Source organism: Neopsephotus bourkii, unplaced genomic scaffold (genome assembly GCF_033783945.1).
Source record: "Neopsephotus bourkii isolate Nb327-2 ecotype Australia unplaced genomic scaffold, CSIRO-AGI_Nbou_v1 NB_994, whole genome shotgun sequence".
In the NCBI taxonomy this organism is placed as follows: domain Eukaryota; kingdom Metazoa; phylum Chordata; class Aves; order Psittaciformes; family Psittacidae; genus Neopsephotus; species Neopsephotus bourkii.
Genome location: NW_026901486.1, coordinates 551,436 through 695,014, shown reverse-complemented (window position 1 = coordinate 695,014; position 143,579 = coordinate 551,436). Strand labels below are relative to the sequence as shown.

Below are 143,579 nucleotides of genomic sequence, written 5' to 3'. Positions count from 1 at the left end.
AGGGGAAGCTGCTGCTATTGAAGGTAAATGTTCTTCCTCAATATTCTGCTTATTTAGGCATTTCCCAGCTTTGGGGACCAGGTTTAGAGATGGGGCTTTGGAAACCTGCACTCACACCTTTCAGCCCCTGCTCCCAGGATCCAACCTGTTGCATCCCCATCTCCTGCCATTTATCTTCCCACAGTTATATCTATTAGACCTTTCCTTCTCCAGCCTTCATTGCCTCTTCCCAGTATATGAATCAGATATTATATTATAATAATACTATATCAATCAGATATTCCCAATCCTGTCTTGGCAGTGATTGCTGTTAGTGCTTTTTCCCCCTGCACCTCCCTGCTATAGAAATGATGATGGCCCAAAGGCAGTTCAAGCCCACAAAAGGGTGGTCAGTGGTCAGCAAAGTGTGCCTTTAGCAAGCTCTCACATCACCTAAGGGAGTCACAGCTCTGTTGTAACATGCAACATTGAGATTGCATGCAAGTATTTCCAGATGACAGAAGGGAGCAGCCACGGTCAACCTCCCTGTTTCCCTGGTGTCTCAAATGATGCTCCTGGTTTTTGGTGGATGAAGCCTCTTTGTGTGAGTGACACAGGCTTAACACAGAAGAGCACTGGGACCAAAAAGAGGTGAGAAGCTCTAGCTCATACTGGCATTACCTCCACACCATCCATTGTCAGACATGGGCTCACAGCACCAGATAACACCAGTCATGAACTCACCAGGATTCCAAAAGCGATATGGATGAACATCAGGTTTTACACTAGCAACAGAGTCCAAGGAGGGGGGGAACCCAAACAAAAGCCAGCACAGGGAAACAAGCTGAGCATGAATCAGGCTGTGGTTGGTGGAGATTAGGAGATGTTTTCCAGGACCATGTTGCCTTTTGATTGCTATGGTTGACCATAGGCATATTACTTCAAAGCATTTGGTGCTGCCTGTGTGCAGAACAGAGGAACACTCTTGGATGGAATCTGCTCCGATCCACCAGTTATCTGGTGGGAAGCTCACTGTACTGGAGCCAAAAGCAGGACAACCCACTTCAAATCCAGGTGACAGCATCCACAGAGCAATCCGAAATGCGTTTCCTCATAGGATGCTCCCTTAGTCCCACCACAAGGTGCATAACCCATGAATGCAAACGTTGCAGGTTTTCTCCCCAGCACACGACTTCAGGGAAAACAGGGTTTTGGGAAGACTGAAGGGATGTTTTTTGTGGGGGTGCCTTAGTGCCATCTCCTGGGTGGAAGGGGGAATTCTCACTTTAGAGATGCAACGTGTGACCCAAACACTCTCGACCGTGCAGGCTCGACCATTTAGCCACTGTGTGTGTGTGGCATCAGGATACCTCCCTCTGCCTTGTCTTCCTTAGGGTACATAATGGAGATGTCTGTTCAAGGAAAAGGGTGCTCTGAATTCATCCCTCACCATCACCATGAATTTTCAAGTAGTGTTTTTCATCTTTCATTTGTCTTTTATATTCCCCAGCATTAAAGAACAGGCTGAACGCTAAGCTTATTTCATGCATCCTTTACTGGAGATTTCATTCAAAGTCATCAGAGGTTAACCCAATTATGGCTATTTCTTTACTTCCAGGCTTTCTAGATCTCTCTGCAAATTATCTCTTTGGACACTAAAGACATAAAACCTTCTTATTGCATAGTTTAATGAGTTACATAGTGCTAAAAGACAGGATAAAAATGCATCTGTGACCATGCTGATCCGCACTACAGAGCACCTACTTCACCAAGGAGTGACTGAACCTTCAAATGTGTTTGATGCTGTCTGCATCTTGCATGGGAATAGGCAGATATCCCACTGCAACAGCTTCCTTGGAGGAGCACGGTTAGGAAGAACCAGTGGTTTGTGGCAGAACAGGCACAGATTTTCAGAGGTGTTTCTGCAAATGCCATGAAAAGCTGAATTTAGCCCAGCAGAGTCAAAACATCAATGCTTGGGATCTTGTTGGCATAATGAGGGATTCTGCACCTGCAGTAACACTGTTTGCCCACTTACACCATGCAAACGGTGGTGCCATCCAGCCAGGCCTATCCTCCTAGGGAAGAGTCAATCTTGCATTGAAACAAGCCTATATGAAACATTCCCTCCTTCTTTTTAACACTGTCAAATTGAAATGTGCTATAATATTTGCAAATTCAACTCTCATCGTTCCATGGTCAGCTGGGCATGCAGCTGAATGTGTTAGCAGCAAAATGAGATACCAAAGCAATGGGAAAAAGGAATAGATTTTATTTCTCTACAGGCTGCATATCTGCGGAAAATATTCCCACAACTGGATGATCTTACCCAAAGAAGTGGTGAATGCTCCATCCCTGGCAATGCCCAAGGCCAGGTTGGCCAAAGCCTTTGATGACATGGTCTGGTGTGAGGTGTCCCTGCCCATGGCAGAGGGGTGGAATTGGATGTTCTTAAGGTCCTTTCCAGCCCAAACCAGTCTATGATTCTATGATACATGGCTCCTGGGTTGCTGATAATGAGCCAATTCATTAAATAGACCAGAAGGGCAAACAGTCACACCCGAAAGTTCCTGCTCTAATCAACACATGGGAATCTTCATGCCTGGCTATGCCACCTCCTCATGCTTTCATCTTCACACTATGAGATTTCACTGTATTTACCCAAGGAATCTGCATGTAAAATGCCATAAATAAATACAAAAATGAAAGCTAGCACTTACTTATTTTCTTTCAACCGCACTGTCTTGAGTGCCATGTGGAAGAGCAGATGCAGGCTGAGATTTGCTACCGTGTATAACTGCCTGCACCCTTTTCAGCTCAGCTGTGATACATTCCAGTGGAAAACTGATTTATGTGGAAGTCCAGATCAGCTGCATCATGCCTTCTAAAATCAGATTGCATTTCTCACTATGGCATGGTCACCTCTGTGCCCTCCTGCAGGGACAGGTGGGTTTACACACATTGAAAGCTGCATCCAAAGGCTGTTGAATTCCCTGGATAGACTCCCACTTACTTCAAGAGTCTCAGGCTTTATAGCACTTGAATAAACTGTGCCAGTTTGGAACTGGCCCATCACAGAGGCCCTGAACCTACAAACATCCCAGTTGGAGAAGTACAGGCTTGGGAGCTGGGGAAATTGCTTCAAGCCTAGCAAAGAAGTGAGGAACAGCATGAAATATTTGAGCAGCAGCTGATGCGCTTGGGGAATAAGATGCCCTCTGATTCTGTGCAGCATTTAGAGCCTGCATAGACACTCAGACATCTTATGCAAGGGTGAAACCTTGAGCATGGAGAAGGATGATGGGCTCATTACAGGTGATGAAAATCCTTGTGAGGACACTGGGGCAGTGACAATGCTGCCTGCCCTGGGGATCCTGATGTTTGAAGGAGCTTTTGATGTACAGGAGGATGATGGAGGACTGGGTATGGTGGTACATGTGCCTGAGCCAGATGCTGGTGATGGAGCTCTTAGTTACATCAGTGCATTTGTGCATGTACATTGCTGCCTTGATACCAAGCTGGTGCACATAGGTATCCAGCAGTAGTGTGTCTTCCATCAGTTTCCTAGTATTTGCGTCATACAAAATAAATGGGGTTTATTCCAAATGGAGCTGTGCAGCCAGCCTGGGAAATGCCAGCTCTGATCCCCTGGCTTTACATATAATTCTTTCTGAACCCAATACTGTGTTTGCAGGAAAAACATCAAAGCAGTATTTCTGCAATCCCTGGAAGTGACCTCAGTCCAGTCCTCTCTTTAGGTCATACTGGAAGAGGTGGGACATGAGGGAGGAGACTATAGGAAGACCATTTGGAGTTCCTCTGTTGACTAAGAAAAGGCTGGATGGCTTAGGAGAAGATGGTGGTGATGTAGATCTGTGGGATGGAGAAGGATTTGGAGATTCTCATGCAGCTGGGAATGGCTGCAGGGCATGGGGACCAGCCCATCCTGGCTGGGAGTGGGAGTGCTAAGATGGAGCATTTTGTGGTTTGGGGAGTAAATTGCTACAGGTTAAAAGAAGTTTGGGATTAGCTTTTGAACTGGAATCGGGCCTTCTCCTTTCACTGGCACATTTCTAGCTTTTAAGGAAGAAGATGGCAAAGCAGAAAAACTCAAGAAAAGACAATATTTCTTATTTTAGGAAGTTATAACCATCTTTTTCTGTTAATTTTTGACCTAATCTGATCACCCACCTTTCCAGGGCAGAGTCAGCTGTTGCTACAGTCAGCATCATCCTGACCCTGCTAGCACGTGATGTTTGGTGAAACCCATCTGGATTTTTACATGGCTTTGTGGCCAAAACACTTTTTCATCCTGAATGAGCACTGCATTGAAGGAGACCCCAATTTCACCTCTGGGAAGAAGGAGAAAGTGTCTGAGTGTGAGCCCCAGACTTGCAGGCTTTCAGCTGCTGGGGAAGGAAGGACAGGGTGGATTTGGGATGCTCCAGAGGATGGGGCTTGCATGACAGGAGAAAATCTCAGAGGCTGGAGATGAAACTCTCCCTCTGAGTCACCTCAGCTCTGCAATGCAGGTGCTTTCCCATCCCCATAGCTGTATTCCCACTGTTTTGACCGCGCTTCCAAGGATGACCAGTATCTGAGTCATCCCTCATAAAGCTGCTCCTGGATTCACGTTTTCCACGGTTACTGCACATGATAATAGATGTTTTCCTATTTAAGCACAGTTGGGTTTTTTTCCCTTGGTGTCAGCAGCAGCCCACTCCCCTGTCCTTTGATCACTCAAAACCTTGACCAATATGACTAAATAATAGACTTATCTGGGGGATGGCATTGAAAACTGTTTCACACACACACACACACACACACACGTTTAAACAAACCATGGACAATGGGTTTAAAAGGAAAGCTGAAGGCACATCTATACTGCTAAATGAATGGGGCTGGGAAATCAGCTGAAGCACAGGACCACTGCGGTCCACATAACTGAGCTGGTGGGTTAATCCATGGCTCTCCAATACAAACCTTCCACAGGGGATTAGCCTTATTTAGTATGGATGAAAACCAGTTCTTGTTGCTCAGCCTTGTGGCCAGGGTTTGGTCTTGACCATTGTTTATCTAGCACTGTGTGTATATAGAATTCTCTGTATGTATATGTATATATATCTATACATATGTATGTGTCTCAACCTAATTAAAAGTACTATATTGCATTTGCAGGAAAAATAGCATGTGGATCCCTGCTTCAGATATCTGGCATCCAAAGTGTCCAAATTACAGCTCCTCTTAGTCAGCCCCTTGTGCCTCACACGATACCTCCTGCACCCGGTTGCCATCTGCCATTTATCTATTACAAAATGTTCATTAATACAAGGCTTTTATCCTCTTGCTAAGCACCTGGCAAGCTCCAGTAATTATCAGCTTTGGGAGTTTAGTTCAAGCTTTAATGCCATACTTGGGTATTTTCTGGCTGCACACCTTCCTCCATTCAGTACCACTTACTGTGGGCCAAACTTTGATGATCTTGTGATGCTCTATAGACATTTCTTAATAGATACGCAACAGTGATTAACATTCACCTCTTTCAGCCTGCGCCAGGTCTCGTTTCTGGCAGCACAGATTGCACAGAGCTGGAAATGGATGGTTACATATCTGATGCAGCATGGGAAGGAAGTGAATTTAACTGCCAGAAGCAGGGTGGTGGTCCCTGCGTGCCCTTCACCTCCTCTTTAGCACTAATCGCATTGCCAGGCTTGGCCGCACAGTGCAACACACAGTGACAACTGAAATCCCTTTTCTTGTGAAGGAAGCTCAGGGATATGAACCAGCTGAATATAAATCTCCACTGGCAACTCATGAAAGCTGCTTTCCCCCCCTGTTCTGTGGCCAGAAACACAGCACCCATATGCTGCTGAAGCCCTTTACAGGTCAGTGAACATTGTGCAGTAGGCACTTGCTTCAGTCAATCTATTCATTGTGCCAAGGGCAAGATGGACCCTCAGCTTCTTATGTTGTGAACTCCTGGGGTTGTGGTTTGTTGCATGAGGATGCCATGCGGCAATGGACTGACACCGAGCTGGGAACTCCAGCGCAGCTCAGACATTATTGTCAGCCTTTTTCTCACCTTCAGCCTTTGACTCTTGTTTTTAGTGCAGAAGAAGTCCCAGGTGTGGACCACTAATGACCACCAACACAGATGTGTTTCACTGCTGTGGGCTTTTGCATTCAAATGACCATCCCGTAGCAGTGACACAATTTGGCAATGTAACACCAGATCATCCTTTGTAGCTACATGGGGCACAGTTTGAAACCCAGGATGTCCATAAATCTCACTGGGGCCTTTGGTTTATACCAGGAGTGTCTTCCCTGTGAGGGTGCTGAGGTGCTGGCCTCAGAGAAGCTGTGGCTGCCCCATCCCTGGCAGTGTTCAAGGCCAGGTTTGACAGAGGGGCTTGGAGCAAGCTGCTCTAGTGGAAGGTGTCCCTGCCCGTGGCAGGGGGTTAGAACTGGATGAGCTTTAAGGTTCCTTCCAACACAAACCATTCCATGATATTCGGGACATGCAAGAACCCTGTAAGTAGGTTTAAATCCTTCATGCATTCCTATTCAGACTCATGGCTTGTTTTCCTCTAGGTATTCCCAAGTTGCAATGGGCATTTTGCCTGTTGCTTGTAAGGCTAACAATAGGATGTGCTATACAAGGCTCTGTCACATACACCGCCGGCAGACTGTACTTGCTGTAAATGAGCAGGAACTCCACTGTGGAAGGGCTTGGAAGGCTGTAGGTCAGTCCTGCTGGGGAGATAGGTGTTGTTTTTGAGAACAGATCTCTGAGTTCCTACAGGAGCCATGCAGATGCCAGCAGATTCCTCCCCCTTCTTTGTTCATCCCCATCTGACATCCCAGCTGACCGCGCTTGGCAGGAATTGTCTGGTGCATTTGCTAAAGGATTTCTGGAGGAAAAAATGGAAAACAATTTTTAATTCCTTTTTTTTTCCAACATTGAAAATGTGTTCTCTCAATGTGGGTCACTGCCCAGAGTGCTCCGGTGACTTAGAGGTCAATGGGTATGCCATAAAGGGATTTAAGCACATAAGTCCAAATTATGGCTTTGAAAGATGCACATGGGCAGTATTGAAAGTCATCAACAAAGAAAAAGGTTCCTGATAGTTTGTAAGGGATGCTCTAAATCTATCTATAATTCACATGTGGTCCATCATTTGGGACTGATGCTCAAACCTTTCCAACACGACATTTCCTTGGACACCTGCAGAGAAGGCAGAGGTTGGGAGCCAGGTTGGGATGGTGGATGCTGTCCAAAACCTTCTGCTTTGGTGCAGTTTCTCTCCACACCAAGTTCCCACCACTTCAGTGCTTGCAAGGACCTTTGGGTCCCGGCACTGGAAAATGGTTGAGTATGGCAGCAAGGTGCTTTTTGGTGAGGGAGACCATAAATGCACAGAGCATCCATCTCACAGCACTGTTATCCTCTTTTAGTCATGGTTCTGCTTGAGTTTGGTGCCTTCAACCGCACTGTAATGCAAGGGGAGAACTGGGCATGTGGCAAACATGATCCAGAAACAGTGGGAATGGGAAGCTGCTGATCCTGCCCACGAGGAGATGCTGAGCCCAGTCTTTCTCTGGGAAATGAAGCAACTTCCCCATTTTGGGTAGGTAAGAAGAAATTTCTGCTTTTCGTGGCCTTTTTCATGTAGCTCAGCCTCTTTATACTGGGATCTAGTGGTGAGGGCCATGGCTGGGACATGGCTGACACTCAGATAGCTGTGGAAGAGCATCTGAAAAGCTTACTCTATTCATTTATACACCAAAACTGATTTCAGATAAGGTAAAACATTTGATTCTCAGTCTAGAAACAAGCACTCTTTGGCTTTCTCATTTCCCAGTTGTTTTTGCCAACTTGAAAAATTTACCAGTTGGCCCCGTTTAAAGGGATAGAGAATGATGAATAACAGGAAACTGAATCTTCGGAAAGTAAACAGGCCTTTTATCTTTCCAGCTTAAACACAGAACTAGGAAGGTAAATTTAAAACCCAAGCCCTAAGTCAAAACAGGCAATTTTTCATGTGTCAAAGCTTGAAATGAAAAATACAGATTGGCTCCAGCTCCAGTTTTCTCATACCACATTTATCCTTGGTAGGGATGAGGGTGAATCATGGGACAAGGATGCTACTGCAGAAGTGACGTTGTCACCAGTAACCTATAAATTACAGAGGGACAATTGCTGCTTCTTTAATCTTATCCTCAAAGCCAATCAATACACATTCTAGTTTGCATTGATGGAAGCTCATGGGCTCCCCTGGGTACCTTGGCAGCATGTTTTGGGTGAGCGTTGCCTCTGATGTTAATTCCCTACTTGAGACAAACCACTTCTGCCTCCGCAATGGATTTTCACATGGCTGCAGTGAGATATTGTCACTATTTTATGTTGCCATGAAGAGGTACTGCCAGTTATTTCTACCAGAGGAGTTTAGAAACCTATAAAGATGGATATTTTTCTTCTTTGAAAAGATATGAGCACTGGATTTTCCCTTTATTGCTTTCATATAGATTCGGTCTTACAGAAAAGCAATTTCACCTGAGAATAGCTTATCTTTACAAGATATTCCTGTCTTCACTTCACTGGTTGTTTTTCACTGTGCATGACTTATTTTTCCACCAAACTAAAAAGATTTTTGCATTTTAGTGGGATTTTTCACTTTCTAACAAATATATCATCAATCTGTGTTCAGTAAGGTTTATGAAGATTCAGAAATGTTTCCCTTTCTCCTCTATCACACAGAAGACTGATTTTCAGACTCATCCTGCTAACAGAAATGTCTTCTGTAACCACTGTCCCATTGGTATGTGATTCTGTGTATTTTGGGTAAGCACAGAGCAATAAGTAGCCTGAAGTCTGCTTTTAAATCAATGTCAGCAGTCACCTTTTCTGGACCTATTCTGTCTAACCCCTCTCCCATTGCACAGAGGAGACTCTGTAACACTTTCTTTTATGTTCATAGAATCGTAGAATGGTTTTGGTTGGAAAGGACCTTGAGCTCGTCCAGTTCCAACCCTTGCTACGGGCAGGGACACCTTCCACTAGAGCAGTTTGCTCCAAGCCCAGTCCAACCTGGCCTTGAGCACTAATCCATCTTCTTTGGAACTCTTTAAGCGTTTTATGCCATGCTCATTGTAGTTTTTGAGTCCAATCTGTTTAAAACATGCATTATCATTCATCGGCAGAGGGCTCAATTACTGAACACACTCTGGCTTTAATAGCCTAGCTGCAGCACTGCAGTTATTGGCTCTGCAATCCACAGAAGCACGGTGCCCGCAAATGAGATGCTGCTTGTTTTTCAAATGACAGCCCAGCAAAGGGACTTGGGGGACACGGTCAATACAGAAATCAGCACATTGGGAAAAAGAAATGAGAGTTGCAGAGTTCTGCTCCGAGAGCTTCAATTTCGTGAGTCATGTAATTCGTAAGCAAAGGTTAAAAATGTTTGTGGGCTTCTTCTTGTTGCAATGGGGGTTCCTAAACTTTGCTGGTTCCTGTGTCTCTTTAAATGGGAGAAATTTATATGTAAGATTCTCCTCTTGCTTAATAAGAAACTCAAATTGGTTTGAACTGAGTATATCTGAACTCTGGGAGAGGAAATGAACATTTAAAGTTCCCTTGAGGCCATCCAGCCAGATAAATAGGATTTTGTCTTAACAAAAGTGAAGGCTTTAATGTGACCCCACCTACAGCCCCATGCGCAGTGATGGTGTCCTCAAACTAAGAAGGACATGCACTGTTGGAACAAGTCCAGAGGAGGCCACGGGGATGATCAGGGGACTGGAGCACCTCCTGTATGAAGATAGGCAGAGAAAGTTGGGGCTGTTCAGCCTGGAGAAGAGAAGGCTGCGTGGAGACCTCAGAGCAGCCTTCCAGTATCTGAAGGGGGTCTATAGGGATGCTGGGGAGGGACTCTTCATTAGGGACTGTAGTGACAGGACAAGGGGTAATGGGTTCAAACTTAAACAGGGGAAGCTTAGATTGGATATAAGGAAGAAATTCTTTACTGTAAGGGTGGTGAGGCACAGGAATGGGTTGCCCAGAAGGTTGTGAATGCTCCATCCCTGGCAGTGTTCAAGGCCAGGTTGGACGAGGCCTTGGGTGATATGGTTTAGAGCGAGGTGTCCCTGCCCATGGCAGGGGGGTTGGAACTTGATGATCTTAAAGTCCTTTCCAACCCAAACTGTTCTATGGCATGATATGATACCAAGACCTGTCAAACAGCCAGAAGCATAGCAGGCAGGACAGCCAGGTCTGACCTGAGCAGTGTGGGGAAACCTGGACTATTGGAGAGGTTTTTCCTTTTGTCAGATGCTCTGTTTCTTTTCTATTTCCTCACAATTTTTCTCTTTTTTTTTTTTTTTCTTTTGGCTGTTGTCTCTATTTCTATGATTATTTTTTTATATTCTTTTCAATGAAATAGCATTTCCCAAGCAGTCACCTCACTGGGAAGAGTGGGAATAGCTCTAATTAGTGCAGTCTTTGAGGACATCTTGTGTTTTCACTGAAAGAGGAACCACAGACGGCATTCTCCATCCGTGCCCTGTGCAACGTGAGCTATATGAAAAAAAGAAAAACCCCAATTATCAGAGAAAAACATTTTCAGGTTCCTCTTCATATTCTGCAGTAATCCAGAAAGTGTGTCTGACAGCCTAAGAGCTGATCATAGAACCATAGAATAGTTAGGGTTGGAAAGGACCTTAAGATTATCCAGTTCCAACCCCCTTTCCATGGGCAGGGACACCTCACACTAAACCATATCACCCAGGCCTCATCCAACCTGGCCTTGAACACTGCCAGGGATGGAGCATTCACAACCTCCCTGGGCAACCTATTCCAGTGCCTCACCACCCTAACAGGAAAAAATTTCCTCCTTATACCCAATCTAAACTTCCCCTGTTTAAGTTTTAACCCGTTACCCCTTGTCCTATCACTACTGTCCCTAATGAAGAGTCCATCCCCAGCATCCCTATAGGTCCCCTTCAGATACTGGAAGGCTGCTCTGAGGTCTCCACGCAGCCTTCTCTTCTCCAGCCTGAACAGCCCCAACTTTCTCAGCCTATCTTCATATGGGAGGTGCTCCAGTCCCCTGATCATCCTTGTGGTCTCCTCTGGACTTGTTCCAACACATCCACGTCCTTTTTATGTTGAGGACACCAGAACTGTACACAATACTCCAAGTGAGGTCTCATGAGAGCAGAGTAGAGAGGCAGGATCACCTCCTTCAACCTGTTGGTCACGCTCCTTTTGATGCAGCCCAGGATACGGTTGGCTTTCTGGGCTGCAAGTGCACACTGAAGCCGGCTCATGTTCATTTTCTCATCGACCAGCACCCCCAGGTCCTTCTCCGCAGGGCTGCTCTGAATCTCTCTGCCCAGCCTGTAGCTGTGTCTGGGATTGCTGATGACCCATGAAAGGGATCTGTTCCCCAGGATGAAGCTTTGGGAAAGGCAGGATTATGGCTTTAAGGAGTGACTTGTGGCTAAATCTCTGCTGGGTCTTCTACCCCAGCCTTAGACCTTGGGAAACCACCTATCAGAGAGCAGACCCCAGGGATGGATGGAAGGTACCTGAGAGAGCAAAGAACCGGCCCGATAGTCACTTAGAGCAGAAGAGCCAGAGCTTGGTCTCATGTAGGTTCTGATTTTAGCACATCACAAACACAAAGTCATCCATCGTCTAGTCTTCCTCTATAGACTCATCCCCAAGCTGCAGGGAGGTATTTGTCATTCAGTATTAATGTAGCAGAGCATTGAAAATGCTTTAAATTCAATCTCTGACATGAGAAGTGTTCAGATCCTCCCTGTGATGCTTTGAGGACTCGTCTATCACTTAGAGCATCAGAACTGAAGCTGGCAGCATCCTGTCACTGGTAGTGTCACAGGGAGGATCTGAACATCTCTCATGTAAGAGATGGGATTTAAAGCGTTTCAGTTCTGCTCCTCAGACATTTTGCCATGTACTGGAGCTCCTGAGTTTGCTGCTGATCTCAGAAGGTCATTTAGAAGAACATTAGGAAAATAGGAAGAAATAAACTCCTATTTTGGATGAACACATGTCCCACCAGAGACAAGAGCTACCACAGACCTCTGATATCAAACCATGTCTCTGTATTGTCATGCATCCCTGCCAGTGTACATGTACATCCCAGCTGAGTGGTCCATGTGGACAGGAAATCAGAGGACAGCATGCACTTTTGGTGTTATCAACCTTTATTTCCTCATAAAGGGATTGGTTTTCTATTGATTTTGAGACAAGACCAAGCAATTTCCCCATCATGACAGATGGATACATCTTCTCCAGAGCTTAGACATGTCTTTGGTGAGAGGTGGTGAATGAAGAATACCTGAGGTCTATATGTTGTCTAGTAAAGGAAAGGTCTGCTTAACTCACTGAGATCGCTTTATACTGGGCTGCAACTTACTTATGGGCTTGCTACAGTGAGGGCAGGGGTGGCTGCCTGGTCCTTTGCAAGAGGATGCAGATGTACAGTACAAATGTACAAAACCAAACCAAAACAAGACCAAACATACAAGAACTATAGGGACTGAACCAGGCAACTTCAGAGCTACCAGGAACTCAGGCAAGCATCACCATATGAATGGCTTTTTCAGCTACAGAGACTTTTTAATGAGCATGAGGAATCTAAGATACAGCAGCCCTCCAGGTCCTCTTCCAAACTAAGCTCTGCCTATACCTGTCTTGTTGCAGTTCAAGCATTCTGATGCTCAGTCCAGTGGGAGGAGGGAAGGGCCTCCAATGCACGGCTGTGATTTCTTTGGGTTGTCTCTCCTGCCTTTGAAAGGGGAGAGCTTCACAGCCCGAGTGATACGATGCAGAGAGTGAAGCTTTGCTTCAGGTAGTGTCAGCAGTTAGATTCAAACACGACAGTGCCTCTCTGGTGAGCATGAAGGTCACTGTGCCCTTTGTCTGCTTCTGTGCATGTGCCTGATTTGGGAAATGTCAACTTTGTGGCGTCATCTGAGCTCTAAGGGGTAAGGACAACTTCAGCATAATGACCAGAAGAAGGTAGTTTTGCAAAGGACAGAAAAGATGTCAGAACAACTTATAACCTGTGCTCTTCTTTATACCTGGTTCCTTTTCTATATTGAGATTTTACCTAACTTAATTAAAGCTGATTCAGTAAAATTGCTAACGTAAGTAGTCCAAATACCAGTTCTTTGAATCCAACCTGTGTTCATCTAGCATAAATCACATTGATCTAGCATAAGCCGGTGTCAAATAAACCAGCATAGCCTGACTCGCATGAAGTAGTATTATCCCTATCTTTCACACTGTCTAGCTGGATTAAAAGGGGGTATCTCTGTAATCACCTTTGAAGATAAAAGAGGGATACATCTCACTGAGGCATTCCTTATCTGCCAGTGCCTGCTTTTCCCTCCTCTCCTGCTGAGCTATTTGTGAGAGCTTTCTAGTGATTTTGGTCAGAATTATGCAGGTCAGCTTAAACGTAGCTGATAGATCTGTACCTAGCAGCTGATTTTGACTAAAGTAGGTATTAGTGAGCACATTCTTATGAAGTAAAACCGGAGTTTTCTTAGTGAGCACACATACATACCATAAATACCACATCTTTGAATACTCCATCTTAGACATGTCACTGATGATAGAAACTCAATGCCACAAGCACATGAAATGAAAATGGGAGAAAAGCGCATGTTCTCTCACTGAGATGACAAAGGTAATCAGCAGAAATAAAGATTTCCAAACTCTATTTAGACCAGATTGCCAGAGCTGAAGTCAGTCATGAAATACAGAGTAACCTAAAAGTAGGTAAATCTATGTTTTAGTTTTCCAGAACAGGTAGTGGAAAGCATATAGGAATATAAAACATATTCCTACATGTGAAAAGAAGTCTTTGGGGGTCCTTAGGACTCAGTCTGTTGCAATCATCAAAAGAAATGCATTTTTGGACTTTGTTCATAAGTTGGTGGTTACATAAAGTTATTTGTGTTATAGATCACACCTATGACTGTTGCTTCATGGGAATCCTGGGAGAGAATGACCAAGCTGGAAGATCAGGGTCTAAAACACACATACAAGAAAGCAAAGAGCTGAAATGGAGATCTCCTGTGTGGGTACAGCTCACTGGCAGGGTAATGTACCCCTCCTCATCAATGATGTTGTAAGGTTTTAATTCCGTTTCCCACTTCCTTTGCATTTGTTCCTGGAAAGGAGAGGGTTTTGATGAGATGGATTTTTGTCATGCTCCTCAAATGCTGTGTATTCCATCTCATAGTAGTTCATCTTCTTAGCAGATAGGATGTATTATCCTCTATTCAGCCTCTTTTATATCATAACCCATCAAACAAAGTTTCCCTCTCGCCTGCTCCTTCTGAGACCCAGCAGTGCAGAGGGCACAGCTGGGCACATCTGGGCACAGCTGGGTATCCCCAGCAGAGATGCCAGGAGCTGCATGCTCTTTAGAGCCTACCAAGACATGCAATGATTCTCACTGGCTCCCAAACAGGTTCATTTCTTATCTTCTTTCACTGATCTTGCATTCATATTCTATTCCTTCACTTGCCATAGAATCATAGAATGGTTTGGATCAGAAAGCACCTTAAGATCATTCAGTTCCAACCCTTTGTCATGGGCAGGAACACCTCACTCTAGAGCATGTTGCCCAATCCAAGTAGGATTCACGCATCATACAAAAAAAACCCTTGGAGTGTAACACCCAATTTCTAACACATGCTCCTTTATTTACATTGGCCTTTTCAGGAACCTGCTTAGTAAGGTTCCATGGGATATAGCCCTAGAGAGCAGGGGGCCTAAGACTGTTGGTTGATATTCAAGGATCACCTGCTACAAGCTCAGGGGTGTTGTGTCCCAGCTAGAAGGAAGTGCAGCAGGAGGGCCAGGAGACCTCCTTGGATGGATAAGGAGCTGCTCAGGAAACTTCGAAGGAATAAAGAGGCTTATAAAAGCTGGAAGCAAGGACAGGCGGCCTGGGAAGAATACAGGGATGTTGTCCGGGAAGCTAGGGACCAGGTTAGGAAAGCTAAGGCCCAGTTAGAATTAAACTTGGCTAGGGATATTAAGGATAACAGGAAGGGATTCTACAGGTACATAGCAAATAAAAAACAGATTAGGGAGAATGTAGGCCCCCTCAGGAAGCTCTCGGGTGAACTAGCTACACAGGATTTGGAGAAGGCTGAGGTTCTGAATGACTTCTTTGCCTTGGTCTTCTCTAGCAAAGGCTCTGACCGCACCACCCAAGTCTTGGAAGGCAGACGCAGGGACTGTGAGAATGAAGACCTTGGGCCCACTGTAGGAGAGGAATTGGTTCGAGACCATCTTAAAAATCTGAACGTGCACAAGTCCATGGGTCCTGATGAAATCCATCTGCGGGTCCTGAAGGAGCTGGCAAATGAAGTTGCTAAGCCGCTGGCCATCATATTTGAAAAATCATGGCAGTCAGGTGAAGTTCCCGACGACTGGAAAAAGGGAAATATAACCCCCATTTTCAAGAAGGGGAAAATGGATGACCCGGGGAATTACAGACCAGTCAGTCTCACCTCTGTGCCTGGCAAAATCTTGGAGCAGATTCTCCTGGAAGGCATGCTAAGGCACATGAAAAACAACAAGGTGCTTGGTGACAGCCAGCATGGCTTCACTAAGGGGAAATCCTGCCTGACCAATTTGGTGGCCTTCTATGATGGGGCTACAGAACTGATGGACAGCGGTAGAGCAGTTGATGTCATCTACCTGGACTTGTGTAAAGCGTTTGACACTGTCCCACACGACATCCTTGTCTCTAAATTGGAGAGACATCAATTTGATGGATGGACCACTCGGTGGATAAAGAACTGGCTGGATGGCCGCACACAAAGAGTTGTGGTCAATGGCTCAATGTCCGGCTGGAGACCAGTAACGAGTGGTGTCCCTCAGGGATCGGTGTTGGGACCGGTCTTGTTTAACATCTTCGTCGCTGACATGGACAGTGGGATTGAGTGCGCCCTCAGCAAGTTTGCCGATGACACCAAGCTGTGTGGTTCGGTTGATACGCTGGAGGGAAGGAATGCCATCCAGAGGGACCTTGACACGCTTGTGAGGTGGGCTGATGCCAACCTCATGAAGTTTAACCATGCCAAGTGCAAGGTCCTACACCTGGGTCGGAGCAATCCCAGGCACAGCTACAGGCTGGGCAGAGAAGAGATTCAGAGCAGCCCTGTGGAGAAGGACTTGGGGGTGCTGGTCGATGAGAAAATGAACATGAGCCGGCTTCAGTGTGCGCTTGCAGCCCAGAAAGCCAACCGTATCCTGGGCTGCATCAAAAGGAGCGTGACCAGCAGGTCGAAGGAGGTGATCCTGCCCCTTTATTCTGCTCTCGTGAGACCTCACTTGGAGTATTGTGTGCAGTTCTGGTGTCCTCAACATAAAAAGGACATGGAACTGTTGGAACAAGTCCAGAGGAGGGCCACGAGGATGATCAGGGGACTGGAGCACCTCCCGTATGAAGATAGGCTGAGAAAGTTGGGGCTGTTCAGCCTGGAGAAGAGAAGGCTGCGTGGAGACCTCATAGCAGCCTTCCAGTATCTGAAGGGGGCCTATAGGGATGCTGGGGAGGGACTCTTCATTAGGGACTGTAGTGATAGGACAAGGGGTAATGGGTTAAAACTTAAACAGGGGAAGTTTAGATTGGATCTAAGGAGGAAATTCTTTCCTGTTAGGGTGGTGAGGCACTGGAGTTGGTTGCCCAGGGAGGTTGTGAATGCTCCATCCCTGGCAGTGTTCAAGGCCAGGTTGGACAGAGCCTTGGGTGACATGGTTTAGTGTGAGGTGTCCCTGCCCCTGGCAAGGGATTTGGAACTGAATGATCTTGAAAGTCCTTTTCCCCAGGACTGAATTCTCTTTGGAGCACAATGCCACTGCCAGAATCTGATTTCCCATCGCAGTGAAGCCACATGTTTCTTACCCTGTTAGTTTAAGCACATCCTCATTTCTACAAACACTTTCATAGCTATTCAGATCCTGTGAGCAATTATCCCACATTTTCCAGTAGAACAGCAGCGCTTGGCCTACCTTATTCAATTTTTCACCCATGGAGCTGCAAGGCATATTGCAGCATCAGTTAAGCTTAAAAAGATAAGTGATGAAATATGTTTTATATGTGAATGCTTTGTGGATTTAGCATCATCAAATTACTAATGTTGATACATTCTTCTTCTATACTTGCAAGGGGATGAAGTTACAGAACTCTGAAGTATTTTGTAATCGTGATTTTATTGAGGTACCAAGGGGGAAATGATCTTAATTAAAAAAAAACCCTAAATATTGTGAGATCCTTGGGTGAAAAGCCATATTAAAATAGGGAATATCACCCTTTCCAGACAACACTTTATGATCCATCCATGAATCACATCAGTAAACAAGTCTCCTGGATTTGAGATTAAATGCCTGCGGAATAAGAGATTATTGATGTGCTATTGTTGTGCTCTTCAGCTAAGGGCAGTCTACGTACGCTTGTATTTATGTCCATCCCACTTGATCTGGGTGGGTGGTGATAAGACTTGAAAGGAGATACCCCATTAAAGCTAAAAATAAACCACAGTTATATTTGCCCGATGACAAAACGTAGTGCAGCTGTTTGCAGAGAGCACAGTATCTCAGTGCAGCATAGCATGGTCTGAGATTTAACAGTGTAGAGCCCAGTTCTTTTACTCATCACTATTCCCCTGCCTACCGGAGCATTTCTTCCTGATTCATAACCTCCTATGTGAATCTTCTCCAAAGATCAGGCACCACCATCCTGACATCTCCCACTGAGATAAAGCCGTTGCTCCAGGCGTGTTGGAAGGAGCTGGTGGAGTGGAAGTACACACATTTCACAGCTCAGCAGCCAGCCGTGGGTCCAATGGCATGGGAAAATGCTGTGCATGTGAATGAGACCGAGCACTGCGCTCCAGGAATGGGATATTAGACAGGGAGGGGATGCATTTTCAAATGGGAATGTAAAGTCAAAATGAGAATGGCTCTTGTTGGAACACACAGGTCACAGAATCATGGAATCATGGAATGGTTTGTGTTGGAAGGACCCTTAAAGCTCACCCAGTTCCAACCCCTGCCACGGGCAGGGACCCCTTCCACTGGAGCAGCTTGCTCCAAGCCCCTGTGTCCAACCTGGCCTTGAACACTGCCAGGGATGGGGCAGCCACAGCTTCTCTGGGCACCCTGTGCCAATGCCTCAGCACCCTCACAGGGAAGAGCTTCTGCCTAAGAGCTCATCTCAGTCTCCCCTCTGGCAGGTTCAAGCCATTCCCCTTGGCCTGTCCCTACAGGCCCTTGTCCAAAGCCCCTCTCCAGCTTTCCTGCAGCCCCTTTAGGTACTGGGAGGCTGTACTGCCCACCTCACTATGGAGGGATGAGTTTCTTCAATGTTCCCCAAGGTTTCAGAGGTAACTTTATCTATCTATCTATCTATCTATCTATCTATCTATCTATCTTTAAAAATTATTTCTTTATTAAAGCTTATCTCTAACAGATTCGTTGTGTCAGTTACTCTGAGACTGAAACTCTTTTGGACCCTTCTTCTACTCAGCCTGATGCACTTTTCTTTGGTCCTGGTTCTCTCCAGGGCAGAGAAGAAGCTGTGCTGAACTATCCAGTGGGATCCCCATCTTCCGTTCAGGTCATCAATGAAGTAAAATGCATTTATGGTGCAGCACTGTCTGCAGCCATGTGAGAAGATGCACCCTGGTGAGGACGTCCAGTATCTCATTGTGCCTCTCTGGAAACCCTCCTCCCCATCACTTGGGCTTTCAGGCACCAGCCTCACCCCTGCACAGGACATGGCCATGAAGATGGGGGACCCCCCAGAGAGGGGTCCACTTTTTGTGTTAAAGCAGGAGGCCCAAGTTATGGCTTCACACCTCTGTATTTTAGATGCAAAGCTGAACTTGGCCTCCTGAGTTAGAACCGGACAGCTTGACTAAGGCAGGGCAATGCCAGAGAAGCACTCAGCTTGTGTTTGTGATGCAAGTGCAGCCTGTGGTCCCATTCAGCACAATTCCCAACGTCTATCACCGAGGAGAAGTTCAAGTTATGATAGCAGAGACTTGATGGGAGCAAGCCTGGGCTTTGGTTTCTGTGGCTCCTGCCATTCTAAGGAGCATGAGACAAAAGCCATTCCCAGGGAATGGTTGTGTTCAGGACATGGTTGTTCTTAGGTGTTGCCAAATGTGGGTGTCGCTCTTCCACTTCCACAATGCTATGTTTTCATGTGTTCTGGGCTGTACAAACTGTAACAATGGGGATTGCTGTTGAAGGCACTGATTGCCTCTTAGTGGTTTATCACCTGCAGTGTTTCAGCACACAATGACCCCTGATGCCCGCTGAAATCTCCCTTCCATCTTCTCCCAGTTACTCAGCCTAATCCTTGCAGCCTGTAATCAAGCCAAGAAGCCTTGTGAGACACTAATGTGTTTCGTGGTTGCAGTTTGCTTGCTGGCATTTATGACATTTGGAAAGACAGCGGTGAGTCATGCGAGACAAATGGTTAGTGCTGTCTATTTTTTTATGTATGGGTATAATTACTGGCAAGTTTTTTTCAGCCTGACAATGGTTTCAATGACAAGTTTCAATGATAAAGTTCTTAGATGGCTTTTTTTCCCCACAGTTATCAAATCATGTCAGGGTTGCTGTTAGAAATAACATAACAGAGATATGAAACTGAACTGTTGGAAGCAAGTAAAGATATGGCAAGTTTTCAAAGAGATGTTGTGTCCTGACACAGTGTGTAGGATGTACTGTCTTTAACCTTCCAGTCTATAGGTGTTCAGTGCTCTCCTCCCTTTTGGGATGCTGTTCTATCTGTGCCCATTGGTGGTCTTTTCCTCTAAGGCCTTTGCAGCTCTCCTTGGGGGTCTCTGCAGCAGATCTCTACTGTCTGCTCAGTGGGATTTCTCACTAGGATTTGTCTTTCTCTCCCTCCCTCACATCAGACACAGTCTAGCAGCTAACACACAGCTCAGGGCTCTTGTTTCAGACCCTGCTGTTGAGTCATTGAGCAGTTTTTGGCAAGCAATGGGGGCTTGCAAAAATGTCCACTCATTTTGGATGACTCAGTTCCAGCATCTTCATACGCTTGGGTTTGACTTTCCTGAAGGTCTTGGAGAACTCAAAGCACTCACAAGGCTTAGTTACCCAACTCCCACTGCAAACCCAGCCAAGGTATCCCAATCTGGATGCTTAGGAATGGAGGTGCCCTCAATTAGATAACACTTTGGGGAATGTCGGTCTTACCCACTGGGTTTCGGTTTATTCCTCATTAACATGAGGGTAAAAATAGCAGGGCTGCCTCTTGACAATAGGCTTTTGTTTGCAAAACACAGTGATGCTCAGGTGAAAGTGCAGTGGTGTAAACAAGGGAGAGGAGCGTGCCCATGTTGAAAACCTGACCATCTGATAACTGGGACGTGCCCTTTAACAGGCAAAACCATTTTGCTTAGAAGTGCCATCAAGTTTCTGGGGGAATCTCCCCCACAAACACAAGGCATCTGCCCAGCAGCTACAAAGAGATAAACAAGCCACTTCAGAGCTGTGAATGAGCCATTTCATCAGAACATACAGCAGATGCATGCACACTTCGAAGCAAGTTAACCAGTTCCCAGAAAGTCTCCTGATAGCTGGTCCTATGTAAAACTCAGGACTGCTTTCATGTAAACCCAGGGATACTTTCCCAACAGCTTTAGATACTTCTGCTTAAATCATAGGATACCTTGGGCATAACTGTGGCTGTTGGATTATCAGTCAAAGGATTGTGATCTACTAGCATCAGGTCTATTATCCCTCCATGGAATAAAATGCCCAAGGCATCCTGAGGGTATGATGAAGATTCATCTGCTCCCTGCTATATGGAATAACACCTGAGTGTGTTGGCTGAAATGAAACCACAGCAAGCAAAGAGCATTCAGGACCTGTCACCGTTACCAGTCACAGGCAGTGCTGCACCATTTCTGTGTCTGAACACGCTTTTGCAGCTTGTGAGCCTCAAGCTCTTCTCTAGCTCAGGGCAAAATCCATAATGGAGCAGGATTTGGACATGTAATTCCATCCATTAACTTGGTTCAATAGCTACATCTGAGCAGTTGAGGGGTGGGATTGATCCCTTGATCTAAAATTGCCCACAAGACCAAAACCACTGAACGCCTCCATAAAAACCTCCTGATGCTTACAAGCACTTGCTGTCATAGAATCACAGAATCATGGAATTCCAGGTTGGAAGGGACCTCAAGGATCATCTGGTCCAAGCTTTCCAGGCAAAGCACAACCTAGACCAGATGTCCCAACACTGTCCAGCTGAGTCTTAACAGTGTCCAGTGCTGGGGAGTCACCAATTCCTTGGAGACATTATTCCAATGGCTGATCGCTCTCAGCGTGAACCATTTTCCTCTTGTGTCCAACTGGAATCTCCCCAGCAGTAACTTGTCCCCATCACCCCTGGTCTTCTCCATGTGACTCCTTGTAAAAAGGGAGTCCCCATCTTCTTTGTAGCTATCCTTTAAATACTGGAACACAGTGACAAGATCTCCCCTGAGCCTTCTTTTCCAGGGATGAACAGTCCCAGCTCTCTCAGGCTTTCCTTGCACAGCTTCCCAGCCCTTGGATCATCTTTGATCATCTGCTTTGAGACAGTCTGAATTTTGAGGATTGCTCTTCTTTTATTCTTTCTATAATTCCCTAACTACAAATCCACCTTCCTGCCTTGACTTAATGCGTGCCATGACAATTGATATCTGATAAACTCCATCCCAGGCTCCAGTAATTCCCATTAATTTCACTGGGAATTTTGAGGGATTTCTAGTTTCCTTGAAAACCTGGAGGATCCTGATTTTTTAGTAGAATGAACAGGCTGTAGTTCAGCTAAGGCATGACACACGAAGACATGGGGGTATTTGCAGGGTTAGAAGTGTATCAGTGAAAGCATTACCAGAAGCCAAATGTGGAAAGCAGTGGGAATACCTGTACTATTTACATCCATAATATAGAATCATAGAATCATAGAATAGTTAGGGTTGGAAAGGGCCTTAAGATCATCCACTTCCAACCTCCTGCCATGGACAAGGACACCTCACACTAGACCATGTTGCCCAAGGCTCTGTCCAACTTGGCCTTGAACACTGCCAGGGATGGAGCATTCACAACCTCCCTGGGCAACCAATTCCAGTGCCTCACCACCCTAACAGGAAAGAATTTCCTCCTTATATCAAATCTAAACTTCCCATGTTTCAGTTTGAACCCATTACCCCTTGTCCTGTCGCTACAGTCCCTAATGAAGAGTCCCTCCCCAGCATCCCTATAGGCCCCAAAGATATACTTAGATATAACTAAGACAGGAAAAATCAGGAGTGTATATTCCATATACAGCCATTGAAGACAAGTGAGACCTCTTTTGGGGCTGGACAGGCAAGTGGAAGCAGTGTAAGACAGCTGAGCTGAACATCTGTGGCAGGCAATAGCAGCAATGCCTTGATGATCATCTAGGAGTGAAAATGTCAAGGTAGAAAGATGACAGATCTCACCCAGAAAAGAAAATACAAACAAATGGGGCCCGAGGAGAGGAAATCAGAAGGGAATTTGTCAGGTAGGATCCATCAAGCACAAGAAATGCCTCAGATGCTACAGCACATAAGATGTTTAGAAAGCACAATCAGGGAGCACAGCAGGTGTCAAGGGAACCTCATTGCCTGGGCTGATGACTAACACCACTTACACTGAAATCAAGCACCGCATGCCAATGCCACCTGACACGAAGCACACCTCTGCCCCCGATCCATAGTGCTGCTGGGAAAGCAGTGGTTTGCAAGCGCCTTTGGTGACTCCTGCTCAGAGCCCTGTCCATCAGCAGCGTTATTAAAGAGTGATTCGACAGCAGAGACAACTGTTTGTCCAGTTTCACACCTGGATAAATCAAGACAGGCAGGAAAGCGATTGCTCGTTTCTTCCTTGTGCTTTTCATGCAGCTGCCATAGGAACGGAGCTGGAGAAGGGGTATTGCCATCAGGACAGGCTTCCCCTCAACAGACAGAGGAAGAGAAGACACAAAACCAAGCCTGCCACTTCTACAGGTCTATTTACCCAATGCCAGGTGATTTAGAGGCTTTTTTTATTTGTTGTTGTCTGTGCATTTGGAAATCTGGTGTGATGGGGTCATTATAGGCCATGGCAGCATCCCCACTGCCAAGCCTTGATGTCTAAAACCAACCAAGGAAAACTAGTAACTGGTTGGTTGTGGTAAGTAAGAACTCCATAGTGACTGGCACTAATGCTTCTTGGAGCGAACACCTCCAGAAAGAACTGCCATGACTTATAAACTACACATAGTCAGCCCGGAAACATTCCATCTCTGACGGATGTACATTGAACAAAGCAAACCAAAAGCAGGTTGAAGAAAAAGCCCAGAAGTGCCACAAGACATCAGGAGAATTAAACAGAAATGCAAAAGTTCCAACTTAATTCCCACAAATTCGGTGATGATGGAACATCTGCCTTTGCCACATTGTCCTCAGCATCATTTGATACCACCTCACCTTCCAGTGCAGGAGATGACGTGTTAGTGGATGGTACAGCCTACACTGTGCTTACTAATGGAGGAACAAGTGAAAATGAAGGTGTTGCCAAGTCCTTCCACTTGGAAACATAACACATTCATTTGAGATCCTTCCGTGCTTCCCAGTGGTTTTAATGATGTTGTCCAAGTGGGTACCAAGTGTAGATGAAGCCTCAGAGCTTTTCTGAGTATTCCACATCCTGCACCCTCTTATTTGGCAATTGAAGGAGATTTGCTGCATTCTGCCTTTGGCTTTGGTGCTGCATGAGCACAGCTCTACCACTGCTCAGATTTTCTGACATCAAGCAGCTTTTGATATGCAAACCCCTCTGGAATGTACATTTGCTATTGCTCTTCTTACTGCTACAACCAGGAAGTCAACTGAATTCTACTTTTCCTCACTCCTCCCTTTCAAGGTAGCAATGTATATAATGTCAGAACAAACCCATGAGACCATACCCTAGAACTCCCTGCTGGACAATATCCTAGAAATCACAATAAACATTAAACCATGCCATGTTTTCTGATGGCTTGTGTTATGTTAACAGGCAACAGCGATCCCAAATGATATTAACACCAATGGTTGACAGAGTGTATACAGCTTTGCCAACTTTTTCCTTCTTCTTGCTGTTATCTGTCTTCTTTGTCAGGTTTTTGGGACCAGTGCTATTACACTTGAAGAGCTGCCAGCCTTTACTGTGATCCTCTGCTCTGTCAGACTCCATTATTCAAGCCTGACAGCCTGCCTGGATAACATGAAGATAAAGCAAGCCACAGTGAGAGGACGGTCGTGATGCCTGAGCAAGGCAGAGCAATGCCCTGTGTGATGGAGAGGGCAGAGAGACCCTCCAGTGCCACACATGGTGGCAGCTGCCCCCCTCAGCCACCTCCAACCCATGGCCATGATCAATTAACTCTAATCTAGGGACAGAGGTGACTTCTTCTGGGTTATTTGAACTGTTTTTTGCACTATAAATTAAAGAAGAAAGAGATGAGGAGAAAAAGGAGGGTTCGGGAAGGCCAAGTGCAGAGTCCTGTGCCTGGGTTGAGGCTGTATTAATACAGTCTGGGGGATGATGGGATTTAGAGCAGCCTCAAGGAGAAGAACTTGGGGGCATTGATCGATGAGGAGCTCAGCATGACCTGGCAGTGCTCACTTGAACCCAGAAATCAACCATGTGTTGGGATATACCTAAAGGATAAAGCTTATCTAGTCCAACCCCTCTGCAATGAGCAGGGACACCTTCCACTAGAGCAGGTTACTTGAACACTGCCAGGGATGGGAGAGCCACAGCTCCTCTGCACAACTTGTTCCATTGCTTCACCACTCTCATAATAAAGAATTTCTTCCTTATATCTAGTCTAAATTGACCTTCTTTTAGGTTTAAACCATTACCCTTGTCCTATCACAGCAGGCCCTACTAAAAAGTCTTTCCTCATCTTATAAGCCCTTTTAAGTGCTGAGATATGGCCTCTGTGCTCTAAGGTCTCCCCTTCAGGAGCCTTCTCTTCTCCAGGCTGACCCAGCCCAGCTCTCTCAGCCTGGCTCCAGAGCAGAGCTGCTCCAGCCCTTGCAGCATCCCCATGGCCTCCTCTGGCCTCGCTCCAACAGCTCCACGTCCCTCTTGTGCTGCTGCCCCAGAGCTGGGTCAGGGCTGCAGGGGGGGTCTCCCCAGAGCACAGCAGAGGGGCAGGATCCCCTCCCTGAGCTGCTGCTCACGCTCTGGGGGCTCAGCCCAGCACATGGGGCCGATGCATTCAGGTTTGATTTGGGGTTGTTTTGGAACAGGAGCTATAGATGACAGTCACCCAATCACTACGGCCAGATTTTATACCTTTTCTGGGGTACAAAACCTAAGAACCTCACCTCTTATACCGAGCCCATGTCCTGCTCAGCCTCCCCCAGGGGATGCGCAGGTAACCCTTCCCCAGCGCTACCACCACCAGGTTCCTCTTAAAGACAGGGCTTGTTTAGCCCCTTGATGTTATCTCACGGACACAGCGCCCGTCTGCTCCAGCAGCAGGGAGCCGACCCGACCCCGTACAGCCGCTGTGTGGTGGGAAGGGCTGGTCTGAACGCAATAAAAACAGCGTTTCCACGGGGAATAAAGGCTGGAGCTGGGGATGGAGCCGGACCGGCCGGGCGGGGCGGGGCGGGGAAGAGAAGAGGCTCCTCTTGCTGCCGGCTGCTGCTGCCGGTAAGTGCCGCTGCCTCCAGTACCCCCCTTCCCGGTACCCACGTTCCCGTTATCCCCTTCCTTCGCATCCTCTTCCCTGGCATCCTTCTCCTCATCACCTCCTTCCCCTGTCTCCCCTTCCCCAGCATCCCCTTCTCTATCCCTCACCGTTCCCGGTAGGACCCCCTCATCAGCGGGCTCACCGCAGGCAGTTCCTGTATCCCCTCGCCCGAAGGAAACCCCCTCCCCAAACACGGCATGTCGTCCTTCCCAGATCAGGGCTCCCCCCATTCCTTCCCTGCCTCCGACAGACCCCTTTCCCTGGACCGACTCCCCCTGCCCGGGGCGATGCTCTCCAGCATCCTTAGGGTTTTGCTCCCTGGGGGTTTGGGGTTTATCCCACAGGATCTGGTGGATTTGCCCCCTGAGGTTTGGGGCTTTTGAGCCTCGGGATGTAGGATTTGGCACCCCGGGGCTCCGTGTTTGCACGCCAGGGGTTGGTGGGTTTACAACCCAGGGCTGGTGTTTTGGCAACCCAGGCATTGTGGGTTTTGCCCACCTGGGAACTGGGGCTCCTCACCCCGGCTCAGTCGCTCCCCCAGCGCCCATGGGCACCCCGGTGTGTGCAGCACGGGTTTAACTTTGCCTTGAGTTTCACCGCTGTGATTGCGCTTCGGTCCCTCCTCGGAGGAGTGGCTGCGACAGACTCGCTTTAGCTGCGGGAGAGCGAGCGCTGCTGCTCGGCACCCCTCCACCGGCGAACCGCTGCGCTGCCGTGTGGGTGAAGATGCGATGCCCTGCGCTGGGGCAGAATCCATCATCCTGCGGATCCAGGCTGGAGCAGCTCCATGGGATGGGTGGGATCTGGAAGCTCTGTGATCTGGTTTGAATCCCTTGGACCTTACTGCTGTGTAAAGCACCGAGCTCAGGGTGCTGCTGCTTCAAGCCTGCTGCCAGCGTTCCACAGCCGGTTTTGAAGGTACGGATCGTGTGTTTGGCTGTGTTTCCAGTCCCGGGGCTGCAGGAGAGGTGGTAGGAATTGTTCTGCGCCGATTTGGGGGTGGAAAGAAGCCGTTCATGCCCTGAGAAACTCTGCCCTTCAAACGGGAAAGTTGGATAGAGGATGAGGGAGCAAAAATCACTGCGCTCTCTCACTACATGGCCTCTCTGAATGCATGTTTTGCACCCCCAGGGATGTTCCTCCTCCATCTCCTCACACCATCCTCTCTGAGTGTGTTTAACACATTACTGAGCCACTGCAGCCTCGCTGGTGGCAAAAGGGAGGAGGGAAGCGTGTCCTGAGGTCCTGGGGCAGGTATGGCTGGATGCTGCTGTGCACCGAGTTGTACTTGGTTTAGAAGAGCAGCAAATGGATTTCCAGTTTCCATTGTACCCCTATGATTTAGAGTGCAGTCAGCCTTGAGATTGCAGAGCTTCCTTTTCCCCTCCCCTGCCATCAAAAGATACCATATAGTGATGAAATGCACCTTTTACTCTGGATTTATCTGCTGAATATGTTAGGTCAAACTTTCTGTGTGTTAAAGGAAAACTGATGAAATGATGGAGTTCTGCTCAGGCAGACTGAGAGCAGGGAAGCAAAACCGTAATGTCCTAATAACAGTGCAAGCCCTGAGGCATCTGAGATCCGCAGGAAATCTGGGATGATCCCATGTCATGGTGCAACTGGGCATTTATCCCATTGATTTAGGGGGGCTCCTTATAGAAAAGGCTGGAAGACTGATGTTGGAGGGAGGCACTGTGCTCTATCAGCAGCACAATCCCATGAGCTGCTTCAGCTCACAGGAGAAATGAAGAGCTCCGGTATTGAAGTTGTGGAAGTACATCCCTGGGAAGGATGGCACATCCTGCTTTGTCCCAGAGATTCCCATAGGATTGTATCATCCCCCCTTTCCTGTGTTGACAGTTCTCCAGGCAGTTCAGGTGTAGCACTTCCTGGCACGAGATATGAGTTCCTGGCTTCCCAGATGGAGGCAAAAAGGATGGGAGACATCAGGTTTGGGTTCTTGGCTGTGTAAGTGACTATGGATGAGCTTCCAGGGACTCTCTGCCTGGGGATCCCTGAAAAGGAGCCAGGAGCAGCAGGACCCTGTTGTCTGCGCCCTCAATCATGGAATGGTTTGGGTTGGAAGGGACCTTAAAGCTCATCTAGTTCCAATCCCCTGCAGGGACACCTCCACTAGAGCAGGTTGCTGCAAGTCCCATCCAACCTGGCCTTGAACACTGCCATGGATGGGGCTTCAAACCTGGAGTTTCAAGCATCCCTTCTGTTTATTGTTGGGAAAATCATGGATGTCAGATGAGGAGAGTCTCATTTCCAACCCGTCAGCCTGTCTTTGGGTTGTCCATGCAGTACTATGGCCAAGAGAGTGTTTCTCTAATGTATTGTGAGTGTGGGCACGTTTGTCTCCTGTACTTATGCATTGTTGTGCCCCGCTCCTAGGTGCACCCCATGTTAAGCAACCTGCTGTTGGTTTTTGACTTGCAAAGACCCTTTACCCCAGGCTGATGGATAAGGTGGTATTTCAGTAGCATAGAGAGCTTGCAAAGGTGAACACTAATGGTTGCGTCCTAATTCCACCTCAAGTTGGAGTGCAGTGTGTGTTCACAGACCAGCACCAGAGCAGTGCTGTGTAAGTAGTCATCTGCTTTAATTAGAGGTGTACTAACAGTGATGCATGCTTAACAGTGTGAGCACAGCCAGTGTTTACAGGAGGAGGAGGATGTGACTGATGAACCTTCTTGGTTTAGACCTCAGAGCTGCTTTCCAGTATCTGAAAGGGGCTTATAAGGATGCTGAGGAGGGACTCTTCATTAGGGACTGTAGTGATGGGACAAGGGGTAATGGTTTAAAACTTAAACAGGGGAAGTTTAGATTGGATATAAGGAGGAAATTCTTTCCTGTTAGGCTGGTGAGGCACTGGAATGGGTTGCCCAGGGAGGTTGTGAATGCTCCATCCCTGGCAGTGTTCAAGGCCAGGTTGGACAGAGCCTTGGGTGACATGGTTTAGTGTGAGGTGTCCCTGCCCATGGCAGGGGGTTGGAACTTGATGATCTTAAGGTCCTTTCCAACCCTAACTATTCTATGGTTCTATGATTCTGTGATTCAGTGTTCCCTCTGGAAACCCACAGAACAAATCCAGCGTTCTCAGCTGGGATTATTCAAGGCAATTTTACATTAATTTTTGTAAACTTGAAGACCTAATTTTTTTAAAAGCTTGACTTGAAATTGATGGTTTTGGACCAAAAGACTTGTTTAAACCTTAACATTTGACACTGATTACATGAAACCCCATGAGCTTTCAGCAGCGTCTGCCTAGGGTCCTGCCACAGGGCTTGATGGGCAGGAGAGCTGCTTGCTCTCAGTGCTGGAGGAGCAGGAAAGCTTTGGTCAGCAAGTCCCAGATCCAGACAGGAAGGGCACAGGAGGAGCTTTCCTGCTCTCTTCCTAGGCACCTTCGTTTGTTTGTTTATTTATAAGTTATTTTTTATTTTGAAATCTTCATTTTTAATATTTTACATATTTACTTTACCTTTACTTGTAATCTTTTTATTTTCACTTTTAAATCTTAAGTTTCATAAATTTTATTTTAAAAATTCTGACTTTGTAAGATTTTCTTTTATTTTTTATACTTTCACTTTTTAATTTTAAAATTTAAAATTTTAATTTTTAATTTCTTTTATAATTTTAAAATTTTTACTTCTTCATGTCTTTTTAAGTTTAAAATTTTATCTTTTAAATTTTTCTTTTAAAATTCTCTTTGTTTTTTTATTTATTTTCTATTTTTAATTTTTAAAATATTTACTATTTTTTTTAATTTAAAGGAAATTACCAAATCCAGCAAGTAAATAGAAGTCAGCAGAGGGAGCTGAGAACCCCGAAGGATGAATGGCTGCATGTAACACACAATTACATAGACTCAGTCTCATGGAATCATAGAATACTTAGGGTTGGAGAGCACCTTAGGATCATCCAGTTCCAACCCCCTGCTATGGAGCACAGCTCACACTAGACCACATCACCCGACTGCATCCAACCTGGCCCTGGACACTGATGGGGATGGGAAAGGTCACTGTTGCTTTTACAATGGGCAGCACGGCCTCATCATCACATGGGAGAGCTTGGAGGAGGTCACTGGGTATGTGCATGGGGAGCACTGAGCTGGTGTGGTCTGCCTGGGCTTCTAGTGGGCTTCACTATGGTCCCTCCTGTTGGGGGCTTTTAAGGAAACTCAATGGTCCTGAGTTTAGAAGGAAGTTCCTTGTCTGAATAAATAGGGGTTGAAAAGGGGAGGTGCAGGGGGGGAGTGGATGGTGAGTTACCGTGTGGGATAGAGAGCTCCCAGGGCCCTTTACAGGGATAGGGGCTGGGATGTGTGGGGTTCAATCAATCTCTAACTGTAGAAATAGTGAATAGTGAAGTGGTGATGTTTGCAGGTGAAACAAAGGTTAAAGAGGGCATGAAGGGCAAGGCCTGACTTAAGGGCTTGCAGAAAAGCTTTTATGATGTTCATTGAGCATTAAAATGGAAGAAGAAATCCAGCTATGAAGTGATGGAGTTTGGGGAAGATGGAGAAAACCCAATTTCCTCGTTGCATCTATTCTTTCTAAAGCATTGAGCTCCGAGCTGGCTGTTACTGCTCAAGAAAGAGGTCTTTGGAATGCAATAGGCAGTCCTGTGGAAAGGTCAGCTCGGTGCTAAGTGCCAATCAAAAGCAGCAAACCATGTTAGGGATTGTTATGGAAGGGAAGCAGGACAAAACAGAGAACATCATTATGCCCTTATATACATCCACAGTGCATTCCCCTCTTGGAAATGGTTTGCAGTTTTGGTGCATCTCAGAGGAGCAGGAGGGGTGGCCAGGAGTCCTCTATTGCTTCTGTATGAGGACTAAGCAGTTGGCAAAGGGTCCTCAGCGTGACCAAGAGATGATGAGGGGGGATGTGATGGAGATTAAAGAGCCCACCAGTGGCACTGGGGGAGTGGATGGAGGTTGATCACAGAATAATTGAATGGTTTGGATTGGAAAGGACCTTAAGATCATCCAGTTCCAACCCACCTGCCATGGGCAGGGACTCCTCACACTAAACATAAGGATGCAGGATGCCTCATCCAATGCAAGGATCAGAGGGCATCAAATGAAACCAGTGCATGACAGGCTCAGAACAGGCAAAAAGAGGTGTTTCTCTGCACATCACATAGCTGAGGTGTGGGAGTTGTTGGATAGGAGGTCATGGATGCTAAAAGTTGACATGGGCCAAAGGGGAAGCAGGACAGCTTCATGATTTAGAAGTCCTCAAAACCATCTTTGGAGGTAATTTGGGATCATAGGCTGCTGGAAGGGAAAATGGACATTGGGGAAATCTTACTGCATGCTGCCTTGTTCTTACAATCCTGCTGAGGCCCAGGTTGGCAGCTGTGAGATAAGGCATGTTGGGTTACATGGATGTTGATCCTGACCCATTCTTGTGCTGCACTCAGCAGTGATGCTCCGGAGATGGGGACTGAGCTGAGGGCACTGTGGAAGCAGAGTCCAATCACAGGAGACGTGGCAACATTCAGATATAACAATTTGATATCTGGAACTATTTCTATAATATCCTTTTCCCCAAAAGTTTTGTCTTTGTGTTCCCATCAGCCACACCAGTGAATTGGGAACTGCTGGGATTGCAGGGCAGCATTCCCACCTTCCCAGGCACCTTCCACTCACTTAAAGTCTGGGAATTGAGCTGTGGAGACAAGCATATGGATTTCCTCAACTGAAAGCTCCCCATGGTGAAGTTGGGAGCCCCTTCTCCCATCTGGGCACAGAAGGAGACACGAGTCCGAAGGCACTGAGACTCAATTACTTGCTCACTTGTGTTAAGCTCTGTGTATGGCCATTGAGACTGCAGGATGGAGCTGCCCACTATGGTAGTAAGAACCTCTGAACTTCAGAGCCTAAAGAAGTACCAGGACCATGCAGAGCAGAAAATGTGCTGAACAACGGGGTTTTGAGATCATCCAGCCTGGGCAAGCAGCCCCACTTGGTCTGTGGGTGGCCAAGATGATGATGAGAATGTATAACCATAGGATGGTTTGGGTTGGGCAGGACTTTATAGATCATCTTGTTCAAACCCTGTATTCTGTGGATATGCCCTGTTGGGATTTGGCAGAGCTGCTTTCATTTTGGATTCCAGTTGCTTACCTGTCCTCCTTCTGCTCTTAGGACATTTCTTTTTGTACCCCACTTCACTGATGATACATTTCCATTCACAGGCAGGCTTTTAATTGCCATGAAGGACCTCAGCCACTGCTGCATGTTTATCCTCACCTTCAGGATTTCAGACACTTGTAATGGACTGATCACCATGGGAGAGTGATGGCACAGACATAACCATGGGTGTGTGGATTTGTCTCGAAGGAAATGAAGCATAAGCATTATTTCTGTGCTTCCTTTCTTAGACCTACAAAGCATGTGCATTAAAGTCATTATTTATTGCTTTTTCCTGCTGTCTCTCTTTCAGATTCTAACAGTGGGAAGATGCTGATGAACAGAAATGAAACTTGGCTCCCTAATTCCTCCTCTGCTGACTCATCCTTTGTGGAAGGAGCTGGCAACTTGGCAGGGATCGGCCTGCAGGAGGTGGTCATTGGCCTGATATTAACCCTCATTGACTTGATCACGCTCCTGGGAAACACAATAGTGTTCATCTGCCCGGTGGTGGAAAAGAGGCTGCGCACCGTCACCTATATGTTTATCATGTCCTTGGCCATGGCAGACTTCCTTGTAGCTTGTCTGGTCATGCCCTTCAGGTAAGAAGTGCTTGGGAGGTAAGATCAGATGGTGGAGTTTGTGCGTGCAATGGCATTTCCCCTCGCTTAGTAGCTGCTCTTTGGGTAGAGCTGGATAAAGTTCATGTGCTGTGCTTAGGGCTGGGCTTTCCAAAGAGCTGGATGGTGGTTGGGGTCTATATGTGCTTCTATGCCTTAGTTTCTTTATGCTTTATACTGGGTCTACTTACGGAGAGACTTCCCAAAGGTGTTCCTCCTGTTGGCTACATAGGGATGCTGGCTGCTCACCTGAACTAGATATCCAGCCTTTAATGTGACTCCAGTGCAATAAGTCCCATCTTCCAGGACTAGCTCTGCACTGCATGCGGAGTCAACAGGGTTGCTAGAGGATTTTACATGCTCTGAGTGTTTGGGGAATGGCAGATGAGGACTGAGTGGTGTGTTAGCATTAAGCACAATGTGTTGTTCCTTCTAGAGCAGCAAATCACAGCGTGTGTTTTCCCCTCAGTTTCCTTATTGAAGAATGACTATTGAAATCAGTGCGGTTCAATTCTCTGCCTTCCATTTCACTTTTTTAACCTTATCTTTTATTTTCTGGTAGTGGAAGGGAGAAGTAAAACTCTTCCTTGCTGGCATAAGAAAAGGGATGATTTGATGCTGCTGACCACAAAAGGCTGTTGCAGAGATGTTGTTCTTCATATTCTTGGTGAAACACGGAATTCAGATTGTTCCTTCTGGTTCAGACAATGTACAGTGGGGTTTGTGGGGAAGGCTGCTGACCTTGCAAATCAAACAGCCTAGAAGAACCACAATCTGCAGCGGGATAACAAATGGGACTGATGCATGGGTTCTGGTACATGTTAGTGCATGCCAAAGAGAAGGAAAATAAGCAATCATAGGAGCCAGTTTGACCCAGGAAAACGTGACAGAAAGGGAAAATGAGGTTGTAGCTTGGTGCCTTCATTTCATCAGAATAAGGCTGTTTTGTTCTGGTTTGGCTCGTGTGCAGGAGCGGTTCAGCTGTGCTTGGCTCTTGTCTGGGTGCTCCAGCCAGCCCAGCCCTTTCCAGGCTGAATATTTCCATCTACTCTTTTCTTTTGCGAGCATAAGTGAACCACAGCAGTGGCTTTGCTCATGCTGTGTGCTTCTTTGGGCTTTTGTTGTTCCTTTTTCATCAGCATCGTGTCCAAGAGACCTTTTACATCAGAGAAGAGAGAACAGGTACCACATCCTGGTACCACTGGTACCACATCCACAGGTACCCTGCCCTATAAGAACATCTGCTAGGTCAAGTGCATCCCACCAGATGTGTGCTGATGGGAGATAGGGATCTATGTGCAGAGATGTTCATGACAGCAGCATGGCCTACATCTGGAAGGCCATGGTGCTCACACCACAGGATTTGCAGCATCTCTGGGGATAAGAGGGCTTCTGAGGAGTGGGAACAAGGCACCCAAGTCCATTATTGGACCAGTGCTTTGACTTCTATGGGACTCATCTGTAAAAAGAGCCATGAAAACTTTCTATGTGTGTTCAGTGGGACCCTCCATGCTGCCCATGTGGAGGCTGCATATGCTCCAGTGTACCCAGCTCTCTCTTATTTGCCTTATGTCAGGTTTTCTCACTTTGTTTCCAAACCCTCTATCTCATCCTTTTTCTGGTTAAACCTCAAAATCCTGCCCAAGATACACGGTTATCACTCCAGAAAACACCAGTTGAAGAGAAGGAGGACAACTGCTTCACGCAGTAACTGAGTCTCAGTGACTTCAGACTCATGGCCCCTTCTGTGCCCAGTGGGGAGAAGATGCTCCCACCTCCACAATGGGGGAACTTTACAACTAAGGAAATCCACATGCTTGTGTCCACAGATCTGCTCCCAGAGTGGTGCCACGGGTACCTGTGAAGGTGGGAATGCTGCGCTGCAATCCCAGCAGTTCCCAATTCACTGGTGTGGCTAATGGGAACACAAAGACACACCAGTGTCTGTGCAGGGACAGGTTCTGCTATAGGTTGGTGTTGGCTTGGATTGTTGTGCACCATCCTATATAACAAGAAGCTCCTGGGGCCCTTCATCACCACTGTGCCCAGTGTTGTGCTCTAGAACGACCTTCACAAGTCACTGAAATGAATCACTGCTAATCAGATGCAGAGCAGGCACTGGTTTCTAACTCCTCTGCCATCAAGCTGACTCCTTGTGCCCTGGCAGAGCCCACCTGAATGCACTGCAGCGCAGCAGCACCACCTCCTCTGTGTTTGCCCAGCAGGCTGTGAAGTTCCAGGATAATTAAAGCTTTGCAGGACCAAGTCATCACTCAGCTTTCACATCGAATTCACACTCAATGCTTGTTTCAGCAGCACCCCAGGAGTGCAGAAAGCAGGGGAAAGGAGGAGGAAGAGAATGGCACCTAATTGAACGCTATAGAAACGTGCACCAGCCTTCCTACAGCTGCCATACACTCCTTCCTTCACTGCTCACTTCTTAAAGACCCTTCTTGGCTTTGTTGGAAACGATTTTGGTGTAATGTCTGCTTTGTGGTGGTGCCCTCCCCTCGCTGAGGCATTTGTGAGCTGCGTAGCATACAAACTCTATGGGATTCCTCCTAGGATTTAATGTTTTAATCAGGAGTTAGCTTTGAAGCATGAGACCAGATGAAAACTGAGTTTCTTGGAGGAGAGGGCATCTTCCGTGGCCCAGGAACTGGGTAGAAATCATAAAAGCCTGTTCTACACAGGAAAAACTGTGATAGACAAAACTGTGCAGATGTAAATTTGGGGGGCTCTGGGGGGCAAAACACCTCCCTCAAGGCATCTGCTTGCAACAGGGTGCAGGCAAGAAGCATGGGTTTGGTCTTCTTTAGCCATGCCTCACCAAGGTGCCTCGTGTTGCGCTTTGAGGGTGAATCCCTGCTCTCTGAGCTGCAAACCCACCTTTGGTACCTCTGTGTTAAATCATGGTGTTACCACCACGTAGCCTTGAAGACATGCATGCAATTGGTCCTTCCAGCTGTGATTCCCACCCGTTTTCTCTCGCAGCATCATTTATGAGGTGACGGGGATGTGGCTGTTCGGGAAGCTCTTCTGCAAAGTCTGGATCTCCTTCGATGTCATGTTCTGCACCGCATCCATCGTCACCTTGTGCTTCATCAGCCTGGACAGGTACTGCTCCGTCGTGACCCCCTACCACTATTCAAGAAGGATGTCCCGTGGCAGGTGAGTGGTGTTGCTCATCACTTTGGGTCCCTCCCTATCTTGATCTATATTGGCCTGTATTGCCTCAAGACCAAATGATCTATTAATAGTTGCTGCCCAAAAGCAGAGTGATGTGGCAAAAGGATCTTTGCACTATTTAAAGCTTTGCAGAAGATCTTTATGGATGCAGGAGAAAAGGGGAATGAGCTGAGCTGCTCTGGTGGTGCTCACGGGAATGGACTTTTTTGAGCTAAGGATGGGTTGCAAAATGGGACAGAAACAAGTGATGTGGCCTGACTTGTACCTACGACTTGCAGGCATTTAATGGGACTAGGGGAAATGACACCCAGAAGAATGCATGTAGCAGCAGTCCTCCACCTCTTCAACTCATGATGCTTTCTGAAGTGATAGTCATGTATCTCAGGCAGGATTTTGAGGTTTAACCAGAGAAAGGGTGAGATAGAGAACTTGGAAACAAGGTGAGAACACCTGACATCATGCACATGAGAGGGAGCTGGGGTAAAGAGACTGCAGGAATCATAGCATGCAAAGTAAATCCTGAAACATGACAACGCTTCCCCATCCCTGGCAGTGCTCAAGGCCACGTTGGACACAGGGGCTTGGAGCAACCTGCTCTAGCGGAAGGTGTCCCTGCCCATGGCAGGGGGTTGGAACTGGGTGAGCTTTAAGGTTCTATCAACCCAAACCACTCCGACTCATGGGGGGAAATGCAGAGAAAACAGGATGAGTTTTCCTAAGCTCCTGTCAAGGTTTTATGTGAAACATTGAAATGAGGACTGAAGAGGGGGGAAGTTGTCTAAAGGAGGACACTGGATCTGGAGTGCTTTATCAGGTGGGTTCAGGCTCCTTTGGGGAAGTTTTTCCCACTGCAACTCTTGCTGCACGCTATTTGGGAGCATGGGTCCCTAAGATGAGGAGGGGGCTGCACATCATGCTGTGTTGCAGAGCAAGCGCTGCAGTGGTTCTGAGGATCTGGTGCCCATCAGCTCCACCCTACTGCTATTCAGAGGATAATGGCTGGAAACCCAGGCTGAAACCAAACAGGAAAATGCACATGCAGTTGTTCTAACTATAACCAGAAATCCTCTCTGAAACCTTTCCCCCTCATTTTTTTCAGCCATCCCTTGCACTGACCCCAGTTCTGTAAAGCACAGATGCAGTTACCCCATTGTTACAGATATTCATGTCTGGACCTGATGTACCCCATCTTTTTCCCTTCTCCAGGCCCTGTGGTACTGCAGAGCAGTGATATCCCACATGGGTTACCATGGGTATTGACCTGTACTGTATGTTCTCGACTCAAAATGGCTCATACCCCCTCTCCCCTCCCTGTCTCTTTCCTTGCACAGATGCATCGCAATGACCTGCATGGTCTGGGTATACTCCTCTCTCATTTCCTTCCTTCCTGTCATGCAAGGCTGGAACGAGATCCCCGGGGTGGACTTCGATGCAGGAAGAGAATGCATCTTTGTCACCAACTGGATTTTTGCCATCGTGGCTTCTGCTCTGGCGTTTTTCGTTCCCTTCATGGTCATGTGCAGCATGTACTTCTTCATCTACCGTGCTTCGCGGCTCAAGGCCACTCGGATCGTGTCTCAGACCCTGGAGATCCACTACCACCCCAACAGCAAGCGGCAGAACCACCTGCAGCTGGAGAACAAGGCCACACGCACCATCAGCATCATCATTTCAGTCTTTGTGCTCTGCTGGCTGCCCTACTTTGTCCTCAACGTCTGGCTCGCAGCAAGAGGCACCGACTCCACCAGCACGGTCTTGGTTGAGGCATTCAAGATTATCACTTGGTTGGGGTATTGCAACTCCACCATCAACCCGATGCTTTATGCTTTCCTGAACAGGGACTTCCAACGGGCCCTGAAGAAGCTGCTCATCTGCAGGCACAGGTCTCAAGTGAACATTGGAGAAGACATGGTTTCCATAGCCACGTTTTCCAAGACTGCTCCAGACATGGAATATAGCATTACGGTGCCAATGCCCAATGGTGCCCTGAAAGGCAAACCCAAGTAATAGGGATTCAGAATCAGCTGCTGGAGGTGGACGTACAGAAAGTGCCAGAGCGCATCCTAATGGAAAAAATAATGGGTAGGAAAACAGGGGAAGGAGGGGCTGGAATATTACAGCTGGGGACATAGGGCAAAAGTGCATTTCTTCATCTTCCAGTTTTATAAACAAGGAACTTTGATATTTTAGGGGCAACTTGTTATAACTAATGGAGCTAATTCCTTCCTGCCTAATTACTTTTTAATGAGCATTTCCTAAGACAAATTCAACCTTCATGCAGGGGAAAACAACATCAGTATGATAATGTGAACTTGTCTCTGGGTACATCCTGGTGATCTGCACTGTAAGGTGGGACAGTGTTTCTCATTTCTCAAGCCACTGGAGCTCTCACCTTGCAGCTTACATTACAGATTTCATAGAACCATAGAACGGTTTGGGCTGAAGGGGCCTTAAAGCTCACCCAGTTCCAATCCCCTGCCAGGGGCAAGGACACCTTCCACTAGAGCAGGTTGCTCACATTTGACTGGGTTTAGTAATTCTGTGTGTCAGTCTGTGTACGGGCATTAGGAGGGATGTGGTCAAGGAGCAGAGGTCACCTCTTTACAAAGGCACCACTGCAGTCTGGGCTGTTGCTCAGGGTTCAAGTCCCTTTGGAGGAGTTCAGAGCTTTCAGTGGCTTTCTGTGAATTGCCTGTGAGTGTCCTTATGAATTCTGGAAGGGAATATCCTATGTGCAGGCCCAGTGGGCGAGTAAGACTTGCTGAGAGCACCGAGTGCCCATGAGGATTAAAGGGGGCTGCAGGTGACCAACTGCAGCCAAAAAGGGTACATGAAGAGGAATTACTGTGTGTTCTGCACTGTGATGTCTATGACTTACTGCCATGAGTGGTACTGTAGAGTATTGCTGGACTATACCGCCATAAGAAAAGGATGATGAATGGGAATGATTCACTCCCAAGTGCTTGTCTGGACTTCAAACAGCATTAAACAACACTGGCTGACTGTGGGAGGACCATGAATTGCCTTACCAAAGGATGACCATGAAAAGACAGGCCTGCTCCCAAATGTCTCTGCAGCATCACAGCAGTGAGTAAAAGCAGGAGTTGAGCCCACAGGATCACAGACTACTCATACAACAGCTACTGCTTCCCCTGGCATGGTACTGATGGGGTCTCACACTGGTTTACATGGGAGTCATTACCCTCAGAGCCTGCTTTTAGACTGATCTTCCATGGACACAAAACAGTTGAAGGATGGTTTCTAAAACAGCTTCTTCCCCAGTGCTCGCTCACTTACTTGGGACAGGCAAGGCTTCTGCAGCCTGAGAAGCACAGGAAACAGCAGAAAGATATCCAGGTTAACATTTAATGCTAAAACTAAGACTGAGGCTCTCAGAGGGGTGAAGAACATCACTATGTTAATAAATAAAGGGGGATGTTAGTAAAAGCCCTGAGTGCTTCTGCTCTTCCAGCTCAAAGGCAGAAGAGGACTGTCCTCAGAGGTATAGCAAGAAGCACTGCCTGGAGCAGCTCAGCTACTGCAGACCCTGGTACAAACATCAGAAGTTCTCTTTCTCAAGAGCCTGGTGGAAGAAACATCCCTGACCTGGGGTTGCAGCACTGGTACTCCTCCTCCTGGAGTGGGTCTCCCAGCTCCTACGACTTCAGTAACAACATGGAAGCGGTAAGGAGAATAACGACACAATCCTGCCTTTACTCTGGGGGGAAGCACCTAAATCCAGCAGGCACAAAAGTGGACAGGGGTGGATTTATGCTTCTGTTACCCAGTCCATTCTGATAAAGCAGGACAAGAACTGTGTTTCAGCTCCAGAAGCTTGGAGGGAAGGGAGATGAGGGACAGGCAACAACCTCTGCAAGAACAGGCTGGGACCCCAGGGCTGTAGAATGCAGCAGAGCCTAAGACCAGAGGTCCCTTCTGTGGGGCTGTAAACTGGCAGCTAACCTACATGTTCAGATGTCCCTCTGCAGAAGACATTGGTAGGAAGGTACACGCTGATTTCCATGGCCACAGGAAGACCTGAGCCAGTCTGATAGTTGGTTTCTAGATGTTAATCAACCAAAAGAAGGAAAATAAACCTGTGGGATGTGAGCATAGAGTAAATGTACATCAGATCAAGGCCTTCAGTCATGACTGACCATTCAGTCTGAGTTGACTGAAGAACATCCAGCAGGACAGGGATGGAACACAGAAGTATAGTATAATTAAAACCTGACTTAAAGAAGGAAAACAACAGGAGAGGTGCATCCTCCATAGCCTGCTTCTGAAAAGCTGGCAAAATGGAGCTGGTGGGAGTATTGAAGCCCAGCTGGATACTTCCTAGCACAGAGAAGCATCCTCTCTCCCACTGGTGGGGCAGAGGAAGTGGAGATGCCAAAGGCAGGAAAACAGGTACTTGCAGGCAAGACTTGAAGGAAAACTCAGGTTTTCCTCTGAGGTCAGAAGAAAACCTCTCTGGGTAGGGAAAAGACTTTCTGGAGCAAAAAGGAGGAAAGACAGGGACAACCCACTCCAGCATTCAGTGCTAAGAAAAGCAAAGCTTCACTGACATAGGCAGTGGAGAGTTGAGTACAGCCAGATGCTTTTGTGGCTGGGTATGCACAGCTCAGGGTGGGATTTGTACATGCCTTTGAGGGTAAGTGTAACTTCCCAGAATACACAGACATACCTAGTGTGAGCATGTATGGCATTTGGATACTGAAATGCTGCAGGGTCCTTGGAATAGGCGGCTGCTTACATCCAGCACACATACACAGGGAGTTAAAAATACCATATTCTTCATTTCCTGTGCTCCATCTGTAATCAGTGAACTGGCAGAGAAGCTTCAGAGGTTTCAAACATTGGCATTTAGCTGTGCATTTATAGCTGATGCTAACAGGGAAATTCAAAGGAAGAAGACACACTTAAAACTGCCTTCTATTTTAACCCAGCTAAACTCCATAAAGTTCTGGTTTTGATCAAATACTGCAGCACTCTGGCTTCAACTGGACAAGCCAGTATCTAGATCCAAGAGCCTTTGTAATCCAATTCTGCCATATCATAAAGCTGCAGAGTTACCAGCTGATTTAACTGCTAGTCATAGTGTCACACCACAGTAGTGATCCCTTGAATCCAACATCTATTTAAGAAACTGATTTCAGTGACTACAACTTTTAAGAGATTTAAGCCTGTAAAACAGGAAAATGCATTGATACAAAACCAGTTCTAACAGTGTAAGAACTATCCCTTCTTATCATAGAATCACAGAATGGTTAGGGTTGGAAAGGACCTGAAGATCATCCAGTTCCAACCCCCTGCCATGGGCAGAGACACCTCACACTAGACCATAACAGCCAAGGCTCTGTCCAACCTGGCCTTGAACACTGCCAGGGATAGAGCATTCACAACCTCCCTGGGCAACCCATTCCAGTGCCTCACCACCCCCACAGTAAAGAGCTTCTTCCTTATACCTAACCTGAACTTCCCTTGTTTCAGTTTGAACCTATTACCTCTTGTCCTGTTACTACAATCCCTCTGTTAATAGCTTAGACCTCTGTAACCTACTCAGTTTAGAGATCAAGTCTCTCCTTTCTTCAGGCAGTATCCCACTTCCAAGCAGCATATTCATCTTCGCAGCATCATGTGCACTGTGGCAAGTAGGAGACAGGAAAGCAAAGCAAGTTAAGAGAGATGCAGTTCCCTTCCTTGTGTTCCAGCTACACTCAGCTGCCATCTGCAGCCTGCACTGAGCTGGCTCTGAACAGAAGCGAGTACTAAAGTGGTTTCCTTTATAAATAAAAAAAGTTTATTAAATCATTTAGACTTGAAAGAAGTCACAATAATTAAATGCACTCAACAACCGCAGCGAGTGCGTTCTGTACACCACCAACCCAAATGGATTGATTCTGGATTTTATAAATAAAAATTACCATATTTACAGGGAGAAATAAAAAGCATGGCATTAGGCAGTTAAATCAGCAGGTTACACAAATAGCCTACCAGTTGATTCCTTAAAAAGTACAAAACCTACAAGGTTACATACGACACGTATGACTTCATTAGGTTTAAGTCTGCAGAATCACGACATTTTCATACATCAGTTTTACTATGGCTCTTTCAACCACTGCCTAAAAAAACCTCCTTTTTTGAATGGCAAAAAAGCTCCTTTTCCTTCTCTACAGGTTTATCTGTATAAAATGCATTCCCTAAGTTCTACTATAGTGCAGTAGTATGAAATGATTTCTTCTAATGACTGGCTATGGAGAGTGACTGTATGTACAACTGTGGTACTTTTTTTGCTTTAAAAATAGTGCAGCTTCCCAGTTTAGCCACCAGGAACAAAGACTGGAGTCATAGTTCATTTCAAAATCCTCTTCATTTCACCAAAGAGCAAGTGATCTGGAGAGATACTCACTAGGCTTAGAGACTGTAATTTGCTCTATAAAAATACAGGATTTTCATTCTATTTACATGTTACAGATCTCTCACTTACCCAGCAAGCTGATATATACAAGCTTCAAAAAACAACCCCCAGTAAATCCCCCAAAAAGGATAATGGAGCACACCATTGGCAAGCACAGTAGCTGGACCCATCCACCTAGGACAGTTAAGGTAAGGAGAATGGAATGTGAAAAGTGTGGTTACTGGTTCTCGTTGGCTTGTCAAAGGAAACCGTAAGTCTGTCCAACATGTCTTATACATTAAGCATAGCAAAACCCAAAAGTTGAAGTAAACTATTTCCAAAGATACACATTCTGCATCATAGGATCCTTCTGCTGAACAATCCCTGGAAAACCTGCCGCGTGGAAGAAGTGATCCTGAGGATAGTTATTTGCTTGGTTGTCTGCAATGTTTGTTTCCTGATAAACTCATTGTCCGTGACCTCTGCCTAAGCACTGGTTTTGGTGGGAGTTCCAAGTCTTCAAAAACAGGGTTTTCTATGATTGCTGCAGCCTCTGGTCTTTCAGTGGGACTTGGAGAGAGCATGTCCTTCACCATGGTGTACTAAAAGAAAACACAGCGTAAGTGTTATGTGCACCAATTCATACATTCTTTCTTCTTTAATGTTCTGTATGAATAAGAGGAAGATGTTCCCAGTTGCTATCTGAGTAATTTGAGTATTAGTGCTTTGGCACAGTAACTGAAGTGCATTAAATAGATGAAAACGGACCACTGGGCATCTGTTAAACTGTCTTTATTGTCAAGGAAAACAATCAATTTGGCAAATAAAATCTGACCCAAGATTCAATAGTTATAAAACCTTTCCATTATTTGCAATCAAAAAACCATTTAAAACATATGTAATACAATTTGTGAGTAATTGTTTGCTTCATAGAATCACACAATGGTTTGGGTTGGAAGAGACGTTAAAAATGATCTAGTTCCAACCTCCCTGCCACAAAGCAGGGACACCTTCAAGCTTAAACCACCATGTTTTAAGGCATGCAGGAATTCCTCACAGTGAATTAGAGGCATTCCTTTAAATATACAGGTAGTTTGAATATTTCTCTCCAATTTAACTAGAATCAGTGTCCTACTCATCACATTCCCCTAGGCAGCCTACAGCTATACAGCAAGAAAGGCTAGTCTCATTTAGCTGCTGGTCTGAAGCTACCATGAACCCTGAAAGCATCTCATCTTCTTATTGGAGAGGTTTTGTACATCACTTCCTCTTTAGGCACAACCACATTACTTTAAAAATCCCACTAATGAGAACACAACACAAACTGCTCACATGATGTCCCCCTTGAGAGATGCGTTCCTGGAGTGAGATCTCACACAGCCATGGTGCTACCCATAGTCTCCCCTTTACCTGTCTGCAACTCAGCACTTTGTATGAATGTGGACTTTTTGCAAGAAACCATGTCAGGATGTATATGAAACAAATGACAAAGGGAAATCAGGTATAGTTACTGGAGGTAAACTGTGTGACAAAAGTATCATCATCCACATTATTGTAATGTTATAGCTTCGAAAAGGAGAAAAGTACAGGGATAGAGGGAGGAATCTTAATAACATGAAAGCTCTTTTTTCCCCTCCTTTTTTACCTGCAAAGCAACTGAAAAGCAAAGAAAACAACACTTATTAAAGAAAAAGCCACCATTAACAGCATCACATGCACTCACCTCTTGTGCATATTTCTGAATGAACAACGGTGGGAACTTCAAATTTCTAACATCACTTAAGGTCTGCAAGAATATTAGGAAAAACATGTAACTTTTCCAAAATACCGTTCTCCAGTACTGTTACTCTGTAATTTTTAAAAGATATGTAGACTATGCAAACGAATCAGCCTGATGGAAAAAAAAACCTTGTTTAAATCATACAGCATCACAGACTGGTTTGTGTTGGAAGGGACCTTAAAGCTCATCCAGTTCCAACCCCCTGCCATGGGCAGAGACACCTTCCACTAGAGCAGGTTGCTCCAAGCCCCTGTGTCCAACCTGGCCTGGTTTAAAGGCTTGATGCAGTGGTTAAAAATCACAACATGTTTAAAATAGGCAAGTTCCTGCTTCCCTGGGTATGCAGCCTGCATTAGGAATAGTGTTACAAGAATTCTGATCTCTGCAGTTTTAAATCAGATACACAAACTTGCCCTTTCTCACTTGGGCTCAATGGATCTGTGCACCACTCATAATCCCTAAGATCATCTACACCAGTATGAAGACACATGACCAGATCTGTCTCAACAACGTACGTACTAGTCTTTAACCTTTATGGAGTAACGAGTTGGTTTATGAGCAGTTTTGAAAACAGATCACGTTGTACTTCTGTGTCCTTCACAAGGCAGCCGGTCTCATTTTGTGTTTCTTTCATAACCAGCACATCAGCTCCACCTAGTGACAGTATTTTTCCCATGTTCTGCCACACCATTAGTTGCACCAGGCTACCTTACTCACTTTAGCATGTTTTTATCATAGAATGGTTTGGGTTGAAGGGACCTTAAAGCTTTTCCAGTTCCAACCCCCTGCCATTGGCAGGGGCACCTTCCACTAGAGCAGGTTGCTCCAAGCCCCTGTGTCCAACCTGACCTATCGAGGATAGCTCTTTATGGGGTATGTGCTTCAGTAAAACTGATTTTAAGGACACTGAAATTGGTTTCAGTGGAAGGGGCTCAAATTCAGCACTGCTATTCTTTGAGTAGACTAGACTCTTTTGTACCATAACACCCCAGAGCATTTTAAGCAAGAGAATGCAATGCCAGTGTAGGTGAAGCATTTGCTCAGGCTCCATTCATGGTGTGGTTCAAGTTGCTCCTTACATCTCTGCTGAAAGCAATCCATCTTCACATGAGAATCTACCCCCCTCCCAGGCACATATAAATTCTAAATACAAGTTATAATGAGTCTCTCTTTCTTGCATAGGCCACTGGTCATCACATACAAGAGGAAAAACCTTCTTGGCTGCAGCCCCTGTTCTCTGTGAACTTGCTCCTGAGCAAGATGGATCTCACATCCATTGTCACAGCAAGCAAGAGTTGTAACACACCATCAAACTTCCCAAATTCACATTTCATGCAATAAAGGTAACCAGTTACTGGGAATATTGTGCTTGAAGCGGGGCAAGACTCACAGCTAAGACTCACTATAGGAAAAGGAACAGCAGTATTTCACTAAATGCTCTGAGTGGAAAAGCACTGCAGATGCAAATGAAGGAAGAAATAAAAATGCACAGCATGGTTCCAATTCTTGAATGCAAATCAAGCTGGTAGGCTTAAAGTCACAAGCTACATTTGTTGCTTGAGTTCTTGGCTATCCTACTTCAATAGTTTCTCTTACTTGGCTTGACAACAGAAGAGCTTTGTAAAGAAATTAAGGCTTCAATTCAACTGCACACATTAGGAAGACTGCAATTTATTTTCAGTGATTCAGGGGTCTGTACAAGGCTGATAAAGAAGTTGTGTTCCTGATTGCAAGACCTGTCAGAAGTGAAAAGAACCTCTTGCAAGTGTTTCACCAAGCAAATAGCCGCTTTAAACAAATATACATACCCTGACCCTCTCCATCTGTGTGCTGAAAGGGTAAAGCAGCTCAAAGAGAATCAGTCCCAAAGAAAAGATATCCACCTTGTGTGAATAGGTGTTCCCACAGATCTGGAAATTCAAAATGAGGGTCAGGTCAGTCAAGCCACTCACTGTATGTGATTACGTACAACACAAACAACATCCTTTCAAGTTAACATGTGGAAGAGATTAGCCCTATGCAGAGCTGAAAACTAGAGGACAGGCACATGAGTGAGCAAGGTCCTGATCACCAGCTCCTCTTTACAAACCCAACTGCAAAGCAAGATGTTCCCACTTGCACAACAGTGTGTCCTTGCTCAGTTAAATTCAGTGTTACAGAGTTATCTAGTACATGAATAACAAGGTAACCGAATGTGTCCAAGTACAAATCATTACTCACTTTTTTCCCCTATAATAAATGCATATATTAAAATATTACTTTTGGAATTCAATTTAGTTCAAAACTCTACTTTGATGATGAAGAATTTAATTAACTTGATTGCAACAATTTACTGGAAGGAATTCCTGATCTTTTGAGCTCTCAGGAATTCGGGTGACTTCCAGGCACTGCCAGATATAACTTTAGAGCACAGAGTACAAACCTGTTCTGGGCTCATGTAGAGTTTGGTCCCTACTTGTCCTGTGTGCCTGGCATAAGCTGGCATTGGGGTGAGTACCGATTCTTCCTCCTCATCTTGGTCCATAGCAGTTACCAGTCCAAAATCCCCAACCTTTACTATGTCATCCATTGTGAAAAATATATTGGAAGGCTACAAAACCAAACAGGTAAAAGGAGAAGAGGAAAAGTAAGTATTAAACAAGTCTCAGTGTTTCAGAAGATACAGCACTTTGCTCTAATTCAGATAAACCATGCTGTCATGGCTAAAAACACTCATTAAACATCAGGTTAGCAGCACCAACTGATAATCTTAGCTATTCACAAGGAATTACTCCTACATTAAACAGTCTCCCTTCCCAAAACTCAGACTGCTCATTTCTTGTCATCCCATAGAGGTTTACTGGCACTACACGGGTCTGCTGAGTAACATACACAGAAGTCAACAGCTGGTGGGGACAGCACAGATAAGTTATCCAACTCTCCATCACATGGCAAATTCACACCAGATGCTGGGGTTCTAACTCCAAGGCTTTTTTATTGTAGTCTCTGAGTGCTAAACTCATTTGCCAGCACATAGCATATCATCTGAACATTAAGTTGTAGATACAGGGAAATCTGGGAACAAGGTCTGCTTGTCAGGTGGTGCCATGCAGTTTAACTGTGGGAATATCTGTTTGCATCACCATTACAAGTTCATTTTTGATGGAAGCTCAAGAACTGTGCAATTCGTAAGAGCAGCAACAGTGACGATGTGGCTTAAGAGTGATGACGTGGCTGGTGGTACCAGCTTGTTTGCCAGGTACCACTACCTTTGGCTTAAGCTACTGATAAGACAGCCTGGAACTGAGATGCCTCTTTGCTAATGGTGCGCATCAGAGATGGTTTTTCAAGAGATTTGCATCCTGGCTGATAGAACGGCACACACCAAATGAATGACTACTGCTTTGAGACATGACTGCTCCACCTCAGTATTTGTAACTGAGCCAGGCACACAAAGTTCTGGGAGAACAGACTGATCCTGCAGGAAGAAGCAGCAGGATTATTGCAGTTCTGGTGTCCTCAACACAAGAAGGACAAGGAACTGTTGGAACAAGTCCAGAGGAGGCCATGAGGATCATCAGGGGACTGGAGCACCTCCCGTATGAAGATAGGCTGAGAAAGTTGGGGCTGTTCAGCCTGGAGAAGGCTGTGTGGAGACCTCAGAGCAGCCTTCCAGTATCTGAAGGGGGCCTATAGGGAGGCTGGGGAGGGACTCTTCATTAGGGACTGTAGTGACAGAACAAGGGGTGATGGGTTTAAACTTTAACAGGGGAAGTTTAGACTGGATCTAAGGAAGAAGTTATTTACTGTGAGGGTGGTGAGGCACTGGAATGGGTTGCCCAGGGAAGTTGTGAATGCTCCATCCCTGGCAGTGCTCAAGGCCAGGCTGCACAGAGCCTTGGGTAACATGGCTTAGTGTGAGATGTCCCTGCCCATGGCAGGGGGTTGGAACTGAATGATCTTAAGGTGCTTTCCAACCCAAACGATCTATTATTCTATGAACAGGGGAAGGGCTGAGGTGTGCTAAAGAGGCAGGTGGTGATGAGCACACTCCTCTAGGGGCTCCTGGACCTTTGAGGCTTGGTGAACATGGTCCATGCTTTGTTGACATAAACCCTGGAACAGGAGGAGGCGGACAGATAGAGGGCAATATTTTTCCACAAGATTAAAGGACTACAAAGCTGACCTATTTCAAAGTCCACCTGACTTCCTCAGTTAAAGACGAGAGCACACTGTGCAAGAGAGGAAGGCAGAAAAAAGGCTTCTTGGTGGGTTTTCTTTTCAAGCAACGGCCAGCTCTGAGATAAGCACTACAGAAACAATTAGATAAAACTTGTTAGTTCCACAGTGCCCACATCCTGCCTCTCAAACTGCCTTCTGAGCCAGGTCTTATTTCCTGCTGTAGTTTCCTGTAACCAATCTCATGCCCTTCAGAGTCACAGCTCAGTGCACAAAAGCTACTATGCTGTGAATACATGGCACCTCTGGGTTGTCTCTGAAGCATTTATACAGCACCCACCCTCTGATTGCACACCCACGTTGTTAAAAATCTTTATATCAGAATGTTAATGCTCAAGGCACAAACGTCTCCATTAGGGATTTGTATCCCATTGCCTTGATCTCCATTCGCCGCCTCCTCCAACAAACACATCAGGAATCAACAAGATCTGTCTTGCTTCACAGAGTGAAACTTTTGAACAGGAAAGTTTCATTCTCAGGCTTTTCTGGCTGAAAACAGACCTTGAATAGGCTGGCATATAGTTTCTACAAATTAAGGTGAGTGGATTATAGAATCATCACAGAATGGTTTGTGTTGGAAGGGACCTTAAAGCTCACCCAGTTCCAAACCCTGCCAAGGGCAGGGACCCCTTCCACTAGAGCAGCTTGCTCCAAGCCCCTGTGTCCAACCTGGCCTTGAACACTGCCAGGGATGGGGCAGCCACAGCTTCTCTTGGCACCCTGTGCCAGCGCCTCAGCACCCTCACAGGGAAGAGCTTCTTCAGATTTAAACAGGAGGGATTTAAGTTCTCTGCTCTTGCAAAGTACCAGCAAAAATAAGCCATGAAGATCACATTGGGAAAAAGAAGTCCAAGGCAGCTGCATGCAATTCTGATTTAAATCAAAAGAATACAACTACCCTCTAGTTTAGTTATCTGCATAAAGTTAGCTATCTCCTGATTCTTCAGTCAGAATTCCCATTTTTCCACAGACAGGAGTAAGTTACTCATACATTTGGAACACCACTATTGAATTCAATTAATGCTGCAAAATACATGTAAGACAGTTCTTGCACCTCTATGAACCTCACAGTTTCTTTTGAGCTGTCAAGCATGACCAAGAGCTTATTCTTGATTCACTTGACAGACAAGACTTCTGTTTCTATACTTCAAAAGAATCTGAACTGTGACATATTCGCTTGCCTAAACTCCTGCCCCCTTGTTCTTATGGTACCTCTGATGAGCAGGAGCCCAATTAATGCATCTCAATGTGCACTGTTCATTTCAATATTTAAAAGATATTCTTAAAGCTTTTCATATGCATGCATATAGATTTATTTTCACATAAGACCAAGGAGGCTTTGTTCATGCCAGTGGGAGCAAGATGAGACCTCTGCTATCAGCCAGCTCTGCCTCTAGCAAAGGTAAAACAGCTTTGCAGGTTGTCTTGCCTGTTAGTGCTGGATTGGATGGATGACCAATCTCTTTGGCACATTACAAAATTAGATGAGATCTGCTCCAAGGGGTTTCTGAAAACTATAGAAAACCCCTGTTGGTTTGACCAAATACACAATGGACACTTGGGATCCAAGAATAACACCTATACACGTACGGCAAGCTTTCTGAAGCAGGAAGTTGTTCATTCAAGGAGAGCATTTCAGAGTTGTTTATACCAAATAAGCAAAATAAAATCTCTTGTTCAAATTGATGCCAGCATTGAACTTTTAAGCTGTTCCAACAAAAGGCTAGAAAAGTGATGATTGTTTTAAGTGAAGATCTATGTAAGCGTTACTGAACAGTGATCGGAGGGAAGACTCCAGAGTCACAACTGACAGTATTGTTAAGAAAGGTTATTTATGAACATGCCCAGCAACATATTAGTATGAAGATTTAATTACTTTTCTGGTCAGTTTCTTAAGCACTAAAGATCTGACAGATAACTGCTTCCAGGGAATTGCTTAATGCTGATGGAGAAGGAAATACTTGGACAGGTTAGTGAGTTGTTTGAAGTATCCTTTCAGTGATCTCACATCTAAGATGGCATTATCTTTCATCTCTACCAATACCAAATGATTACCATCTGAGAAGCAGCAACAGCAGTTATAATAATTTCAGTATTAACTCCACGGAGGGAGGTACTAATTCCTCTTCAAAGTAGGAAGGAGAAACAGGCACTACCTCTCCACCATTTGGCAAAAGCAACCCATTTCTTAGAGCTAAGACTAACTTTAGCTGTGCTCTTCAATTGAATTGTGGTGTTTGGTAAGACATACTGATGCTTCCAGTGCTAGAAGTTCAGCAAGATTAGGCACTAACACAAGATCAGAAGCAAAATGAAAGGAAAGGTATAACGTTACTCCTGTCTTCAGTTATGTTAAATGCCAGAGGTAAAAAAACAGCTTTCCCAGTCTTAACTGCCTGGATGTTATCAGACATTAAGAAGATTATGAATCCTTCAGAAACCCACACTGTGATAACTGGCATTGACTCAGAATTCAACCCTAAGACAGTTTACATTTCGATCCTACAGAAGTAATACTTTATTACTTTCTTTAACATGCTGCTCTTTGGCAGTATTGCTATAGAAAGAAGATGGAAAATACCAGAATTAGAATCATAGAATCATTTAGGTTGAAAAAGACCTTTAAAGATCATCGAATCCAACTGCACTCAACACTGCCAAGTATCTGCTCCACTTGAAATGGTCAAACACGATCCAAAATAAGTTTTCTTTGCCACAGAGCTCAGCAGTGAACAATCCTGTATAAAGAACCTGAATTAAAAGTGCCATAAACCAAATGCAACCGATGTGTGCCAGGTACAAGTCGTCTTGCTGTAAGAAAGACTTTAATTGCAATAAGGAATGATTAAAGTTTATTTCCTGGAGCACAGCACCTCCACATTATGGTACGGACATTAACTCAGCTTTTGTAACACTCAAGCTGAGGTCACTGATAAGAGTCAACTATCTTAGCAGGATTTGTCTTCAGTGCCATGTTAATCCCACACCCCAAAATCATGTTACCTGTATCCACAGCCTCATGATCTCTCAGTTTAAAGCAGACCTCAACACTGAGCTGAACAGCCTAGCATGGCTGTATCATAAGAAGTCAAACTTGGAATTGCTGATGCTCAAGTCTGTAATGCAGTGGAGGGACAGCTACCCTGTGATGCCATTTGAGTCAACCCATGTGCTTTGGGGAATTTTACTGTAAGCACAGATAATTCAGTGACAGCTCCAAAGATAATCTCAGAGTAGTAAACCTGAGAATGTTTGCCTATAGGACACAGGCAGTGAGATAACCAGTGACAACCAGAATTTGGGAAGTTCAAGCATTCAGTGATGATCAGGCCAATAAAGAAAAACCCAACCCATTTCCTACAGTAACCTATGAATACAAACCTTGAGATCCCTGTGCATTAATCCTTTACTATGCAGAAAGTCAACCGCTTCAGCTATCTGCAGAAATATCTGCAGACACTCTGTCCTTTCCCTCTCCTCTATCATGCACCTTCTGCTCATCCAGTCTTTAAGGTTCTCTTTCCGGCAGAGCTGCATCTGGATGTAAAGATACACCTTTGGAGAGGTGGGTTTGACTTTTTCTGCAATATTTTTAGAAAGGTCCAGGCTTAAACTTGTTGGCCTTGGTGGAGAAACAGAGAGGGGACTTCCTGAAGCAGATTTCTTGTTATCAAATTCCTCTGTACTTTTGGCCTTCTTCTCAGAAAGACCCTCACCGTGTGAAACACCGACTTTATCTTCCTTACTAGAAGCGTTTCCACAACCAGAATCCTCAAACACGATAGAAGAGGAGGTCCCCTCCTTCAGGTGTACAACAGGAACAGCTGAGGAACATGTTTCCAAGGAGTCACACAGCTCGTTATTGTTGATAGTGCTGTCTTCTACATCACAGCCAGTAAGGACACTGTCCTGAAGGTTCAAGAGTGGATCTTCTGACCGGTGTAAGTCCCTGTTGTCTGTCTCAGAAAATTCCAGAGGAGAAAACTGGCTTCCAGATGAATCAAACTGACCACAGGGTATTCCCACAGACCCTACCCTCTCCCATGAAGTGGCTATAACTTCAACGTGCTCCTTTGCAGAAAATGGCTCTGTTCTGATCTTAAATGATGGGACATCCATTGGACTGGGAGAACTGAGTGGCCAGTCAGTGCTGGAAGAACAAAATCAAGAGGTCAATACTACAGAACTTCATTCCACTAAAGATGCATGTTCAGAAGCCCAGGTTTTAACAACTGCTACCTCTGAGAACCGTGTCATACCCTAACGGTAAATGACTCCAAAGGGTGGGAATCACTAATAACCAGGATTTAGCATGCATTTTTCTTAGGAGGATAATGCTTTCTCATTGAGTGTTGATAAAGGAAGATCTGGCAAGCTCTGCTGCCTGGATTCCCAATGTGCAATCAGGCTTATCTTCAGCTGGAAAAAATTCAGTCCTATAGGACATGCATTGCAATGACTATTTAAAGTGCCTTGGCAGAATTACAGCTGCAAAATGTTAATTTGATGCCTGAAATATAAAGGTCACTGTATTCTAAAATCATTAGGCATGTAAAGATGTTATTATGAGACCACTATTATTTGTATTAGGCCTCATTCTTTAACTGCTAAAATACACCCACTGTTTCTTTTCTCTTAACATCCTCCAACTCCTCTATCCAGTTTTCCATTTTTAACCTACTCCTACCAAGCTTTAGAAATAGTCACTCTGATTATCCCTCCTATTTCTGCTAAAATAAATTCATTGCAGCATTGGAGTACTGAATCAGATCCATCTAAACCAAGCCAACAAAAAGGAAGAAAGCAGTGCAAAGGAACAAAGAGGACAGAGATGCCGAAGTTTAAAACTGAATCACAGTAGCAATGCTCCAACCTTCCAACCACCCAAAGATTCAATGACAGAATTTAAATTAGGAACAGGATGCTTCCTAAGCTGAAAGAAGGACGTTAACACAACAGAGGACCCAAAAAGGTCCAAAGAGGGTGGTGAGGCACAGGAACAAGTTGCCCAAAGAAGTGGTAAATGCTCCATTCCTGACAGTGCTCAAGGTCAGGCTGGACAGAGCCTTGCATGACATGGTCTAGTGTGAAGCCCATGGCAGGGGGTTGGAACTTGATGATCTTAAGGCCCTTTCCAACCCTAACAATTCTATGGTTCTATGATAAATCAAGAGACACTATGCACAAGACTGAAATACTTGTACCTTGTTCAACTGAAAGGTTGACACAAAATGTTAATAACCATCTCTTTCCTACACAGTCTTTCCATCTTCCTGGATCATCTACCAGTTCTGCAATTCTGTTGATGCACAACCTCAAACTCAGTTGTTAAAAACCCCCATGAGTTACCTTTCATCTTTTAACCACTGTTCATCCATCTTTTCTTGCCATCTCTCCGGTGGAGCTTCCAGCCACGCATTGAAGTACCGCACAATACCTGGATGCTCAAGCTTAGCCAAGGCCTTGACTTCTCGCATCACCTTTTCACGAGCCAGTTCCCTACAATGTGGGGTGAGGAGAAAAATAGAGATGTGGTCACATAAAGCAACAGAAGAGTACAGAAACTTCTGCAAAGGAATTTAATCAAAGCTATGTCTTAAATTCCCCAGAGTAACTCCTTTAGGTTAGAAGCATGGAGGAGCACTGTGTGCTCATAATGGCTAAGTATTTAGTTATCCCTTTTCAAATTACAGGCAGCAAAACTGAGAAGAAAAGGTTCATCTTGCTCTTAGCTGTTTACAGGATAGAAAAAACACCACTAAACAGCAATAGTCTACAGGGATGTAGAAGACACTGACACAAAAGAAGACAGACAGCAATACCTTAGTATTTCTTTTGTACTTGGCATAACATAAGGAGACTGCATAAAGACTATCTCCATTCTATGCACAGGAAAGCAAGTAGCCTGCTATCTATTGAAGTAAATAATCTCTCTTCTTAAAAGACTGAAACTGGATCAAATGAAGTCAGATGGTTTTATTTAATGGATTTGCATATGCTTGGAAAAGAAGAATTTAGGCTACCTTAAATTTCTGAACAAAACCTTTAATCTTAATTAGTCACACTTATTTAATGCATTCAAAAAAGTAGTCATTCTAGATTTGATAGCTTTACCCCCTCCCTCTACTGGCCTGCCTGTTGCTGTTCTAACTTGAGATATCCAGAAGCAGTGTCTCCCATCTCCCACTAAAAGGAACTGATGCAAGCTCTGTGTAGGGTAATTCAGCAGCTTGGCTTGACCACCTATGACTGAAAGAAAAGGTAGGGGTTGTGGGACCGGAAAATGAAACAAATGGACAAATGGAATCAGAAAAGCTGGTGAGGGAGAGAGAAAAGAAAGAGAAGGTGAAGTAGGAAAGGTAAGGAGAGGAAGGAGAGAAGCAAATTAACAGTGCCACAAATAACTGGTCCTGTTATCAAAGGCTCTATTCATCAAGGAAATCAAAGGAGTTCCCATGTAGCCGCAGCATCCTCACAAGTGTCCTGCTATGCAAGTATTTTAGCCAGGCAGGTCACCCTTCTGCTGTGATTGCACATGCCAAATTCTCGGTGCCAAAACTAAGCCAGCCCCCCCCTTTAAAAAGTATGTCATCCATCCTAATGAAATATCTGGGACATCAGTTCGGGAACAGATGGTTCAGTGTAGGATGGGATCCCACCATTCATTCATTACTTCAGTATCTCAACAAACTCATTCATTACCTGTTAGGTAAACGGATCCTTTTGATAGCATAGTTGCAGTCATCCACTTTATTTCTGGCTTCAAAAACAACTCCAAAGCCTCCACGACCCAGACACTGAATTGGTTCAAAATCTGTTAGATATCTGGGAGAAGGGAGGTGTGAGGAAGGGAGGATAGACAAGAAAAATGCATTAGTATAGACAGAAAAATAACTTATGACTAAGAGTGAAATATTTTTGTACAGGCAAAACATGTTAATTGACTTGAAGCATTTCTTATCTTTTTTTCCTGTTCACCCACTGAGGCAACCAGATGGTTACCTACTTAAGAAATGGACTGAGATGCTGGGTTGTGATAGACACCGAATAAAGGCATAATCAGCAAGTTCCTTTACGCATGCACATGACAAACTGAAGAAGTTTTTCAGAGTATTAGGTACATACTGGATCATGGATCACGAGTATGTAGCCTAAGTTTCTGTACCCAAACAAAGTGCTGTCAGCTAAGTACTTTCTAAGTCATGATGTGCCTTTTACCCCACCCCAAATACCTATTTCTGCGACTAGTCTTCTAAACATCCCTTCTGCAACGTTACTGTTCTTACATCTCATTATGTTTCTCATTCTTCCTCATTTTCTATACTCCAACTCTTACTTGCAGTAAGTTGCACATGTTCAGAAGATGGTCACATTTTAACCAGAGTATCATAACATTCCCCTATACACCCTTCTGTCTTAACCAGCTCCTTCACAGCAGAAGCAAAGGTGTGTTCCAAATATAGTCTGCTTATTCTGCAGAGTATTGTGTTTCCATCTGCAATTGCCTTTTTCTACTTTAATCCATAAACACAGAAACAGAGGGAGTAAACACTACTCATAACCTTCAAGAATCAATCTTCCATTTTACATATCAGTATGAAATAGGAGAGCAACATTCCTGATCACAGGTATCCTGCAGATTCCCCGAGATTGCTTAGACTAATCATAACTGCAATCCCCCATCAATAATGGGTGACAGGGTTATTTATGCCTGTTGCCAATCATCCTGAGAAGCTGGAGGACTAGAGTACAAAAGAACAAGTGAACATCTACTCTTCCGTCCACGCAGACTACAAGCCTTGTACATGTGTTGAACTGAGCTCACCTTGACACATATCCAGAGTTCTTGACATCACTCCAGCTGCTCTCTTTAACATCTCCACAAGTGGGCTCATATTTACTATCAGTCTGACACTGTGTTTCAGATTCCTTCCGCAGCTAGCAAGGATGGCCAAAACAAGAACAAAAACCAAACACATTCAATTCCTTAAGTACTTGACACCAGTTTGTACTCTTAGAGATGGCACAGTGTAAATATCTCCGAAGACATCAGGCATGGCTGAAGCAGTCTAATCTGCTTGCTGAAGCAGTTAAACAAATTATACATAGCAGCTGACAGCCTTCATGGATAGATTAAGCAATAAATTTAGGCTTTTGATTCTGTCATCTCAGTAGTTATTAACTTACTGCTACTCATTGCAGACTCAAAACTGAAAGGAAAGGCTGCAGTAACACCTTTTGTACTTAGGACTCAGAAACAAATACTTACTCTGCCGTAGGGATGGGGATGGAAAAGTTTGCGCACAATAAAAGTTGTGGCCACAATGCAAAAGATAATGGTGCCAACAATTTCTTTCCACCAGTGAAGCAGCAGAACAGGATCTTTTTTACGAATGTTCTTGTAATTTGTATCCTCAAAAAAACCAACAGTGATCTGGGTGCTGCGTTTGTTTCTCTCTCTCTTGTAGTAGGGTAAGTAATAACCGTTATCTGTGGATAAAAGACACAAGGAGGACATAGATTTTTACCTGTAGGTAACTACAAAACATTTTTGTGTTCTCATTAACAGATTTTCTCAATAGACATGGGGTATTTTTGTCTATGTGGCCCATAACTTTAAATGGCACATAGTAAATTCAGTTAATCATGGTTGTGGATTCCATGGCAAGTTGGTCTCACATCAAAAGTTTACCACTTCAGAAGGCCTGACCACTCACAGCTTTAAACCAGAATATTTTCCACATGGAAAACTTTACATTGCCAGGATGACTCTCTATAGACTGTTATCAAATCCACAAGCTTCTTCCATTTGGACCAGCCACCAGTGACAATGGCAGTACACACAGTACCTCTGCAACAGCAATTTCCAGCACTCTGAAGTGCTTTGTGTGGCACTAATTGTACACACACCATTTCGCTGTCCTAGTTTAGGCAGTAATTTCCTAGCTCATTAAATGATAAAAAAGATACACATATTGGGATCAAACAAATGGCCATTTATTGAATTTCACAGATAATAAATGGGCAAATTAGGCTATTTGAAACACTTCAACATTTGGAACTTCCACCTACCATATGGATACTGCAGAACTGAAAGTGCTCCATTACTGTACTCTTCATGAGAATACTTGTCATTGCTGAGACACTTGTCGAACTCGTCAGACCCCACCAACACTGGAGTCCTGGAAGGAGAATCTAAGCATAGAAAAGACAGTATTCTGAGCTGAATACTTATATTATTTGATATTATTTTAATGAGAATTCCAATGGCATAATCTTAGAAACATCTCTTGGACCAGACTGTCAGAATCAAAGCTAATGCAAGCAAACATTAAGAAGGGGATTTTAAGTTAACAGTTACTTATCACCCTTCCCCCTTGCCATAATACTATTTTTGGACAAGTAGTTCAATCATATTCACATCACTGCAAAAACCATATTCCTCTTTTAGAAGGTCCAACTCTTCATTATTAAAAAAGATCCTGTTAAATCCATAATGCAAGAAAAAAAGACATTAAACATTAGATTAAAAAGGATAAACAATTAATAAAGCACAGAGTTCCTGAACTGGTTTGCAGCTGGAAACACTGGATTAGTTTCAAACACACTGGAAATCAGAAAGATGTCCTGTCTTTTCAGAGTGAAGACAGCAAACAAAACTCTCAATTGTTACTTACGGATTAAAGGTTTCCATTTGATTTTGGGAAGGGGAGTAATTGCGTTATCATTCCTGGACTCCAGAGCCTTCGGGTTGGTGGGGAATTTCTCAGAAATTCTGACAGATGACTGGAGATACAACTGGCCCCTGTACATACCTGAGTAATAAAACAGAGAGCGTGTTAGCCTTAAGGTTAAGTTCTCTTCATGCCTAGAATAAAACTGTCCAGTTAAAATACATGGTTGAACATATTTCTTTATATTCTGAGAACCTGAGACACTGACTCTTAATAGGGTGGGTGAATTCAAGCAGTATGCTCCCTCTGCTCTCAAAAAGCAAGAGATAAGAACATCTGATTTTCACTGCTGGGGAGCTGGTGCTACAGAAGAATCCCAGCAATTTTAAGAGCTATAAAGCAGCTTGGGCTTTGCATAGGTAAGACTTCTTTCAAGCTTCCCTTGTTAATGCTGGTACAGATTACTCCTCAGCAGCCGTTACCAAGAAGGTTTCCATCTGGCTTCTTTGTGTAACCACTAAAAGGAAGGCTACAAGGTGTAAAGAATTATAGGAAAAGGCTAAGGCAAACAAAGTATTAGCAAACCAAGGCACGTTTACGTCCCAGAGAGGAAGGAGGACCTGGGGCCACTATTTCAAATTATCACAAACCATATCAAATGAATTCTGACAGCTGGATGAAAACTTAGTCACACAAAACCTCAACTGAAATTTCTTCATGGTAAGTTACTGTAATCAGCATAGAGGGAAAAAATCAATGTGACAAATTAGTGGGCTGGAGGGGAGATATTGCTTACCGCTTACCAAGCAGTTAGACCGTTAGCTATAACCCTATATTTAAAAGTTGCAAGACTTTCTATCATCTCCAATGTACTGAAGGTACAAAGCAGTGAACATTTTGGAATCCAAATGGAAAAGATTCATGGTTTTGAAATGTCTTCATTTTCAAAAAGAAGAAAAATGGGAAAAAATAAATCAATCTTTTAGCTATACTGTTGAGGCTAAACACTCATTAATTCTGCCACTGTACCTTCTAAAATGGGTACACAGAACTCTTGCCTTTGAATGACAACAGCAAAGATGACCAGAGCAGACTAAGAAGAGATGAAAACACATCTCTACTTTGTCAAAGTCTCCATATCAAGTCAAGGTGCCCTTCTGGGATATATATGTTAAATCTGGGGGCTTTATAAAGCAATGTGGGTTAAGTTAAAGAGCCTTCATTATACAGAGTATCAAACTGCTCATGTTACAGCTCTTCTTAACTGTAATCTACCAGTACAGAAAGTTCTACTTTACTACAACCTCAACAGCGAAAAGAGTAACCTTTTACTACAAAAAATGCTGCAGTCTATGTCTCACCCAAATAGACACTGGATTCTGTGGCCCCTCTGGCTGCTTCCACAAGATCTTCTTCATCTTCCAGTACTTCATTGTTTGCAGTGTAACTTGTGTCATCAAACAGACTGATTGGAATTACTTTGCCATCCTTAACCAGCCATGCAGAAGCAATTGGAGTGCAAAACTGAAGAAGAGAGAGGGAACTGGAACATTAATGTTGTATTAACTAGATATTATATATAACTAACGATAACCAATGTGCTGAATTCCTTTTTTTTTTAGTTATTCTAACAGATATAGCAGCTCAAAGTCAGATTTTCAGTTTAAAAAAGTGCAAGCAGATGTGTGTTCTTTACAAAGCACCTGAAACCCAAGATAAAAGACAACATCTATGATGCTGCACAACTTCTGCTTTTATAACATTTAATACTCCGTCTTTTTCCCTACCTGGTATTCCCATTCCAGATGTCCTCCTCGTTTGTTAAAAGCCATCACCTTCCAGTCAGCTACTGAGACCTTTATCACTGTGTCTTTCATCATAGCTTCCTGCTCATCCACATCTGAAATGATTTTTGTTTCTTCTTTGTTCATATTCGATTTAAAATTGCTCTCAATGTATCCTGCTCTGGTTTCAATATCTGGCACATAGCGCAGCTCGAAGTGACCAACACTGAAGTTCCACCTTACAGAAAGAGAGAAAAAAATTGTAGAAACAACTTATATATATTCCAAGGCAGCCCCAAATCCTCCATTCAGAAGACTCAAACTGAATTACCTGGCTTTTACCCATATTTTCCCAGTGAACTCTCAGATTGTCAGATGAACACAATTGTACCAGGAGGGGGAGTGCTAATCCCGAATACAAACCAAAGAAGCTAAGAAATCTTGTCCAACACGAAGGGGGAGTTGAGAAAAGAGGAAGTGAAGTAGCTCCAGTGGCATTAAAAGCTTTGTATATGCAGAGGGTAGTTTAAATTATTGAGTATTACAGTTGGGTCTGTTTAGTAACATGAAGGTGTCCCTGCCCATGGCAGGGGGGTTGGAACCGGATGATCTTAAGGTCCTGTCCAACCCAAACCATTCTATGATTTAGGAAGCAGCATTCTACACAAGACATATTTCTCTTCATTACTAAAGCATATTTAATTTGAAATGTAAGGTTTTTCACAATGAGGGAGAGACAATGCTGCTTCTGTTGTTTTAATCCCACACACAGCCTAACACAGGAGCTCTTTGACAGGCACTTCATGAAATCAGGACCGCTCATGCCCCATAGGTTGACACCAAAAAAGATGGACAACGGTATAAGGAACAGTTGTCTTGTGTAGCCAAAAGCTCTGTAATTTTTCTAAACCAACAAATTAGGGCAGAAACTGAACATTATTCGCAGGAAGAATAAGTATTTTCTCTTTTTCCCCCATGACACAGCCCAGCATTGTAGAGGGGATCCAGGTGGGAAAGGATGGCAAATTGTGTCTTGAACAGCTAGCAGGAGGAAAATACTTCTTGAACAGTACGCTTGGGTACTCAAAGTTTCCTAGGACCAGTCTGGTAGGCACCCAAACTGTAAAGAATTTATTTTAGATTCAGTTGAGTTATTAGAAGTTGTTCTTTCTTTGGATTAAACCCCGTGCAAATCCCATAGCAGCCATACTGTGTCACCAGGAAAGCATCTCTGTTCTTGGTGCACAAGATGTGATACTATGGTTTTGAAAGAGATGCACCAAGGAAGAGCACATTTTCATGACGTGCCTTTCCCTGCCAATTTAAGTCTCCAAGAGCTGCAGGACCCAGGATTTCTCTTTCCACACATCCAATCTGCTAATCTATTTGAGTTCTGATTAGGTTCTGATACACAACAGATGCACAACCTGTCAAATCCTGCTGTAAACAGAAGAGGGAGCAGGGGAACAGGGAATGACTGTTTTTCCACTAGATTGTTGGGCTGTTATTGTATCTCTGTATGACAACCAGACTTTTAAACCTGTATTTGATGAAGTGGGTTTTGCTGGGTTTTTTTAGTAGGATACATGTCTGTGTTTTTATAGAAATCTTGATGTATTCAGACTTCCAAGTGACAGCACTGGGGAAGTCACAGACTGAATCACAGTCTCCACAGCTTGTAAAGAACAGACCACCTACGTTGTGAAATGAACAAAGTGGATTTAAGAATGGGGCTAAAAAAAGTAAGAAGGCTGAATACATGTTAAAATATCAACTTAAAATGAAAGCTAAAGGCATCAAGTATAGAAAAGTGAGAGTTACCATGAGTAGGTGAACAATTTACAACTGAATCAGTAGGTCATAAGAAGACTCCTAAACCGGCTCCTTTTGTACAAACAGTTAGAACAAACCTTAGTGACATTTGCCCTGTGCAGTGAGCTGCACTGCACTGCAGTAGAGCAGTGACAAACTGTTTTAAGGGGTGCAAAGACAAGGAAAGTAAATTTTGATTTAGAGGAATAAACGTGCACCCATCTTTTCTATTTAACCAGATAGAAAACTGAAGTTCAAGGCAATTTACAAAAGCACTGAGAGCAAAGGGGTCAGGCAGTAGCCAACCATCTCATGCATTCCTTTGGTTAACAACCTAAATTCCCTTGTGCAATTCCTAGCCTAAGGAGAGTAAAAAGAAGGTTAAGTCCTTAAAACATTATGCAGTAAGAACTACTGGATTGTCTTTGGACAACCCTCACACTTACTTTTCATTGCCACTGCGTGGTCCAACAGCACGGACTGTTTTCTGGGTTCGGTGTAATAGAAGGGTCTCTTCCTGCTCCGTTTCATCATCATCCCACCGGCGACAGCCCATAGCTGAGCAGATGTACTTCACCTAAGAGACAAGGTGAGAGACTCACACCTGCTTCCAAGTTCTGAAGAACTTCAAGACAAACCAACACAATGTACAGCCAATATTCAAAACTAACAATACTTACAACACGTTTTTGGCTCTCATGGGCAATTTAGAACCCTGTGATGTTAAATGTTTGACATAAGGGATGTTGAAAAGCCTGGCTTAAGAGATAAGGGCTTTTCAAAACTAGGCTTTTCAAAAGATTTCAGTAAGTCTAAAGTTTGGGCTATTTTGAGTACCTATGGACTATACTTTGCACATATTTCAACTTCTAATAGTAAGAAATGTTAGATCTCTCTTTCCCACTGTTTCTATGGGCATCAAAAGAACATGTCTGCAAGACCTACAGCGCAATTCTGCTTTTGTGCCATGGTTGTCTCAGCATAACTCTATTAGCTTCAAATAAAGTACTACTGATTTCTATAAAACAGTGAAGAACCTTCCCCCCTCTCCCCCCTTTGCCTTGTCAGCTATTAAAGGGGAAAGAACTCATTTAACACTCACAGTCACACAGACTTTTAAACAGTCCCAATCTCAAACACAATTTGGGTTATATGGGCAACTGTGTCTTGAAAAGGGAGCTGAACATATTTGCAGGAAGTCTGAATCAATGTCATACTGCCAAAGAGAAACTGAACATGAGCTGGCTTCAGTGTGCGCTTGCAGCCTAGAAAGCCAACCGTATCCTGGGCTGCATCAAAAGGAGTGTGACCAGCAGGTCGAAGGAGGTGAACCTGCCCCATTACTCTGCTCTTGTGAGACCTCACTTGCAGTATTATGTGCAGTTCTGGTGTCCTCAACATAAAAAGGACATGGATCTGTTGAAACAAGTCCAGAGGAGGCCACGAGAATGATCAGGGGACTGGAGCACCTCCCATATGAAGACAGGCTGAGAAAGTTGGGGCTGTTCAGCCTGGAGAAGAGAAGGCTGTGTGGAGACCTCATAGCAGCCTTCCAGTATCTGAAGGGGGGCTATAGGGATGCTGGGGAGGGACTCTTCATTAGGGACTGTAGTGACAGGACAAGGGGTAATGGGTTAAAACTTAAACAGGGGAAGTTTAGATTGGATATAAAGAGGGTGGTGAGGCACTGGAATAGGGTGCCCAGAGAAGTGGTATATGCTCCATCTCTGGCAGTGTTCAAGGTGACATGGTCTAGTGTGAGGCATCCCTGCCCATGACCTTAAGGTCCTTTCCAACCCAAACCATTCTATGATCGACATCTCACAGACAACAGACCGACCAAACTTTTAACAAGGAAGAGTCAGGCACTATTTCCTGTAAAAGGCACCTTTGCTACCCTGAGCATAAGCCAGGAATCAAAAGAGAAATTGAAACTCCCATTTCCTGAGCCTTGTGGGAGGACCAGTCTGTTGGTACACAGTGCCCTCTGCTAGCAATGAACAAATCAAAATGATTTCATGAACTGTTGTTATGGGTCTATGCTCTTTTATCATGAGTCATCACACCATGCCAGAGAAGCGTTCAACATTAAAATGTATGGTCAAAATGAACCCCCCCCACCTGAGTTTGTGGAAAGCAAATATTGGAAGTTTAACATTTTTAAACTGAATTTGTTTTTTAACTTGTTTTAAACTGCACCCACCTTTGGGATTTAGCAAATGTATGGGTTTTCACTGCAAAAAGTATCTACAAGCATTTTAATGACATCTGACCTTAAGGATGTCAGTTCTGGGACTCCGAATACTGAAATTCATTCCCGTGTGTTTTCTAGCCTTTTTTGATTCTACGTTTCTTCAAAATATACAACTTCTAACCAATGGATTTCAGAAGAAAAGTACCTTCTGATCTAGTCAGACAGCAAGTACTTTATAACTTCTGTGTATAACTTTAAAACGTAAGGAGAACTTCTCCCAAGAGACAGTAAACTCGCTGACAATAACTACAAGTCTTGCACATGATGAATGTTTTTCTTGTTTTCCTTAGTTGTGGAGAAATCTGAAATCAGTTGTGAAAAAGCGTGCCACCTAAAGCCTTCTTTGATACGCTGAGCAGCAAAGTCTACTTCAAGCAGAGCTATATGACAAAGCTGAACTCCTCTTGTGGCTTGGTAGAAAGGAGTCATCCTTCTTTTTTCCCCTCACTCACCTCTGCTTACAAAAGCGCTGTCCCTTCCCTTGTTCTGGCTCTGGAGCTGCCCAACCCCTGGCTGAGCTACAGCTAACCCAGCAGAAAACTAATCCAGTCAAAACTGAAGTTTTCTGTTGGGTTAGCAAGGTGAATCAGCTTAGCAAAGAGTGAGATGTGTTCAACGCAGCACAGGGGATACAGCTGGAACTTGCAGGCAGGAGGAGACTGCAGCGAGGGGTTCAGCCACACCATCTAATTGCACTGTTAAACTTACTCCATCCCACTGCACTTGTTACCCAAGAAGCTCGGATTCTGCTCTTTTATGCCATGCTGGAGCTGCACTGCAATTTACATCTCAAGAGCAACCTGTGTGCAAGACACTGCTTGGAACACACGGACACAAGGCAACTTTCAGGCTCTTACCTTCCCTGAGTATGAGCTCAGCCCATAGGTTGTCAAAGACTTTCCCCCGACTAAGACAACGTCCTCGCCAAATTTGTAGGATGATTCAAGAAGAGATTCAACTGTGAAAGGAACTGCTTCCATGCTCTCTCGGTCCCGATCCCACTGGAATAGGTCCCCATCCAAGGAAGGGATTATCATCTTATTTCCAAATACCTAAAAGAGTTGAATGGATGGTTAGCTACCACTTAACCACAATTTTATCAAAACACACAGATCACAAATGGAAACAGAAACACTATATAAGGAAGTACAGTGCATTATATCCCAGTCTCTTTTGAGTCCCTTCTGGAGCAATGGATTCAGCACAGGGCCTCCAACACAAGACAGACATGGATCTGCTCAAGCAAGTCCAGAGGAGGCCATGGAGATGCTGCGAGGACTGAAGCAGCTCTCATACAGAGCTAGACTGAGAGAGCTGGGCTGGTTCAGCCTGGAGAAGAGAAGGCTCCTGAAGGGGAGACCTTAGAGCAGCTCCAGTGCCTAAAGGGGCTGCTGGAAACCTGGAGCGGGGCTTGGGACAAGGGCCTGTAGAGACAGGCCAAGAGGAATGGCTTTAACCTACCCAAGGGGAGACTGAGATGAGCTCTTAGGCAGAAGCTCTTCCCTGTGAGGGTGCTGAGGCGCTGGCACAGGGTGCCCAGAGAAGCTGTGGCTGCCCCATCCCTGGCAGTGTTCAAGGGCAGGTTGGACACAGGGGCTTGGAGCAAGCTGCTCCAGTGGAAGGTGTCCCTGCCCGTGGCAGGGGCTTGGAACTGGATCAGCTTTGAGGTCCCTTCCAACACAAACCAGTCTGGGATGATTCTATAATTTTATTTTATGGTTTTATAACACAGAGTATCACATTTCAAAATTATACTGAAGACAGAAAAGTTTCAGGCATTCAAATCAAATCCATATTTCACTCTTCTCAGTTAAAAAAACCCACCCAAAACCAAACAGTTCAGTGTGTGACACTTCTTCCACTTTAAACAAAACATTTTCAAACTCAATCAGATGACAGATTAACATTCATCCAACTGCTGAAAATATGTTACAGGGAGAAAAGCATTCTTGAAGAGACAGTCACTGGTTAAAGTGCAAGTTTTGCAGAGTCTTTGTGATAGTTTCAAGACAGTTGCATTGGAGGTGAAGTTCTACTTCATTGCTGCTTTTTCCCAGGCTAGTTTACTGCTAAGCACAGCATCAGACACTCTTGTTAGATTAGGAGACTGAATTCAGTTTTAAATGAAGAGCTGAGGCTGTTTGTGAACTCTTTTACCATTAAGGACTACTCCAGGATATCCTCCTGTAAAGCAGAGAGTGCAGTTATCATTGAGATCAGAGCTCACATTTCACCTTTGCCTTTCCAGACAGTCCAACCTACCTTCTCCCCAGAATTCCTTATGTTTAAATACACTGTTCCTTTAAAATCTGCCTGGATTTTTCTTAAACACACAAGTCAAAAATCATCTTCCCCAGGATACAGCATCTCATCCATTACGCTGAGATTTTCAAGGAGATCCTAGTTCGGAAGCATGAGTCATTGTCAATGAGTACTAAGGGACTTATTAAGAAACTCATTATCAGCATGATAGACCATAACTAATACTGTGGAGCCACAGTGGCTGTGCCCCTCAACAACAGAGAGGAATTGTAATCCACATGATCTTAGCTTTTGAGGATATGGATTAACATGGAAGATTTTAATGCTTTTGCAGAACCCCTGTTCATTTGGGGAGTATCCTACAATGTAATTACATTAAATTCAGAGACTTTACACATTGGGACTTAAAGGACACTTCTGGTACATGCATACTAGTCACTTCAAACAAACTCCTGCTCAGACTCCAAGGCACAAATGTGTATTACAAAGCCCTACAAAAGATCCAGAAGGTTTCTGGTTATTATTTCTGAACCACTGTGAGGATCTGAAACCACATCTGCATGATTAAAACTCTCTCTAACACGAAACTTTTTATTCCTCTAACTGGGTCACAGATGAGCAAACAGCATTAAGGAAAGTTGGGATTCACCTGAACAGGGAGGCAAAGACAGCTCTTGTACATGTGTGCATGTTGTGACTAATACCTCTTCTTGCACCCCATTCAGAGAGGAAAGTTAGGTGAGTTACCTGAAAATGCTGGTGACTGTATTGAACATCCCTAAAGGATGCAATCCTGGCTTTGAGGAGCCTCATGAAGACTGACAATTAAATCTCCTCTCAGGAGCACAAAGTGTAATTGAAGAGATGATCAAAATAAACCCCTGAGAGCAGCTGCAAAGCTCTTCACAAAGCAAAATGAGGTATGCCCTTTCCCCCCCAAGTATTCACCTTATGGCAAAAAAAGGCCAAACATCCACTGCACGAGATCTGCGATGCACAAGAAATGTTGCATTATGGTCTGCTATTGGGGAGGGAAAAAACCACACACAGAGCTCTATACAGCCACTTACAGAAATAAACCAACGAAAAAGGCAAGAACTTGTGTGGGGAGGGGTCATTTGTAGCAATCACCTGATCAGTGGAAAAATAAAGCAAACAAGTAAGGTTTACACAAACATTCCTACTCAAGAGCAGCCTTGTGATCCTGAGACACAAAGGCACGCGGATTTTGGAAAACACCTTTTGAAAAACAAAAGATGCCAGTGCCAAAGTCACAGCTGTAACCATGGTGGAGTGTCTTGGTAAAACATTCAACACACAGCAGTAATACCATAAATTGGTTTTGTAATATATTCTTTCAGAAATGCATCATTTTGATGATAACCTTTAGCCTGTGCAGCTGTTACTTTGCATTAATAGGTTGAAGGAGGTGATCCTGCCCCTTTACTTTGCTCTCGTGAGATCTCACTTGGAGTATTGTGTGCAGTTCTGGTGTCCTCAACATAAAAAGGACATGGAACTGTTGGAACAAGTCCAGAGGAGGGTCACGAGGATGATCAGGGGACTGGAGCACCTCCTGTATGAAGATAGGCTGAGAAAGTTGGGGCTGTTCAGCCTGGAGAAGAGAAGGCTGCGTGGAGACCTCATAGCAGCCTTCCAGTATCTGAAGGGTGCTACAAGGATGCTGGAGAGGGACTGTTCATTAGGGACTGTAGTGATAGGACAAGGGGTGATGGGTTCAAATTTAAACAGGGGAAGTTTAGATTGGATCTAAAGAAGAAGTTCTTTACTGTGAGGGTGGTGAGACACTGGAATGGGTTGCCCAGTGAAGTTGCGAATGTTCCATCCCTGGCAGTGTTCGAAGCCAGGTTGGACAGAGCCTTGGGTGACATGGTCTAGTGTGAGGTGTCCCTGCTCATGGGAGGGGGTTGGAACTGGATGATCTTAAGGTCCTTTCCAACCCAAACCATTCTATGATTCGAAACCCTCTGTAAAGTTTCTTCCTGCATGTGGTCCAGGCACCTGGAGGTAGTTTGGAGGCCCATGCTTACCCCCAGCAATATGAGACATTCCATACAGAAATAAGAATTAGCAGCAAAGGTTATTTTCATAATCAGCTTTCCAAATATACAAAAGTAAACCAGTTCTTGTACCAGTGATCCAGCACACAGAGACTAAGCCTGGCAATCCCAGCCACCAACTGACTTAAGTCATATCTTGAAGACATTCTACTGGCCATCAGTCAACTAAATTCATATAGTGTGGTCAAACCAGACATGTGCCAGTGGCAGCCGGACAGCCACTTGCAAGTTCAGACTTTCAGATACACTTGCTGGAAGCTACAACTGCAATGGCTTTGTTATGTGGTGTGCTCCAAGGGCTGCAGACCATCCCATCCGTTTGTGAAGACAGGAGGTGCAAACCGCCCAGGAATCACTGCTGAGCAAGGGAGAGTTGGTGGGTAACTCTGCAAGCTCTGGAGACACCATGACACACGTCACCTTAAGCATTTCCCTTGTCCCAAAGCTCTTGCTGCACAGCCTGAGTACGAGACTATCCACTAGCAAACAACAGACAACATATTGACCATTTCTGGGAATCATGCCCCCAAATTCCCGACACACATGAAGCTCACTCAGCAAAACACACTGTGTACTCCCAAGATATAGATCAAATGAGGTCATGACTTGTATGCCTTCAAATGTTCCCAGACACTGGGCACTGCCTGCTCATCTGTTAAACCCTTGGTCCCCACAAACTGCAAAGGACAGATGAGATTGTTTCAGTCAGCTCTGCTGATCACCTGCCCGTGCTCCCAACCTTGAGGGTGTCCAGGGGAGCAGCACGTCCTGCACGACATTGGGAAAGAAAGGCTGAGAAAAGACACAACTGCTGTCAGTGAACACATTAGGAAAGAGAACACGGGCAGCAGAATGAGCTATTGCACTGAAAAGCAATGCCAGAGTACAAGCAGACGGGGTTAAACTGATGGTAAGTGTAAGCTAGACTTTTGGGTTACTAACTATCACAAAGGTGGTATTTCACAACAGAAATAGAACAGTGGGGTGGGAAATCACCTTTTCAGATGAATCTATCTATAAATGGGATTATGTGACACGATACTGACAAGGGACTGCACCTGATTACCACAAAGGTCTTTTTTACTGACACAGCTTCATCTGAAGCATGGGGCAGGTATGCAAATGTGCATAGTTGCAGGTGCCCACGTAACAAAAAGCATTTGTAGCCACATGTTTTAAAGAGCAGTTTTTGCCAGAGGCTTGAGAAAGCCATTAATAATAACAACCCCTGTCTGAGTTATGCAGCTCATTCTCTAGTACATCAGAATCAGCAAAGGGACTTTCCTTGAAAGTACTAGGAACTAGCATCGGCATGCAGCTCAGGTAAAGGAATGACATCACCCTGTATCTCAAAAGCATTACCTCATCTCCTAATCCAAGGAGTGAGTCACCCAGGCAGTCAGCTGCAAATCTCTTGGCACAGAAAATGTAGGTTACCACGATGCACTTACACATTCCTCTGATCTGTCAATGTAAATAGCTATTTGTTCAGCTTCACTGGTCAGCAATATGGCACATAATTGTTAAGTGGCTTGTCTTTCAGAAGTAACACTTGAAAAAAAAAAACCCACCAACCACACAAACCCAACCCCACATTAACTCTCGAGCCCTAAATGAGACGCTGCTCTTTTGCTGGTGAAGAGTTTGAAGCTGAAGTTCTCCATTGGCTCGGCGCGGGGTGCCGCAGCCCTATCAGCAGCGCTGGCTGCTCAATCTCCAGGCCGACGGGTGAGGTAATGCAGTTACTAAAAAGCCTTCACAAAAAAAAAAAGGCAAAGAGGCATAACGATCCGAAATGGCATATGCTACCAGGGAATTTGCTGTCTAGACTTTACTGGAAAGGAGGGCACTGTATATGATGAGGTTCCACGGCAGGTTGATGGGTGCAGGAAGAAAGCTGCTGGGTTAAAGCGGTGGGGAGAAAAGGAATAAAGAAATAGTGTGTAAACAGAGATCAAAACAAGCTGAAGTATTAGAGCCTCCCTGAGCTGTTTAACAGTAAGTGTGACATTCATTTCCCATGCCTAACGCTCTTTATCATATGAATCAAAAATCAAGCCTGCTCGCAGGCAGACACATCTGACACAAGCCTGGTGCCAGACCAGGCAATATTAGCATCCTCAGAGGGCTGAACTTTCCAATAACTCCAAGGAAATAACTAAGCACAGGTGAAACATTTTCCTTACAATAGGAAGTGTTATGTCTTTATGTTTTTCTAACATTTCAGCCTGTGGTTTTCAAACAGTAAACTGAGACCTTCATCCCCAGCTACCAATTATACTGACCTGTAAGAACTTAAATCATAAAAGTACCAATGTTTTTCTTCTATGATTATCTCTACAATAGGATCACTGTAATGAACAGGATCAAAGCCAACATCAGACATGTTCTTAAGCAAGCTACTTCTTTTCAGTCAGAACTGTCTTTTAAACCCAAGCAACATATTAAAAGCCACATATGGCAGCTTCATTCTAAAGGGTAGAAACAAGAGTCTGGGAACAAACAAATCTGGGAAAGAGAAAGCAATCATTGTATGTTCTACAGTTAAAAACAAAAAGCATAGGCATACAGTGATACAGGTAACCTTACTATAAATGCTTTCAGACTTTTCAGGTTAGATAGATACATAGATATATACCCCCTGGGCAGGGTCTTGAGATGTCCCTAGTTTAGGATGGTCTGGAACTGATTTCTTGTCTGCTTTTTGTATGCATATAGGGAGGTATCTGCACAGATGCACTGGTTTATGACTTCCAATATAAGAGTTTATTTCTCCTTTTCAGCTTGGATTTCAGGATGTTGATTTATCTGTTTTCCCTCCAGCTACCTGCAGAAATCCCGAAGTACATGGTACTACAAGGATGACAGTGTCCTATTACAAACAGGTAAGCCCTAATTACAGGAGAACACTGGGGACACGAAGGGGACAACTCATGTCTAAGGAGATAACTTGTCTCCAAACTTTCTGCAAGGCCCACAGCATCACCATATCCTTAAGAAGAGAACAAAGACTCAGGCACTAGTACAATCTTTTGGAAAACAAAGGCTGTTAAGATATTCCACTGCCTAAAGCACTGTAAAAAAGCAAAGTGTTCTTCACAGCATCCAGTGCTGTTTAACCAGCCAAGGAAGAAGAAAATAGACTGCAAAGGGGAGTCCATGACTTTTATCAGTAAACTGGCCTCCTGAAACATGTTAAAGGGCAACAAGGAAGCTGAAACAGGAAATACCAACAGGCAGGTGGCTGTTTTGTGTAGTGAAACCTTCCTTCTTGTGAATGCCATCACTTCTGATCTCAGCACTACATTTATTTACAGTGTGCATATCTGTTCCTTGCTTCCTCCTGTTTCTGTTAACCAGGGAATGTGCCCAGACCACCTTTAAGACCAGAACCATGAGAAAGGCTTCACTTGGACATGTGATAAATCAGTATTTTATGGAGCAGATTATAGAGGCAGGATTAGGTGGCCTTCCTCCTCTGAAGTAAAAGCCAGCCTGTGCCAGAGCGGCACATCAGAGAAGCCAAGAAGTAGGTTTCATGTGAGCTGGGGTGTGACACACCGAAAGGGCACACAAACTCTGCATAGCAACAGTAAGCATAGATGTTTCTCCCACCTCGGGATGATTTTACCACAGGCTGTACAGCTCACCCTGTAACACAGTTCAGGGGACCCATCAAGTGACCAAACCTGGTGCCCTGCTCCTGCCCGTGTTAAGGTCCTTATGACAGAAGTTTCTCTCTATTACAGTCTTCCTTCTCCTTTCACCATCCCCCATACTCCACAAGCTGGTAGTTTCTATTTCATTTTTCACTGCTTAGAGAAGACTGCGCTAAGGCTTAAACTCAGCTTTCATGGCCCTGTATTGTGTGTATGATGAGCACATGAAGCGATGCTGTACTCCTGTGCCTGGATGAGTACTAGAAAACTCGCTTGAAAACCCCTTTTTTCTCTCCCCTCAAAGCAACACCTGCAAAGTCCTTCCAACAACTGTAATGAATTACTACCATTGGCCTCTCTGTCATGATTCTTTAACTTCAGATCTTAAGATCAGATCAGGTGTAAGCTACCAGGGTCCTGATAAAACTACATAAACAGTGTAAAGAGCAACAGATGACAGCACAGCAGCTTCAGAATTATACTCTCCAGTGTCAGGGGCACCGTATCTTGTTCAGCTTGAGTTTGCCATTAGTCCAACTCTGTCCTCTGCTCTCCCTTGAAGAGCCATGCAGGGAATTGGAGGAACCACAGTGTGTTAACCAGACTACCCCAGCTTCAAATGAGATCAGGTCCCCAGTACTGTTTGCTGTGCAATCACAGACCCTTCTTCTGAAGATTAGCAAACTAAAACACCACCGTTACTTTAATCATAGTCAAACAAGACTTGGGGTTTTGACTATAGAGATGCCAGCCTGCTCTGCTGCCATGGTAACAGACTTTTAAAAACTGTTCTTAATAATAATAATAAAAAAAAACCTGCACGGTGCTTTAAGAAAGACTTTATTTTGACATTATTCCATCCCCCCCTTGAACGTGGCAAGTTTTATTAACAAGAGAAAACTGCAACAGTCTTCTGGAACTTAAGAACGGTCCCTTCTGAGACGAACTGCTGCTGCTGAGCCCATCACCAACCCCCTTAAAACTAATAGCACAAGGGAGATAAGCGAGGAATATTAAACCTTCCCTCTAAAGAAACAGGCCCTATACAGCAGCTTATTGGTCACCATGTCAAAACTGGTACTTGTACGGTAGAAGGGACACACACTGGAGCAGTTCATGAAGAGCTGCAGTCTATGGGATGGATCCATGTTGGAGATGCCACTGTGTCCTGTGGGAGGGACCCCATGCTGAAGCAGGGGAGGGAGAGTGAGAAGTACTCCCCTGAGGAGGAAGAAGTAACAGAGACAGCGTGTGATGAACTGACCACAACTCCTGTTCCCCATCACCCTGCACCACAGGTGGAGAATTTGGGAATGAAGCTGAGCCCAGGAGGAAGGAGCAAAGAGGGGAAGGGGTTTAAAGATCTGGGTTTATTTTTCATTATCCTATTCTGATTTGATTGGCAATAAATTAAACTCATTTCCCTGAGTCTGTTTTGCTCATGATGGTACCTAGCGAGTGATCTCTCTCTGTCCTTATTTCAGTCCATGAGCCTTTTGTTGTATTTTCTCTCGTCTGTGCAACACAACAGAGCAGCCTGGTGGGCACTTGGCATCTAGTCAGGGTCAACCCACCCCAGTACTGTTCCGGTACTAGGATGTTTTAAAACAATGCTTTAACTCTACCATTGCCTCCAGACAACCCCATCAAAGTTATCTTGCAGATTACCTGGACCCTTATAGCACTAGCCAGGATGCTTCTCAGACAGATGTTTCTCTTCAGAGACAGGAAGAACACGCACTAGTAGAAGCCCACATCACCTTGGGGGTCCAGGATTTAAGTTGATCTCTGCTCGACTTTTTGTGTTCCTTCCTATGCCCTGCCTGGACAGGGAGGGTTTTTAGATATGGATACAGAGTCCATGTCTCTTGAAAAATTAAGTCACAGGGAAACTCTTATAGGAAAAGAGAGACTGATACAGGAGGGGAATGGAACACGGCAAGTGCACAGTCTCCTCTTTCAAGGATGCAAAGAAAGTAGACTGCAGGAAACATGCCGTGACTCTGACAGAAAGATTAATAGTTACCTGCATATGGAGGACAAAGTCCAGAAGGATTCGGAAATGAGATGTCAGCGGCTGTGCTGCTTAGAGAGGAATGATTTGCTGAACTGCCCAAAATGCTTAGTGCTTGAAACAGGCATTTTCTTTTACAAAGATATAGACTGGAAGTTCAAAAAGGCTTTAGGGCAGAGTAATCACTTTGTTGTGTATTGGGCAGCTGAGCTCCAAATATCCAAGTTATCCATTGCCTGTGCGGAAACAGGTATTTGTCTAGCCATTACTTGAGCTGATCCATTTAGTATCTGTAAACACTAGAACTGCTTAACACCCAATACAAAAACACACAGTGTAGTGTATGTAATTAAATTACAAGCTCCATCCCTGTCCTTATCTTAACCCATGAGCTTTATATTGATCCATAAGGTGAAGGGTCTAGAGCACAGGTCTGATGAGGATCAGCTGAAGGAACTGGAGTTGTTTAGCCTGGAGAAAAGGAGGCTCAGGGGGGACCTTATCTCTCCCTACAACTACCTGAAAGGAGGCTGTAGTGAGGTGAGGGTTGGTCTCTTTTCCCAAGTAAAAAATGATAGGACAAGAGGAAACAGCCTCAAGCTGCACCAGGGGATGTTTAGACTAGAGATCAGGAACTTCTCCACTGAGAGGGTGGTCAGGCATTGGAACAGGCTGTCCAGGGAAGCAATGGAGTCACCATCCCTTGGGGTATTTCAAGACATGTGTAGACAAGGCCCTCAGTGACATGGTTTAGTGGTGGACTTGGCAATGCTGGCTTAATGGTTGGACTTGATGACCTTAAAGGTCTTTTCCAACCTAAATGATCCTATGATTCTACTATAAAAATAACCAAATGACAGAGACTGAGCTGGTGGTAAACCTCCTTTCCAAGATTTGCAGCATTTGACCACATCTGTGAGTGTGACAAATGGAAGTTGTTCATAACCATTAGCCCAGAATGACTCTGAGAAACTTGCCTGGCTGTGCTGAAGGCAGAGCATCAATTGTGAGGACCGGGGTTGAGAGCTCCAACATCACACAAGCCACAAGATCTTGTTCTGTTGCTTCCTACATGTCTCTTACTGCAAGTTGTAATCTCCCCCAAACATCCTTGGAGTAGAACCGAAAGGACACACCAGCACTTTCTCACCAGTGCTAACTGCATCAAGAGTCAGCAAGAAAACCATCAAGCTGCAGTTGCAGGAAGTCTTTTGGGTTTTAATTGAACAAAACATTGAACAAATTTGACTGGCTCTGAAGACAGGCAATTCTGATAAATATGTAAGACCACTCTGCCCTCCTTGTCACCTCAAAAAAAGATGATGCTACATCATACTAACCACTAACTCAGCTCAGTCACCTATTGGCAATTCCCCTTCTCCAGAGGTTTACCACTTCACACTGAAAAGTTGGGTTGTGTTTCCTAGAAAAGCACAGCTTCCAGCAATCCCAGTATTTTAAAACTCTCAGTCTTTTGCTGATGACTTTTTGTCCACTAAACATCATCAGACGTTTTATTTCAGGGCAATTACAAATGACACTTTTTAGTTTCACCAAGAAAGCAGCAAAGATCTGTACTCAGAAATCCACAGGTCTCTCTAGCAGGTTTCCCAAGCCTGGCAGCTCCCCATGGCCATGCACTCCATGCATGTTTCCAGCAACAGAAATGAAAAGAACTGCTTGTGCCATCAGGAATCGTAATACATCTATGTAGTTAAAGAGCAGTCACATCTATTCTCTGCTTGCAAAACACAGGCTCCACTCTCCTTGATAGCCCTAATAAGGCTATTGTAATTAGAATTTATCTTCCTTTGAAGTACAATTCTGGACGCTCACTTCTTATTCATTATGAGCTTTTCCAGGACCATTTAAGACACTAATATCTCTCTCCCTACCCGCAGGCAGCACAGGATCACATTTCCTTGCCCTGCAGAGGAATTGAGATGGCAGCTGATAACCTGTCACTGGATCTTTTAGTACAGGGTATTCTCAGATTTAAACTGATCACCTCCCACCTTCAACAAACTGTTATCAATCCCCACATCTTGTGTTTCATTTAGTACAGTGTAATTTCGTTATCTATCATAGAAAACCTGTATGATAGAGAACTGGATAATGCCCCAGTTTTTCTCCATGGGAATGACACCTCCAGCTATCAGAGCATCTGGTGATGCTTAGTACACAAAACCAAGGATCAGCTACAGGACACAGGGAACTCTACCAGAATACACTCTTCCAGACAACTAAAATTATACCACCTTACCTGCAAGGAAATAGATTTTCACTATATTAGTCACCTCAATAACAAGTCCGTTGATTTACAATCTGCCTGCTTGAATACAGTGGCAATTTGGGGCTTTACATCTGATCACAACCAGAAAGCTGGAAAGCAATTTCACAGCATTCATAGACAATGTTAAAAGTTTCATTCTTCACTCTGTTAAGTAAAACTCTGCTTTAGAAAGTTTTGTGCACACTCAGAAGCGTAAAGAGAACTGATTTGTTATTCTGTGCATATGGAAGTCTGACCCCACTGCATATGACTTCTTCCTGCAAGCAGCCTGTACAGTGCCCAAAGACCCTTCCAAGCACTAAAGATGCAGGAAATATTGCTTCCATTGCTGATGTGTCCTGTGTCAGATGTTTTAAAATGCACAAATGCATTAAAAGTTAAGATGAATGCTTGTGAGCCAGACAGAGCCATTCATTTTTAAGCAGGATACAGACAGAAAGCCATCTTACAATGGAATGGTTAGGGTTGGAAGGGACCTTAAGATTATCCAGTTCCAACCCCCCTGCCATGGTCAGGGACACCTCACACTAGACCATGTCACCCAAGGCTCTGTCCAACCTGGCCTTGAACACTGCCAGGGATGGAGCATTTATCACTTCTTTGGGCAACCCATTCCAGTGCCTCACCACCCTCACAGTAAAGAACTTCTTCCTTATATCTAACTTGAATTTCTCCTGTTTCAGTTTAAACCCATCACCCCTTGTCCTATTGCTATAGTCCCTAATGAAGAGTCCCTCTCTAGCATCCTTGTAGGCCCCCTTCAGCTATTGGAAGGCTGTTCTGAGGTCCAATTTCTATTTTCTCAGTATGTTTATATAATTTGCAATGAATCTCCTCTTTGTCCTGTGACTGTTGGCACAGTCAGAACAGATTTATGGAGATTTAATAGAAATCAATAATATTCAGCACTGTATTCAACAGCTGTTACAATAACCTTTTAAGTGAAAATACTCAAACAAGACTGACTGACAGGCTTAAGTACTCCCCACCCATGCTGAAAACAAACATATCTCAGCTTTCTGTTGGATGATATTTACAGGCACTGACTTAACTGAAAACTAACTGAAGTAGAAAAGCATGGACCAAACAAAACCCTCATTTTGATTGAGGTTCATAAAACGCTGCTGCAGAGATGCCCTAAAGTGGTGGGTGAGACTCCTAAAACTGATGTCACAGACTCCTCTTTCAAAGAGACTGTTAAATTATTTACCCTCCCCTAACTATGGGAGGGAACATAAAAGAATCCAGAAATCACAACTGGAGCCCTTCAGAGGGCGTTTCAACCTCTTTTCTTGGCTTGACCCACTTCAATGTGGGTTTTGCAATTCCTCCTACATCAGAACGTAAGAGGCCAAAGGATGAGAGTTGCTGATTGTTTTTCTCATGCTCCCAAAGCAATCCAGGACAGCTTTTGGATCTTCTCTGCCTTGACTGAGTACAGAGCTTGTCCTATCCAATGTGCAGGGAAGATTCCCAGGTATCTGGATACTTCACAGCAGAATTTAGTATTTCTTTTGGGGAAGAAAAGCACTGAAAAATTGAAAATGTTTATGATGCTGATAAAGGGTAAGCAAAAAGAGGGGAAAAAAGGTAAAAAATAAGAGAGCTGTATTCACACTGTACATTAAATCTTGTCACTAGTTGAGCTTTGGAGATTTTAAAATCCTTTCCCAACTCACTGCTCAAAGCACGAGCCTCTGCAAAGGGCAAGAAAAGGAATAATCTGCTAAAGATATCTATGAGTTCACTTTGCCTACAATGCAATTAGTTTCAGCTGACTTCAGTATAAAACTCCTTTGCATCTCCACAGTTCTCTGGAGGAAAATATATACTGGGCTAGTCCACAAAAACATGCCACCTATGTCCAAAAAAGATTATACAGATATCGAAGTTTGCAGAAAAGTTGATTTTATGTGGCCATCACAATGAAAAATAGAAAGTATTTAATATATGTGAGTGCAATTTGAAGCTACTGAGAGCTTTTAGAGGGATCAGGATGTTGACAGGATTTGTGACATGACATAAGCCAATTACTTCATTTTTCCAGGATACAGTGGTATCTTCACTACGACTGCTCTAAATGTCAGCCTTGTGGACTGAAGCTTCTTTTGCCCCATGATCCCCAAACTCTCACATAAGGAAGTAAGATGCTTGCTTTGGTATTAGTCTGTAACAGCCAAACCACGAGTCAACGTAGTTACTTTTACCAAGTACAACCCAGTGTACCCTCTACCCAGAGCACTCAAACTGCTACCACTGGAGCAGCACCTTGGGGTTGAACTCCCTGCAGGGTTCCTGACAGTGCAGAGGGAATGTGTCAGCTGTGAATGTATTGTTAAGCTGTTACTCTCACACCATCACCACCAAGTATCCTGCTCACTCTCCTCTTCCTCAAAGATCAGCCCCAGCTTTTCAATGAGAGTTCTCTCTACCATTTATCCAGCCCACAGTAGGCTTTTCTCCTGTCTCCATCTCTTCTCCAGCCTCTCCCTGTCCCATCAGTCATGCCAGTCACTAGTGGTTAGTCATTTTAATGCACAGGCAAGTTCACACTTTCTCTCATATAATAGATCCTCATATAAGAAAGAGACAGAAACCCATTAAGTAACTCAGTGTAAAGCTATGCAGGTAAGAGAATGCATCACACTCATTAGTAAACAACAGTCTCATAATGATGTACTATGAACCATTTCCACTACTTGAGAGGCAGTTCTCCCTTTTCACTATGATTAAGCATCATTATTTAACAGGCTCATTCTCCCAGAAGTATTCTTGTCTGTCTAAGTACAATATATTCATTACAAAGCTAAATTTAAAAGAGTAAATTAAAGTGGTTTCATTAAAAGTAAGCTCCCTTTTCTAAAAGTTGAGATCCAATGACTTTACCCTGAACTTCAACTGGCAATCTTTGAGTGCAAATAACAAGAAATCTTGGAGTTGTAAACATGCAGCTGTTCTAGAGAAGGACCCAGTGGATAAGGAAACAGTTTATAAACTCTTATGCACAAGACTGAAATGCAGAGTCATAACTTGTCAGCACTGGTGCCCTCTTCATGATTCTTTATGTTGAAGCTTAGAGTTAAGGATTGAATTTTACCATTTTCGTAACCCAGACACACAATTCAGCAGCTTTTCCTTTCTAATTGATCTGCTCACATGACAAATAATGAACATCTCACTTGTCAGTGCCTTAAGCAGCAGTTTCAGAATCTGAAGTGTTTGACAGAGCTGCTGGAACAGTTGAAATTTTACTACCTCACTTTCTTAATTAACACACGAGCTCCAGACAACCAAGTTGACATTTACAGTTAGGCAAAGGAAATAACTACAGGTCTATTCAACACTGGAAGTTTGAAGATCTCACGTCTTTCCTTAAAAGAGACTCAATTACTGCTTTTGCACTAGGACCTGGAACCACAGTTCACTGCACTCTCACCCAGGGTAGATAAAAAACCCCACATCAAAACAATTCAGACACAGCCGCATGTGCTTCCCTCACTCTGAAAGAACACAAATCTTTAACACTGCAAGTGTAAAGCAAAAAGAGTTTTTCATCTGCTGTTTCTTGCAAGAAAATATAAGGCTGACAGCTTACATAATGACACTGGTTTATGATGAAAATAATATTGTGGTTGCAAGCACATGGACTTTTTTTACCTCAAAAATGTTGGAAGAGGAAGAAAAAGCTTCAAGTTAGTTTGAGAGGGTAAAATTTAACATGCCACATGCCCAAATCGGAGAGAAAATATGCTGAGCAGGGAGATGACAGACTCGGAGGCTTTAATTCATTTACTATTTTGACCCAAACCAGAACTGTCCCAAAAATTTTCACGAGGCCAATTTTAATGAGTGAGTGACATTACTCTAGATTCACTGCATGGAAGCTTTCAGCTGATACTGACAGCAGATTAAACTTAAATGTTTAAATTAAATATTTAAATGCTCAAGTGTAGCTTATTTGGAGTGCTCATCACTTGTTTCTTGTTAAATCCTGCCTTATCTTAACAGCATTTGTTTACATGACAGTAAGTCTAAAAAGGCCCATATTCAGAACGCTCAACGGCTTCTAACAGGCCAGAATGAAGTTTTACTTCCAAAATTAGTTCTCTCATAGGCTCTGGATCTTAACTGCCAAAACCCATCAGTGCCATTGGCCATGGCTGTAGAAAGGAAACAGTTTGAAAGCCCATCTGAGAACAACCTATATGCATAACAAACACTCTTTAAAACTGCAGCTTTATGACTCCCACAACCTACTAACTTGTAGCCATCAAAAGGGAATTAAATATTACATAGATGACAATTGTTGTCTAAGTCAGACCTGTCGTTTCTACAGTTATACCAGACTGGAAAAGATCTAAATTCAACACACCAGTTAGTAGCCAGTGACTGGATTCTCAAAATCTCCATAAATCTGGGCATATGTCTTAATTTGTAGTGAAAAATTAAGTTTATATTGGCACACATTTCAAATGTGTGGTTCTGCTTTCACTGTGGTCATCGGGAACTCTGTGCAACATCAGATAAGAGACCAAAGATCTAAGTATCTGTACTGAAACAGCTCTAAGTATCTGTACTGAAACAGCTCTGAAGTTGATAGCTGACACCTTCCTCTTTACAGAGCTTTTTACAGTTCTCTTTACAGTTTTTGTTTTGTTTTCAATTCTGCTCTGCAACATATTTTTGGGGAGAAAATTATTTCCTAAAGTAGTTTTCCTAAAACACAAAAATACAACTGCACAAGTGCGACAAAGTTACACCTGTAACTAGAATTCTGTCTCAGAAACAGGAGCTAGTATTCACATTACTGTTGCAATCTGGGATACTTATTATTAGCTCTCATACATACACTACCACAGCAACAGACCAATCTTTCCTTAAACTACTTGATACCAAAACAGAGGTCTGTAAACAGACAATAACAACGAACCACAAGCAAAGAGCTCACACAGTCTGAATACCCCTGAATTCAACTTTCATTTTGCAATGCTCACTATGCAAAAAGCATGATATAGGACTGGTCATCAAACCCAACCATCCATGACAGTGGAGGACCATGCACTTTGTCATCACCACAAACTACCTCTTAGTTGGTATATTTATTCTTCCTAACTCTAGGAGGGAATGACTCATGGAACTCACTTCTTCGGAACTGGAAAAAAAAGAGGTAAAAAGACTTCCTTCTAATTTCTACTCCAAGTTTCATCAAACTAATGGTGGAAATAGCAACAAACAAGAAACTTATCTCTCTAGACTTCCTTCTTAGAGTTCATCAGCAAGAAGTGATGCAACCCTTTACCACTCTATCCTTCAGGATGACCTTCAGCGCTGCATTTCATTGCTAACACATTCTATTTCATAGGCTGCTTATCTAGTATATATACAAAAAACCCCAACCAAACGGACAAAACAATCCTTTGTTTATTTATGAAGTCACAAGGACTGTTCTTGAGGGAAAAGAAAAGAAGCCAGTACTTGCCTAAGCATACTCTAGCAATACAAAGCAGACGATCCTTTCATTTGCTTCAAATTGCAAGTAACTTATTTTCAATCAGGAAATACATACAATTCCCAAACTCGGTTACATCATCTAGTTTGGTAGTTATCACATACCATCAGTCACAAGACTAAAATGCTGACACACTCATGTTTGAAATGGCAACATGATGTAAGCACTCATAAAACAAAGTTTGAGAATAGCTACCAAACTCGACCCAAACTAAGTCTGCTGCATTAGTGAACAGCTATCACATATGGAGGAAGTTGCTTTCATTTGATCACAGAAAGTTCTCTTTGTAAAGATTTAGTCAGAAGAGAGATTAAGCCTTACCTCTGGTTTACTGAGACTGGACGATACAAGAGAACCTGATCCCACATCCAGATCCCACTGTTTCCTCCCACTGTTTTCTGGGTCCAGGGCAGCAATTCGTCCATCCAAAGTGCTGATAATTACTAGGGATCTGCAAGTTAGAAGCATTCACAGTCAAAACCACAGCTATATGGAGTTTCTCTGTTAGCTGCCTTCTATATTTAATAGAGTGCAACTCCAACTTTAAAGTTAAGTCTACATATTCTGCAAAACAGCAGTTTCACTAGTAGCTCTACCTAGACCAACAAGCAAGAGCAGAAAAGTTGAAGTCTCTGGCTGGATGTCACAAGCTAATTCACATGATGTATGATGCTTTCAGAGTTCTGCTTCAGGGGAAAATAGTTGACTTTTTGCTCCCAAAATGCAGGTGTTGCACCAAATGAGATCATCATCTTTTGAGATATTTATATGAGCTGTGTAAATCCTATTTCTTCCAGTATCTTCTACACTGATCTTTATTACATTGCTTCAAAACAATCTGAACCTGAAAACTTGAAACCCAGCAAATCAGTATATAAGAAATACTAACTTGAGATTAAGTTTCCAACACTTCCGGATGAAACATGGAAATCCTGAAGATTTAACAAGTCTTAGAATAAAACAAGTCTTGCCTAAGCCATACACAGGACACTTGAAACAACCTCCACCACCTGCAGACAAGAAAGCAAGAAAACTGCCTTATGCAGCTTAGCCTTTAGGTAGCCTATCTGTCTGGGGATACATGGCAATGGCAGGCTAGCTGTTTATTTCTACAGTGCATAAAGCTCATCAGCTTTAGTATATCTTGCTTCTTACACAGCCATACAGTCAGAATAAGCAGTTCTGGTTGGGCTACAATCCAGCCATTAAAATAAAATTAAAACCAAATAAACAACACATCAGAGACAAAACACTGACAAGGCATTTTTGAAGGGTCTTTTATTTCTCCTGAAGATTGTTTTATTCCGACCTGGAAAAGCTGGGATATGTTGGCAGTTTTGGCTTGCAGCAGGCTCCCAATCTTCAAAGGCTGCAGGAGAAGAGCTTGATCACTTTTACAGACTGGTTGCATTGAGGGGGGCTGGATCTAGTGACCCAGAAGGACCTTTCTAGACATTGATTTCAATGAGAATAAGGAACTGTGCCAATAAACTCGACAAGGAGATTAACTGGTTTTGGGTGGGGGGAAGTAATGCACACAGAGATATGTATGAATCATTACTTTAAACAATAAGGAGCACTAAATAATTGTGTGGAACTGAAGCCAAGTATGTTCATTTGTCCAAAGTTACCAGTGTAGAAGATGAAGTTTAAAGAGGAAATGATGGGGGCTATCCTTTTTCTGTAAGGTGGGAAAAACTAAAATCATGATCTTAAAAACATGTTCAAAGATAGGGGCTTAAGACATCACCTATAACAAAGGTAACGTAAAACACTGCGGTTTTACATGTAAAAGTAACCCACATATTTTATAGGGCCTTATACTCTACTGTAGCACTGTACTGCTAACAAATAGGAAATTAAATGCATCTTTAACCTGTACCAAAACTAACATAGAGGCTCCACTTCTGAAGGTGGCCAAGCACCACATTTCTCCAAAACCTTAGCTTAACAGTTAAAAAAATACCAATTGTGCAAATATTTGAACAGTAGAATACATCAGGTTTTATAAGCTGAGTACATACAATTACTCCAACTGTACAGAAACCAGGACCAGGTTAATGATAAACCCAATTGCAGGAGACTGTTCTCAAGCACTGTAAACAAGTGCTTGCACACTGACGGCCTTGGACACACATTTAACAGAATCTGTTTGCTTTGTGGTAAAACAATTTCTCTGAAGCCTTTCAGCATTGCATAAAAATATTATTCCAAGTGGGTCTATTTAAATGTCGATCCAGCTGACAACTAGGTTATAAAAAGGGTAGAAATGTTGCTAGAACGGAGGGAATTTTGGCAGTAAAAATCCTAAAATCATACTGTGAAATGTTCCCTTCCCATCTATTCCTTTTTTTTCCTTATATTATTCTTACATATTTCTTCCTTATATTATTCTTATATAAGAAACATTCCTATATTTCTTCCTACTTGACTTCTCCCTAAAGTAACAAATATTTTATGCCTTTATATCTTACCTTTATAGTATCCTTTCCCACCACATGCAAACCTCAGCCTGCTCAAAGAGTTCTCTCGTTATTAACCCTCACCACTGTCACCCAAGATGGCAGGTACTTGCATCATGACCTCAGGTCACACAAATTGTAGTGTAACTGCACTTATTTTTAAGTTTAGCTTATTAGGAAAGGGGGGAATCATCCTTTAGAGAGCACCTTTGTACCAGCAGTACATACTTTGAGAAACTGGCTTAACCCTCGGCTTCCACATAGCCTAAAAACCCTGACTTTTGAGTGCAGTGGTACTCTATTAACCCCCTTGACCACTAGCTCTATAATGGACTTTGTTTCATAAACTCCACCTACTGAGCAAACACTTTGATGAGACAGACAAGAGCAGCATAGATCTTGCATGTTCCTTTAGAACTGGAACTAGGTGCAAGAAAAACACTGATTTCTCTCTGCTTTTTTAACGAGTGGTACATTTTAAACTAAACAGTCATACTTCTGGTCCCATCTTCATCTTAATCTTCAAAAACAATCATGTATGTTACAAAAGATCTGCTAAAAATCCTTACTCTTGTAATAAGGAGTAAGGATTTGTTATTTACTTTAGTTTTCTATGAAGTCTTAATATCTGTTCTCCCAATCTCTGTTTAATTCTAGTGAGTTAAAATCCCGTCACTTGAACTCTAATTGCTGCAAGATCTGCCATTTGTCTACATGTGCCCTAGAACCATGCTAATGTTATACTTTCTCACTATGATTTTCCCTTTTCCAACTTTCTCCCCTTTTCCTGTGAGATTCCCCTGCTTGCAGCTTTGCATACTGACAGTATGAAGTGGTGACAAGAGATCTTCCCATCTTTCAAGTAGTCTAATCAAGCACTAAATTAACACATCCTGATAAAAGCAGTTTAGGCAACTACTTCAAGAAACTATTTCAGAGCTTAAGAACAGGCAGGCAACTTGCTTTTTTGCCACCCCACAGTGCTACTGTAAGTTTACTGTTGCATATTATGCCTATTTCTTACAGCACCAGCAGAACAAAGAGCCACCCTTTCAGCCATCTCTTTGCAAGCCTTTGCTGGACAAAGAGGTGCAGATTATACCTGCAATTCCCTTCCATTGAACTGAACTGGCAATATTCTGGATGCAACTTTATGAAACCTGATCAACAAGTTGCAAGCAAAAGGAATTCCTGCATTAGTCTGGTTAAGCCTGTTAACACTGTTATTCTCTGCAAAGCTATACCTTATCACTGCTTTACGAACACCACCTCCTGACTGGAATAAAGCTTCATGACCACCTTGATCAAAGAAGCCAGCTTCCAACAATATAGAAGTATTCTAACTACAGTACCAAACTAAACTTCAATTTCAGGTATCAACCCACACAAAACATTACCCCTTTTAACATCAAAGGTAAAAAGGTCAAAAGTCACAACTATAATGCCAAGGAACGGAGAAGGATAGAAACAAACTGCATCAAATTCCTGAAATGGCAAGATATTTGTTAAAAGTACATCACAGACTGTGCTGGGGAGTGAATCACATCACACAGACACTAGGGAAGGCAAAAAAACCCCACCAACAAACCCCCAAACTGCAATAGTCTCCACAGACCTGGACCAGAACACCACAACAAAATAAAAAGACACAAAAAGGAAGCACTCCAAACTAGGCAGTTACTTAAATCCCAGGATACCTCAACCAGACACCTGAAAAATGAACACCAGTAAAATGATGAAGGCACATTTCACCTTGCCTCGAGCTGCTGCTCCAGAGCATAGTATTGATCAAGTGTTGGAGAAGAAGAAAATGCCTTCTGGGCCCTTGCAGATGGCCAGCAGAAGGGTAAAGCAAAGGGCCAATAGAATATAGGAAATACGAAGGTATCTGTAATCACAGCAGCTGGCAGAGACTAATTTGATCCTATACAGTCAGACTTTATTTGCCCTTTGTCAATATGAAAACACATCTGGACATACTTCCCTCACCCTAACCATCCACAAACAGCCTCTATGAAGTGTTTTCTTACCATTTCCTACCCTCCCTTGCTCACAGACTTGAGCTTGTTATTAAAGTGCAGTTTTAAGGTTCCCCCTTGAAACTATGAAAAACATCTACTACAAACTTTCACACGCATTGACAAAAGGCCAGTCCTGGGCCTTAAAATCACTGTTTATATCCCATCATGAACACAGCCCACTTTTGGAGATCGGATGGCCTCAGGCTCTGTTCTACTTTACCGAAGTGAAGGTATCTGATTTACCTAGCAACAGAACCACAGGGTTAAGACTGCAAGCGAAGATGTAAACAGGATAGAGGAGGAGCACTTATTTAGCTTATTTACAGCCTTTCACTGCACAAAAAAAAAATGTGTATTTATTCAAATCAGTTGGTTTTGTTAGAAAAAGCAGAACTCATCATCCTTTTGGTACAACATTTACTACTATTACTGTTTCAGTTTAAGAAAACCCTAAAACAACGGCAAAACAACCCTAATATTCTCAACAGCAATTTGGGACATCACAGACAGGGCTGTTTGTCAGACTTGAGCTCTAAACAGCTATTCCAGTTTCAACACCTGCATGTTTGTACATAAACAGCACAACAGTTCACTAACCCTCACATTTCCTTCTAGGAAATTAAAGAAATCCTCAACCCCAAGATGATGACATTCATTTGCCTACAGTAAAAATAGCTGGGGTTTTGGTTTTGTTGGGGTTTTTCAGATTATACTGACCTGTTCTATTACATGGATATTTTATTGCTGAAGAACAATTAACTGAGATGAGCAGAGATCTCACAACAGAAATAATAAAAAAGAGCAGGCTAATACTATGGCCAGGCAGCCATCCTATTTCTATTTGATGACAGCAAATGTATTTCTCTGCACTAATCAATTAGATAACAGCCACATTTAATCTCAGGCTTAAATTACCACATTGAACATTTTTAGTGTGTTTTACTTAGCTCTAGTGGTCAATGAGAAAATTCGCCTTTAAACATTTTCAAGGCTAAGCAAGTGAAGGTCTCATTAAAAATTGAATACAGTAGAATTGTAATAAACCAGATAGGAATTTGATGACCTGATACACAAAGGAATGATCCTGCTGCTAAAAGGTGAACAGATCTTCCTCAAAGAAAAGAGGATGCCAAGTTATCAGCCAGTTTCTAACTGAATGCTTGGGCTTTTCATCTTTGGAATAGCTTCTCAAATATAGCAAGCATTTAGTCATGCTTTTCCTCCTTTAAACTCAGACTGTGGTTTATCACCTCATCTTTCTCAGCCAATTCAGAAACAGCTCAGTAACATTTCTGCACTTGAGTCATTCATTAAAATCTTCCTTATGCCAGAGCTTCTTCCCACATGTGTTTATTAAGTATTTTATTTCCCCTTGTTATAGTCTGAAACTTGTTCAGCAATTTGTCTTGCACACTTGGCTTCCCTTCAAGCACACACCGGTGCCTGTGTTTAACCACTACGCAAAGAGGAGAACTGCATTTTCTTCACAAGAAAAAGAAAAGATGAGAGGAAGGGATACGGTGTTCTGAACAACTGCGAGTTGCAGGTGTTGGAAAGAGTTTAGACTACAGATGCAGTGCTTTACAGCACTGCCACCAGGTAACAAGTCGAGGAAGGGACTTGGCATTACCCAGTTAAGTAGACTATTACCAGGGTAAGCTGACTGGCCAGACGACTCTTAGCATGACATTCAGCAGCTTATCTGTCTAAGAATTAAGGTATCTTTTTTACTTACTTAACAACCATTGAAAGGAACTAGTACCTTAGGTGAGGTCCTGCAGTACCCTCTCCTTACTGCTACATCCTCCTCCTTGCCCCCCTGTCCATCCTGCCCATCCCTGCAGCGCTACTCCCAGCCCCATCATGGGACTCATTTCTTCCACCCCTTGCCCCACACCTCTCCTCCATCCTTCAGACACTTCCCCGCGTGTTTACACCGCTCAGCCAGTTCGCAGCACCCTCGTTTCTCCACGCACCCCCTTCCCAACGCACTACTCCCATTGCGAACAACCTATACCCCAACTCTCCCACCTCTCTGCTCCCCCTCCGCGATCACACCTGCACGACCCTTCCCTGCACACGAGCCCCGGGACCGTACAGCCCCTTTTCCACATACACACCCCTCAGCCCCATAGATGCTGACAGTCCGCCGAGCACCCCCAGACACTGCCCCTGGACACTGCCCCATGGGTACCGGCCACCCCAAGCACCCCCAAACCGGGCGCTAACCCCATGTGCAGCATCTCCACACACTGACCAACCCCTCCGGACAAGGAAGGCCAGCTCCGCAGCCCCGGGCACCGACCCTTATCCCAGTCACCGACACCCACCTGCCGCCGGTCCGGGCCTCTCCGCTCTCCTCAGCTTCCTGCTCGCCGGGCGCCGCGGTGGCCACGCCGGCCTCATCATCCTCCACCGTCACGTCAGCGGAACCGGCCGGCAAAGCGGCGGGAGCGGCGGCCGCCCCTAACCCGAAAGCGGCCTCCATAGCCGCGACATCGCTCGGCGGCGGCGGCGGCGGCAGCGCCTCCGGGCCGCCCGCCGCTACCCCCAACAGCACCAGTACCGTGAAGGCGGCCAGAGCGCTGCGGCACCGCGGCCCCCGCATGGAGGGGCCCCGCTTCGCCCGCCGTTAGGACATGAACGCTACCACCAACACCGCCGCCACCACCACAGAATAGGCGCGAACCGCAACCCCGCCCGCCCGCCACGTACCGGCACTCCGCGCGCAACCGCCCCTCACACCACCGCCCGCCCCTTCGCGGCGGGGAAGGAGCTCATTGGTCCGACGCCACGCCGCTCCGCCCGCTTCTTCCCTTTGATTGGCCAGAGAGGGAAGGAGCGGTGTTTGTCAACAGAGCCGCCGGACCAATGAGAATCACGCCGCTCGCTCTCTTCCCTCTACCGCTGTTGCTACCAATGGGAAGTGCATGATTCACCGAGCTGCTCTGCCATTGGCGGAGGGGGCTCGCCACACGTGCTGCTGACTGGCGCGCCGGGCGCCGCGGCCCCGCCCCTTCCCGGCCAGTCCTCGGCTGGAGACGTGGCTGCTCCTCCGCGCCGGCGGGGCGGGGCTAGGCTAGCGGCGCGTACCACGGGGAGCGCAGGACGGGGAGGAGCCGGGAGAGGACGGGTAAAGTGCCCCCCCCCGTAGGGAATGGGCTTGTCGGGCGGGAACCGCGGAGCGCGCGCTGAGGGAGCCGGGGCTGGGACACGCGTGTGTGAGGCTGAACCGATACGGACAGGCTCCACTGAGGTGCCCATGGGGCATCTTCTCCCGACCGCTGTGGTTTATGTTGGTTAAAGCACCTCCTCCAGCTGGGCCGTGTTCCCTTCAGGAAAGGGTCCCCTCAGGAGCTCGTTCCCCAGTGGAGCAGCGTGGCTGGGTCCCCTCTCTACTACAAGAGAGACATTGAGGGGCTGGAGCGGGGCCAGAGAAGGGCACGGAGCTGGTGCAGGGCCTGGGGAACGACTGAGGGACCTGGGGGGTTCAGTCTGGAGAAGAGAAGGCTCAGGGGGGACCTGATGGCTGCCTACAACTGCCTGACAGGAGGATGGAGCCAGGAGGGGCTGGGCTCTGCTCCCAAGGAACAAGGGATGGGACAAGAGGAAAGGGCCTCAAGCTGCACCAGGGCAGGTTCAGATGGAGCTGAGGAACAATTCCTGCCCCAGAGGGTGCTCAGGCATTGGAACAGGCTGCCCAGGGCAGGGCTGCAGCCACCATCCCTGCAAGTGTTCACACAGCGTGGAGGCGAGGCCTCAGTGCCATGGGTTAGTGGTGGCCTTGGCAGTGCTGGGCAATGGTTGGACTGAAGGAGCTTAAAGGGCTTTTCCAGCCTGGCTGATTCTGTGTGACACAGCATGGTGACTGGTATGCCCAAGAACGCCTTCCCCAGCTTGTTGGCCAGATGTTGCAGCAACTTTGAGATCTATCCGTGGTATATTCAACTCATGTTCCCTGGATGTATTCACAGATTATGATTTCCTGTAGGAAGCAGATCACACCTCTGCGTCCTTCAGGAGGTATTCCCCCCTTTCCAGCAGTTACCATTATCCCCTTTGCTTTGGGGAGCAGGAGGGGCTGCTCCATCGCATCCCATCACCAAGGCTGCCTGTTGCCCACATCAGCAGCCTATAGCCTGCAATGGATCATGCCCTGACTTGTGGTGCTACCTTGAGCTTTTGTGTCAGTATTCACCCCTTACAGGTTGTTTATCAAGCCATACCTTTATCTTCTTCATAACCAAATAAGTTGCAAACTCTTCGGTGCCTATTCTAAGGCGTCTCCTCCAGTGCTTAAATTACATCTTTATGTCCCTCTCCTTTTCCATTCTTTTCAGCATTGCATTCCAGAATGTGGAGATGAGGGTGCTGTGTTCATCTGTCTCCAGCAGTCGGGAAGGCTCCAGTATATCCCTGGGGATGCCTCCCCTTTGCAAAGGGGCAACGGCTGACTGTAGGCCATTAGAGAACACACAGCACGATGCTTCTCTTCCGCTGTGTACACGTGCATACCAAAGCTGCGTGGCTTTGCATCTGACTGCTTTATGTGGCAGTCCTACGTCAAAACCTTTTAAACAGTTTATTACACCTTCCAGAGGAAATGGAGTTCTTTGGTGTCTTCATGAAACATGAAATGAGATTTCTGTTAGACCTCTGACTGGCATTGCTAATTCTTTATTGAGTCATACATAATTTTTTCTGGTATTTAGCCAGGAAGTGGTTGCATACTGTACAACTGAAGACAGGTATCAACCTGGCACCTTTTAGCTTTATAGAATTGCCCTGCTGTATCAGAGTTTACTGAAGATGAATGTCAACAGACACGGGCAGCTGTTTCAGAGCCACTGGGCCACAGTTATCCCTGGAAGAGCTTCACTGGTTACTAATGGACTGAAATTTATCACATCACTGTTAAGTAATCCTCCCACATATCCTCCTGCTTCTTTACAAACATAGATCATAAGTGTTCAGTGGACACTTCTGCATCTTTATTGACATTTTAATCATGTCCCTCTAGTAATGTGTCTGTATTATTACTAAGGTTTTCTGGGATTTAGCCTTGCCAGCTATGGATTTCTTTTGATGTGCTTCACTTCCAATAACTACTCTGCTTCTCATAACTTTTCATTTATACCAAGACTCTTTTATTTCCTGCTTTCCCCATTTTAGCTATTCATGTTTCATTGTGAATCACTCTCTCCAGTCCTCTCATAAACCAGGAACTGGCAATGTATTTGCTCTCTTGATTTTTTAATTGTGGCTCTTTGATCGCTCTGTGAACTCTTTGAAGAGCTTGTAATTGTCATTTTTGGACTTCTACCTACATTTTTCTTCCTGCTTTCTTTTCCAATGAGTTGGAAATAGAGCTTCTATTTTGCTAGGCAAACCAAGCCAAAGGCTTTAATTCTTCCCTTATACTGGCTCTCTGCTGCTCCCTCTTTCATCTCACTAACTGTACCCAGCACTTGTTCCCATTTAAATTAGGCTTTCACAGAATCGTGGAATTCCAGGTTGGAAGGGACCTCAAGAGCCCCAGCTCTCTCAGCCTTTCACACGGCTTCACAGTCTTGGATCATCTTTGTGGCCCTTTTCTGGACCCTCTCATCTTTTTTGTACAGTGGGAACCAAAATTGAACACAGTGTTCCAGCTGTGGCCTGATGAGCACTGAGTACAGTGGGATAATCACATCTTTATCCCTGCTGGTGATGCCCTTGTTGATGTTCCCCAGCATCCCATTGGATTTCTCTGCAGCACCTGCACACTTTACTCATACTGAGCTGCTGTCCAGCAGGACCCAGAGGTCCCTTTCTGCAGAGCTGCTCCGAGGGCAGATCCCAGCCTGTGCTGCATTCCGGGATTGGGTTTGCTCAGGTGCAAGACCTGGCACTTGTCCCTGTTGAACTCCATTGGCTCTTGGTACCCCACTCTTCCAGCCTTTCCAGGTCATCCTGCAGGGCGGCTTTCTCACAGTGATGTTTTCAACAGTCACGTTGAAGGATAACTCTAATACACTTAAACTTTAAACTCCATTATACTTGCAGTCCAGGCAGAAAAACTACTTCTGTGCCATGCTTTTAACATAAGAGTAACTTATCTCTTGTCCCACTAATTTTCCCAGGGGCTTGGAGACAGATGCACAGTAACCACAGACCCCAGCAAGTTCCAGAATATGAGAATACTTCACCAGTAGACTCCACTTTTGTGCTGGTTCATGGAGGTTTATTATGCTTAAGGCAAAACAACAGCCTTGTGCAAGTGTCCCCATCACACGCCTGAGTATTACCTCACCTTCTTGCATTTTCCTCCCACTCCCCACCCCAGATCAGCAGTCTTCCAAGTGCAGCCTTTTATTTTAGGGTACTTTAGCAGTTTTTCATGACAGTACACATTTTCTGCTAGACTCCTCCTAGATTCCTTACCACTGAGGCATAAGGATTAACAGTTGTAACCTAAAAGCTCTTCCTTTTCTGTTTTGGAAACGTTTCTCTAAGGCATAGACAATGTTATTCACAAATCCTTAAGGCAAACACGGCACTACAGCCGTATCATTTTCTCTCTGTATTAAAAATTGGTGCCAACAAAAACCAAACTTCCTCCTTTTTCAAAGCATGACTCACATTTTCCACTCTGTTTTGACTGACATAAGAGATCTATTTCAGTCATATGACAATAACTTGAAATCTGACCAGCATTGATGTGGAAATCAACGCCTGTTCTTGCAGGATGGAAGGATGTTAATGGGAATGGTGTTTTATGTAACTCCACTAGAGATCTGCCTGCTTTTCCTGAATAACTTGCTCTCAGCCAAAGCCCAGGGTGCCACCTCGTGGCTGCCCTGTGCCAAGGGCCACTCGGAGTTGATCACTTAACAGCCTTCTTTCCCGACAAGAATCCAGACCATCAAAAAGCCACATCCGTGTACCAGTACCCTTGCTGATGTCTTGTCAGACGCCGAATTAAACCAAGCAATTCATCCAGCAGGTCAAACCAGGGACAAGCAGTGAAGATGTTGGAGCGAGTCTGGAGGAGGGCCATGAAGATGGTTAGAGGACAGGAGTGGCTCTGCTTTGGAGCCAGGCTGAGAGAGCTGGGCTTGTTCAGCCTGGAGAAGAGAAGGCTTCTTAAGGGGAGACCTTAGAGCAGCTCCAGTGCCTAAATGGGACCAACAAGAAAGCTGGAGAGGGGATTTTTACAAGGGTCTGTAGGGACAAGACAAGGGGAATGGCTTGAACCTGCCCTAGGGGAGACTGAGCTGAGCTCTTAGGCAGAAGCTCTTCCCTGTGAGGGTGCTGAGGTGCTGGCACAGGGTGACCAGAGAAGCTGTGGCTGCCCCATCCCTGGCAGTGTTCAAGGCCAGGTTGGACACAGGGGCTTGGATCAAGCTGCTCCAGTGGAAGGGGTCCCTGCCCGTGGCAGGGGGTTGGAACTCATGAGCTTTAAGCTCCCTTCTAACCCAAGCCGTTCTAGGATTCTATAAAGTGCGTATTACTCAGAAGAAATGTCACCAAACTGGAATGGAGTTTACAGGATAAAAAATTAGGCAGCAAGAATGTAATTGTTGGGACATGACAGGCTTGGAGAACCACTGCCAAGTAAAAAGAGAGGTTATCTGGAAAGACAAGTTAGAAACGCTCAACCTTCCACTTGTTTTCTCCAGCAGTGTGCTGGTGAAGTTTTGCCTTCATAGGTCTGGTTGATTTTCATCTGTTTCATGCCTTATCAAATGAGGGAGACATGCAGTTGACTGGGTTAACACAGCTGACACCCAGGGGCTGCTGTGCCCATGGATTTCCATCATTATTCACTTTTGCAGCAGGTATAACATGGGCTAAATCTACCACAGCAGATGGTCCTACAGCCTTCCCACTTCTAACTGACTGATCTTGCTGCCTTCCTCAGGGAAGGGCAAGGAAAACTGACCTTGATTTTTCTGGTTGCTTTACCTCCCAACACATGGAAGTGGCAGGAAAACTTGGTAAAAGGTGGGAATGCTTCGTTTTATGGGCAGTGCTGTTTTAGAGCAGAGCAGCTCTGGAAGGGGAGTTACAAAACTGCCCTTCAGAGAGATGTTATGGGTGAGGTTTGGCTGAGCCAGTTCAACCTCATTCACCTGGCAAGGAGAAACTGGGTCTTTTTGTCTATGTGTCAAGATGAATCAGCACAGGGGTACAGGAATGACAAACCCCATACCCAGGCCGAATGTGGCTGGCAGATGAAAGGAGTGAAGAGCAGGATTATCCCTTCCTGTCAACAACAAGCTGTTATCTCAGCTAGTGTGTAATTTCCTAACATGTAATTTCAGCTTCAGATGCAGGACTCAGCACCCAGAATCATGCAGCCACCCTCAGCAGCCCAATGGTCCAAGCTGCTCCATCCATCATTGGGTGGATTCATCCACCATTCACTGGGGCTACCACCTCGCTGTTACCACCCTGTGGAACAAGGAGAATATCTGTTCAAATAGCAGGTTCAGACAACCCCTCTGTACAGCAGCAGAGAGGATGAGAGGTGCCTCATGGATGGGCTTTGACATGGGACTAACACTGGCTTGTACAAAAGGACTTTGAGCTGTTTGCAAACAGGGCTAGAAGAAAATCCAGTTCTAAGATGTCCAGCACCACATTTTTGTGCATAGGCAAGACTCAGCACACCATAAACGAATGATTTTCTTGCATTCACTGAAACTGCAGCTCACCAGCAGATTCAGATACATTGCTAACAGAACAACCCCTTCTCTAGCAGTGGAAATGTGTGTTCCTCCAGGCAGACACACTGTAAGGTGTGTTTCAAGCCAAAGTCATCAGCCATTGCTGTGAGGGTACAAACAGGTTTCTCAGCCCTTATTTAACTTCTGGGATAAAGCTCCCTGCTCCGGTGGGATTCAAGAGACGTATGGATGGGCTTCTGGGATCTGTGTGGAATGCCAGTGACCAGTTTTTGTTTCAGGCAGAGGTCAAACACTGAGGATACGGCAGGAATAACCCCAAACCCCGTCAGCTGCTCAGTCAGTGTCACCATTAATGCACCATGGAAGAACACAGTGCTTCGGTTTGATTCTTTCTGAGCTATACATCCCACTAGATGTGTGTATTTACACTCTAAAGCATGTAACTTCCAGGAAAGATCGTTGCCAGCTGGCAGAAAGCACTGAATGACTCTATAGCCACCACGTGCTGCTCTTAATAGCAAGTCACCTGCTCTGTACAGAAAGGTAAGGCCTTGCCGGACCCAGATAACCAGGGTGGGTGACGATAACAGAGTCTTTGTTGAACTGCCAGCCCTTTGTTCACAGCCTGGAGTGAAAACAAAAGGAAACGTTTATAGCCGTTAAAAATCACAGCAGAATTGTTGAGGTTGGCAACAAAACAAGTCAGTCATGCACAGGATTAAAAATAAAGAAGCTAACAGCGGCTTTTCTGTGATGCAAATAAAGTAAGAATTATTAAGTAAGAAGAATTATATATAAAAAGAATTATAAAGTAAGAATTATAAGAAAATATTATTCTCTACACATTGGAGCGAGTAGTAAGGAGCAAATACCTGCAGCTCTGGGAATGCAGAACGAGAAGCTGAGATGACCGTTCACAGTCACCTCAGGACTGAAAATGCAGACAGACTCAAAGGTTGTGTTCAAGGCCAGCTTGGACAGAGTCTTGGGCAACAGGGTCTAAAGTGAGGTGTCCCTGTCCATGGCAGGGGGTTGGAAGTGGATGATCTCAAGGTCCTTTCCAACCCAAACCATTCTGTGATTCTGATGCCATGATCTGCCTCTCATGTTTTTCAGAAACAGTTTAAGCAGATGCCAGCCCAGGATGAGTGTGTGCTTGTGTGAGGAATCAAGGAATCATGTACTGGTTGGAATTGGAAGGGAGCTTAAAGCTTATCCAGTTCCAACCTATCATGGGCAGGGACACCTTCCACTGGAGCAGCTTGCTCCAAGCCCCTGTGTCCAACCTGGCCTTGAACACTGCCAGGGATGGGGCAGCCACAGCTTCTCTGGGCACCCTGTGCCAGCACCTCAGCACCCTCATGGGGGAAAAAAAATATGGGGGGCGGGAGGAGAAAGCTCTGTGTGCTGCAGGGCAGAAAACCTCAACTGGGTTTTATCCTGACCCTCCTGTGGGGAGGGAGGACTAGTGACTGATGGTCAATAACACGGTGCTTGGAGGATCAGCACTTTTTGTCACACCAGTGTTCCTACTTGTGTGACACTGTTTCTTTCCCAGCCAGGGCTGTCCTTGGCTCCCCACTCCTTAATCCCCAATGGACATAAAAATCCCTTAGCAATCCAGATCATAGAATCATAGAATGGTTTGGGTTGGAAAGGACCTTAAGATCGTCAAATTCCAACCCCCCTGCCATGGGCAGGGACACCTCACACTAAACCATGTCACTCAAGACTTCGTCCAACCTGGCCTTGAACACTGCCAGGGATGGAGCATTCACAACCTCCCTGGGCAACCCATTCCAGTGCCTCACCACCCTTACAGTAAAGAATTTCCTCCTTATATCCAATCTAAACTTCCCCTGTTTAAGTTTTAACCCATTTCCCCTTGTCCTATCACTACAGTCCCTAATGAAGAGTCCCTCCCCAGCATCCCTATAGGCCCCCTTCAGATACTGGAAGGCTGCTATGAGGTCTCCACGCAGCCTTCTCTTCTCCAGGCTGAACAGCCCCAACTTTCTCAGCCTGTCTTCATACGGGAGGTGCTCCAGTCCCCTGATCATGAGCACACATCCAAGGAAGGCTCTTCCTTACACCTCCGTAAGCCCAGAGGTCAGGTGAATCCCAGCTCTCCCTGTGCCGTGCAGGTCTCCCAGGCACCCTCTCTCTTCCTCAGCACTTCCCGCAGGGACACTTCCCATTCCTCTGAGCGTTACGGCAAAGCCTCAGCCGCTGCACCCCTGCCCAGCCCGCTGTAGGTGTACACGTACTCGCAGGCATCACCCGCACACGTCGCCCCGGTGTTGCGGCGGGCCGGTCATGCATTGTGGGAGCTGTAGTTCGCAGCGCGCAGCACTACAAGTCCCAGCCTCCAGGAGGAGGAGGAGAAGGAGGAGGAGGAAGGGAGCCGGCTCGGCCCAGGCCTGCAGCCCGAGCGGGACCCCCCCGGGGGCGGGCCGTGGCGGCATGCGGCTCCTCGGCCGGCCCGGCCCGCTCCGCAGCACGGCGCTGGCCGCCCGGCCGCCGGGGAGGCTCCGAGCGGGGCCGTGGCGGCGCGGCTTCACCCGCGGGCGGCTCGGCGGCACCATGGCAGAGGAGGCCAAGCGGCTGGCTGCCTGCGCGGCCGTGGACAAGCACGTCCAGGTGAGACCGCGCGGATCCCGGGGCATGGGGGGCAACGGGGGGCGCGGATCCCAGGGGCGCACGGAGCATCCCGGAGCATGGAGGGGCTCCGGGGTGCAGGGACAGGCTCTGGGGTGCATGGACCGACCAGTGCACGGAGCGGACACGGGGTGCTCGGAGCCTCTCGGAGCACGGATGGGCTTCGGGGTGCAGGGACCCCCAGATGACAGAGTGGCCACGGGGTACATGGACAGGCTCTGGAGTGCAGGGACCCTCAAAGCATAGAGCGGACACGGGGTGCATGAAGCCTGTCGGAGCACGGACGGGCTCCGGTGTAAAGGGACCCTCAAAGCACAGAGCAGACACGGGGTGCATGAAGCCTGTCGGAGCACGGACGGGCTCCGGTGTAAAGGGACCCTCAAAGCACAGAGCGGACACGGGGTGCATGAAGCCTGTCGGAGCACGGACGGGCTCCGGTGTAAAGGGACCCTCAAAGCACAGAGCAGACACGGGTGCATGAAGCCCGTCGGAGCACGGACCGGCTCCGGTGTAAAGGAACCCCCAAAGCACAGAGGGGACACGAAGTGCACGGAGCTTCCCGGAGTGCAGGGGCAAGCTCTGGAGTGCAGGGACCCTCAAAGCACAGAGCAGCTGCGGGGTGCATGGAGCATTCCTGGAACACGGACGGGCTCCGGGTTGCGGAGACACCCAAAGCACAGAGCGGCCGTGGAGTGCACAGAGCCTCCCGAAGCATGAAGGGATCCTGGGGTGCAGGGACCCCCAGAGCACGGAGCAGCCACGGGGTGCACGGAGCCTCCCGGCGTGAGGACGGATCCCAGGGTGCTTGGAGCTGCCCCGGGATGCTGACACTCCTCCAATGCATGCAGCGGACATGGGGTGCACAGAGCTTCCCAGTGCATGAACAGGCTCTGTGGTGCAGGGACCCCCCACTGCATGGAGTGACCATAGGGAGCACGGAGTCTCTTAGTGCATGGATGGACCTGGGCTGCAGGAACAGGCTCGGGGATGCAGGGACCTCCACAGTGCAAGCAGTGACCGTGGGGTGCATGGAGCTTGCCGGTGCATGGTTGGACTTTGGGCTGCACGGATACCCTCCAGTGGATGGAGCAGCTCTGAGGTGCATGGCGTGCATGCACAACCCAACCTGCCGCTGTAGCATGGACAGTCCTGGGATGCAAGGAGGGACCGTTGTGTCCCACCGAGCCTGTTCCTCCTTTGCTTTGGACTGCGGTTCTTTAGCCTGGAGAGAAGGGAGAAAACTGCTTTTCCCTTCCCATCAGTGCTCGCCCAGTGCATGGCTCAATGTCCTGCATCTCCAAGCATTCACCATGCACCCTCTTGCAAGCTGGGCTGTGGTTGGAGTTCAGGATAATGCCATGTCCATCTCCTTTTCCCAAGTCTGGGATGCTCCAGTGCTTCACCCTATTTCTGAGCACCTAAGCAAAGAGCAACAGCCCCTTACCAGGGGGTCATGTCTTATCCTCTGCAGGAAAGGGAGTGCAGCAAGGGGCTTTCATGGAACCTTCAAAGCTCAGATAGGACCGGATCTGCTTGAGGTTTGTCACAGCCTGATTGTGAACACTTGGGAGATCAACGGTTAAAGTCACGCACTGGTTTATCGCAGTGTTTGCTGTGCAAACCCTGTTGCAACAGCGGTGATGAAACTGGCCTAGAGTCAGTGCCAAGAAGGTTGATTATAGCAGTGAGGGGGGGGGGAAGTTTCCTTTTCCTTCCTGCTTCCCACTTCAGGTTAGCATCCTGGTGACTTCCTTGATATCCCATAATGTTCACTTATATTGCAGCCTGGGCTTCCTCTGCGCACTCTGTACCTGCCTGCAGAAAGCACACCTATGTATGTGAGATCTACCCCTGCCAGGCCAGTGAGCTCAAAGGCAGTCTGTGGGGTGAGGGAGCCTGGGGAGCGGACCGGTAGTTGCATTAAACCCCTCTTTTTTACCCAAAGCATGCCCTAAAGTTGCACACTGAGGAAGCACTCGTGTCGCAAGGTGTGGAGCCAAGGCAGGACCGTACTGTGGGTTATCCGGTTTGATGTGGGACAGAAGGTGACTCTTCATTTTGGACTTTTCCTGATGAAATACTAGCCTTTGTGCTGCCGTATGGTGAAGCAGGCTTGGACAATGTTTCTGGCCATGCTGCAGCTGATTAAAGTTCAGTGCCCCTCTGAGTAAGTCAAATAGGCAGTGTCTGGGGTAATACCGCAGTGCTCGGTGCGCAGGCTGGCTCGAAGCAGTGGTGGAGAAGCCGGTTGGAGGCACCACCAAGGAGTTAGGGGGGCTCAGCCGTCAGAGAAAACCCATCTCCCTTCCAGTTTGCACTGTCAGGGTGCAGTTGCTCTTTCTAAGGGAGAGTTTTGTGTGTGGTTGTTGGCTGTTAACGGTGGGAGCAGTGTTATCTCCAAAAGCAAAGCTGCAGATTCCCTTCCTTGCACGGCAGAGACGTGGGAGACGTCAGTGACTTCAGGGTTTGGTTGTGTTGGACAGATCTCTTCTGTTTAACAAAGGTTAAGGTGCTGTAAATCCATGGCACCGGGGGTACTGGATGGGGCTCCTCACTTGGCATTCTCCTTCTCACCCATCCTTAGCTGTGCTTGCACTTCATGCAGCCTGCGGCAGATGTAAACCTGGGGAGGGGGGGATTAGGAAAGAACTTTTCTCTCTTTGTGTTACTAAATATAATAACAATAATTGTTTTTATTAAAGCCAGGTTGGTGTGTTTGCCCACAGAGCTCCCCAATACTGGAGTGCACACTGCATGACCAACCTCAGGAGTCATGGGCTGTGAGGCTCTGACAGCTCGGAGGAGTGGGGCTGGCACAGGGCTTGGGGCTTTAGAGCCATAAGCTGCTTGGGCAGAGCTGGCTTTGCATTTCCACATCAGCTCTGAAGGCAGGCCCTGGCCCTGTCAGCATCTTTGTTAGAAGTGAAAAGATGGGTGGACTGAGCGTTCATAAGAGGAAACTTTAGGTTTTGCACTGTATTTATCTCCTGTTCTTTGCATAAACTTGCATTGGACCCACTAGCCCCTGTGGTGCTGCTGATACCCACTCCATGTGCGTTGTCCATATCTGTAATGCTAAGCAGCGTCTCTACACCCTTTGTTTAACTGAGGAAGTGCTGTGGTTGCTGCTGACTCCACTCCCAGTGTCCATACATGGGTCCTCAGCTATGCTGTGGGTCAGTGCCTTGGCTTTGTTTGCTGGGGCTTTAGCAGAACAACCTGAAATGTCATTTCTTTGCATGGAGCGCTGCTCCTCAGTGCTGTGAGCTGGACCTGCCCCTTGCACACTGACCCTGTGCTCTGCTTCTCCCCGGTGTTTGTCCTGCCCCTGTTTTAAAGGTGGATGGTTTATGGCTGGTTTTGCCCCTGGTCTGGCTGGGTTGGAATGGAGGAGGGAGAGGTGGGAGCTGCAGTAAGGCAGGGGCTGTGACAGCACCAGTTCAGACTGGCTTAAACTGCTCATTTGCGAAACCCACTTAGCCCAAGGTCTTGCCCTGGCCTAAGGAAGGACACTTCTCCCCTCATCACAACTGCCTGACAGGAGGATGGAGCCGGGAGGGGCTGGGCTCTGCTCCCAAGGAACAAGGGATGGGACAAGAGGAAGCGGCCTCAAGCAGCACCAGGGCAGGTTTAGATGGAGCTGAGGAACAATTCCTTCCCCAAAGGGTGCTCAGGCATTGGAACAGGCTGCCCAGGGCAGGGCTGCAGTCACTGTCCCTGTGACTGTTCACACAGCGTGGAGGCGAGGCCTTAGTGCCGTGGTTAGTGGTGGCCTTGTCAGTGCTAGTTGGTTGGACTGGATGAGCTTAGAGGGCTTAAAGGGCTTTTCCAACCTGGTTGGTTCTGTGATCACTGAATAAATACCTTCAAGTTTATTGCCAGTGGTGGGCTGGGACCCTTCTGAGCTCTTCCCTCTTCATTACAGTGAAGCTGCTGATAGTGAGGCTTTTGCCATCCCTTTGGCCATCCAGCTGCTCCAAGAAGCTGTCTCACCGTGTAGAAATGAGGGTAAAGAGGAGAAACTGCCTCTTCCCAGATCAAAACAAGTCTCTTAGGACATGTAGTACCAGTGTTCTCACCAGCTTTGCTTCCCCTTCCTTGGCTGGCCACACTTGGCTCGTCCATGGGGCAGGTGAAACTGAGGAACCTTGGGACCTATTGGGTTTCTGCTGTCACCATTGCAGGCGTGCAGAAAGCTGTCTCCTGCTTTCCCTGCCTTTTGCAGGGTCACGGTGGTTACTGAGGGCTGGGATATGAGCCGAGTCCCTGGTTGTGTGCTGGGGTTTGGAGAACTCTGTTTTCTTTGAGCTTTCAACCTGCAGAAGCAAGATAAATCATTAATCCTATGGGAGTATGACCTGTCCTGAGCTCCACCTTGCCAGCTTCTGTGCTTGTGTAAGAGTTGAGCTGGTTGAAATGCTGCAGGTGTGGTTTTTTCCATAGCTGCTGAACTCTGGATCTGCTGCACGTGGAGAAAGAGCTCCAGACCCATCTAATGTCCAAGAGATAACGCACACCAGCTCTGTGCCTGCATCTCTGGCTGGCTTCAGGTCTTTCTCATCTGGAGTCTCTGTAGTGATATTGGGCCTCCTTAATTCAATTTAAGCTTTGGATCCCATCCAAAGAAGGGGAAGTACATTGGAAACGGGAAGTGCACGAGAGGCTGCGGTTAGCTCTCAGTGAGACTGAGTTGATAGTAAACAGATCTACATGGCAGGGCATCCTCTTGAGAGGTAACACAGTTGAACCCATCCACCATCAGCCTGCAGCCCCTTTTAGAGGCATGTCTGTGTTACGGGTGAGATATTAGTGACCCTTCATTAACCACACCATAAGCAGGGAAAGGCCAGGGCTGAGCTGTGGTTAAAAGAGGATCCTCTTCATTATACACTGCCAGGCTCACCCATCTTTCAAGTGTGCAGCTGGACTCTCCTATAGGCAGTTTTTATTCCCTAGGAGTAGCTGCTGGTGCATGTGTACTGTTTACTAACAATACAGTTGGCTGCAAACCCATGCTTTTACTGTGTGGCTTCCTTGGGAGATGTTATCTTGAGGTTCTTTCAGCTTCTTCCTCTGTGGTATTGTCTGAAACTCCCAGGAGAGGATGCATGGAGTGCCAGCAACCAGCAGTGAGTGTGCATTGAACACCCTGAGATTCAGACCAGGGTGGTATTTAATAAGTGCCCTTCAATAAGGGGGTGAGTAGCTTAAAGTGCCTTAGCAACAGACAGGGTTGTGCCCTCTCTGGCACAGTGTGTTCCCTTCCTTGCCTGCAGCGTGCTAAGATGATATGTGTCAGTGTGCATCTCTGGGCAAGGTTCCACTGCATGTGTTTATAATGTCGAATCCGCCAGGAAAAGTGGGAAGCCCTTGTGCTGAGCCCCCAGTAACAGCTCTCCTCTGTCTCTCTTTGGTTTGCAGAACAATCAAGTTCTTGGGATTGGAAGTGGTTCTACGATAGTCCACGCGGTGCATCGATTAGGTAGGATGCTCCTCTTCCTATCCCTCCCCTTGCCCCGCTGCCCCAGCTACATCAAAACCATGCTAAATCATCTGGATGCTGACTGAGAGCTGATGTGTCAGCTCTGTTCACCAACTGCTGTCTCCTCCTCGAAGCTGAAGGCTAAAACTGGGTCTTGTTCTCCAAATATATTGCACAGAGAGTCCCGAGGAGGTAATGATTTACCACTTGTTCTCCTATAGAGCCAGGCAAAGCGCTTTTCTGGCACCCACCACAAACTGGAGCTGAACTCCTGCATTTCATTCCAGCTCTACCCCAGTCCTGACTTGCTTTGTGGCTTTGGGCCATGCAGCTGCGCTGCTTCCGTTAACCCATTTGTATGCAGCTCACGCTGGTTGCTCGCATCCACGTTATTCACATTGAGGGTACTGAGGAGGTGTAACAGAAAGGAATGTGAAATCCCACTGCATTTTTCATACCTCGTAGCTAGCTTTACCTGCTTGCCCCAGGTGCAGGTTTGTTCCAGGTGTGATTCAGAACATTTCAGCAACATATTCAAGAGAAGCTAATGCATTTCTGCAAAGGCAGTATGAGGGCAATTATCCCCATGCCTCATTACAGAGGCTTCAGGTTCCCTTCACAGGGCATTCTCAGCCCTAGGGCAGATCTGCCGGTGGAGGTGCTGTACCTTGTCCTGCTTTGCTTGGATGCAAACCAGAGCAGCAGTGGATGCCGTGGTGGGTTGGGAGCGCAGGATCAGGTCTGTTGTTCCTGAGGGTCCTGCTTGGATTCAGAGGGGGATTCTCGTTGGAAGCAGAGCTCGATGTGTCCCACATGGGTGGCTTTGTGTGGTTGGGAAGTCCCCTTGTCACCTCCAGCTCCCTTGGGCAGTGTCACCCACAGAGGGCAGGTGGTGCTGAGGTCTGAGCATAGCACAGAGCTTTGCTTTGCAGGGAAGCAGAAGGGATGGTGCTGTGCCTGCCCCTGGCATCCACCTCACTCCTCACTGTGTCTGTAGTACAGTTGTCTGGGAGCTGCGGTTCAGCTTTCTGGGTTGGGTTCAGTATTGCCACCACTCCCAACTACATAGAATCGATCTCTGAATGAATGGGTGCAGTATTTAAAGTGGAGTGCCTGTTCCAGGCTGCAAATTCTGACTTGCCATGTCAACTGGATGCATTAGCACTGGGATGGGGTTCGTAACAGCACACAGCCTCACGTATCGTGTCTTCAGCCCTTCCACAGCAGCGTTACATGGAGCATGCAGCCCGTGTGCTTGCTGTGGTGTGAGAGCTGCCTCTGACGCCTGGGCTGCTGGCTTGTGCCCAAGTATTGTAATTACTAAAATAACATTTTGTCCATAATGATATCTTAGTAATAGATTTTAGTCATTTGAGGTTAACCTGGGGGAGGAAATACTTCCTTCCATTTAACGGAATACTGTATTTTATTAGTCCTTTCCCTGCCATATATTTAAATGTTCTGTAATAAATGAATGTGTTGTTCCCCAAGGCAACAAGCCAGAAAACCTTTCAGACAGCTGCTGTTTACAAGGAGTGTAGCTAAAACCTGTCTAATGGAGTGAGAGGGGGGAATGGGGCTTATTTCCCAGGTGACATTTGCTGACAGGGCTCCTCTGCTGCTGGAGACACAAAGGTTAATGGCTCGTGATGCCTTGGGCTGAGCCAGGGTGGGTGTTTAAACCCTTCTGACCCTAGAAACAGAGCCTCAGCCTAAGCAGGGTGGCACCTGTTTGTGTTTGGAGCCTGAGTTATTTGCAAGCCAAGCAAGTAATTGCAGTGATTCATTCAAAGGGGCTGCTCGGAACTGAGATTTCTTAAAGTGATAGTTGGTGTTGTTTTACCTTCTGCAACAAACTGAGACTTCTTTTCTTTGCTGCAGCCGAGCGGGTTAAAGAGGAGAACCTGACAATTGTCTGCATCCCGACGTCTTTCCAGGTAAGAGCTTTCCTCCTTTGCACGGACTCACACAGGGGATCTTCCCTTTGGCTGTGGGAGGGAACCACACCGCTGTCTGGGCTGGCTCATGGTGGTGTGATTAACTGAAAGCACCAGTGAAAGCAGTTGTGATGCAGCCTGCAGATAGATGGGATGGGGATGGTGATGGTGCTGGTGCTGTGTTTCCCTGACCTGAGCCGCAGGGATGCTGTAATGCTTTGAGGTGTGTTTCAAACCAGTGTGGTAACGCTGGTCATGTCAGTGTTGGTACGTGGCTTGCTCTGCATCCCGCTTGTGGAAGAGTGCTGTTTAGTGGTGAACCAGACTCATAATGCAGAACACATTGGAGACACTTAAGTCTGCTTTGATTCTGTACGAAGTCCTGAAAACTGCAGAAAGCATTCTGCAAGCAATAATAGCAAGCTTGTGTTTTTCAGGAGGGTTTGAAATGCATCAACTGGCTTTTATAAGCAGTTGCAGAAGAGAAATAAGCTTCATCTTTCCTTTGCTGCACAGCTTTTGCAGGAATTGCTTCATGCCATGCCAACTCTTGAGAGGTTTGCAGGGAGAACATGGTGAAGTGCAGAGCTGCTGAGGAAGCTTCTGAGCTGCTTCCATGCCTCCAGGCAACTGGCTTTGGTTTCTCTGCCTCTATTCCCTGAGGTGGGAACACATTGCACAGGAGCAAGATGTTAACCTTGGTTCCATTGGAGAGGGAGAGGTGACATGGTGGGGACCATCCATGGGGTTTTTGAGGCTGGGTGGCAATGCCCCACTCTAAGAATTGGGCATGTGTCCTCATGGTCCTGGTGTGGAGCTTGGGGTTGTACTTCTGTCCCAGCTTCTTCACCTCAAGGACAATCAGGCAGTGGGGCAGGCTGGGCAGAGTCCATCCTTCGAGGTGTTCAGGACCCGAGTGGGTAAAGCCTTGAGCAACCTGGTAGCTGACCCTGCTTTGACGTGGAGGTTGGGGAGAGACCAACCTGAGTTACCCTAAAATCTGATTGTTCTCCTCCACCCTTCCAGTGGCAGGGAATGATGAGGGAAGAAGCAGGAAGAGCCAGCAGATCAAGGCCTGGCTCCAAGCCTGGTGTCACCATGATCATGGGTTGGCTTACTCAGCACCAGGCCTGCTGGTGACAGATGGGGTACACCACACTCAAAGGGGGAAGCGGATCTTTGTGCAGGAGTAACCAGGGCTCTTTGAAAGAGCTTTAAACTACATCTGAAGGGACAATGGAATCAAACCAGACTCACCAGAGATCAGCCTGGGGGCAGCACACCAGTGTTTGAGGGATAGTGTGCTAGTGAGGTCCTTCAGTCTTAGTGGAGGTAGGGGATGGAAATCCATGCAGCAGCAAGTTCACCAGGGTTATTGATGTGTTAGAAACCACAGAAGCCCCTGTGGGAATTGGGTCTTTTAGCCCAAAAAAAAGGGATGGAATCAACAGCCCAGCTGAAGTGTATCTGTATTTATGTACACAGCATGGGCAACAAACAGAAGGAGCTGGAAGCCATTGCACAGTGGGAAAGCTATGACAGAGCTGCCATAATGGAAACATGGTGGGATGACTGGCACAACTGAAGTGCTGCAGTGGATGGCTATAAACTCCTCAGAAGGTACAGGCATGGAAGGAGAGGTGGGTTAGCTCTGTATGTTAGGGAGTGCTTTGACTGTCTGGAGCTTAATGATGCTGATGATAGGTTTGAGTGTTTATTGGTACGAATCAGGAGGAAGGCCAGCAAGGCATGGCCATGGTGAGAGTCTTGGGCATAGCGATAACAACGTGGTAAGAGTTTATAACTCCTGGAGAAGCAAGGAGCAGAGTCAGCAGAACCAGGACTTCAGGAGGGCTGATTTTAGCCTGTTTAGGAGCCTGGGTGACAGAGTCCCTTGGCAGTCCTGAAAGCCAGAGGAGTCCAGAAGGCTGGACGTTCTTCAAGAGGGAAATCTGAGAGGACACAGGAGCAGCCATCCCCATATGCCAAAAGATGATCCATCAGGGAAGAAGACCAGCTTGGCGGAACAGGGAGCTTTGGCTGGAACTCAGCAAGAAAAGGAGAGTTTATGACCTCTGGAAGAAGGAGCAGGAACCTTAGGAGGACTGCAAGGGTGCTGTGAGGTTATGTAGGGAGAAACTAGAAGAGCTAAAGCCCAACTACTATGGCTGCTGCCATAAAAGACAATAAATAATGTATCTATAAATTAGCAATGCAGGGAGGGCTAAGGATAATCTCCATCCTTTATGGGATATGGTAGGGAAAACAGTGACAAAGGATGAGGAAAAGGCTGAAGTACTTAATGCCTTCTTTGCCTTAGTCTTGAATAGCAAGACCAATTATTCTTGGGGTACCCAGCCCCCTGAGCTGGAAGACAAGGATGGGGAGCAGAATGAAGCCCTATAATCCAAGGGGAAATGATCAGTGACCTTGGACACACATGTCTGTGGGGCTGGATGGGATCCACCCAAGGGTGCTGCGGGAACTGGTGGAAGTGCTTACTGAGCCAATTCCCATCATTTACCAGCAGTCCTGGCTCAATGGGAAGGTCCCAGTTGGCTGAACATTAGCAAGTGTGATGCCCATCAACAAGAAGGGCCAGGGGAGGTTTAGATTGGATAGTATGAAAAATGGCTTCACTGAAAGGGCTGTCAAGCATTGGAACAGGCTGCCCAGGGCAGTTGTGGGGTCCCCATCCCTGGGGGTATGTAGAAGATGTGTAAAAGTGGCTCTTAGTGCCATGGGTTAGTGGTGGCCTTGGCAGTGCTGAGGTAACGGTTGGACTCAATGATCTTAAAGCTCTTTTCCAACCTAAATGAGTCTGTGATTATATGAACAGTTAAAATCCTCTTACCCTGCAGATGTTCTTTAAGTGAGAGTATGGGCTGATGGGAGTTGCTCTTTTCCTGGCTGTTGCAAACAACCAGTGGCCAACTGGGGTACAATGCAAACTGCTGCAAAAGACAAAACCAGTAAAAACTACTTTCCTTTTTCCTTTTTTTAACCTTTATCAGTCCTTCTGTCGCATCTGTAGACTGTGGTGAGAGTCTGTCTTTGACATGTCTAAGGTGATCCCCGTCTTGACGTAACGTGTCCCGTTGGAACCTGGGGCTCTGAGGTCAGTTACTAGGTCTTGCAGAAAATACTGATAAAGCTCTTGCAGTGATTGTGGGCTGGAGCCTGTCCTGCCCTGAAATGCTGACATAGCTTGTGTAATGCTACTCTAAAACCAAAAGGTCGCTGTAAAGGGGAAAAGGTAGATCATACACTTGTAGGACCCAATATCCCCCAGACACAGGGCTGCCTCCTATCTTTTGCCATCTCTTAGACCCAAACCAATCCCGATTGAAGCACTCCCAGGTCAGCAAACCAGCATCCTATTTTTGCTATGTACAGGTGTAAATGGCTGCGTGAGGTCGGTGGCAAGGAAGATTTGGTTTCAGTGAGTTTTTATTCTCCTCCCTTCCTTGTTGTCAGGTTGGGTTATTCCATCACCACCAGTAAAGCTAGAGCCAGGGTAAGTATCTGACCCTTGGCTTCTGTGTTTCTCCTTTTCACCTGGATGTGTGCCGAGAGCACGGGGTGAGACCGTTCTTGGCAAGTGCTGGGCAGTTATCACCTTTCCCCTGCTGTGGCAGCTCTGCTTTGGTTCCTGCTGCTCTGCTCCATTGCCTGCCAAGCAGAGAGCCTGAAGAAAGCCACCTTGTTCCCACATTGCTGACTCCAAGCCTGTTCAGGATGGGGCCTGCATGTGCAGCGCAGTGATTTTTCAATGCTTTCAGTTCCTGACGTTCCTCTTCATGGACGCCTTGTGATGAATGGAAACCCACTGGGTTTTATTCTTGTTATATTGTGAGTACTCAGGGCAAACCTAGGGCACAGTCAAGAGTCTGCAGCCCATGGGTGTTAACACTGCATGCTATGAAATGCCACCGTAAGCGATTCAGATCATAGCTCATTGCCAGCAGTACCACTTGCTAACTTGTCTTAATGTTTCTGGGATGCCAGTACATGCAACTGAATGCACTGTGTTAGTGGGTAAAATACAGGGGAATTGGTTGATCCCAGGCTATTGCACTGGGGTTTCTTGGTCAAGCTACAGCATGGTGTGGAGTTCAGACTTGGGCAGAGTCCATACAAGCAGGGAGTCTCATTTAGGTGATGATTTGTAATGCAGACAACCAATTCAAGGTTCTGTAAGCTGGAACTCCTCTTGGAGGGGGATAAGTGTACCCTCAGTCAGTTTGCAGACACCAAGCAGGGGGGGAGTGTTGATCTGTCTCAGTGTAGGGAGGCTCTGCAGAGGGATCTGGACAGGCTGGATTGATGGGTCAAGACCAATTGTATGAGGTTCAACAAGGCTCAACGCTGGGTTCTGCACTTGGGGCACAACAACCCCATGCAGTGCTCCAGACTTGGGGAAGAGTGGCTGGAAAGCTGATCAGTGGAAAAGGACACGGGGGTGCTGATGGACAGAGCTGAACATGAGCAGCTTGTGCCCAGGCAGCCAAGATGACAACAGCATCCTGCCATGTATCAGCACCAGTGCGGCAGCAGGACTAGGGCAGTGACTGTCCCCCTGCACTGGGCACTGGTGAGGCAGCACCTTGAATCCTGTGTTCAGCTCTGGGCCCCTCACTACAAGAGAGACATTGAGGGGCTGGAGCAGGGCCAGAGAAGGGCACGGAGCTGGTGCAGAGCCTGGAGCACAAGTGTGATGGGGAAGGGCTGAGGGACCTGGGGGGCTCAGTCTGGAGAAGGCTCAGGGAAGACCTGATGGCTCCCTCCAACTGCCTGACAGGAGGATGGAGCCAGGAGGGGCTGGGCTCTGCTCCCAAGGAACAAGGGATGGGACAAGAGGAACCGGCCTCAAGCTGCACCAGGGCAGGTTTAGATTAGATATTAGGAACAATTCCTTCCCCAAAGGGTGGTCGAGTATTGGAACAAGTTCCCAGGGCAATGTTGGAGTTTTCCAGCCCTGGAGGTATTTAAAAAACATGTAGATGTGACACACGGGGATGTGGTTTAATGGTCAACTTGTTTGTGCTACATTAGTGGTTGGATTTGATGATCTTAAAGGTCTTTCCCAACCTAAACAATTCCACGAGTCTCTGTTTAAACTGATGGATTGAGTGGAAGGTCACTGTGGGTGCTCTGTGTTGTATTGCCACTAGAGGGAAATACACGGCCACAACTTCAGTAAAGGAGGCTGGAGCTGCCAAGTACCTGTTTCAGAAGCTTCCCACTCTTCCACGGGTTGGACATTTCTTTATAACCTTGTTTGTTTGCTTGTTTGTTTCCAATATGAAAAGTATCTTCATTGTTAGCTCCGCATCACTGTGGTGTAAATACTTCTTCTTGCTCCCATTTTTCAGCTGAAGGGAATCAGAGGGCTGGATGTGTATGAAGGAGAATGATGCCCAAGCTGAGACAATACAAGACTCAAAACCCCCATATGTGCTCTAATGCTTAGATACAAGCCATTCCCACCAAGCTGATGGGACCTCTTGCTATTTTGTACAGAGAGACCCGAACCCACAAGTCCTGTTGCAGCATCTGAGCCCTTTAGTTCAAATCAGCAGCAGGGTTTTCCTTTGATTAATCTGGTGTGGGAGCATCATTTTCTCCTTGCCATGCATCCCCATTGCTGGCTGCAGCCTCTCCAGATTCAGGGTGGAGCAGTGGAACTCTTCTAAGGAGAATCCATCCTTGCTGCAGCTGAAGGATTGACACCATGAGACTGTTTTCCTTTCCTGCCACTGGTAAATGGTGTTTGCCACCAGTAAATGGTGTTTGCCACCAGCAAATGGTGTTTGCTGTCTTCTTGGTGCACAGGCCCGTCAGCTGATCCTGCAGAACGGCTTAACCCTAAGCGACTTGGACCGACATCCAGAGGTAAGGACCACAGAGGTGAGACCTCACCCGACCTTCCTCTAACCTGGTCCTTCATAAAGCACCAGGCTCCTTTGTGCTCCCCTGACCATATGAGTTTAGGCAGCCATACTGCAGAACGTGGGTTAGTTTATGTTCTTCCCCAGCCTGTGTCTTACTGCTTGATGCTTTAGGTAGTGAATAGGCTGCTGAGCTGGGTTCCCTGCAGGCGGAATCTCTTCCAGGTTGAGACAGGGATGTTGTGTTGCTGAACTGTCACCAATATTTCCCCCGTGAGCTCCCTGCCTGCATGCTGGTCCTCAAGTGACACTAGAAGCTAAAGTGATGTCCTTGCAGGCCAGCAATTAGGTTTTGGGTTTTCTTTCCCCTGCTCTCACATGCCTGTGGTTTAGTGGGGACTGGTACCCTTGGGATGCTGCTCTATAGTCAGGCTGGCATCAAGGTGGTCCCAGCTCTAGTGTCATTTCCGTCTGCTGCTTGGATCCTGAGCTGCACAAAGAGCAGTGCCTCAGAGCTGCACGAGAGGGGTTTCCACACCAAGTTCCTCCTCTCCCTACAGCTCGATGTTGCCATCGATGGAGCAGATGAAGTGGACTCTGACCTCAACCTTATCAAAGGTGGCGGGTGAGCCTTGCTGTCCTGTGCATGGTGCTGGTGGCGGGTGGCCTCTGAGCATCCCTTTCTGGCTGCCAATGGTCTGGCGTGGGCTGGAGAGGCTGAGGGGATGCTGTGCATGCACCTGCAATGGGATATGGCTCCTGACCAAGTGTGTGTGAGGGACAAGGGGGATAAAGTGAAGTGGCAGGGGAAGGGGCACTGGTGTGGGGCAGTGGCAGCACCAAAATGAACAAGAACATGATAGAGGGGACTGGATTTCAAAGCCATTGAGCACATTGAGGAGCAATCTGATGTTTTCTGACTGTTTTATTTCTGTTTTCTCCCCCTTGCAGTGGCTGCTTGACACAGGAGAAGATAGTTGCAGGATATGCAAAGTGCTTCATTGTTATTGCTGATTACAGGTGAGAATATTACTATTCATTACACCTCTGTCCTAGAGGAGGATTCAGATAGTCCTGTGTTAGGCCACTGTTTTCCTTCCAGTGGGTCAAGGGAGCAGGAATAGGTGGAAATGAGCCTGATTCCCAGTGTTTTAGCAATTCAGTTTAGCTTTTCTTAATTTTCAGCTCAGCAGGCCTGCTTAGGAAATGTGGGGAAGTGGCTGCTCTGCTGTTTGAGCTCAGTGACTGTCAGCACAGAATAGATTTCCCTTTCTGTACATACTGCTGCAGAGCTGTAATAAAAACAGTGTGTCCTGCTTGTCTGAAACATGTCAAAACAGGGTTTATGAGTGAATAAATCATCCATTGAACTGGTTCTTCCTACACATTAATCAGTGTGAACTGATTGCTGTGCCCTCAGGGTGTTATGCCTGAGGGGTCTGCGAGAGGCGATGCGATAATGGTGTTAGCAATGTAATGCCTGAGTCTGATCCCACCTCAAACCATGTCCTCAGGAAAAAGTCAGAAAGCCTTGGGGAGCAATGGAAGAAGGGAATTCCCATCGAAGTCATCCCCATGGCTTACGTCCCTGTCACCAGAGCCCTGACCAAAAACTTCGGCGGTGCTGTGGAGCTGCGGATGGCTGTTAGCAAAGCAGTAAGTGTCCCTCATCAGCCCAGCTTCCCCAGAGGAGCCATCTGAACATGGGCAAATGGAGGACCAGAGGTCTCGCCTTTCATCTAATTAAATCTGGACTTTCACTCCCACGAGTGGCATGTGTAATTCCCCTAATTATACTTTGGTTAATGAAGTGTATGTTCAGGTGTTCAGGCTGCTCATCGAAAGCCTCTCTGGCTTATGTCTACTGAAGCAAGCATCCCTGAGCAGGGAGAGGAGGGATTGACAGTCCGGCTCTGACCCACTGCTCTGGGGGATGTTGGGGGCTGGAGGGCAGTCTGTGCTGCCAAAGAGGGTCTTGAGTTAGGGGGCAACTCATGCTCCATCCACATAGAACCAGATTAAATTAAAACTGAAGGTGCTTTGTCTCTGCTGTCACTGCCCCATCACTTGAGCAGCAGGGTTTCACCAGCCACATTGAGTGGCAGGGGAAACAGAGCTGTCTGCAGTAAGGCCGGGGATATCACCTGAAGGCTTGTTTTAAATGCTCCTAATCCTGAGAGGCTCTAGGGATTGCATTTAGATGCCTGAGAAGAGCAAACTCAAGTTCATTCTCTGCAAAGGTGAGACCAGCCTTGCTTGGGGAATGCACATAAGTGTTGCTGTGTCCTTGGAGGATGCTGGTCCCTCTTGGTTGCACATCCTGCTCAGCACTGCTGAAACGCCTAGTCCTCAGCCCCAGTCTGTTGAAAAGACCCAATGTCCCCTTCTGTTTGGCTTGAGAGAGTGCTGGGCACATCTGGAACACTGAAATCCAGAAGTTCTTCAAAACTTCCCCATGGCATCATGCTGTTACCACTGGGGCAGAGGGGGTCTTACTTTGGGTTCAATTGCCTGTGACAGCCTTTTTAGGACATCGATCTACCTTTACTCTTGGGAAAAGGATTCCTTATTGCAGTGATGAAATTCCATCGTTTCGAGCTTCTGCGTGATTATCTATATAAAGGAGAATAAGGAACAAGCAGTTGCCTTGGGTGATGGTTTTATTTACAGGCTTATTGTGAACTGCCCTGATTTACTTCACTGATGACTCTAAATGGTTGTGGTGGTGATGGTGGTCTCCTTGAGGGCTGTGACAGTCCCTGGCTGGGCTCAGTGGCTCATGGTGTGACATGTGGGTTTGCTTCCCAGGGCCCAGTGGTGACAGACAACGGGAATTTCATCCTGGACTGGAAGTTTGACAAGGTTCATGAATGGGGTGAAGTGAACACTGCCATAAAAATGATACCAGGTAATGTCTGTGATCCCAAAGACAAAACCAAAAGCTGGCTAAGGCTTGGTCCATGCTGGATAACCCTGACCATGAGAACCCTACCCTGGATATGAGGAATTACATGTGTGTGTGTATTTACTGCCCTCTTACTGGTCCCTACATCTGCTTCTACTTGGAGAAATCAAGCTGAATTAGTACAACAGTACCCATGTGGCATTTCCATGTGGTGGTGAAAACCTGGGGTGATGCTGGGTGCCTTAGGACACTGTTCCCCATTAGGCACACCAGTCCCGTGCTCTTCCTTGCTCTCCTTGTGCCCATTTAGAGAGGGACTTTTAATGTACACACTGGTGAGTGCTGGAGGGAGGGTTCACACCGAGTTATAGTATTTTCTGTGACCTGCTTATAGCTTTGCATCCCATTGACATTCTGTACTTCTGTGCTGTAAGGGTGCAATGTATCCTACCTATTGCTGTGCACGAGAGAAGCAGTGGCTGATGGCACTGCTTGCAAGCGAAACAGCCTCTCTGCAAGGACTCCTGCTGCCCAGGCCAGAGCTGCTTCTGGGTAATCCAAGTCTCTGGAACTCTCTGAACCTCAGTGGAGCATCAGATAGACTGGCTCAGCCACCTGGGTATCTTGGCCAAGTCTGCTCAGCTTTTGAATACATATTCTTATATCTTTTATCTTTGAGTTTATCCCAGGTACCTGTTTGCCCTGAAAGCCATAACACAACTGCCTTCACTGGCTGTGTGTTGTCAGGGCAAGCTGGAACAGGTTGGGATCCTGTTGCACAAACCTCAACATCCCCACAAAGCAGCAATATACTGTGTTATAAGGACTTTTTCCTTTCATCTCTTTTGGTTGAGAGATGAAAGGTAAATGATGGGACCTGTTCCACCACACTGGTATGGAGATATGGACCTGCTAAGATATGATGCTCAGATATGGACCTGCTAAGGGGAGAAGAGCATCTTCCCTACCCAGAAGTGGAGGAGCAGAACTGTTACAGCCTGAACACAGTGGTGATAGCAGGGCTTTGGCCACCTAACCCTTGTCCTTCATTTCTTCCCACCTTCTTGGCTGTGGCTCAGTGATCACTGTGAAGTTAGGAGCACCCCATAATTAAATGCAACCAGAAGTACATTAGCAAATGGGCTGCAAATTGAAGCAGTAACATTAGATCTGCTGAGTCCTGACGTTTGAATAAGTGTGATCCAGGTGTTCTCCAAGAGGTTAGGATTTTACATGTGTTTAAAGGAAAAGCAGGTAAGTCTGTGGCTGCCTGTAGCTTCCTCTTGCTGGTATGGGTCATCAGGTGGCTGAAAATAATGGAATCCCAGACTGGTTTTGTGTTGGAAGGGACCTTAAAGCTCATCCAGTTCCAAGCCCTGGCCATGGGCAGGGACACCTCAGACTAAGCCATGTCACTCAAGGCTCTGTCCAACCTGGACTTGAACACTGCCAGGGGTGGAGTATTCACAGCTTCCCTGGGCAGCCCATTCCAGTGCCTCACCAACCTTACAGTAAAGAACTTCTTCCTTACAGCCAACCTAAATCTCCTCTATTCAAGTTTAAATCCATCACCCCTTGTCCTATCACCAGAGTCCCTGATGAAGCATCCCTCTCCAGCATCCCTGTAGGCCTCCTTAAGATATTGGAAGCTGCTCTGAGGTCTTGTGATTCTTCTGGGGATGGCCTAATGGAAAAGGCTTCTCTGGTGAGAGCAGAGGAATCCATGCTCTGGGGTGTCTCTGGCATTAACCAGTGTGTGAACCCTCATTTCCCAGGTGTGGTGGAGACGGGGCTCTTCATCGACATGGCAGAGGTGGTGTACTTCGGCATGGAGGACGGCTCGGTCAGCGTGCGGGAGAAGCAGCCTCGCTGAGGGCCCTCTGCTCCACCTCCAGCCACTTTGATTCCCCTGCTGTAACGGTGCCAACCTGACGTCTTGCCTTAAATGAGCAGCGGTTGTTGCAGAGGACGGATGATGGGAAGTGGGTCGGAATCCGCTGACGTGATGCTGAATGTCTTCTCGTGTTTTTTAAAGACCAACAACAGAAAATCTATTCTATTTCTATATCTATATTTTTACTTTATAGGAGATGTTGTCCTTTTTTTAAAGAATCGTTTCGACAAATTGCTTTAACGTTTTTATTTGATTTTCTAAGGAATACTTAACCAAAAAGAATACTCCTTATTTTGTTTGTGATTTGTGTGATTTTATTCCCTTGCATTTAAAGAGAACTTGAACCCTTCTGGTTGCTCGTAGTGCTTCAGTGACTGAGGTCAGGAATACAATCCTAATGCATCGTTCCTAACCACCCTGGCTTAGAATGCGATGCACTAACATCACGTTAGTATGTTAGCACATACTAACATATGGGTGATGTACGTAACAGGAGCACATCCAGTCGGGACCTGATGATGCCTTATTTGGAACCTTTTTGGTTCGGTATTTTATGCCTTTTATTTTTCTATACCACTGGTTTTTAATAGTTAGAATGTCTGGTTGTCCTCTGTGCACGTGACAATTCTCTGAGCCCAGGGTGGTCTCTACATCCCTCTGTCTGGGACATTATAAAGGCCTTTTCCAGGCCTCTGTAAGGAGGAGATGTTCATCCTTTGAGCCAAAATATGCTCTCCATTCATTCAGTACCTCTGATGAAAGCCTGTTCCTGTACCTGGAGATATCTGGGACTTGGTCCTTGTAAACCGAGAGCAGGACTGTGTCCCTGATGAAGTTTACAGAAGCATATTTGAGCAGGGCAGCGTGGAACACTGTTCAGTGGTTTGGAATGAAGGTTTACTGCCACCCCTCGCAGCTGATTGATCTGTGGAAGGATAGAGCAGAACGCACAGGAAAACTGAGTCTTCCTGCCTAAATGTTCCACATGTAGCAGGAGAGAGACACTCGTTCCGTATCTTGTTCTCGGTGTGTAGGTGCTTCGCATGGTTCCGAGGTCAAAATGCAAGCCCTCTCTTTGTGTTGTAGACGTTGAAATAAAGCGCTGTTAACGCCAGACATGGTGGTAATTTGGTTCTTAAAGTAACTGGTTTGTGCACAGTGGGGGAGATCATCCTCACACTAACTCCTGCTGTAGTTTCCTCCTTTAAAGGCCTTCACCCAGGCCAGATTCACCCTTCTGCACTTGATTTCATCATACTTAAGGTAAATAAGTTAAATTAATTGACACTTGGAAGCTGCCTCAAGACTGTCTTAAATTTGCGTGTCTGAAACCTGTGCATCTTAACTATAGCCCCTTTTTTTTACCAAAATTGAGCTATTTTTATTTCTTTAGATCTTCCCCTTCCTGCATATCTCTTCTGTTAGTTCTGAAGCGCTTGTTGGCTGGATGGCAGCCCGTGTGCTCAGTACAACTTGCTGGAAACACTGGAATATCTCTTCCCGCAAACCTGATGCTGCAGAAGCCATTTGCTGGTTCTTGCCATCAGCTGTTTTCAGACGCATCTTGGGCTCCTAATGTAGAATTATGGAGTGGTTTAGGTTGGAAGGGACCTCAAAGCTCATCCAGTTCCAACCCCTGCCACAGGCAGGGACCCCTTCCACTAGAGCAGCTTGCTCCAAGCCCCTGTGTCCAACCTGGCCTTGAACACTGCCAGGGATGGGGCAGCCACAGCTTCTCTGGGCACCCTGTGCCAGCGCCTCAGCACCCTCACAGGGAAGAGCTTCTGCCTTACATCTGACCTAAATCTCCCCTCTTTCAGCAGGGTCATGGTGAGTTTCTCATCAACAGCACCCCCAGGTCTTTTTCATCAGGGCTGCTCTCAAAATGTAATTCTGGATAAGCAGAGAGCAATCAAGCACAGCTTTGTTCCCAGGCGCCTTCTCACTCACCATGCTTCTGGAAATGAGATTAGCAGGAGTGAACGTTACTGTTGACTTTCCTTTCTCTCTCTGAAATCAAACACCTCCTTCTCAAAAAGCCAATAAAACCATTACCACACCATTACTTTCTGGCCCTGGACCAGATATGATCTCATTCAGCTTTGTGCTTAGTAGGGGTTTGTTAAATCTAAGCCTGAAGGTGGCAGGTCCGATTCTTGAGCTTCTCCATGTGCCTGGGATGCAGGTAGCACTGATGGGTGCTTTTGCAACAGATGCCCTTGCTGGGGTGGGACTTTGGGTTATGAATGCAGAGTTCACTGTACTACAGTGATATAAATCTCTGGATGGAATTAGAACCCCTGAAGCACTGGAGAAAACTCAGTGTCTGAACCAGTGCTGGAGGCTTTGTGCAGATCCCCCTTGTGCGAAGGCCCCCAGCTCACATTTGCAGACTCAGTAGATGGATTTCTGAGTTAAGGGGCTGTTCAGAATGGTCTGGTCCTTTCCCTCAGAGGCTGCCAGGCTCCCTGATGTGCTGTGATAATCCACATCTTCATCTGCCAGAATACATGGAGCATATTTAGATGTGGTGCAGGGAGTCCATCCCTTTCTGGGCGGCTTTGGCGAGCCATGGCTCTGCCCTGTCACTGACACATCGTGCTTATGTTTAGCTGCTGAGCTATGACCATGATGATGAAAATGAGGTGCACAGGCAGCAGAGGTGTTTCTAGTTCCTGGTCCTTGCTTTTCTAGACTGTCACCATTACCATTATGTATGTTTTTGGAGGTCCATAGGTGAGCATGCCATGGTAGACCTTCCAGTAAGGGCGGGCACTGCAAGTACCCATGACTTGCTTGGGTAGTGACACTTAAGCTTTGCCCAGACCCTTGTGCTGCTCCAACAGCTTTTGGGTTTGAGTTTGTTGATCTGATTTTACCGCCTTGGCTGGTTTGCACTGTGATGTTTGCTTTAGACTTTGATTCTTCATGATGCTCTTCAAAAGAGCCTTAAGAAGCCTTTAGAAACAGGCTTTATGCCTCCTCTATCCCATCCACCTCCCTTGCAGCTTGGGAAAGAAGAACAGGGATGTATTTTTAGAAGATGGCATTGGAAAAACATATATCTAAAGCAGTTGGAAGGAGGTGTCCTTTTAAAGCCCCAGGCAGGATGGTTGTGGCTATTTAGGGTACATTCCTGCAGTGGGTTCTGTTACCCATTGCTAACCACAGTGAGACGATGCGCTCCAGTCCCTGCATACAAACCCTGGCATCACCTTTTGGACCTTGCACGTGGGTAATGCACAACTGATTTACCATTAGCACTGAATTATGGATTAACTTGGCCCTGGAGAAAACAAACGTTTCAAGGAAGAGCAACAGCAGCACTAAAATTAATGGGCAAGAGAGGTAATGAATCCCTAGTCCCATTCCCCCCAAAATAAGGAATATAAATATAGTAAGAGAGTGCTTCAGATTCAATTTAATTAACCTTTGGTTAATAGGTTAAATAATGAAGCTGAATTAATTAAGTAGAAAGGAGTTAAGTGTTTAGCTAAACTGGATCATCTTGTTCCACAATAGAGCAAGTACTACTGTCAGGTTTTTATTGTCACTGTAGGATGGGATTTATGATCTGACATTATTATTGTTCTGAGTAATGTGACATAAAAAGAGATGAAAACAATCAGGCAGCGTAGAGGATGTGTGCTCTGTGTATTAAACTGACTGCTAATAGCTAAAGTGAAAGGAGAAAGTAGACATATTATAACCAGTGATAAAAAGTAGCCGTAATGAAGATTAGTAAGCTGTAATGAGTATTAGTATCTTTTAAGCATAAAGCCAGATCCATTTTGTAACCAGAGGGATCTGACCAGGAATTCTGTAGTGATCTTGACTTTGGTCCAGCTGCACCAGGAAAGGAGGGAAAGGGAAGAAGTCCTCATTTGCAAAGTGATTTTTCAAGTTTCTCCAGCCTTGTGAATCCTCCAGTTTTATTTTACTTAGTACATCAGCAAAAAGGCGACCTATTTCAGCTTGGAGATGAACCTGAAGACTATAAATTGCCATTTTCTTGTACCCAAAACACGTAAAGTTTATTCATTTCCCTTTCCAGTAACTTTAATGGGAGTTTTATCATCCTGGATACAGAAGAGTTAAAAAGCCTGTATATATTTACAGGACTTATCTTGAATCTCATGTGGGATTTATCTCCTGACAGGACACTATAAATTACCATGAAATCCCCTAATGAAGGCTGTTCTGTAGAAAAGCCTTTGTAACATCATCTCTGTAGGAAAAGTGATACCAGATACGTCTTGTTTTCAGTCCAATAGACTTTCCTGTTTGTAGCGACTGACACAAACACCTTTGAAAACAATGTTGGATCATTGAGGCAAGTGTAGTGAGTAAAGGATCAGTGACTTGGGTTGGACTATGCAAAATTACATAAACTGCTATTTTTAGCGAACAAAGAAACACCTTTGTACAAGGATGTCTTAGTGCAAGGTAAGTTTTCTAACATAAATCATCATCCATGTTGGAAAGCTGAATTCCACAAGTGATTTATGTTGTTTCTGGAAATCAGTAGCAGAAAGGTGCAATTCAGTGGAATTAAAAAGCTACTACTAAGCCAACCATAAACCTCCCTACGCTTTAATATCCAAGTTCATTTGGGATGTTTAATTAGGAGTATTCTTAATCACATTGAATTCAAACTTCATTTCATGAATGATATGTGCACATAAATCTGATTAGGCAAAACACATCACCAAGGCCTAAATGCCTGCTCATTGTAATGTTCCTTTTATCATGCACCAAACTCTAAATTCCCTCGTGGTAGTCTTGCAATGCAGGATTAATTAAAGCAAATACTAACATCAAGGATCTACTTACAACTGTCTCACAGGTTTGTGTCATCTCTTACCAAGGCTATTACTGGAATGCCTTATAGATCAAATCATTAATTAAACATTAATTCCCCTAAAACATTTCCAAAGCCTTAATTTCAGTAACTCGTGAGTTATTTGCCTGCTGCAGCGCAGCGTCTTCTTGTAATCACTGTTTAATAACCTGCACAGATTAATCCCAATGTAATGTGTTTGGCAGTGACAAATGAAATTGATAAGCCCTGCTGTAAATCTAGGGGCTGCACTGTGATGCTTTTGCTATCTTAATTGCTTGCTGGAAGAAAGACAGCCTTGCCTTCCTCTAGTGCTTACATGAGTGTTGGTTTTGAAAGGGAGTTTATCATTCTCATCTTTATGTATAGCTTAATGAGGGATGGAGCAGATCAGTGAAGAATCAAATCCAACAGCTTGTAACTGATGTAATGTATATATTAATGTATAATTGAAGAGCAGCTCATGGGGCAGGTTGGGTTGATGTGTTGATACCTCCAATGTCCATAGGTTTGGGCTTCATTCCCAGTTCCTTGGATGCTCTGTCCAACCAACACCATCCCTGCAGCAGCTGGTGGGCTATCCAAGGGCCGTCCCCTTTATATCGCTTCTAAAGCAAATGAGCAAGAAGCTTTTAGCAGATTGAACACCCTCACTTGTAGAGGAATCATTGGAAGAATCCTCTCTGCTCATAAGATTGGTAAAGCTGGAGATGCCAGCAATGTTTTGTCACGTGTGTTACTCAAAATCACATCAAAACGTTATTCCCAGGTTTGGTATTTTTCAATCTATCCCTCCTGGAAAATGTCTTCCCTTCACTGTTTTACAACTAAATCAGCTGTGGGTCCTGTAAAAAAGATACAAAAGTTATGACGTATATTTTCTGGATGTCAAACAGACATGTTTTTAAGCTCCCAGCTGGGCAGCACTTCACATGGGGGATCATTGGCCATTTCTATATGGGGTTAGTGTTTTAACACAGCTCTTACACTCAGCTTCATGACAGTGAGGCAGTCACTAAGTGCTTGAGTTCTTATATCTTGTTTCAGTCATCTAGATTGAGAACATTTTGGTTATAAAGGAACAAATCAGCTTTGTTTGATCAGTGATCACTTAGAAAACTTGAACATTTCTGAATTAAATAAACTGACTATTCAGTAAATGAGAGGGAAAAGAAACCTGGTACCTTCATAGTCTTTGTTTAACTAATGTAAGAGAAACATGTAAGATACAACCAGTGTGAGAGAGAGTCCATATGATGCAGTTGCTTTGTGGCTGATGGCTGCCTTTCCCAGAAACTCAGTGGAGAAATCCATGCCCTAACACCTGTATTTACTGCTTGAGGAGTAAGCGAGGTGTTTGAGGGATCTCATTATTTACAGGATCAATATCACTATTTAGCCACATGACTGGCCAAGCATGGACAAATATTGTCTACTATAATACATTTATTGGTCTATCGATCTCTCTCGGCACCCATTCTGCTGATCAAACAGCTACAGCAGCACCAGGACCACTTATGCCCAGTTTTACCACATCAGTAATAGGACTTGTCTCACATAAATTCCCACTCCGAAGCTACGTGAGCAGCTGGCTTGAGCAAACGTGGAGCCCTATGGAAAGAGCCAAATGGGTTCACCCCATCTATTTTAGTCAGGGCCCATCACCTCCTGGGAATGCTTCCCCCAAATAAATACAACCTGTATCACCTCCCACCTCCCAGTCTCTATCAGAGAGCCATGGTAATGCTTTAGCAAAGAACTGCATTACTTCAATGTGATTTTAGTGGAGATGGGTCAAAGTGAAAAGGATGGATACAAAGTTTTCCCAAATTAGGAATATTAAATGGAAGATGCAGAGATATTTTTTTTAGCTCTACTGCAGAAAATAGGCAGGGTTCTTTGTGTCAGTCCACGCTGTGGCTTACTTGCTATGGAAGTGTGCTCTGAGGAAGGACATGGAGATTCATGAGTGCTCTGCTTTTAGGAAAGGACACTCAGGATATAAATGAATTTAGCTGAAGGCATAGAGAAATGAATTTAGCTTTGGGACAAAATGTTTCTGGATGTTTCCATTTTATCTCCATTCTAGGGATGAAGTTAAATCAGGTTTTTCCTTGGTTTAATCCTTGTTTTGGATGCAGTGTACGAGTAGCCAGATGAGTCAAGCCTGAAAGGCCATCCTGGTGTGTACAGTAGGCTGGATCATAGAAACACAGAATGCTTTGGGATGGACAGGGCCGTAAAGCTCATCCAGTTCCAGCCTCCTGCCACAGGCAGGGACCCCTTCCACTGGAGCAGCTTGCTCCAAGCCCCTGTGTCCAACCTGGCCTTGAACACTGCCAGGGATGGGGCAGCCACAGCTTCTCTGGGCACCCTGTGCCAGCGCCTCAGCACCCTCACAGGGAAGAGCTTCTGCCTAAGAGCTCAGCTCAGTCTCCCCTCGGGCAGGTTCAAGCCATTCCCCTTGGCCTGTCCCTACAGGCCCTTGTCCCAAGCCCCTCTCCAGGTTTCCTGCAGCCCCTTTAGGCACTGGAGCTGCTCTAAGGTCTCCCCTTCAGGAGCCTTCTCTTCTCCAGGCTGCCCCAGCCCAGCTCTCTCAGCCTGGCTCCAGAGCAGAGCTGCTCCAGCCCTCGCAGCATCTCCATGGCCTCCTCTGGCCTCGCTCCAACAGCTCCAGGTCCCTCTTGTGCTGCTGCCCCAGAGCTGGGTCAGGGCTGCAGGGGGGGTCTCCCCAGAGCACAGCAGAGGGGCAGGATCCCCTCCCTGAGCTGCTGCTCACGCTCTGGGGTTTCAGCCCAGCACACGGGGGGGGGGTTCTGGGCTCAAGCGCACAATGAAGCTGGGTCATAGGGAGCTTCTCATCGACCAACACCCCAATTCCTTCTCCTTGGAGCTGCTCTCCATCCATTCCTTGCCCATCCTGTAGCTGTGCTTGGATGTTGATAGATGGTGTGTGAGAAGTGATGTGCAACACTTACAGCAGCTCTATATGGGTGGCAGCGTGCACAGTGTCAGCTCTGGTCATCGGCAGTGGGCTGGAGAGGAGCTGCTGGCAAGTTATCCCAGTGGATACAGGGAACTTCCCTGCTCTGTGTGCAAACAGCAATGGGAATTGATGCTCCTCAGCCCAGGCTCTTAGAAATGATCTCACTAAGAAGCAGCCGGTTGCTGTGTGAAGCACTCAGATTAAGCCCAGTAAGAACAGCTCACTGAACATGTCCGCTGCAGTTTGTGGGGTGCAGTTATAATGATCCCTTTTCTTCTATTCTTTTGCCTTCTTTTTCTCTTTAAACTTTTTTCATTGGTTTTAGACTTTCATTTTTTACCTTCAGGGAATGCTTTAATGGCAATTTCACAGGAATTCAGTTTTGGTTTTGCTTGTAATAACTGTTGCCACTGGAGTGAAAAAGAAAGCCACGGGAACAATGACTGGTCATGACAGAGTGAATAAATGAATTAATATCTTCAGCTCTGTTATTACTTTCATGGTTGGAACTGGATGATCTTAAGGTCCTTTCCAACCCTATGATTCTATGATGACACAGGCTGGTGCATTGACTACAGCATGTTTAGGAGGAGAAAGAAAAACCCTCTCAAAGCCGGTCAGAGAGAATTAGTTTGAATCTCCATTTGAAAAACATGTAGTTTTCTTTTGTGGTAACCTCAGTGCTAAGTCCCGAACAGGTTCCTTTGCATGACACCAAAGGAGACAGAAATCCCTGGGAAAGGAGGAAGAATATTCTTCCCCTGACCTTCACATGGCCTAAAGCAACTGCACTTGCTCCTGTGCATTGCAGTCGTTTACCTCTCTGCCAGTTTGCTAATACAGAGGGGAGATACAGCCAACCTCTGTAGCACTATACTTAGCCCTCTTGAACAGAAAATGCCCTGAATTTGGCCTAATTATGTTCAGTATTGTTATTTCTTAATTATTTCAGCAGGAGGAGGTGGCTGTTTGTGGGGTCCAGGACCAACAAACATCTATAAACACAGCAATGCAAAAGCCATGCACAGAATCATAGAGTCACAGAATGGTTTGGGTTGGAAAGGACCTTGAGATCATACAGTTCCATCCCCTCTGCCATGGGCAGAGACACCTCATGCTAGATCATGTCACCCAAGGCTCTGTCCAACCTGGCCTTAAATACTGCCAGGGATGGAGTATTCACAACTTCCCTGGTTAACCCATTCCAGTGCCTCACCACCCTTACAGTAAAGAACTTCTTCCTTATATCCATCCTGAACTTCCCGTTTAAGTTTGAACCCAGCACCCATTGCCCTATCACTATAGTCCCTAATGAAAAGTCCCTCCCCAGCATCCTTATAGGCCCCCTGCAGATACATAGCCATACTCTAGAGAAAAGTACAGGAAAGTTACTTCCAACAGTGAAATCATCAGAATAAAGGAGGAAATAACATCCTCCTGGTCACTTTGCCTCCTGCCTTCAGCAAAGTTTGTGTGTCCCTCTTCAAACCTCTTCTCCTCCCTGATTTTCAGCTGTAGCTTCAAAGAGTCGGGGAGGTCCTTAGGTTTCGTTGAGACTGAACAAGATGCAGAGTCTTTTTGTGCCTGAAAACAGAGGATTTCAGAAGAATCCCTTGATCAAGAAGGGTCTGTCCTAAAGCATCTTGCACGTCCTGGGGATAAAACCTGGGTTTCACTTATCTGTGTGGTCCCTGTTTTTAGCTCTTCAGCTTAACCTGATTAAGGTCCTTTTCCAGCCAAGCCTCTTGTGAAACAGCCCTGGGAGAGAAGTCGAACAGTGAAGCAATTGTGACATCTAGTGGTGCTTGTGGCTATTTCAGTACAGAGAAAAGTACTATAAATATGACCATATATATATATGTCATATATATATATGACCATAAATATATATGACCATGTATATATGACTACCCTGTGACCAAAAGGAAAAGCCTTCATGACCAACTTGCTCTTCCCTCTACGATGGGGCTGCAGGAAAAGAAAGCCCCATCATTTTAGTCATGTGGTGACTGTACTTCCCAAGGAAGAGCAGGGATGCTCAGCAATCCCCCACTTTCCTCCACTGCGACTGAGCTGGAAAGGTTACCCAGAATATAGTGTCTGGAACTGGATTATCCTTAAGGTCCTTTCCAACCCAAACCATTCCATGATAATATAAGAATAGCAGAAATTACTTTCAAAGAGAGATTTGAATGTCGTTAATTCTCTGGGGTGTCACCAGTACCAGGGCACCTTTAGGAATGAATAGAAAAATATATACTGAACAATGTTAAGAATGTAAAAAATAGGTATATTCAGTGAAAGCTGATTTTGTGTGGTTTTGCGTGTGATATATAGATGAAGATGTGTCTGGAGCTTTTAAGGATATATAGCCAGAGGGATCTATTTCACTGAGACCACAATGTCTGAAGTGTTGCAAGTTGGAGTGCCTTCACTGTTGGTGCTCAGATTTAACTGCAAGTATGTGAGACAAGGACTGGCCCCTGTGTATTCAATTTAGGCATTTGCCTACAGTTTGTAGACGTTCAATTTTAAGAGCTAATCCTGAAGCAAAGAATTTCAGTGGAAGATTAACTCGGTCCTGCAGAGCTTTGCACGGGGCCACTGCTGAGACAGCGAATTTCAGCAGAAGAAAAAGTCTTGAAGAAAAAACTCCACTTTACAAAGAAGTTGGGTACTTTTTATGTCGTTGTTTTCGCTAGGACACGAGGAGAGGCTTTGCTGTCATACGCATTTCAAGGAATCTACATCCCATTTTGTTCCCACTTCTTCCTGCATGGCTGAATCTCTGCAGGATCCTGTATCCTGTTCAAACACCAGGAGAACCCCATGCAGGGCTGTTGAGAGTACAATTTGCTCCGAACCCCTCCCACGTTCAGCTCTGCTCCATTGCTCATAAGCAGCAGGACAACCTGATCATCTGGAAGAGCAGGTCTCATAGACATGAACATTTCCCAGCACTATGGGGCAAGCCCAGGTCTGACTCCTTTGTTGTCTGTAAACCAGATCATTGTGCTGGGCTGCCTGTCTCCAGGAGGGAGAAAGCAGTGGGATGTGTACGGCAGCTCACTGAGCTGCTACAAAACCCCTTCACACGTCAAGCTTTTCCTTAAGACCTGGAGTTGCTGAAGCATTTCTGCCAATGTCTATTGAATACAGTGAGTAAGCTCCGATAAGCTCCTGATGTATGACAGAGGTGGACTTGGACTTGCTTCAGATCACACAGCAAAGGGGCGAAAAGTATTTAAAGTAAGATGACCTCATCTGTGCTGTCCCAGCTCTCCTTGAGCCAATGGAAACCTCGTTCATGCAGTCAGCAGAGACAAGGAGCAGTTCCCATGCTGTCTATAGGTGTCTGCTGCAAGGAAAGGGTTGAATTCCTCTCTTGGAGCCCTCACAGTGCTGGACAATCTTCCCTGCTTGCAACAAGAGCTTAGAACCATAGAAGCAGCCTATGGTGGGTATGTCTGGAGGATCCTTGTTGCATCCATCAAGGCCTCATGGGGAGACACTGTGTTGGTGCAGGTGTCTACTTTATCTTGCTGTTTCAAAGTGCCAGTGCCTAGAGCATAGTCAGGTTTTATTCTGCTTATCAAACCTGGACTCTGGGGTGTAAACAGGACACCCTGAAAACCCTGCATGTCTGAAGTGGTTTTTGCTACTCTTAGCACAAGTAAACCCAGATGTTTCAGGAGCTGGTGATTTATTTACATTACACTTTTTGGCTGATAAGGAAGCAATGATTTATAGAGAAGAATCCAGATGGAGTGATTTCAGTGCTGAGGAAGCATGCAGCCCGCTGAGCACCACACCCAGGTCCCTCCACTGCTCAGCCATTATCTAGAACAAGGAAGGTTTTACCATTAGTTTTAAGGAAGTACCAACAACAGTTGCATTTTGTGCATGCACTGAATCTCTCTTTCATCTAAACAAAGAAAAATGTTAGCAGACAGAGTGGGTTTGTCTCGTGATGTGGCTGGAGCTTACATCAATATGATACTCCTTTTGGCTGGTTACTAGCAGAAGGTCGTGTCCTCTGTGGAGGGATACTGAGCAGAAAGCCCTGTGTTTAGTATCATGAAGAACTGCTTTCAAATAGGATTAAAACCCAACTACGAGTAAGAAACCAAGCTAAATGTTCTCCCTAGAGTTCAATCTGTCCCTGGGTGCATGATTGTTCAGCTCCAGGATCTGTGTTTCTCTTAAAATTAAGTTGCTTGCTTAAAAATGCACTAGGGGAGGACCCTACCCCTGACCTGGCCTTTGGGCTTTCTGCAGTGGTTGGAAATTATTGTTCTTAGATTAAATACCCAAATCTTTCTTAATACTTTGGCCACCCAACTAGAACTGAGTCTACTCTGAACTTTGGAAGGCAGCCTGTTACTGCTTACCTCAGTGTTGTTAATTGCTGTATTGTTTCTTCCTGGGCTGAATGGTTTCTTTCTAGGCAGTTGATTATTATCAGTTAATGTTGGTGACACAGAGTGTTCTCTGACAGGAACCAAACCACTGCACTAAATCATAGAATCACAGAATGGTTTGGGTTGGAAGGGGCCTTAAAGACCACCAAGTTCCAACCCCCCAGAGGTTGTACACCTTCCAAAATCTTAAAACAACTGAAGAGAGGTTTATTTTTTCTCAATTCCATGGATGCTTGGGCAATTACATATAGTACAGCTGGTTTCCATACCCTGAAACTTTTACTGTTTGAGTGATAATGACTTGCATCAATATTAAGATGAGAAAGCCTCAATATGCATTCAGGTTTTCAATGCAAATAACTGAAGAGATATTTCTGCTCCTGAGATTTAAAAATCCCCAACAAACTCAAACAAAGCAACAACCCAAACCTTCATCTTACATGATCCTACTAAACCCACTAAAGAATGCAGTTGTCCATCTTTTGTCGTGTTTGAACTCATGCCTAAGTTATTTGAAGTGCATTTGATATCCAGCAGATGGACTTCTGACACTATACAGCTCAATACAAAAAGAAGAGGAATAACCCACTGTGTAATTTAACTGGGGTCAAAAGCTCCAGATCTCCCCATTGACAGGGAGTGAGACTCTGTCTGACCCATGGCAGTGGGACAGTCCTGCTTATCACTGCCACCTATGAACCAAGGTGAGAGGGGGCACTTAGAAACAGTGTTCCTTTTGGTTTTCTGCTATCCAGTCTCACTCATTCCTTTTGTGTGTTATCAGCTTTTTTCTCTTCCCCTCCTAAAAACAGAGTTTTGCTGAAAAACTGCTAAAAACAAAACTTTCTTGTATACAGAATAATAGAACGGTGTCCAATTCTCCAATCCCCACAAGTGTCTTAGTGAATGCCTCAAGGCAAGGAAAAAATGATTTGGAACTGGATCCAGGCATAAATCCTTAAGTAGTGTTTTCCTTATGAAATCAGTGTATTTGTCCTTTTTTACCTATCCATACCTCAAAAGAGGCTGAACATTGGGATGCTTAATTTATTTATTACTGCCTCATCCTGGACTCTGTTTTATGCCATAAAGCAAAATCAGGATGAAATTAGAGTATGACTTTGCACATTCAGTTTTGTCCTGAAGGAATGCTTTTGACTCTTCCTGCCCCCTGCCCCATCTATGCTCACAGATACACGTCGTTTACACAGATGATGAACTGACCTGTGACTGAAGCTCATGTGTGTAAGTTAAAGCATCTTAAAACCCCTTGTGGCAAGCCTCATTGAGTGGTTTCTTGTGACACTGATCTGAGGTCAGTCTACTCATGGCTGAAATAACTATTTTTCAATAAATGAGCTGATTTCACATCTTTCCCTGATTGTTTCTACTTTTCTTGCAAGTCTCGGGTACATACATACCCTCTGTTTGCTCTGGAGAGGCCTCTCTTGTAATCACTGTCCCTGACACATGCTCTTCTTGTGAATGTTTGTTTAAACTCCTTGTCTTGTGGTTCATTAACCACATTCTCTTCCAGAATATGTGTCCCCTGAAGTTTAGGAGACAGAAAACGCTGCTCCTAAGAACCAGTGTAGGGAGGAAAGAAAACACAAATTATTGTTTCAGAACTGTGCTCTTTGATTTATTAACATACACTCCTTTTCCTGCCCCGGGTAAGTAAACTGTCCATGCTGACTAAGAAAGAGGATTATCAGTTCTCTTTCATTTTTTAAATGCAATTTAACCTCAAACCATTCAACCCCAATGAAGTCGTGGGTGCTCAGGGCTTTCTCTTATGAGGCTACCCATTACACCTGCGTGGCTCTTCCCAGCACCATTGCTGTATCCTCATGTCTTGCAGCACTTGCTTAGCATGGTCAGGACAGGGTTTTTGCTCTCTTTCTACAGTGCTTCAAGCAAATCACTATCAAAGAGGTCAGTCAGCATAGAATCATAGAATGGTTTGGGTTAGAAGGGACATTAAAGCTCATCCAGTTCCAACCCCTGCCACAGGTTCCAAGCCCCTGTGTCCAACCTGGCCTTGAACACTGCCAGGGATGGGGCAGCCACAGCTTCTCTGGGCACCCTGTGCCAGTGCCTCAGCACCCTCACAGGGAAGCATTTCTTCCTTATATCTGGCCTGTATCTACCCTCTTTGAGGTAACATATTTCACTTGGATCACCCAATTAACTTGTATGTGCGTTTATATATCACTCAATTAGAAGACACCAAAACCTGACTATTTGTGACATCTGCATGAAGCCCCCACAGCTGCACCCCCTTTGGCTTGTTTGGAACGCTTCTCCTCACCTTACTGCCAATCTATCCCTTACAAAGGTGGCTTTCAGGGGGCAGGCACAGCACAGCCATCAGGAGCAGTTGTTGGCCCGCGTTTAACCCGTTAGGGCCGGCTGTCACCATGTCCCCTCCCGGCACCACCCCTGCCACCACCTCATGGCTTGGACTACAACACCCACAATGCACTGCGCATTCCCCCCCTTCCCTCCCACTGTCTCGCTTCTGATTGGCTCTACCAACTGAGGGGCCTCTACGATGAGCCAATCCGCGCGGAGGGCTGCCCCGCGCCACGCCGGGGTGGGCAGTGCTCAGGCGCCGCGCAGGGCCGCCCGCCGCGCTCCGCCGGGCCGGTGTCATTGCCGAAGGGGACGATGTCTCACTGCAGCCGCGCCGCCGCCCGCCTGCTGGGCCGCTTCCTCCGCCGTGAGTACCAACCCGCCGGCACCACCCCCGAGCGCCGGGCCGCGGGCGCTGCGGGGCCCTCCCCGCTGCCTGGCAACAGCGCTCCGCCGCGGCCTGCTCTCCCCCCGCCATCCTCGGGCTGTCCCTCCGCTGTAGGCCGCGGGGTATGAGGGATGTGTGTGTGGGGTGCACGGCCGGGGCCTGGAGGCGAAGGGAAGGGGCCGGGCCTACGGCGGGGCAAGGTCACCCGGTGAGGGGAACGCTCCGCCTTGACCCCGCGGTATGGGCGGGCAAAAGCCGCGCCCTGGCCTCGGTGACCGACGAGCTGGTGGGGCTGTGTCCCCGCAAGGGATGGGGCTATGGGTGCTGTTATCCCGAGTCGGCCGCCGCTCGTCGGGGAGGAGGGACGGCGGGGGTAGGAGAGGAAAACTGCGTTTAAGAGTTAGGAAGAGTTCCTGCGTTGAGGGTGGTCACCGCAGGGATGGGGACCCGGAAGAGTTATTCCTGCTGTTGCATCTCCGGAACTACTAAAGCCTCGACGAGGGCCAGAGGAAGCTCATACAGTTGGACCTGGGCACTTCGAGCTGTGGTTTGGATTAGAGACCTCTTGAGGTCCCTGAATTGTGCTGTGATTGCAATACACATTGGTAAAGTTGGTTTTGTTGTCAAGGATAAGGTTATTTGCCTTTAGTTGTGAACAGGGGCAGTGTGAGACTCCTGTTTCAGCTTGGAAGTTTTTATATGTGCCTTTCTGAAGATAACAATAAAAAAATAAAATGCCCTTTTATGTGTTTTCCCTTTTCAGTGTGCTTTTTCGTGCAGTTAAAGCTGCGTCTTCTGCTGAAACCAGTATGGGTATGCCTAGGCACAAGAGCAGTTTCTTGGTATCTAAACGGAGGGATTGGTGTAGTAATCGTGGTTCTTGCAGCTAAGAATGCATAGGCAAACTTAAACCTACCTCTTTTTGCTGCACACATTGTGTTTTGTCCAGGTGTGATGGTAACTTACAGGTCAGGATATAGTTATGCGATCCCACTGCATTGTAAACTGAGTTGCTCCTGTGGCACACCTACCATCATCCCCTGAGGTATCCATTGCTACCTCTTGTCCTTTATGAGCAGAAAGCTGTGTTTTCTTACTGTGCTGTTAATTTCTGCTCTTTGAATTGGTTCCCCTGAGTCCGGTAAGAATTGGTTCTGATGGAGGGGAACAGATGGGAATGTAGCATCACAGTCTAGCTTAATTTGTACTCCCAGCAAAGCTACTCTTGGGTGCAGTTTTATGTGTTTAAAACCTCACATTGTTCCCTTTAGAAGTAGCAGTATTCAGGGAAGAGTGCTTAAAATGATTTTGGGGGTGTAAAGGAGGAGTAGTAGTGTAAGTGGTTCAAGAAGTGTTCTGTTTGCAACAGTTCATGTCTTAAAGAAGCTCCTGCAAGATGAAATAGTCCTTCATTGGAAAGCTTTGTTACTGTGATACTCTTTACAAACAGATAAAAGGCTGCTGAAACCTTAAATTTGGACTTTGTACATATGTAGCAAATACTTAACATCTGCTTCCCTTGGTGATTTAAAAGCATGAGTTTCTAGCGTGTTCTGTTGCAAGAGATGCAATATCTGGTTTTGTTGATTCTGAATGAAACATGCAGGATGTGTATCTGTGAGGTTCAGTTCAGGAAGTTGTGAAAACACAGTATGAAGTACGTCAGTGCTTGCTCAAAGGTTAGTTCAGGGCACTGATTGTATATGGACAGAGTCAAGTAAGACCTGTGTTGGTCTATACCACACTTTGAAGAGTCTTTATGAGCACCTTAGCTGTGATTGGAAGAGTCAGGATTAGGGATTTTATGTTCTGAACATGTTAGAAAGCTTTGGCGAGCTTGCAGATTAAAAGATTACAGTAAATTATGTGAATAACCCTGGCGAAGAATTGCTGCAGAAATAACAGTCGAACCTGAAGGATTCATTGGTTGTTTCTATGTCAGCAGTGTGGAAAGAGGGAAGCTCACAGCCCTTCAGCTGCACGTGTTCTTAGTGGGGTAGGTATGGGGAAAACTAGTCTGCTGGTTACAAAAAATTGTTGATTTGTGCTGTAAAGACCATATTTATTTCCTTTAGGACCTGCAGTTTCACTGAGGTGCTTCACTTTGTTTAAGCTTCAGAGATCTGGGAGAAAGCTGTTCTTTAACATGCCACTGTGTCTTCTGTGGACCCTTTAGCCAGTGATGACCATTGCAATAGAATCATAGGATGGTCTGGGGCAAAATGAGCCTTAAAGCTCATCCAGTTCCAACCGCCTGCAATGGGCAGGGGCACCTTCCACTAGAGCAGCTTGCTTCAAGCCCCTGTGTCCAACCTGGCCTTGAACACTGCCAGGGATGGGGCAGCCACAGCTTCTCTGGGCACCCTGTGCCAGTGCCTGAGCACCCTCACGTGGTAAAAAATTGCTTCCTAATATCTAATCTGACTCTTCCCTCTGTCAGTTTAAAGCCATTCCCCCTTGTGCTGCCACTACACACCCTTGTAAAAAGCTGCTGTCCGGCTTTCTTGTAGATCCCTTTTTAGGCACTGGAAGACTGTTGTAAGTTCTCCTCAGAGCCTTCTCTTCTGCTGAACAAGACCAGCTCTCGTCCTGTCTCCAGAGCAAAGGTGCAAGGAGTGGGGATTTTTGATTAGGAAAGAGAGGAGTGCTGAAAGGGCTATTTTTCTCTGAATGTCATCTCCTATTAGTCCCCGTTTTGTTTCAATGTGGTAGGTGCAGCACAGTCATTGCATCTGGCCTTTCCAGCCTGATTAATTAAATTCCTCAGTTCCTACCATGTTCATAGATAGGGGTTTCCATAATTAACAGGAATTTGGCAAGAGAAAGATGAGAAGAGAGAGGCCAGGGAGCGATACCTGGAAATCCTCTGAGCACATAATCCTCTTAATCCAAAGAGTAAAATATTGTGAGCAATCCCTCAATAGCGTGAAAACCTCTTTGTGAATAAGGATCAGCTTCTCCTAAAGTAACTGGTATCTCTAAGGCTGAATTCTGTAGAATGGTTTGGGGAGGGGAGAGAATTATTCAGACATAACTGTGTGTGAACATACGGCCTGATGATAACAACTAAAACCTAATAAAGAACTAGGATGGGAAACTCCTTGTGAAATGTTCTTGTTAACATCAAGCTTCTTGTCATTAAACTCTGACATTTCCTGCAGTACTTTGGTCTTTGCCAGAGTTTAAGTGTCTCTTCTGTAATGTCAGAAGCTGTCCAGAACTGTTTCTGTTCTGTCCTCTTCAGGCCATGATTTTATAGGTGGAGGAAGAAGAAAGGAGATGGTCAGAATAATGCAAATTGAACATGTACAAAATATTGACAGGATTTCTCAGAAATAAACTGAAGGTCTGTAACTGATGGAAAATAAGGGAAGGGGGGAAATCTCTGTGTGGAAAAAAGACTTCTTGGCATTTTAAGTAGAGCTTTTTAGACCTCAATCCTTCCCTGGATTCCCAGAGCCTCCAGTTTCCCCATTTGTATTGGAGCCTATATGATTTGTAAGGCTTTCTTCTTTCCTGACATAGGTATCGGAAATGAAAAATATTTCCCTTCATCTGCAAGTTCTCTGGTTATTTCAGGGAGTAATTGAGGAAGAATTTCACTTGCTACTTTGAAAAGTAGCAATGTAGGTATTCACTCAGGTCCTCCTAGAAAGGAATCTCTGCTGCTTCCCCTTGCTTTTATATTGTGGTCGTTTGTGAGCACCCTCAAATGCTAGCTCAGTTTCCAAACTCTACTTGTGTTTTGGGGGTGGGCTGGTATAAATGTGGGTAAGAGGGAGGCACTCTGTTGGGTTCTTGTCCATAGCTCTAGGAAATCTTGTAAGAAGTCCTAAAAATAATAGGTAGTTTCAGTGAGGGAGAGGTTTAGCCTTGAATATCTATACTGTCGTGTGGCTTGCACAACCCAAGTAAGCTGGGAGTTGGACTAGATGACCTTTAAAGGTCCTTTTAAACCTGAACTATTCTGTGTTTCTGTAAAATATAGCTTGGGTTGTATGTTTTAAATGAGATTTGTGCTTGGAAAGTCCTGCTGCTCACGGGTTGCCTGAAGCTCAATGTAAACAGTATTTACATTCAATGAGTGCTTGAAAATAACTTGTGGATGGGTCAGATTTCTTAGTAACATGTAAATTCCATGTTTGGATTTCATTATAAATAATAGGGTGGTTTCAGGCTACTTAATTGTAATGCACAAGTTAAAGCCATTCTCAAAGCTACAGACTGTGGGGTTTCTCTTAGAAGAAAATGTATTTTCCTTCTGTATTGCAGAGAGCTCTGGGCTGTGCTGGAGCCTTATTCCCTGGAAATGCCAGAGCAACTACCATCAGCCTGTCTGTCCCTTAGTTTCTTCCAAGGTTTCTTTGCTGTAAAACAACTTATGTTTGATATACAGTCTCATACCCTTTTGCTAAATTTATCTCTTCCTCTTCAGGTCTGTCTTGGGACAACAGGGTTTTGGTATTTGAGCACTTTTCATATCTATTTGGTTGTCCTGTACAATAGATGAAAATAGGTTCTTGCCACAGGGCATTTCCTTGTAGCTGAGTGGAAGCTAAGGTACTGGAAAGCCAAGATAAATGTGTTTTGTTATTTGTAGAACTCCTTTAAAACCACAAAGCATGCAAAACAGAACAGGGATGGGGCAGAAGTGGAAGGATTGCCTGGGAAAGATTATCCAGTTTCGTATTTAATACTCTTTACTAAAGGCTATAACAGGCCTCTGTTGGACACAGCAATGTTATGTCAGAACTTTGATTTGACAAAATAAAGCATTTCCACACTGATCTGGAGTTGATAAGACTTGTCCTTATGCTCTAGGACTTCATCTGGAGCCTGCACCTTTGTAACTTGGCCTGTAATTTAGACGTGTGCATTAAAATAGCATCAGCAGTGAGTTTGGCTTTTACTGGTTTGTGGCTGAAGAACAACTTTTTTTCCTTCTTTTTTTTTTTGTATTTTTCCTTTTTTTTCCTCCTGTCTTGTTGTAGCAACATGCTTTTACACTTGGGCACCCAGATTTAGCCTAGGAAAAGCAATTGTGTGAACGGGTGTTGGACGCTGTAAAGCGGTATGAGCTGGTGAATGAAGGTCCTGGCTGGAAACTGAAACTTGGGTTCTATTTCTGACTCTTATCTGCTGTGAACTTAGGCATGCCCCTTCCATTTCCCACCTGTTTCTTTCTCATCTTGTATCCCTCTTAATATTTAAATAGCCAGCTGTTTGTACCCAGGACTTGCTGTTTGTGCCATGGAGAGCAGAACTTCTTGACCGATGCCCCTGCTGTGCTGATAACTGGGCAAACCTTTCTGCTTCAGACAGAGCTATGAACAGAAACACAGAACTGTGTCATGTCAGTTTAACACCCCCCCCAGACTCACTCATCCAGCCCAGAAAATGCAAGGTGATATTGATATGTGTGTATCTCAAATATATTGCTTCCTAGATGCGTGTCCATGCTAAACTGCCTCTCTCAAGACAGTAAACAGCTCAAGCCTGTAGCCAGTCTTTTTTGAACCAGCCCTATTTTATCTGAACCAGGACTCTTCAGTAACATAAGAGGTACATACAGCTTTCAAGGGTAAATGCATACAAAGCTCTGTATAATTTAAGCTGTCTTTTAGTTACCAGTGCCTTTTTTTTTTTTCCCCTTTGTTTTGGTACTTTAATAGCATGGAAGGTGCTCAAGAGTTTCTTATCCTTGAAAAATGTATTTCTATAGTCTTTTCAAAACTGAGAATTGACAAACTTGAGCTTTCAGAAACGTATTTGTGCGAGGTTATAAATATCTGAAAATGGATGTGGAATGGACAGCTGAACTAGGCCTGTAGAATTGCTTTTACAGTAAAGGGAAAAGTGTAGCACAGACACTACATGTAAAATACAGATTTGAATTAGTTTAGTGTTGCCTGTCTATTCTTTACCTTTGCAGGCACATCAGAGGGCTTTCAAAACATGCACTTCTGGAAGCCCATAGGGTGCCCTGCAGAGCTTTACTGGTGGTAGGTCATTGCTGTCGCAGCTTCTCAAGGTGATCGTCCTCTGCTTTCCTCAGGGTTGGGTTTCACATTTTCACATCTCCATCTCTACAAAGGGGATCACCACCTGCTTTCCTCAAGGTTGGGTTTCATTTGGTCTTATCTCATGCCCAGGAGAAATTGCCTGGATGGCTGGGATCAGGGAGACTGATCTCCTAACCAGCAGCCCAGATGTTTCTCTGCTTCTTTTGTGTCCTGTTTGCTGGAGGCAGGCTACTGTTTTCCAGTTGTGGTTTGAATGGCTCGATGTTGCAGCACAGGGCACTGCAGCCTTGCCTGGGAAGGCTGAGGTGTTGCCAAATGCAAAGACCATACTGTGCTGTCTTGTGTAGCTGTAGCAAGACTTTTCTCTACCATTGCACAGGCAGCCTCATCACCGTATTCATTACGTTACCTTCAGACATGTTTTATCCATTACTGCTTTGTATTTCTTCTTGGATGAAGATGTGATTTGGGTTAAAACCCTGCATATCCTTTCACTACTTATGTTACAAGTTTACTGCATGCTTGTCCATACATTTCTCTTTAAAATCTATCTGGGTTTCCCTTTATGTTGGTCTGAAGATGAGGTGCTGCTACAGCTCCTCAAAGAACAGCAGGAGGTGGTTGGAGTTGAAGCTCTGTGCTGTCAGTGTTTTCTAAGAACAGAGTAAGGACTTTAGATTCAGCAGTAGCACTGTTGTCTGTAGGCTTCTTCTGGCATGGTTTTGTTTTCCTTCTCACTCTTTTGGAATAGAATTAAAGCATAAAAGCAGCGTATCGCTAAAATTTACTTGGCAAAAGTACTTGAAGAGTGCTGTGTAGCTCTGTGGTAGAAACGTATACATGGATCTTAAATGTTCTCTACTTTTTTAATACCTCATTGAAATTATGTTATTACAAAATGTTTATAAATAGAAAAAAATCCCTCCCTTGTAAGTACATGGAACAGTCCAGGGAGCAGGATTCAAAATCTTTTTGTTTCAGCTTCACTTTTTGCTTCCTTAAATCTGAAGTGGTAATGTTTTAAAGGAGCTGAAGAGGTATAAAGTAGTGCTCTGGTATCAGTTTCTGTATTAGGATTGGACCCTCCTGTATTCAGTCTAAGCACAAAACACGTTTTTTATCTAAAACACTTGCAGGGAGTAAATCAGTTCTGATCCCCTCAAAACTCTGGTGTTAAAAGCATATGGCCATGAATATAGGCAATGTGTGCATCCTTTTTATACCAGAAGACCTCTTTTTCCTCCTTATTTCAAGCTTTGGTGACATTCTCTGCATTACTTCTTTAATCACTTAATGTCAACACATCTTTCCCTTCAGCAGAGATGCAGTCATTCTCCTCGTCTCTCTGATACCAGCACTCACTGTGCTCTTTTTCTGTTGTTATGTTTTGTGTTTCCGTACCAGAGTTGTAAGAATTACATTGAAAATCATTCTGTAGGAGCATTCTGGTGAGCTCTTTCCTCACAAGCCCAAGTGATGCCCAGGATCCTGTGGCTAGGCATCCATTGGAAAAAGGTCTACTGCTGGATGTCTTGCTTGGCATTAGGTTTCACCTGGGCTGAAGGATCTTCAGCCTCTTCAGTATCCTCTCACTGTCTTGTATAGACTGTGCCACACTCATGGGAGGTATAACATGGTACTGGTGTTGTAACAGCCTCTGGGGTATAGGGATTTTGGTTCTGCATTGTCACTTTCTGCAGAGTTTCTTAGAGGACAGGGAATGGTCATTTGCAAATGAAAATAATGGTTAAGAAGTTTCTGTCTGTTGTTTGTTGTGATGAATTCTGATATTAAGTACTCAATATGAGAAATACCTAGCCTGATTAGGAAAGAAATTCATCACTATGAGGGTGCTGAGGCGCTGGCACAGGGTGCCCAGAGAAGCTGGGGCTGCCCCGTCCCTGGCAGTGTTCAAGGCCAGGTTGGACAGGGCTTGGAGCAAGCTGCTCTAGTGGAAGGTGTCCCCGCCCGTAGCAGAGGTTGGAGCTGGATAAACTTTAAGGTCCCTTTCAACCCAAACCATTCTGTGACTCCTAGCAAACTGTTACATCACACTGATAGAGTGAACTGTGGGTGTTTAATGACAGCACTGCATGCAGCTTTAAGAGCTGCTTTTCAGAATATGAGCTTCTGGATCAATTCATCTTTTGATATAAGCATTAATATATATTCACTTACTCCGTAGGATGGTTTTGACTAACACAGCAGTGGATTAATGATTTGCACTCTCATTTTTTTTTCTCTCCAGTGCAACAGAATGGCGTGCGACACTGCTCCTACACGGCATCAAGGAAAAACCTGTATGTTAACAAAAATACAAAGGTTATCTGTCAGGGTTTTACAGGCAAACAGGTACGTATATAAAGGATTTTTTCTGTCACCCTTTCAGTTCAGAATGTTAGTTGGCTGAAAAATGTAATAACATAAAATGGATTATATGCTGACTTTGACTGTGTTGATGGGGAGCTGAACATCATGATCAGGAAGGTCCCTTCAGCAGTGTAGTTTCCTTTCTCTGGTCCAAATGGACACTCATATTCAATCATACTAGGTATTTTTTCACTTGTGTACAAGCTTAAAACTTGGTTTCAAGTCACCTCTATTTTATCACTTTTGTTTCTTGTTCTTCCTGCTGGTCTTCAGCCTTTTTATTGTTTCCACCTGAAAGGGTTTCTTTGTAAAAGGAGTTTTGCAGGAACCTACAAAAACTGTAATTTTAGAAGTGCCTCTTTCACAAATGCCTTTGAATGTCAATGCCTATTAGTTAAGTTTCTGTTTTTATTTCAAGATACTTAATAGTTTTATCACATCCCCTCTTTTACACCTCTGCAAGGGGAGAAGGCTGCTTTTACTACAACTATCAGCTAGTCATGGATGAGAGTGCAAATTTCTTCTATTTCATTGCAGTGTTCATCTGCCAGGCTTGATATGGGAAATAAAATGTGGCTGTTAAGTCTGCAGGTGTATTAGCAACACACAACAAAATACACTTCAATGTGCAACCACAGTGCTCTGATTTAAAAGAAAAAGCATAGCATATTCTGGATGCATTTAAAACATGATGCACTCTTTAAAATTAGTGGTGGTATATATGTAATGAAAGCTTCCATCTTGTTGTAAACTGAAGTGCCATAAATTGCCTTCAGATTTATAGGTAACATCAACTGCCTGTGGTTCATTTTGTTTGCTATTACATGCCTTTTAACTTTACTTATTTTCTCTCTCATAGGGCACCTTTCACAGCCAGCAGGCATTGGACTACGGCACCAATCTAGTTGGAGGAATTTCTCCAGGGAAAGGGGGGAAAACTCATCTGGGTCTGCCTGTGTTTAATTCTGTGAAGGAGGTAATTTGCAGTAGTGACTGGAGGGCAAACAGTTTAATGCTGCTGAAGGGCTCCTTATGTCATTGCTTACACTGAAGAGACATTTAGGCCATAGATGTCACTGTGCATGGAGTGAAGTAGAAGCCTTGTAAAAGTGGGAGCATTCAGTGTGTTCAGCCATGAGTTTGGCTTCCACTGTGAGGTTGATACACTTATTTTATGTATGCAACTAGTTCCTCATTGATCTTGGTGTGTAGGATGAATTTTTAGCTAGTTGTTACCTAAGCCTCTGAAGACAAGCTGAGGGAGCTGGGCTTGTTCAGTCTGGAGTACTGAGGGCTCCAGGGAGACCTTGGAGCAGCTTCCAGTACCAAAAGGAGCCAACAAGAAATCTGGAGAGTGACTTTTTACAAGGCATGTGGGGGTAGGACAAGGAGAAATGGCTTTATACTGAAAGAGGCTAGGTTTAGGTTACGTGTTAGGCAGTTCTTCCCTGTGAGGGTGTTGAGGCCCTGGCACAGGTTGCCCAAAGAAGTTTGTGGCTGCCCCATCCCTGGCAGTGTTCAAGGTCAGGTTGGACACAGGGGCTTGGAGCAAGCTGCTCTAGTGGAAGGTGTCCCTGCCCATGGCAGGGGTTGGAGCTGGATGAGATTTAAGGTCCCTTCCAGCCCGAGCCATTCTATGAGTCTGTGATTCTATGATGGCATTCAAGGGGCAGATCTATCCAGCCAGTGGTTAGTTCTCAGTTCCTTAGCTGTGCAGTGTATGTCCCATTTTCACTGGATTTAACACTTGCCTGGGTTATAGTAAGTTAATCCATAATAGTTTACTTAATTTATGCCTGCGAATGGATGTATTTTAATAACCAGTTATCACATGTTCTCTTCAGCCCCACTAAATACTCAATACCTTTTTTATTATGTCCGTTGTAGGCCAAAGAACAAACCGGTGCTTCTGCCACTGTTATATATGTACCTCCTCCGTTTGCTGCTGCTGCAATCAATGAAGCAATCGATGCAGAAATGCCCTTAGTTGTTTGCATTACTGAAGGTATTCCCCAGCAGGATATGGTTCGGGTTAAACACAGACTACTTCGGCAAAATAAGACTCGACTAGTGGGTCCCAACTGCCCTGGAGTCATCAATGTAAGTGACTTCTGGATTTGCTCCAAGGCTGAACCATTTTTAGTGATGGTTTGAGTGTTCCATCTGACTTCTCCCACTCTTTCCTTAGCCTGGAGAATGTAAAATTGGTATCATGCCTGGTCACATTCACAAGAAGGGAAGAATTGGTGAGTTTTTGAATATTTATGCATCATCTAAAGCTAAAGTATGGTGCTGTGGTGTTCTTACTCATGGGGCTAGTTACATCCTGCCCTGAAGACAATTAACACACTGTATAACAGCTTGTATGTCCTTCAGTTTGTGAGTAAACTTTCCCATTATCAATCCTGAAAGCCTAAATATCAGTCAGTCAGCCATAGTAAGCACTGAGTACTGGTGATAGAGGCAGAGCAATTGGAAGTTTCCTCAGATAATGTCATTGACTTAATTTTCTTAACACTCTTCTTTGAGGATGCTTCCATTTATCCTTGGGATTTGAGAGCAGTAAGCTCTCCAATGCTGTTTGTTCCAAAAGCCTGGCTCCTGAGGACTAGGATCCTACACGTATAGTGAGCTCAGTTTTGTAGCAGAAAGAAGAAATTACGGGCAAGTTTATAACATGATAATTTGGACAAGTACACCATGATAGATGGGAGCGACAAATGTACCCACTTCTGGGACAGTGGTATTAAGGCTATAAAGGCAGTGACTTGTTCATAATCATATGTTAGTTAACACACCCTGTTGCATGCAAGTCTCTTGCCCTGACTTCTGTTGGTTCCTTGTTCTAAACTATGGAAATAACAACTTGATTATTTTAGAAATAATGATGTTCAGGAGCTATAAAGAAAATTCTTCCAAAATAGGTTTTTGTACTTAAATAGAACTTCAGAAATATTGTTGTCGACAGCCCACACTGCTGCTGTCTGTCAGTGAAGTAACCAGGTTAACTCCAGCACAGTACCTGTTCCAACATTACCATTTTCTTAATGAAGAATGTGTTTCCTGTGGGGAAAACCTGTTCAGTGCTCTTGAACTATGTAGACTCAGTGCAGTTTTTCTAACACAACAAACTATCTCTGCTACTTAAGCACTTCTGACATGCGAATAAACTGTACCTGGTGAGTGCTGGAGGATGCATTAACACTGGTGTTACACCTCCAGCTTTCAGAAGTACCTATAAGTCTGGAAGTGGAAAACCAGGTGACTGCAGTTACCTTTATAGATACCATCAAGGCATTGCTCTGTGACTGTAAAAGTCAACATTAACTGATGTTGCCCTGGGCTCCCTTCCAAATCAAAAGTCCTGTTCAGTTTTTCTAAGGATCTACAAGAGATGCTTTGTAGTCACAGGATACTGCAGTCTGAATGTGAAGCACATCAAGTGTGAAAGAAAACGTGAAATCCTAAATCCAGGTGCTCCCACCAGTGCTGGAAATGTTTTTGTGGTGATCCAGGGGCCAGGGAATAAATACGTAACCTTGCCATCCTCCCAGCCTTGTCTAACACTGTGACCTTTGGTGATGTGCTCCCCAGCTTTCTATTACTGGAGGTGTCCAGGAATCATTTGTTAATTTTGGGATGCAAGCTATAAATATAGTCTTTGGGCCTTTATCTGTAGCTTCTCTGAGGCAGTCTGATCTTGATAGTAAACAGGAAGCTCTTTGCAAACATAGCAAGTTAAAAAACCTTTGCTAGTGGACATCTGAGCTGTCCAGCAGTATAAGCCTTTGATAAAACCAGAGTTACTAGTCTAGTGGTATACCTTTTCTTCTGTTTATGCAACATACTTATATTCCTTCTTAGATGGCTTGAAGTAGATGGAAGGTGATGACCTTTTCTGTTTTCCCTTTTGTAGAATTAACAGAAATCTTTACTTGGAAAAATAACCAAAACCCCATGCAAATATTTTGCCCCTGACCTAGGCTGTGTATTACCTTCCATCCTGAATTTAAAACTGGGGTTGTGGTCTCTTGTAATACTGTAGTGGAGATGCTGAATGCGTTACTGTAGAGCAGTGAGCTGCAGCAACATACACCTTAATGGTGGTGACTTTCATTGTGCAGTGTATTTCTGTTCTGGAGGATCTTTCGTGTGCCTGGCCATACTGGAGATGGGATTAATACAGGATTCTTTTATTAACTGTTGGGCTGTTTCAAGATCAGTGCATCAGCTACTTGCATACAAGACAAGATGTATATTCTTCTGTTTTGTTTGCAGGTTTAGGCTGTTGACAATTAACTGTCCAATATGCCAACCAAGAAATGTAGACAGAATCTGATACAGAGTTTTCATCTTCTGGAAAACCTGGCATCTCATGTTCAGTTTATTAAAGTGATTTTCATTAATATAAAACCAACTGCCTGTAATCATGCACTTACATAGTGTTAAGTTTATCACCCTTTCTTTCCTGAAGGTATTGTGTCAAGATCTGGAACCCTGACATACGAAGCTGTTCATCAGACAACGCAAGTTGGATTGGGGCAGTCCTTGTGCGTTGGTAGGTTTCCTCAGCCTGTTGCACCTACACTAATCTGCTTTTTCTTTACAAGAAGAAATCCAAAGTAATGTCTTTTTGCAAGCATAGAAATTGCTGAATGGCACTTATCTTGAGAACTGAGATCCCTGTGTGCTGTGAAGAGTATAACCCTTCTCTGTTACCATTTCTGCATCAGATTAATAGAAGCCTAAAACAAGAGATTTGAACA

The 143,579-nt window shown here is 45.4% G+C and overlaps 4 protein-coding genes across 4 annotated transcripts in view; 3 read left to right on the top strand and 1 right to left on the bottom strand.

Moving 5' to 3' along the window:
• The first annotated feature begins 32,278 nt into the window (after nt 1-32,278).
• LOC133215691 (probable G-protein coupled receptor No9) lies at nt 32,279-38,263 on the top strand. Its single transcript, XM_061359844.1, has 3 exons — nt 32,279-32,561; nt 35,574-35,750; nt 37,100-38,263. Exons 1-3 carry the CDS (start codon nt 32,290-32,292, stop codon nt 37,773-37,775), a joined length of 1,125 nt encoding a protein of 374 aa, XP_061215828.1. The 5' UTR covers nt 32,279-32,289; the 3' UTR covers nt 37,776-38,263.
• A 3,285-nt stretch (nt 38,264-41,548) lies between these two features.
• EIF2AK3 (eukaryotic translation initiation factor 2 alpha kinase 3) lies at nt 41,549-88,728 on the bottom strand. Its single transcript, XM_061359733.1, has 17 exons — nt 88,322-88,728; nt 81,830-81,959; nt 64,548-64,742; nt 61,883-62,013; nt 59,628-59,862; nt 59,202-59,364; nt 57,844-57,981; nt 57,239-57,361; nt 56,436-56,656; nt 55,992-56,104; nt 54,869-54,991; nt 53,516-53,665; nt 51,548-52,316; nt 46,371-46,538; nt 45,757-45,858; nt 43,892-43,954; nt 41,549-42,770 (listed from the first exon to the last, which is right to left on the bottom strand). Exons 1-17 carry the CDS (start codon nt 88,597-88,599, stop codon nt 42,594-42,596), a joined length of 3,279 nt encoding a protein of 1,092 aa, XP_061215717.1. The 5' UTR covers nt 88,600-88,728; the 3' UTR covers nt 41,549-42,593.
• Nucleotides 88,729-97,111: 8,383 nt separating this feature from the next.
• Nucleotides 97,112-116,538, top strand: RPIA (ribose 5-phosphate isomerase A). Its single transcript, XM_061359753.1, has 9 exons — nt 97,112-97,303; nt 102,743-102,803; nt 104,685-104,740; nt 110,576-110,635; nt 111,192-111,256; nt 111,583-111,651; nt 112,146-112,287; nt 113,440-113,539; nt 115,312-116,538. The coding sequence occupies exons 1-9, from the start codon at nt 97,127-97,129 to the stop codon at nt 115,407-115,409; spliced, it is 828 nt and encodes a 275-aa protein (XP_061215737.1). The 5' UTR covers nt 97,112-97,126; the 3' UTR covers nt 115,410-116,538.
• Nucleotides 116,539-130,249: 13,711 nt separating this feature from the next.
• SUCLG1 (succinate-CoA ligase GDP/ADP-forming subunit alpha) overlaps nt 130,250-143,579 on the top strand; it is a 16,167-nt gene continuing 2,837 nt past the window's right edge. Inside the window, exons 1-6 of the mRNA XM_061359752.1 lie at nt 130,250-130,399; nt 138,692-138,795; nt 139,673-139,789; nt 140,701-140,913; nt 141,002-141,059; nt 143,288-143,371. Of these exons, the coding sequence (XP_061215736.1) occupies nt 130,348-130,399; nt 138,692-138,795; nt 139,673-139,789; nt 140,701-140,913; nt 141,002-141,059; nt 143,288-143,371 (628 nt within the window). The 5' untranslated portion in view covers nt 130,250-130,347. The remainder of the gene's footprint in view (nt 130,400-138,691; nt 138,796-139,672; nt 139,790-140,700; nt 140,914-141,001; nt 141,060-143,287; nt 143,372-143,579) is intronic.

Coding starts and splice junctions, on each gene's coding strand:
- LOC133215691 (XM_061359844.1), top strand. CDS start 32,290: ATGCTGATGAACAGAAATGAAACTTGGCTCCCTAATTCCTCCTCTGCT. Junction 32,562..35,573: donor TGTCTGGTCATGCCCTTCAG/GTAAGAAGTGCT, acceptor TTTCTCTCGCAG/CATCATTTATGAGGTGACGG. Junction 35,751..37,099: donor AGAAGGATGTCCCGTGGCAG/GTGAGTGGTGTT, acceptor TTCCTTGCACAG/ATGCATCGCAATGACCTGCA.
- EIF2AK3 (XM_061359733.1), bottom strand. CDS start 88,599: ATGCGGGGGCCGCGGTGCCGCAGCGCTCTGGCCGCCTTCACGGTACTG. Junction 52,317..53,515: donor CAGTGGTTAAAAGATGAAAG/GTAACTCATGGG, acceptor TTGTTCTTCCAG/CACTGACTGGCCACTCAGTT. Junction 42,771..43,891: donor TTCAGAAATATGCACAAGAG/GTGAGTGCATGT, acceptor GTTTTCTTTTAG/TACACCATGGTGAAGGACAT.
- RPIA (XM_061359753.1), top strand. CDS start 97,127: ATGCGGCTCCTCGGCCGGCCCGGCCCGCTCCGCAGCACGGCGCTGGCC. Junction 111,257..111,582: donor AACCTTATCAAAGGTGGCGG/GTGAGCCTTGCT, acceptor TCCCCCTTGCAG/TGGCTGCTTGACACAGGAGA. Junction 113,540..115,311: donor TGCCATAAAAATGATACCAG/GTAATGTCTGTG, acceptor CTCATTTCCCAG/GTGTGGTGGAGACGGGGCTC.